The 144,179-nt window shown below is 49.4% G+C and overlaps 4 protein-coding genes across 6 annotated transcripts; 3 read left to right on the plus strand and 1 right to left on the minus strand.

Moving 5' to 3' along the window:
• Nucleotides 1-43,766: 43,766 nt before the first annotated feature.
• On the minus strand, nt 43,767-54,213 carry WDR6 (WD repeat domain 6). Its single transcript, XM_078872483.1, has 10 exons — nt 53,983-54,213; nt 52,755-53,438; nt 52,024-52,217; nt 51,068-51,682; nt 49,280-50,684; nt 48,340-48,934; nt 47,867-47,953; nt 46,159-46,278; nt 45,086-45,204; nt 43,767-44,571 (listed from the first exon to the last, which is right to left on the minus strand). The coding sequence occupies exons 1-10, from the start codon at nt 54,158-54,160 to the stop codon at nt 43,997-43,999; spliced, it is 4,572 nt and encodes a 1,523-aa protein (XP_078728609.1). The 5' UTR covers nt 54,161-54,213; the 3' UTR covers nt 43,767-43,996.
• On the plus strand, nt 53,270-66,321 carry TSEN2 (tRNA splicing endonuclease subunit 2). Its single transcript, XM_078872484.1, has 9 exons — nt 53,270-53,507; nt 54,941-55,432; nt 55,881-56,333; nt 56,784-56,834; nt 57,730-57,868; nt 63,237-63,273; nt 63,749-63,863; nt 64,385-64,474; nt 65,345-66,321. Exons 2-9 carry the CDS (start codon nt 55,013-55,015, stop codon nt 65,408-65,410), a joined length of 1,371 nt encoding a protein of 456 aa, XP_078728610.1. The 5' UTR covers nt 53,270-53,507; nt 54,941-55,012; the 3' UTR covers nt 65,411-66,321.
• A 1,443-nt stretch (nt 66,322-67,764) lies between these two features.
• On the plus strand, nt 67,765-87,512 carry LOC144944443 (tubulin alpha chain, testis-specific-like). Its single transcript, XM_078872590.1, has 7 exons — nt 67,765-67,984; nt 77,363-77,666; nt 82,299-82,447; nt 83,740-83,892; nt 84,218-84,745; nt 85,866-86,029; nt 86,693-87,512. The coding sequence occupies exons 1-7, from the start codon at nt 67,982-67,984 to the stop codon at nt 86,823-86,825; spliced, it is 1,434 nt and encodes a 477-aa protein (XP_078728716.1). The 5' UTR covers nt 67,765-67,981; the 3' UTR covers nt 86,826-87,512.
• An 8,105-nt stretch (nt 87,513-95,617) lies between these two features.
• LOC144944374 (uncharacterized) lies at nt 95,618-110,235 on the plus strand. 3 transcript variants are annotated; one of them, XM_078872487.1, is made up of 10 exons: nt 95,618-95,759; nt 97,012-97,087; nt 98,075-98,225; nt 99,885-99,968; nt 100,866-100,981; nt 103,900-104,786; nt 106,903-107,083; nt 107,252-107,371; nt 108,453-108,632; nt 109,282-110,235. In XM_078872487.1, exons 1-10 carry the CDS (start codon nt 95,656-95,658, stop codon nt 109,348-109,350), a joined length of 1,968 nt encoding a protein of 655 aa, XP_078728613.1. In that variant the 5' UTR covers nt 95,618-95,655; the 3' UTR covers nt 109,351-110,235. The 3 variants fall into 3 exon arrangements, with proteins under 3 accessions (XP_078728613.1, XP_078728611.1, XP_078728612.1); XM_078872485.1 differs by having other exon boundaries at nt 95,619-95,759; nt 106,879-107,083; XM_078872486.1 differs by having other exon boundaries at nt 95,619-95,759; nt 106,879-107,083; nt 107,255-107,371.
• Nucleotides 110,236-144,179: the final 33,944 nt, after the last annotated feature.

The raw sequence follows: 144,179 nt of genomic DNA on the forward strand, positions 1-144,179 counted from the left end.
CTGGCCAAGAAAAATCCAGTTGGAGCATGGCAAGGGTTTTGTGAGTTCCCAGATGAAGGAGTCGCTCATGCACACCCCACACCACTCTACCCCTCAATGCTGAAGGCACCACCAGCCCGAGGCGACGGGATCTCCCATCCCAATGCATCAAAAGACCCTGGGATAACCCCCACGAGTCGACATTTTCCGCCCCCCGACCAACTCCCCCGATGCGACGGCGCAAAGCGAGGAGGGAGGTGTCCTCCATTTGGAGGCGCCCCACTCCGCAACAGACAACCCCAGCAAAGAATCCCTCCCTTGTTGCTCAATAGGACCCGCAATTCAAGGCGCATCAGCGGCGGCCGCAAGGACCGAATCAGAGATCACATTCGGAGGTCTGCAACGCCCCGAACCCAGGAGGCAAGCGCACTCGGAGGTGGGCGGCAAACGCGACAGAGCATCTGCGTTCGTGTGGCGAACGCCCTTACGATATGTAGTGTCAAAATCGAAATCTTGGAGAATCTCCAACCATCGAGACAATTGTCCCGATGGCTGTTGAACCCGCAAGGCGTACTGCAGCGCCGCATGATCTGTGCGGACGGTGAAATGACGACCATACAGATATGGGCGATATTGCTGAATGAAGTAAACGATGGCCAATAGTTCCCGATGGGTAACACAGTACCTTTGTTCCGCCGGAGACAACACCCGACTGCCGTACGCTACCACATGCTCTACGCCCCCAACAACCTGCGAAAGCACGCCCCCAATGCCCGTGTTGCTTGCGTCCGTATCGAGCAAGAAGGGTATTGTAAAGTCAGGATAACTCAATGGCGGAGCCCCCACTAGAGCGTCCTGGAGGGAGTGAAAAGCAGCCTCCTCCTCCTGTCCCCAGTGAAACTTGACCCCCTTCGATGTTAAGACATGTAAGGGATTCGCAATTGTTGCGAAATCAGTGACAAACCGTCGGTAATATGACGCATATCCAACGAAACTCCTGACCTCCCCCACCGAGGTGGGAGTCGGCCAGGAGCTGACACATTGTGTTTTGGCGGGATCTGTGGCAATACCTGAGCGTCCGACAATGTGACCCAAATACCGCACCGATTCGCGGAGCAAATGACACTTCTGGGGTTTGAATTTCAAATTAGCAGCCTGCATTTTGAGGAAAACTGCACGCAACCTCTGGGGGTGTTCATCGAATGTTTTACTAAAGACAATGACATCGTCTAAGTAAATCAAACATGAATCCCATTGCAAGCCAGCCAAGACCAATTCCATTAATCGCTGAACAGTTGCCGGCGCTGAGTGGAGCCCCATCGGCAAGCGGTTAAATTGGAAAAGGCCGTGCGGCGTACGGAAAGCAGTTTTAGGTTTAGATTCAACATCCAGAGGGTGCTACCAGAACCCTGAAAGTAAATCCAATGTGGAGAAGAACCGCGCCCCCGCCAGGGCATCAAGCGATTCATCCATCCGAGGAAGCGGGTATGCGTCGGCTACAGAAATCTTGTTCAGCCGACGAAAATCGACACAAAACCGCAATGAGCCGTCGTGTTTTTTAACTAAGACGATCGGCGCACCCCAAGGGCTAGTAGAAGGGGATATAATATCCGCAGCTAGCATGTCGTCTACGGCCGATTTGACATGATCCTTTTCGGCGGGACTCAACCGAAAAGGATTTTGGCGGAATGGCACGCTGTCACCCGTGTCAATATGGTGTCGCAGCAGTTTAGTACAACCAAGATCGTATTTGTGTTGACTAAAAACGTCGGAAAACTCGCGCAGGAGGATTCGAAGCCTCTCACGCTCTGAGTCGGACAGGTCCGATGATCCCGCACACCTGCCGTGAGGCAGGACACCTGCCGTGAGGCAGAACACCCTCTGAACCGTGTTGTCTGGACAGGTTTACTGCGACTTTCCTACTCAGACCCAGGCATGCGTGTGTCGCACTTCCGAAATCTAGAGCGTACGTCCAGTTCGGTCACTGCACCATTTATTTGTTTTAACGATGGCCTTGCCAGTGGACCCTCGTTGTCGGCATGCACGCAACGATGAACAAGGAGAATTCTTCCAGGTTGGTTCTGTTTTATTCTTCAGCTCCAAATCTGTAACCACGAAATATGACACTCGGCCTCTACGTCCACACCATCCACACATACACATCCACCAGACATGCAAGGATACCATCTCTTATGACTAAATAACATATACATAACCAAATGTCAACATTAAACAGTATGAACACGTGTAACATTAACTCTAGTAACAATAACTTGCAATGGCGACTGCCCTAGCGGATTAGGTAAAAGCTAACATTATTCATTTACCCATCAGTTAAAGAATATGAATCCAATGCAGCAGCATGACTCATTATAAAGCAAACTAAGATAAAGCGATATATGCTGTACTGTGCCCATGAACAGGTACCCCGAGACGCTTTTTATCCCCTTTTCCTGCCCTTCACTCTTCTCCCAGACCCACCCCTTTCGCACAAATTCCATTCATTTCCCCCAGTGGATATCCAATCGACCCTTGATTTGCATCCCAATTGAATCCTCTCCGCAAAATCGATTAAAGTCCTTCGTGTCCCACTAATCAGGTGTACTCTCAGCGACCAAGCCACTCGACGCGAGCAGAGCTTATACCCGACTCTTTGGAGCGTCACGTGTGGCAGCCAACCAATGGGAAAGTTTGAATTTCAACCAGCAAAGTCGTCAGATTTGCTGGGTGCTGCAATTTATTAATAGGTCACGCCTCTCGGCATTCCTTACAGCCCCTCCCCCATCCAACACGTTAAACTGCCACTTGTTCTAAAAACAGAGAGAGGGTCACATGAACCCATCGTTCAACGTGGTTGATTGTCTGTATTAAGAAGTAATTTATTGACGTATCGTTATACCCCTAATTCTCCCTTGACCAATTTTTATCATCGGGGTGTCAATTTGAGACACACGTACATCTTTTCCACTGCAGTACAGCGCTGTGCAGAAGCCGTGATATACCAGCCCAACGCAACTCTGGAGACACCTAGTTGTTTTTCCACTGTAGAAGCTGAGTCGTGACTTCAGCGTGTCACTGACATCACAAGCAATTAAGCAATTCAGATGTATGAAGGTGAAGCGGGGACGCTGTGTTGGAGCTGTACTGACTGACATCACATGCAAGATGATTTCAGTTAGTACAGCTATCATTATTAGACCGATCTCTTCTTGGATCCAAGACAGATTAACGTATTCCCGTCCTGTACGTCATCGGTTTTTCTTTTGATTCCGTACGTCATCAAAACAGAACCGGAAGAAAAAATAAAATAACTTTGTCAGTACCGAGGCTCCCACAAGGCTATGCGGGAGGGCGTCTGGCATAGTTTGGCACCAGCTATCACAGAGTGCGGTGGTGTCGTTATAATTCTCTGCGGTGAGTACAATGTCGGTGTGTCACTGACATCATACGCAATTAACCCATTGAGATGTATGTAGGTAACGCAGGGACGCTGTTCTTGAGCTGCACTGAATGACATGAAACACAACGTGATGTCTGTACAGCTAATGTATATTAGTCCCACCCTTGGTCAAGCTTGGCTCTGAGCCAGATTAATACGTCTCGTTTTATGGTTTCCTTACGGTGCGGCATGGAGAATAGCCAGTGGAAAACCAGCTGTCCCATGAGGGCCCCGCGCTGGCACGGTTCAGATGTTACAGTGGAAAAGGCTTATACTTGTCGTGACGTGTGAAGGGGTACAATTGTGCATTCCCTCCACTCCATGCGGTCTTAAGTAGCTTGAAGGATATACGATTCAAAAAAACTATGACACACCTTGAACCATTTCTTGTAAGTAGGATTACATTTAAAACTCTTCTCCTTCCGGGCGAATACGCTATTATTCTGCCTTAGTTAATTCAATTAATTATCTATGGGACATAAGGCCGCAATGATTTCCCTCCACTATCTTCTTGTCCTTGGCAACATGTTGGGCCTCGCCCCAAGAGAGGTCGATCGTTGCCACCAGCTCGTCCTTCACGGTCTTGCACCACATGGTCTCTGGTCTCCCATATATAATTTTGCCCGTTGGTGTCCATCTTAGGGCAATTGTTGGTATACGGTCCTGGTCAACTCTGAGTACATGCCTTAGCAATACATTAATAATTGATATCCCACCAGAGTGAAAGTGCAGCTAACTAAAAAAATATAAAGATACTGTTATAAAACGTGCCTGGTAATGGCACCATGCGGTGTTATTATCGTTTGTCACGACGCCATATTTGAAGTTAGATAAAAGTTTCGAAATTGCAGGAAGCCAATGATTATTTTTTGAATACTCGTCTCCACATCCGACGCAACCTACCGTCTGCTCTCTTATTTTTCGCATCAAAATTAGTGATCAAATTTCTAAATGCCTCCAAATGGAACTCAAAGTCAGCTGCTCTCTCTCTTAGTCTCTGCGACGTTTCTGACTCGCTTCCGTTCCTTATACTATCAATTAGATAGATCACAAATGCTTTGCTGATGCCTATGCTGACAGCGCTAAAAACTGGGACAAGGAAAGTATTGGACAATAGTTCCATGCTCTTGGCAGGACGAAGTTTCTTCGTGTTTGAGGCAGAACCAAGCTTTTTCGCTTTTCCCCCATCAATAATGCCATCTTCTGAGGTGGCCCATCGTCTTGCCTGCACTGTGCTGACCTTAAGATCGTCTTGAAGCTTATTTTGCGCTTCCCTTAAGGCAACGACCCTCCGATTACGAGGCCGTTTTATTTCAAGCTGGTCGCAAATTTTGATCAACTCATTGAGACACTGCTTTAGATTATCCAGACTGTTTCCCTCTGCTTCAAGGGTTCTATCGACTTTATCAAAGCTATTGTTTTCAATAAACTCCTTGGAGAGTATGCTAGCTGGAGCATACTGTTTGTAGGGTATGCTAGAATTAGGTATGCTATCTGTAGCGACCTGACTACCAATCAAACCCAATGCCATTCCACCAGCCGTCAGTGCAGACAAACCAAGAATAACCGGGGAGGCGAAAAGACATCCAACTGCCGCGAGAGCACCAGTGGCCATGGCGCCAGCTCCCACCAACCCGGCGCCAACTCCCATCGACCCGGCGCTATCAACATCCCGCTGCGTCTTGTCCAACGCGTCCGCAATTCTTCGGAAATGTGAAATTGTCTCCTCCCTCTTCCTCTCCCACTGTATGAAGGCCCTGCAGGTCTGCTGATAGGTTTCGTCAAACGCTCTCTTTAATTCACCTGTTGACAGTCAACACAGAGTGGTCGGATCAACATGCCATGAGTGAGCATCTCTTAATGCCACGCACAGTTCACACAAGGTCCTGTGGCTGGCACCACGCCTGGCCAATTTGATCTTCCCTTTTGCTGATGTTTACACACCACACAAGGTACTCTGTTAAGGCTCCATTGACTTAGGGAACGACCAGGACCGGCTGTGATATCACGGACTCCTGAAGATAGCCAAACTTAACGAATTATGAATCGTAACATTGGTCGTGAAAACCAACGTGTACAAAATTAACGATGTTTGGCATACTAATTATGACTCGAGAACCAACAGTAGTACAAATAAACACGTTGGAAGGTTCTGATCTGAGCTATGAGAGTGCGCAAAACAAAAATGGTCAGACGAGCTCAGCTACCACCACCTCTGCCATCTGCGAGTCACAGAGCTATAGACATAGACGCGGACACTAAAGAGTGCACAACAGTGCATGTTTGGACAAGACAGAGAGAGAATGGGAATTGAAGGCCAAATCAGAATTCATCCATGTACGTGAGTTAAAGCCGGATATGGCTGCGGGTAGCACGACAATGCCAAACAAAGGGCACAATAAGCGTTGACGAACGTTTACTCGTCCTTATAGCCATTATGTATCTGCGTTGCAGGTTAGCTGAGTTCCGGGCACGGGATGCTCCTGGCAGCAAGTGGTGGTCGCTCCTTCGCTCCGTCTAGAGAACGAGCAACAGCAAACACAGAAAATGCACGAGTGAGTGGGGAGGCAGATAAAGGGGGGGTTCTACTGTAACCACAATTACACCAAGTCTACACAAATACTGGCTATTAACAGAACTGAGCCTTACTGTTCGTGTGCTACTGTGTACTTAAAAAGGTTCAGTTGTCAGTATTGTGTCACCATTTTGAAGGGGGGGGAATAGCGCACGAGACTCAAAAATACCACGATTTTGATCGAATGTTGTGGGTGTTTCTTAGCCGTGTCTAAAAAAAACTACTGTGGCCGCCCACGGTGACCATGACCTTGGTGGGGGGGGCAAAGCAGTGGTGTGGCGTGGTCAGCATGGACCCCTGCAGCAAATGGGGCCCCCCCACTGTTTAAATGCCCTCTTCATCGACCAGCATTTGCGCCCCCTCCTGCGTTGGTTGGGCACCGGTGCAAGGTGCACCGCCTGCACACTCTACAACGAAGCCACTGGAATGATCGGCATTTCAATGATGAGGCGGTTCAGTCTTCTTGGTTCTTTCGATGAAGTCACGTAGAAGGGAAATAATGAAATAAAAATATATAACATAATAAAATACAATTCTCACGACGTTTCGGCTACAACGCAAGCAGCCGTCCGAAACGTCGTGAGAATTGTATTTTATTATGTTTTATTTTTATTTTTTTATTATTTCCCTTCTACGTGACTTTACCGAAAGAACCAAGAAGATGAATCCCTGCAGCCACGAAAGCTTTAAATCGAAATTTAGGCGGTTCAGTGTTGTTTTAGCGAATTTGCAGAGAACGGCAGATATAGCTCTCATTATCTTCTTTCTTTGGTATGTTTTGAATATTATTATTTTATCTCACTGTCGATAATATTTTTTTTGGGCTGAATCGATACACGTATAAGTGTATCTTTCAGACTTCAGAATTCTAGTATCCTGAGTGCTGTCATATGCTTGACGGTCATTCGATGACACGTACGGGGGACGTTAAATTCACTGCGAGAATCTGTGGCGATGCAGAGTAACTCTTTATTTTATTGGTGACAGATTGGACACTGACGAAAATGACAGTATTTCAGTATTGTGCACTATTTACTTAACACCAAAACGAAATACAGCAAAAACACTACTTTCAACACACACAGACGTGTGTGTGTCGCTGTGAGCACTTGAGTGCGTGTTACGTATGCGTCAAGAGTCCAAGTTGACGTCTCTACCTGTAGACAACACCCCGACGACCCCTTCCTTGTTCTTCGTGTTCGACAGCCACGCGATCACGAACAATGCCTTGGATGTTGCGACGCTATGGATCAGACGGACAATCGTAGTCACCACCACAGAACAGGCCGACGAAAATGACTAACACCCTCACTAAATACATCCCTTCTGTCGTCCGTGTAAATATGTGCATTGCTTTAGGCCAGGGGTCAGCAACCAGATTAACAAGATGCGCCATTTTTTATTGAATTCGGTAAAAAATAAACACCCTCATTATTTCAATGCAGTGTTGGTGAAAACGAGACGATGGGTCCTTAATAAATAACGGTCACGAAGACGTCCTTAAAGAGCCGCATGCGGCTCATGAGCCGCAGGTTGCCGACTCATGCTTCAGGCGATTAACACTGAGGTACATAACCATGCCCGCTTTCAATAGAATCATAACTTTTATATCTCTGCACGTAAGCATCCACATTAACTTCTTGTACAGTACAACATTACAACAGAATAGTCACGCGTTTTGTCCTTTTCAAATGAGAGGTCTCAGGCATGGCGATGTCTCATCTAAAATCCAAACACCAATAAACTTGCATTGATCCCATAGTGCAGTGAGGGTGTTACATCACCATATCCTTACATGCGGACACTCAAAAACCATAACGTTTGCTGTTGTCATTAATCCTAGCCTCTCGTCCTCTTCCCACTTATCTCAACTCTGCCAGACCTCACATCTCGCTCGATCTCCTGAACTCCCGTATTTTCCATTTCCTTTTTCCAGTGACAGCTGAGTTACTCATCCGTGACTTCATCGCATCCCAACTCAACGCAGTCAAATTGATCCTTTATCACCTCCCCAGTTGCCACATCTCTAAACTCCAGATAATCACAAATGTCACTGCCAGACTTCTCACCTGCATCTCTAAACGTGAACGTATCACCACCCCCAATAGGTCAATCTCTCCACTGTCTCCCAATCCAATCCTGTATCCTTTTAAAGATCCCACGCACTGTCTCCAAGATCTTTCATGGACTGATTCCTTCCTTCTGTTCACCTCTCACCACTCCCCTCTCAGCTCACTCTCCTCCCCTCTAAGCACACTCTGCTCCAGCAATCAAGGCATTCTGTCAAAGCTTCCAGCCAAGCTTCGCTCGGTGGGAGGTCGCCTAATTTTCCTCTGCTACCCAAATCGTCTGAAACTCCCTTCCCCCAGCCGCCCGTGCTGTCAGCTTCTTCCCCCTGTTCAATTTGCCCGAAGACCTTTATTCCCCCCCCCCCTCAGACGCGGCATCCCGTTGGATCTGGCTGAAGAGGAACGAGCAATGGCAGAGCCAAACAGGCAGGAGAGAGGCAAGGCTGAGTTGAGTGGCGGATCGAGGGGGTAGTTCCAGGACACTGGTTCTGCTGTCCAGCCCCCCCCCCCGAGGTGTAGTGGGATAATCGATGAAACGCCGCTGAAGGGGGGTGCCTACTCGAGAACCCGGTGAAGTTCCCGCTCAGCTCGGTGCCAGTTAGGGGAGTTAGTGCCTTAAATGAGGACGGAGGAGGAAGCGATTGAAGTGCCAATCAGGCCCACAGAAGCCACAGGGAAGTTTAGTAACTACTCTTTGGTTCTTTCGGTAAAGTCACGTATAAAGATAAAATAATAAATTAAATACTAGCATACGACGTTTCGATTGCAACACAAGCAATCATCATCAGGTATAAATGAAATAGAAACACAAATCTAGTATACTTAGAAATAGAATGTAATACAACAGAGAGTCGGATAACATAACAGTCAACACCCTACCTGGTTGATTACGTTCTTCCTGGAAATGCTAAATTTGAGAGAGAGATAAAACACATAACCAGAAACATATAGACCGACATATAAGCAGACAGATATCACAGAGATACATAGAGAGAGAACAAACATAGGCACACAGAGAAAACAACGCCTTTGTGTCGTGGCCTTAAATAGAGAGAGGGGGCGGGGGCGGAGAGAGAGGGAGGGGTTAGAGAAATTAGCATGTCAATGAGTAGCACGACGAGTGGTACGGTGCGAAAACTTGAAAATTAGGAGACAAGGAGAGAGACACACTAAATTAAATAACCTAGCAAAATATCGAAATGTAATGTAATGCAACACAGAGTCGGTCAACACACGATTAACGCATAGCCTGGTTGAATACGTTTTTTCAAAGATTGCTAAGTTAGAATTTAAGTGTGAAATTTTAAAGAGAGACAAGACACAAACACGAGGAACAGACAAAGGCAGAGAGGGAGAGGGACAACAGGCGAGACACACAGAGAGAGCAGAACATAAGAACGACAAAACGAGTGGAGACAGAGAAAGTACACTAAATCAAATAAACCTAGCAAAATTTCGAAAGGTAATGCAATGCAACACAGAGGGTCGGTCAACACACAATTAACGCATAGCCTGGTTGATTACGTTCTTCCAAAAATTGCTAAATTAGAAGTTAAGTGTGAAATTTGAAAGACACAAACACGAAGATCGATACACAGCAAGAGAGAGACAACAAAAAACCCAGAGAAAGAGAAAAAGACAAACTTAAAACTTCCCCGTAGAAGTGGTTCAATCTTAATTTGGAGCTTTCGTGACTGCAGGAATTACTCTTTGGTTCTTTCGGTAAAGTCACGCATAAAGAGAAAATAATAAATTAAATACTAGCATACGACGTTTCGATTGCAACACGTAATTTTTACATTTATAGCACCAAAATAATCTCAATAAATACATTTACAAAGAACTGCGTCAAGACATCCAGTACAGCGTGCACAAACATCGCACTGCAATCAAAAACACGTACAAGTTGTGCACACCACTGGTTCATGTAGAATGTTCTCTAGCTGCGAGAGTGGCAAAAGCTGTCCATTATTTGATCCTATGTTCACAATGTGTTCCAGTGCAACTGGGTGACGCTCATTGTGGAATCGCGCTCCTCCACAATACCGTGATCCATGTACAAAGTGTTTGACTTGCTTGTGGCTTAATATATTTGAAATTTCAGTGTTGTGCAGTTGCTGTGATTGTCAAATTGTTGCCCATCAATCATAAAACAATGTAATAACAAAAAAACCACACCCGCAATTTGGGAACGTGTGACATTAACATTCGATTTTTCATTCAACCATTTGGGGAGTGGTGTGCAGATGGGGGGTGGCCCAGTACGTGTTTGGATATATCACACGTCACTCATGGTGTGCGATAACCACTTTGCCACTATGCCAACATTATTACCGTGGTTAGAATGACAAATATGACAGCGATGTAAAGATTATACCTTTTAGTGTGGAGCCATATGCTGAGCCCTGCACGTTATTTGGCGATGTGGGTGGGGCAGGCGCCCTAGGGGGGTGAAGCGGTAAGCATATCAACATAAGTGCACACCCATATCTTCTTGGTTCTTTCGGTAAAGTCACGTAGAAGGGAAGTAATAAAATAATAAAAATAAAACATAATAAAATAATTCTCAAGACGTTTCGGCCACAACGCAAGCAGCCGTCTTCAGGTGAAGAACAGGTCTGTCAGAAAGACAGCGTCTGAATGAACACCACCAGGCTTGGCAGCGTATATTTAAGCTGGGTTGGAAGGGGAAGAGCGCCCCGACAAAGGAATTCGTATATCAAGAGGAATCTAGAATACCCATGGGAAATGCAGGTATGCGACCAGTACCACTTATGCCCGTGCATTATGCAGGAATAGCAGCATCAAAGGGAGGGGATATGGGAAATGCAGGTATGTGATTAGTACTACTTATGCCCGTGCATTATGCAGGATTATGCATAGTTGCTATCGCAGCCACACGAATGTAAATGGGTACACGATATGTCAGGGAACAAAGGTAACGTTGGACTAAGGGTCCCTGTATTAGCGACAGAGAGACAAGCAGAATGTGGGAGACGTGGTGTTTATGGGTCACTCTTTCTCTCAGTTAATGCTCGGACCGCCACTCACAACATCTCGGACAAAGGTTTTTAGGCCAAGCCACTCCAAGTTAGTTGGTCTGACTGTTTTCCTAATGTACAAAGTTCAATGTTGATGGAATACGTGGTGGTCTCCAGTAGAAGTAAATTCAAAAGTTGATTGATTCGATCTTGACTTAAAGCTTTCGTGACTGCAGGAATTCATATTCTTGGGTCTTTTGGTAAAGTCACGTAGATAGTTCAAAGAGAATAACAAAAAATAACTAAAAACTACCATGTTTCGATCGCAACACAAGCGTTCGTCATCAGGAAGAAAAAAAGAGGGGGACAGCTGCTGAGGCAGACTGTTTTAAAGGTTTAAAATGGGTGTAGCCCAAGGGTTATTAACGAAGTGGGCGGGGCTGGTGATATTAATGTGAGAGATTAGCATGTTAATGTAAGATCGGAGAGCGGCCTCCACGTGTGTGTGGAGGTGGCTATGTTACTGTGAGAGATTAGCATGTTAATACAGGTAGGAACAACAGTCCCACACTGCCCACCATGGATTATTTGTCTGTCTGTCTGTCGTGCATAGCCACGCCCTCGATTTGTATTTTATAGAGCGCTTCGGACGGGCTCAGCACCACGTGACGCGCCGCCCCACGTAGCTTGCCCCGCGTGACACGGATCGCACAAATGCGCTGTCCAACCAAGTTCCTACCTGCCCACTCCGAAGGAACGTGTTGGGAGACCGCAGAGCAGCAACGTCGAGCTCGGCAAGCGAGTGGCTGTTTTAGTGTGGGAAATTTAACCTGATAATTGTTTTTTTACTGACACCTTTAACAAGGAGTCATGTTTGCATAGACCGCAATACCTGCAGTCATAATACAAACAAAAGACATAACTCTGATAATGTGCACTGTCCTTGAAGTTGATTGGTCCACACCCGAGACGAGACAGCTTTCCTTAGAGCCTAGTCTCACATGGGTTGGACCAGATGACGCCAAAAGGCGCACAACTCAAAGACAATGCATCATCAGAGTATGAGAGCTCGGGGCAAGCATCTACACTATGGGAACCTCATTTGCCAGTAAAAATATGATAATTGGTTTTTTACCCTTCTATCTGGCAACAAAACTGACACCTTTTTACAAGGAGTCATGTTTGCATAGACCGCACTACCTGCAGTCATAATACAAACAAAAGACATAACTCTGATAATGTGCACTGTCCTTGAAGTTGATTGGTCCACACCCGAGACAGCTTTCCTTAGAGCCTAGTCTCACATGGGTTGGACCAGATGACGCCAAAAGGCGCACAACTCAAAGACAATGCACCATCAGAGTATGAGAGCTCGGGGCAAGCATCTACACTATGGGAACCTCATTTGCCAGTAAAAATATGATAATTGGTTTTTTACCCTTTTATCTGGCAACAAAACTGACACCTTTTTACAAGGAGTCATGTTTGCATAGACCGCAATACCTGCAGTCATAATACAAACAAAAGACATAACTCTGATAATGTGCACTGTCCTTGAAGTTGATTGGTCCACACCCGAGACAGCTTTCCTTAGAGCCTAGTCTCACATGGGTTGGACCAGATGACGCCAAAAGGCGCACAACTCAAAGACAATGCACCATCAGAGTATGAGAGCTCGGGGCAAGCATCTACACTATGGGAACCTCATTTGCCAGTAAAAATATGATAATTGGTTTTTTACCCTTCTATCTGGCAACAAAACTGACACCTTTTTACAAGGAGTCATGTTTGCATAGACCGCAATACCTGCAGTCATAATACAAACAAAAGATATAACTCTGATAATGTGCACTGTCCTTGAAGTTGATTGGTCCACACCCGAGACAGCTTTCCTTAGAGCCTAGTCTCACATGGGTTGGACCAGATGACGCCAAAAGGCGCACAACTCAAAGACAATGCACCATCAGAGTATGAGAGCTCGGGGCAAGCATCTACACTATGGGAACCTCATTTGCCAGTAAAAATATGATAATTGTTTTTTTACCCTTCTATCTGGCAACAAAACTGACACCTTTTTACAAGGAGTCATGTTTGCATAGACCGCAATACCTGCAGTCATAATACAAACAAAAGACATAACTCTGATAATGTGCACTGTCCTTGAAGTTGATCGGTCCACATTCGGAAGGCGCCAACGGGATCGGATCAACTGCCGCACGAGCTTGCCACACCTGCGGAGGCCGGCGGCGCTGCTGTGTCTCCCGATATGCCAGGAGCGGAGTTGGACGCCGATGAGGCACCGGGGTCGCCGACTCTGACGCCGGCTGCACATGGAACGTTTTGATGCGAAAGTTGGCGACTGGACGGCATTTACACGACGGTTTTGGGCAGCATACGAGTCGCTCTGGTGGACGGAAGGTGATGCGTTACAGGCCCTGCCGACGGCCCTGGACGACGATGCACTGGCGGCGTTCTACGGCTTCTCTGTGGAAGTTCGCTCGTCATTCACGGAGACATTCGGGGCAATGCAGGACATTTACGAGCCGCGATCGGTCGCCAAGCGCAAGTTTCAGTTGAGACAGCGGGCAGAGACGGAATCTCCCCTCGCGTACCGCAGTGCGCTGTTGACCCTCAGCCAAGCAGCTTACCCGGCGATGGACCATGCCGCCCTTGACTCCTTGGCCAAGGAGAAGCTGTTGCTGATAGCGAAGGAGCTACGGGTCGTCCTTTCACTTCCCAGCAACAGCGACGACGACGGGTCGTCTTTGCAGATCGCCAGGCACTTCCAAGCCAACCTGGATCTTCGCGACGAACTAGCGGCGGTGACGGCACAGCCTCTGGTGGTATGCGCCGCAGCGGCCGGGGGCCCGTCGGAGTTGGAGGAACCGGGGTCGCTGGCAGCAGCGGCCGCACGGCCGCTCGTGCGCCTGCCTCGCCACCCCGGGACATACGGACGTGGCGCTCTGCTTACATGCTACGAGTGCGGGCGTCGAGGACACTTCACACGGGACTGCTGGAGATGGAGAGACGTCTTCCCGAGGACGTCGGGAGACTAAAACCGCGGATTCTCCCCATTCCAGGACCAACAGGCAAGTCGTGACACATTTAATACACAGTCGTATCCTTCACCTCACCCATCCGCGATACCACACACTGTAAATCCCCCTTCGTATGATTCACACGGAAATGCTGTATGGGGTGCGTTGGCTCATCGTGTTTTGGGAGCTGCGCTGGGTTCGTCGGATGTGATGGCACTTGTTCAAGGGGTACAGGTTAGAGTTATTGTCGATACAGGGGCTTCGGCTACCCTCATTTCCTTGCAAACTTTTTGGTAATTGCCAACCTCGTCCCAGGCTTTGGAACCAGCGGCAAATGGGGGCAGTTTGGGAATTTTGGGTCGCGTGCTTGCAACGATTAAAGTTGGAGAGGTGTGTGTAACGGGATACATTTTGGTTTCGACTGTTTTGGCTGTGCCATGTTTGTTGGGCACAGATTTTTTGCAAAAGATGCCCATTAAGATCTCAATTGAGAGGGGACGTTTGGAATTGCCATCGGGGAAGTGCCTTCAATTTCTGGAAACTCCATCTAAATTTGCTCATGTTAACGCTGTGGTGCAGGCGGTGGTTATTCACATGGTGCGCGTTCCACCTGCGACGCAGATGCTTGTGCCATTACGCTTGAAAAAAGGCCTGCCATTGGATAACCTGGGGGAAGGTATTTTGTTGACACCGTCCAACACCGTGGCACGGATGCCCTCCTTGGACGGAGCTTTTACGATGGTGCTGGCAAATTGCGAACCATTTATTCAGGTTCTTAATACGGGGCACAAGTCGGTTGTTATTCAGGAAGGGACTACATTAGCGCACGCGTCGGCGGCGCGGAACTCAGATGGGGAGGCGTGCTTGGCAGCAGGGGAAGGAAATGCGCTGCCACGGGATGATGAGGAACCGGGCTGGCTTCGGGATTTGTACCATTGTAATGATGAATTGAAACCCGAGCAGCGGTCGCATCTTCGTTGTCTGCTTTGGGAATTTAAGGACGTTTTTAGCTTGGGGAAATATGATGTCGGTCGCACGTCCCTGTTGAGGCATCACATTGACACTAGTGATGCACCTCCGATTTGCTTAAATTCTCATCGTGTGAGCCCACTGGAGAAGGATTGCATTCGGAAAACGGTGGACGAAATTTTGCAACAAAATATCGTCTCTCCTTCTTCCAGCCCGTGGGGGGCTCCAATTGTATTGGTTAAGAAACGAGATGGTTCTCTGCGATTTTGTGTCGATTATCGTAAACTAAATAAGATTTTGGTGGCGGATGCATACCCGCTCCCGCGCCTTGATGACTCGTTGGACGCCTTGTCCGGCGCGAATTTTTTTTCAACTATTGACCTCTTAACGGGCTTTTGGCAATTGCCATTGGACGAGAAATCTAAACCAAAGACGGCATTCCGTATGCCACAGGGGTTGTTCCATTTTAACGTGCTTCCGATGGGGCTGCACTCCACGCCAGCCACCTATCAACGATTAATGGAACTCGTGCTGTCCGGATTGCAGTGGGAGTCATGTTTCATATACCTTGACGACGTCATTGTGTTCAGTAAGGATTTTGAAGGGCACTTGCAACGACTACGAGCTGTGTTTGGCCGGGCATGAGACACTAATTTGAAATTTAAACCCCAAAAATGGCATTTGTTGAGAACGTCTGTCAAGTATTTGGGTCATGTTGTCAGCGAGGCGGGAGTCGCCACTGATCCGAAAAAAACGAGTTGTGTAAGCACGTGGCCAGTGCCGAAAACAGTGTCGGAGGTGCGTAGCTTCGTGGGATTTGTGTCGTATTACTGTCGATTTGTTAAGGATCTTGCCACGATTGTGAGGCCTCTGCATACACTGACCGCTAAGAGTAAAACGTTCCTATGGGGTGACGAGGAACAGCGTTCGTTTGAAACGCTTCGGGACGCTTTAGCAGACGCATGTTTATTCTGACACTGATGCCAGCGACACGGGCATAGGCGCTGTGTTGTCACCGAAAATTGAGGGGGTGGAAAGAGTCATTGCATACGGCAGCCATGTGCTGTCCCCGGTGGAGCAGAGATATTGTGTAACATGCAGGGAATTGTTGGCGATTGTACACTTCATGCAGTTGTATCAGCCGTATTTGTACGGAAGGGAATTCTTGGTCCGCACTGACCACGCGGCGCTGCAGTACTCCTTGCGGATCGATCAACCCTCAGGACAAATGGCCCGGTGGCTTGAGGTCCTGCAGGGATACTCCTTTACGGTCCAACACAGTAAAGGGACGCGTCATGTCAATGCAGACGCTCTGTCCCGATTGCCTCAGCCGTCAGGCTCGTATAGATATACCGAAGGATAGCTGCGCTGTGGTCCACCGCTGCAGGGCATTTCGGCCATGGCCGCTGCAGCTGATTCAGGCCCGGGTTGCTTGGATTGTCAAGGGATTGTTGGGCACGCTTACAGGTGAACGATTCTTCGCTTACCAGAATGAGGCTTTGGGCCTCCCGTTCCAAAGAGTCGGAGGATCGGGCCTTCCTTTGGCTCATAGACGACCTCCTAGTGAGGTGGGATGTCGTGTTGCAGAAATTTTGTATTGTTGTGCCACTGTGCTTGAGGGGAAAACTTATTCACAACGTGCACGAGCGCTTGATGCACTTGGGTGAGAAGAAAACCACATTGACTTTGAGTAACGATTTTTACTGGCCGGGGTTGCAGAACGATGTTCATTTGTACGTTAAGGCCTGTCACGAGTGCGCACGGTGGAAGGCGCAGGCGCAACCATATCGATTACCGTTGCAATCGATACGTGTTTCACGGGTAAACGAAATTGTCGCCCTGGATATTTTGGGACCGTTCCCTGTTACCCCGCAGGGTCACAAATATTTAATGGTGGGGGTTGAGTACCTCACTCAGTGGCCTATGGCATGGCCGCTAGTGGACCAATCGGCAGGATCGATCGTGAGGGCCTTCCTGCAGGGTTACGTTTTTGATAAGGGTGCTCCGGAGCACCTGCTTACTGATCAGGGTAAGAAAAATTATTCCCGCCTGTTGAAGGAAGTGTGTGACGCGTTGGGTACAAGGAAAATTCAGACGTCCCCGTACCACCCGCAAACCGATGGGATGGTTGAGCGTCTTCATAGGACATTGAAGTCTATGTTGTGCCAGCAGATTAATTCGGCTCAAACAGATTGGGATCTACATGTTCCGGCGGCCCTAGCCACTTATAGATTATCCCCACACGCCTCAACAGGATATTCACCCTTCTATTTGATGTATGGTCGTGAACCGAGGCCCCGGCCCTGGTCAAGCTGGGGGTAAAAACTAAAGGAAAGTTTTCAGCGGTAACTGTCCCGATGCAGGTGGCATTGGACCGTCTGAAAGAGGATAGGGAGGCCTCACTGGAAAATACGGAGCAGAGGCAGGCGGCTAATGAGCGCTTGCACGGTACACAGCCTCCGTGGGAGCCATGGCAAGTGGGAGACAGGGCTTGGTTGCATTGTCCTATAGTGCCAGTGGGCACATCACTGAAATTCCATTGGCCCTGGCAGGATCCCGTTAATATTGTGGAGGTTCGAAGGGACCAGAGTGTACGGATTCAGTGCGGTCGCCGATTGTAGCATGTGCACCCGTCGCGTTTAAAGAAATATGTGTTGCCTTATGATGCGTCATCTCCCATCCCGGAACAGCCTGTATTGGATGTGTCCAACGATCGTACTGTGCGGCGATGGGAGAACGCACCTCAGCAGTTTACCCCCCGTGTGTCTGCAGGATCAAAATTTTTGAGTCAGGGGCCGCCCCGGGACGCATGGGAACGGAATGTGGTCTCGCCGGGGAGCGGCCGGTGCGACGAGGAGAGGCGCACGTTTCGGGCAGGACGCTGCCCCACGCCCACGGAGAGATGCCCCCCGCCCTTGTCCCCTGTTCACCCGGGCCGGGGTGATGGGCCGGCTGCGGGAACCCGCTCCCGAAGAGTTACTTTTCATGCAATTTTGTGGCATAGAAATTATGTTGCGTTGTCAAGGGGGGGGATTGTGTAAGGGTTGTTGTGTGTTGCCGTGTGACGCGTTATGCTTAGCCGGGACGGCTAATTCTTTAAACATGCGGGGGGGGGGGGGGTGATGTAGTGCTTGAGATACGCGTCACGCGCTGGGGTCGGTGTGCGCGCACGCGGCGGACAGCGAGAGCAAATGAGGACACGGCGCTGATTGGCTGGTCGTTGTTTTTGTCCAAATTAAGGTGGCGTGATGTCTAAGGGTGGTAGCAGGTGGCAGGGGGTAATTAAGGGTGCATGGCGCTGATTGGCCGAGAGGGGTTGTTGTCGGAGAACGGCGCCAATGTGTCTGGAAAAACATGCCACGTGGCAGCGGGGGCTGGGGGCGAGTGGCGTCGCGGGGGATGCCCTGATTATTTAGGGGTTAATTGGTTCGGAGATAAAGTCAGGGGTTTGTGGAGGAGACGGGAGTTCGCGCCTGGGAGGAGACAACAGATGGAAAGACGGAGCAGCAGAGTGAGTATAGCGTAGGGTAGCAGTGGAGAAGTGTAGGGTAGTCGTGGAGAAGTGTAGGGTAGCCATGGAGAAGTGTAGGGTAGCAGTGGAGAAGTGTAGGGTAGCAGTGGAGAAGTGTAAGGTAGCAGTGGAGAAGTGTAGGGTAGCAGTGGAGAAGAGTAGAGTAACAGTGAGACAACGGAGAGTAGGAAGCAGCTGGAGCGTGGAAGGAGAGCTGATGTGGTTACGACGGAGTGGGACGGCGGAGCTGATAAAGAGCAGCCGAACTGGAGAGAGAGAGCGGAGAGGAGAGTCGATGAAGGAGTAGAGGGAAGCGAGCGAGGCCAACAGAACGCGGCGAGCGAGCGGGGAGGAGAGTTGTGGGTTGGTGTGAGGGGAGGAACATTGAGCGATGTTGACGGAAGACATGTTGAGCAACATACGCGGAATAAAGTAACGAGGAAAGACAAGAAGCTGTCGTGTCGGTTCGAGCACTACAAATACAATGAATGAACACTACAGCATTATAACATTGTCTTAGATAACATGAACTCAACAATAGATCCTGGATGGACCAGGCACTCACATTAGTACTGAACAACTATACAAGAGAATAAGCTGTGTTAAGTAAGGGCACGTCGTGTAATCACCATGCTGCAGCCTAAATGTACAGCACTAAACATAACACTGAACTGTGGATGAGATATTTCGTCATCCTTGCTCTCAAGATCGCAATAAGGTTACATGGGTAACAGTCTGACTCGACTTATTTAATTACAAGTAACATTCACAATAAGGCGAGTGGCAGGCTTCGTTGTTAACTAGGTCTCATTTATCATAACAATTTAACAGCATTATAAAGGCATTTACAGCATTATAACGGTCATTCTAACATTATACCAGCATTCCCAGTTTTATAAGAACATAAACGAACTTACAGACAATGCTTCTTAAAGTCCCACAATGAACAGTTGCATATATCTTCATGGGGACGCTCTTTGTGCCACCATTTTGTACTCTGTGTAATGGCTGACACCCTGCCGCGTGGCTGAGGGAATCTTAAATCGTAACTTCCTGGTCACGTGACCAAACTCAGCCTCTAAACAGGAAATTCCTGTGTACACACACCCCCACACCCAGAGGCGTAGCTAGGGGGGGGGGCAGGGGGGTACATATGTCCCCGGGCGCCAAGGTAAAGGCGCGCCAAAATTAGGCTTACAATGTTACATTATAACTTATTGCGGCGGGCGCGGCAGCCTGAAACTACTGCACAAATCTACACCTCAACCTAAAAGTTTGTATATCCCGCCACACACAGCCTACATGTCATGTAATTACATTTTGGTACGCGCGCCTAATAAGAACTTAGATGGAAGAACGTCCCAAACAACAGACAGGCGCAGTCTTTCAGCCTTAGTCACTGGCCTGTTTTTTGGTGGTGGAAACTACGACGGCCTGAAACACGCTGGAGTGCACGATCAGAAGCTGTTAAAGCTATCTATGAAGGACTGGATGAACTAGTAGGGCTGCTAGACAAATGATCGGAGGACGTAACTATGATGCCTCAAATCAGAAGTGATGCAGAACAGTTACAGGCATGCGTATTAAATTTTAACTTCATAATTTTATTATATTTCTGGAATGTCATTCTTGGAAAAATTGATCGTGTTCAGAAACGCTTACAAGATCCTACTATGAATTTCAAGGAAGCAGCAACTGATCTTGAATCTTTGGAGCATGAATTTGTCAAGCTTCGTGATGATTTGAGCCAAGTTGCTGTAGAAAACGCCAAAACAAGATGCACAGCCTGGGGGATCGATGTGGACAGAAGAATTAGGTGACGTCGGAAGATGCCAGGAGAACTGGCAAGAGATGCAGGACTTTCAGCAGAAGAAGAAATTGTGCGCGTTATGAAGAGAATATTTTATCGACTTTAACTGGAGATGTCAACACGGTTTTTACAACTAAAAGATCTGAACACAAAATTTGGATTTCTGCTGGACGTCAAAACTATTCTATCCGACACAGATGTCGATGCAATTCGTCGAAATTGCACAGATTTTGGAAATTTCTATGACATCGACATCAATGGCCACGAACTTTTCACAGAAATTGGAGATTGCAAAATGCTGCTCAGTAACAGGAATTAAGTTCTACCAGAAACTCCTTTGGATCCTCTTGGTTTTATTGTGTTTTATGGAGACGACATATTTCCGAATTTCACTGCAAATTTTATTAACATTAGCAGTTTCAATTGCAAGCTGTGAGCGGTCGTTCAGCAAATTGAAACTTATGTTTTCGTATTTGCATGCTTCAATGGGATAAGATCGTCTCAGCGATCTTGCTCTTCTTAGCGTTGAAAGAGAAACATTGGAAAAAAATGATTTTGATTACGTGATTGACCAGTTTGCGACAGTGAAATCAAGAAAATATATCTTTTGTAGAATATGTTAACCAGTCTACGAAAGTGACTGAGTGAGCCATGTAATATACTTTCTATAAATTTGCTTTTTTAAATACAATGTTTCATTAAAATTTATATTGTTATTCCTTATTCGATGTAATAGGAAAATGTGATTAAACGGGGGGGGGGGGGGGGGCGCCAATTTTATAGTTCGTCCCCGGGCGCAAAATATCCTAGCTACGCCTCTGCCAACACCTGCCGTGAGGCCGAACACCTGCCGTGAGGCCGAACACCTGCCGTGAGGCCGAACACCTGCCGTGAGGCCGAACACCTGCCGTGAGGCCGAACACCTGCCGTGAGGCCGAACACCTGCCGTGAGGCCGAACACCTGCCGTGAGGCCGAACACCTGCCGTGAGGCCGAACACCTGCCGTGAGGCCGTGAGGCCGTGAGGCAGAACACCTGCCGTGAGGCCGTGAGGCCGTGAGGCAGAACACCTGCCGTGAGGCCGTGAGGCCGTGAGGCAGAACACCTGCCGTGAGGCCGTGAGGCCGTGAGGCAGAACACCTGCCGTGAGGCCGTGAGGCCGTGAGGCAGAACACCTGCCGTGAGGCAGAACACCCTCTGAACCGTGTTGTCTGGACAGGATTTCTGCGACTTTCCTACTCAGACCCAGGCTTGCGTGTGTCGCACTTCCGAACTCTAGAGCGTACGTCCTGTTCGGTCACTGCACCATTTATTTGTTTTAACGATGGCCTTGCCAGTGGACGCTAGTTGTCGGCATGCACGCAACGATGAACAAGGGAATTCTTCCAGGTTGGTTCTGTTTTATTCTCCAGCTCCAAATCTGTAACCACTAAGTATGACACTAGGCCTCTACGTCCACACCATCCACACATGCACATCCACCAGACATGCAAGGATACCATCTCTTATCACTAAATAATATATACATAACCAAATGTCAACATTAAACAGTATGAACACGTGTAACATTAACTCTAGTAACAATAACTTGCAATGGCGACTGCCCTAGCGGATTAGGTAAAAGCTAACATTATTCATTTACCCATCAGTTAAAGAATATGAATCCAATGCAGCAGCATGACTCATTATAAAGCAAACGAAGATAAAGCGAAATATGCTGTACTGTGCCCATGAACAGGTACCCCGAAACGCTTTTTATCCCCTTTTCCTGCCCTTCACTCTTCTCCCAGACCCACCCCTTTCGCACAAATTCCATTCATTTCCCCCAGTGGATCTCCAATCGACCCTTGATTCGCATCCCAATTGAATCCTCTCCGCAAAATCGATTTGAGTCCTTCGTGTCCCACTAATCAGGTGTACTCTCAGCGACCAAGCCACTCGACGCGAGCAGAGCTTACACCCGACTCTTTGGAGCGTCACGTGTGGCAGCAACCAATGGGAAAGTTTGAATTTCAACCAGCAAAGTCGTCAGATTTGCTGGGTGCTGCAATTTATTAATAGGTCTCGCCTCTCGGCATTCCTTACAGCCCCTCCACCATCCAACACGTTAAACTGCCACTTGTTCTAAAAACAGAGAGAGGGTCACATGAACCCATCGTTCAACGTGGTTGATTGTCTGTATTAAGAAGTAATTTATTGACGTGTCGTTATACCCCTAATTCTCCCTTGACCAATTTTTATCATCGGGGTGTCAATTTGAGGCACACGTACATCTTTTCCACTGCAGTACAGCGCTGTGCAGAAGCCGTGCTATACCAGCCCAACGCAACTCTGGAGACACCTAGTTGTTTTTCCACTGTAGAAGCTGAGTCGTGACTTCAGCGTGTCACTGACATCACAAGCAATTAAGCAATTCAGATGTATGAAGGTGAAGCGGGGACGCTGTGTTGGAGCTGTACTGACTGACATCACATGCAAAATGATTTCAGTTAGTACAGCTATCATTATTAGACCGATCCCTTCTTGGATCCAAGACAGATTAACGTATTCCCGTCCTGTACGTCATCGATTTTTCTTTTGATTCCGTACGTCATCAAAACAGAACCGGAAGAAAAAATAAAATAACTTTGTCAGTACCGAGGCTCCCACAAGGCTATGCGGGAGGGCGTCTGGCATAGTTTGGCACCAGCTATCACAGAGTGCGGTGGTGTCGTTATAATTCTCTGCGGTGAGTACAATGTCGGTGTGTCACTGACATCATACGCAATTAACCCATTGAGATGTATGTAGGTAACGCAGGGACGCTGTTCTTGAGCTGCACTGAATGACATGAAACACAACGTGATGTCTGTACAGCTAATGTATATTAGTCCCACCCTTGGTCAAGCTTGGCTCTGAGCCAGATTAATACGTCTCGTTTTATGGTTTCCTTACGGTACGGCATGGAGAATAGCCAGTGGAAAATCAGCTGTCCCATGAGGGCTCCGCGCTGGCACGGTTCAGATGTTACAGTGGAAAAGGCTTATACTTGTCGTGACGTGTGAAGGGGTACAATTGTGCATTCCCTCCACTCCATGCGGTCTTAAGTAGCTTGAAGGATATACGATTAAAAAAAACTATGACACACCTTGAACCATTTCTTGTAAGTAGGATTACATTTAAAACTCTTCTCCTTCCGGGCGAATACGCTATTATTCTGCCTTAGTTAATTCAATTAATAATCTATGGGACATAAGGCCGCAATGATTTCCCTCCACTATCTTCTTGTCCTTGGCAACATGTTGGGCCTCGCCCCAAGAGAGGTCGATCGCTGCCACCAGCTCGTCCTTCACGGTCTTGCACCACATGGTCTCGGGTATCCCATATTTAATTTTGCCCGTTGGTGTCCATCTTAGGGCAATTGTTGGTATACGGTCCTGGTCAACTCTGAGTACATGCCTTAGCAATACATTAATAATTGATATCACACCAGAGTGAAAGTGCAGCTAACCAAAAAAATATAAAGATACTGTTATAAAACGTGCCTGGTAATGGCACCATGCGGTGTTATTATCGTTTGTCACGACGCCATATTTGAAGTTAGATAAAAGTTTCAAAATTGCAGGAAGCAAATAATTATTTTTTGAATACTCGTCTCCACAGCCGACGCAACCTACTGTCTGCTCTCTTATTTTTCGCATCAAAATTAGTGATCAAATTTCTAAATGCCTCCAAATGGAACTCAAAGTCAGCTGCTCTCTCTCTTAGTGTCTGCGACGTTTCTGACTCGCTTCCGTTCCTTATACTATCAATTAGATAGATCACAAATGCTTTGCTGATGCCTATGCTGACAGCGCTAAAAACTGGGACAAGGAAAGTATTGGACAATAGCTCCATGCTCTTGGCAGGACGAAGTTTCTTCGTGTTTGAGGCAGAACCAAGCTTTTTCGCTTTGCCCCCATCAATAATGCCATCTTCTGAGTTGGCCCATCGTCTTGCCTGCACTGTGCTGATCTTAAGATCGACTTGAAGCATATTTTGCGCTTCTCTTAAGGCAACGACCCTCCGATTACGAGGCCGTTTTATTTCAAGCTGGTCGCAAATTTTGATCAACTCATTGAGACACTGCTTTAGATTATCCAGACTGTTTCCCTCTGCTTCAAGGGTTCTATCGACTTTATCAAGGCTATTGTTTTCAATAAACTCCTTGGAGAGTATGCTAGCTGGAGCATACTCTTTGGAGGGTATGCTAGAATTAGGTATGCTATCTGTAGCGACCTGACTACCAATCAAACCCAATGCCATTCCACCAGCCGTCAGTGCAGACAAACCAAGAATAACCGGGGAGGCGAAAAGACATCCAACTGCCGCGAGAGCACCAGTGGCCATGGCGCCAGCTCCCACCAACCCGGCGCCAACTCCCATCGACCCGGCGCCAGCTCCCATCGACCTGGCGCCAGCTCCCACCAACCCGTCGCCAGCTCCCACCAACCCGTCGCCAGCTCCCATCGACCTGGCGCCAACTCCCATCGACCCGGCGCTATGAACATCCCGCTGCGTCTTGTCCAACGCGTCCGCAATTCTTCGGAAATGTGAAATTGTCTCCTCCCTCTTCCTCTCCCACTGTGTGAAGGCCCTGCAGGTCTGCTGATAGGTTTCGTCAAACGCTCTCTTTAATTCACCTGTTGACAGTCAACACAGAGTGGTCGGATCAACATGCCATGAGTGAGCATCTCTTAATGCCACGCACAGTTCACACAAGGTCTTGTGGCTGGCACCACGCCTGGCCAATTTGATCTTGCCTTTTGCTGATGTTTACACACCACACAAGGTACTCTGTTAAGGCTCCATTGACTTAGGGAACGACCAGGACCAGCTGTGATATCACTGACTCCTGAAGATAGCCAAAATAAACGAATTATGAATCGTAACATTGGTCGTGAAAGCCAACGTGTACAAAATTAACGATGTTTGGCATACTAATTATGACTCGAGAACCAACAGTAGTACAAATAACACGTTGGGAGGTTCTGATCTGAGCTATGAGAGTGCGCAAAACACGTTTAATGGTCAGACGAGCTCAGCTACCACCACCTCTGCCATCTGCGAGTCACAGAGCTATAGACATAGACGCGGACACCAAAGAGTGCACAACAGTGCATGTTTGGACAAGACAGAGAGAGAATGGGAATTGAAGGCCAAATCAGAATTCATCCATGTACGTGAGTTAAAGCCTGATATGGCTGCGGGTAGCACGACAATGCAAACAAAGGGCACAATAAGCGTTGACGAACGTTTACTCGTCCTTATAGCCATTATGTATCTGCGTTGCAGGTTAGCTGAGTTCCGGGCACGGGATGCTCCTGGCAGCAAGTGGTGGTCGCTCCTTCGCTCCGTCTAGAGAACGAGCCACAGCAAACACAGAAAATGCACGAGTGAGTGGGGAGGCAGATAAAGGGGGGGTTCTACTGTAACCACAATTACACCAAGTCTACACAAATACTGGCTATTAACAGAACTGAGCCTTCCTGTTCGTGTGCTACTGTGTACTTAAAAAGGTTCAGTTGTCAGTATTGTGTCACCATTTTGAAGGGGGAATAGCGCACGAGACTCAAAAATACCACGATTTTGATCGAATGTTGTGGTTGTTTCTTAGCCGTGTCTAAAAAAAACTACTGTGGCCGCCCACGGTGACCATGACCTTGGTGGGGGGGCAAAGCAGTGGTGTGGCGTGGTCAGCATGGACCCCTGCAGAAAATGGGGCCCCCCCACTGTTTAAATGCCCTCTTCATCGACCAGCATTTGCGCCCCCTCCTGCGTTGGTTGGGCACCGGTGCAAGGTGCACCGCCTGCACACTCTACAACGAAGCCACTGGAATGATCGGCATTTCAATGATGAGGCGGTTTAGTCTTCTTGGTTCTTTCGATGAAGTCACGTAGAAGGGAAATAAAAAAAATAAAAAAATATAACATAATAAAATACAATTCTCACGACGTTTCGGCCACAACGCAAGCAGCCGTCCGAAACGTCGTGAGAATTGTATTTTATTATGTTTTATTTTTATTTTTTCATTATTTCCCTTCTACGTGACTTTACCGAAAGAACCAAGAAGATGAATCCCTGCAGTCACGAAAGCTTTAAATCGAAATTTAGGCGGTTCAGTGTTGTTTTAGCGAATTTGCAGAGAACGGCAGATATAGCTCTCATTATCTTCTTTCTTTGGTATGTTTTGAATATTATTATTTTATCTCACTGTCGATAATATTTTTTTTGGGCTGAATCGATACACGTATAAGTGTATCTTTCAGACTTCAGAATTCTAGTATCCTGAGTGCTGTCATATGCTTGACGGTCATTCGATGACACGTACTGGGACGTTAAATTCACTGCGAGAATCTGTGGCGATGCAGAGTAACTCTTTATTTTATTGGTGACAGATTGGACACTGACGAAAATGACAGTATTTCAGTATTGTGCACTATTTACTTAACACCAAAACGAAATACAGCAAAAACACTACTTTCAACATCGTCCCGCGAAACACAGACGTGTGTGTGTCGCTGTGAGCACTTGAGTGCGTGTTACGTGTGCGTCAAGAGTCCAAGTTGACGTCTCTACCTGTAGACAACACCCCGACGACCCCTTCCTTGTTCTTCGTGTTCGACAGCCACGCGATCACGAACAATGCCTTGGATGTTGCGACGCTATGGAACAGACGGACAATCGTAGTCACCACCACAGAACAGGCCGACGAAAATGACTAACACCCTCACTAAATACATCCCTTCTGTCGTCCGTGTAAATATGTGCATTGCTTTAGGCCAGGGGTCAGCAACCAGATTAACAAGATGCGCCATTTTTTATTGAATTCGGTAAAAAATAAAAACCCTCATTATTTCAATGCAGTGTTGGTGAAAACGAGACGATGGGTCCTTACTAAATAACGGTCACGAGGAAGTCCTTAAAGAGCCGCATGCGGCTCAGGAGCCGCAGGTTGCCGACTCCTGCTTCAGGCGATTAACACTGAGGTACATAACCATGCCCGCTTTCAATATAATCATAACTTTTGCATCTCTGCACGTAAGCATCCACATTAACTTCTTGTAGAGTACAACATTACAACAGAATAGTCACGCGTTTTGTCTTTTTCAAATGAGAGGTCTCAGGCATGGCGATGTCTCATCTAAAATCCAAACACCAATCAACTTGCATTGATCCCATGGTGCAGTGAGGGTGTTACATCACCATATCGTTACATGCGACACTCAAAAACCAAAACGTTTGCTGTTGTCATTAATCCTAACCTCTCGTCCTCTTCCCACTTATCTCAACTCCGCCAGACCTCACATCTCGCTCGATCACCTGATCTCCCGTATTTTCCACTTCCTTTTTCCAGTGACAGCTGAGTTACTCATCCGTGACTTCATCGCATCCCAACTCAACGCAGTCAAATTTATCCTTTATCACCTCCCCAGTTGCCACATCTCTAAACTCCAGATAAGCACAAATGTCACTGCCAGACTTCTCACCTGCATCTCTAAACGTGAACGTATCACCACCTCCAATAGGTCAATCTCTCTACTGTCTCTCAATCCAATCCCGTATCCTTTTAAAGATCCCACGCACTGTCTCCAAGATCTTTCATGGACTGATTCCTTCCTTCTGTTCACCTCTCACCACTCCCCTCTCAGCTCACTCTCCTCCCCTCTAAGTACACTCTGCTCCAGCAATCAAGGCATTCTGTCAAAGCCTCCAGCTAAGCTTCGTTCGGCGGGAGGTCGCCTAATTTTCCTCTGCTACCCAAATCGTCTGAAACGCCCTTCCCCCAGCCGTCCTTGCTGTCAGCTTCTTCCCCCTGTTCAATTTGCCCGAAGACCTTTATTCCCCCCCCCCCCCCCCCCTCAGACGCGGCATCCCGTTGGATCTGGCTGGAGAGGAACGAGCAATGGCAGAGCAAACAGGCAGGAGAGAGGCAAGGCTGAGTTGAGTGGCGGATCGAGGGGGTAGTTCCAGGACACTGGTTCTGCTGTCCAGCCCCCCCCCCCTGAGGTGTAGTGGGATAATCGACGAAACGCCGCTGAAGGGGGGTGCCTCCTCGAGAACCCGGTGAAGTCCCCGCTCAGCTCGGTGCCAGTTAGGGGAGTTAGTGCCTTAAATGAGGATGGAGGAGGAAGCGATTGAAGTGCCAATCAGGCCCACAGAAGCCACAGGGAAGTTGAGTAACTTTCACGTGAGCCGGCAGCGATGACCCCCATCGTATTTCGAATATATGTGGCTTCTCTCTATGCAATAACATAAACATGCCCACTGTTTACAGCATTTGAGATGCTTGTTGCATTTGGACGGTATATTAATACAAATTGTACAGTATTGTAAGTGGCAGCGACAAACCCGGGGCTGAACATTAACGGCAGTTCTGTTCCGAGACACATTTCACATTTTAGACGTGTCCGCCAGGTGCTCATTACCTCTTTGGTCGTCGCATCGTCTCCTCCGCAGATGTCAAGAAACGGGAACTCGTCGCCCTCTGCTCTATTTTTCGTCAGCGATCCGATTTATAGACTTGAAGGTATGCGGGCGTGTGTGTGTGTGGGGCACGGTCGTGCTACGAACCCAGCTGTCCGAGTTTGTTTCCTGCTCATGGCTAATACCGGCGACGATTATCTGAACGGATCCTGGGCCTCCCCTAGGTCGACTCAGCCTCAAATGAGTACCTGGTGCGGTGTGTAAACATCGCCACTAGGGAGACAACGGCGGCCGGGCGTGGTGTTGGCCACCCACCCCCTCGTGTGCCGTGTCGGTCTTTATAGGTGATCGCTAACAGCACTTGCCCCGACAGGCTGTTAAGGCTACACGGGGGATATTTGTCATTGTTTTGTGGTGCGGTTCTCGTCTCATGTTTACATCGGAGCCAAGTGTCAATTCCACATTCTCATGGCAACTCCGTTGCTTTGCATGACCGTCAGCCATCATGCCTTCTGCACGAGTCCACTTATTTTACTGAACAGTTTGAATGTTGTCTTTGACGTGCGTGTGTTCTGTAATCTGTACACTCCTTCCGTCAATGTCAAAGGAATTTCAAGGATGCATCTGTCGATGCTTTTTGGAACACCTTTCAGTTTTTGTTTGATTTTCTTGGTTGCTCACTGTCATATATCGATTTAGAACATTATAAATGGCACTTCAGATAAAATAAAAATACAAATTATAACTAACATAAGAAGTCGTTAATACAAATACGTGGTAGTTTATACAAGAATCGAATACAAATGATAGTGGCGATTAGCAGATAGTTAAATGTATTGGTAGCCTTCTGTGAATGAAACACTTAATTCAAAGTTTATGGAGGCTCACGGGTGATGTTTTGCATTATAATTATAATTAAGAACTAGTAATTCATGATAAATGATTATAAGAATGTGGGGAAATTTTAACGGTAGCATTTTTGATAAGTATAGGCAGACCTCACTTAACGTTCAAAATGCGTTCCTGGAAAAGTGAGCGCTAAACGAATCTGAGCTAATAGGGGTCATTCTACCATTGCATATACGAGGATGCGTTCCAGACAGCGTATTTATTTCGTACAAAAACGTATGAGGGCTTTATTGGGGTATCAATAATAGCGCTAATAATACAGATGGTAAAAACATGTTTTATGTTTTATAACATCGGTAAGTATCATGTATTTTTCTATTGTAGTCCTACATGGTAGCGGTGGGGGACCTGCTGTGCTCACAATCCAGGACATTCTCAGATGTCAGTGATGCCACCCTCAGTCTAAACCTCTGTGGTGAGGTTTCTTTTAGGTGGAGCCTGAGACTCTCTCCTGGACTCGTGACTTCTCGCCTTACTAAACGGGGGGGGGGGTGGTGTAAAATCAATTTAACACAATCTTAATCGTGACCGCGAATCGTGATAATTTAATCGCGGGCGTGGGATTTGGTTAGCTCGGCTTACGTCGCTCTCATTGGCTACTTATAGGTACTTTGTAGATAATTAGATTTTGTTTTTGTAAACATGTTCTCAAGGACTAAGAGCGCGATAACGAATCGACGTTCAATGGGGTCGCGCTAAACGAGGTCTGCCTATTAAGTTCTATCCCACCGACTTTCAATGCGCACTGATCGTTCGCGCTGACGTAATCGTGACTCGCGACAATCAATACAAAAACACGATATTCGTGCAAAGTACAAGAAAGACAAACAAATTACTGAACACATACAAATAAAACTCAACAATCCCCATCCTATCGGCAAATCCCACGGAGTTATTAACTTATTTATCAGAAGCGACCTGGCCAAAAATGATTGCTCAACAAAACGGCCCATAATTTTTACATTTGTAGGGGTGTTACGGAGGGGCTGTTATACAGTGGTATCAGACGGTAAACAAACACAGTGGGCGTGGCTATGTCTGTGCACAGGGGGGTGCTCACAGCGACGCCCGCACCGGGCAGCCTGGGGTCTGACTCGGAGCTGGGATCCCCCGGGGCCCCACCCCTCAGTGGGGGAGTTGGTATATAAGGGGGTGAGCCGGAGGGCTCGAGGCAGAATGTATGAAGCTTAACCAGTGAAGAAGGAAGATCTGCTAGATAGAGCCCTGGACTCCCCTGGATCGCTGCCCTTGTCAGGGCCGACCAGGACCGAGCCAGTGGCGTGGCCCCGAGAGCCAGAGCCGGTGCTCTTGTCAGAGCTGGTCTGGGGACTCCGGGCGCCGTAAGCCCGGTTGGCCAGTGCTGGGCTAGTTAGCCTCCCCTAGCCCGATAGCGGAGGACCGAGAGGTAGGCTAGGGGTAGCCTAGAGTGTTTCTTCCCAGTTAGACGGGTGAAGGGGCCGACACCCCTTCCAGCGTTGTATGTCCCGGTCTGTATCATACCTTGTACGGAATAAATAAGTGTGTCTCCAACCCCAGCGTCCAAGTCCTCGTGAACGTTATTACATCTGGCGTCAGAAGTGATCTTCTACGAACATGGACACGCGACGAACGGCTCGTGCCAGAGAACTGGGGGCGGAGGAAACCGATACCGACTTTGAGCCCGAGATGGCTGATGGCAACGCCGAGCAGCCAGGGCCGGGTCCATCCACACCGCAACGTCCGGACGGATGGGAGCCGTTGGCTGACAGACTACGGCAGGCTCATTCGCGACTGGCGGAGCTACTTTACGCTGCAGCCGCCACACTAGAAGAAATTACGCGGCTGGGGGCGGGTGGAGCGACACGGAGCGACGACAGCCGACATCCAGCGCCGGTTCCCGCCATTTCTATGGGGCCGGATTTCGAATTTCCCGCCATTACTACAGTGAGTGCTGAGGGCGGGGCCGGCCTGAGCCACGCGTCCGACGTCGGGCGTACAGTAGCCGCCACGTCATCAGGAGCGGTAGCCACGTCACCAGCAGAGCGACCGCCGATGCCACACGCCCTTCCCGCCAAGACCGTGCCGAGTGACGGGAGCGACGGGGGGCGACCATCGACTGCGGACGCCGCGTTACACCAGCGCTTACCACCTCTCAAGGAGTTCGTGGGCGAAGACGGTGACTGGGGCGGTTTCCAGAGGCGTTTTCTCGCTCACCAAGAAATGGCGCAGTGGACAGATGCCGAAGCTCTCCGCGCGCTGCCGGCGATGCTCGACAGTGATGCCCTCGCCACTCTCACCTCGGCGCCGAGAGTGAAGCGCGCCACGCTGCAGACGGCGTTGCAACTCCTGGCTGCAGTCTATGGACCACCTTCGGACTGCAGGCAGCTGTTTTATGATCGCCAGCGAGGTGCCAAGGAGTCGCCCCTGGCGTACCGTACGGCTCTCCTGGCACTGGGGAAAACGGCTTTCCCGCGGATGGATGAAGAAGGGGTGGACGCCATGGTGACGGAAAAAATCCTGCTGTTGGCCGACGAGTTGGACATTGTTGTCTTGGCGCAAGACGACACGGAGATGTGTTCCCTGCGGGCCGCGCGACACATCCATGCAAACCTGCTGTCCCAGCGTCGAAAGGCCAGCAAGGCGGCGGCCACCCATACCGTGGCTGCAGCCACCCTCCCAGCAGAAGAAATCTGCGCCGTCAATCGCCCGACGGAGTGGAGATCGGGAGTACGACCGGCTCGGGACGGACCGAGCCGCCAGGACCAGCCCAAGTCATCGGGAGCACTTACGCGCTGCTACAATTGCGGCCTCCGGGGGCCATGTGGCCTCGGGATGCCGATCTCCTCGGCAGCGCGGGGTGACGCCTCGGCAGGACGTCGCACCTCTTCCCAAGCTTCACCAACAAAACCCGGTGCACCAGGAGTGATGGGCTCACGCCCGCCAACCCCTCCTGGGGATGTCGGGGGTCACTCAGCAGCATAGACTGACTCCCTCGAAACCGGACTGTTGACACCTACCATTGCACCAACCGGGGTTGCCCCGTGTGACGGGCCTGCTGCAAGAATGCGCGCAAAAATGCGCAGACTTTTGTGAGATCCTGAAAATTGTATATATGTTGTTGCCTGAGAATCGTATATGTGTTGTGTTTTTTTTACTTAAAATTGTATATATGTTGTTTTTACGGGATTCTGTATTTATTCGGGGGGGGGGGGGGTGCGTCGGGTTATTTTCTCTTCCTGTTGGTATTGTTCTTGTTGTTGTTATTGTTGTTCGAAATTTGTGAGGCACACACGGGTTCAAGGGGGGGATTCGTCTTTATTGTTGTTTTGTTGCAGCCGGGACGGCTGCGAGCTGTACAGGGGGGGGGGGGGGGGGTGATGTAGGGGTGTTACGGAGAGGCTGTTATACAGTGGTATCAGACGGTAAACAAACACAGTGGGCGTGGCTATGTCTGTGCACAGGGGGGTGCTCACAGCGACGTCCGCACCGGGCAGCCTGGGGGGCTGACTCGGAGCTGGGATCCCCCGGGGCCCCACCCCTCAGTGGGGGAGTTGGTATATAAGGGGGTGAGCAGGAGGGCTCGAGGCAGAATGTATGAAGCTTAACCAGTGAAGAAGGAAGATCTGCTAGATAGAGCCCTGGACTCCCCTGGATCGCTGCCCTTGTCAGGGCCGACCAGGACCGAGCCAGTGGCGTGGCCCCGAGAGCCAGAGCCGGTGCTCTTGTCAGAGCTGGTCTGGGGACTCCGGGCGCCGTAAGCCCGGTTGGCAAGTGCTGGGCTAGTTAGCCTCCCCTAGCCCGATAGTGGAGGACCGAGAGGTAGGCTAGGGGTAGCCTAGAGTGTGTCTTCCCAGTTAGACGGGTGAAGGGGCCGACACCCCTTCCAGCGTTGTATGTCCCGGTCTGTATCATACCTTGTACGGAATAAATAAGTGTGCCTCCAACCCCGGCGTCCAAGTCCTCCTGAACGTTATTACACATTTATAGCACCAAAATAATCTCAATAAATACATTTACAAAGAACTGCGTCAAGACATCCAGTACAGCATGCACAAACATCGCACTGCAATCAAAAACACCTAGAAGTTGTGCACACCAATGGTTCATGTAGAATGTTCTCTAGCTGCGAGAGTGGCAAAAGCTGTCCATTATTTGATCCTATGTTCACAATGTGTTCCAGTGCAACTGGGTGACGCTCATTGTGGAATCGCGCTCATCCACAATACCGTGATCCATGTACAAAGTGTTTACTTGCTTGTGGCCTAATATATTTGATATTTCAGTATTGTGCAGTTGCTATGATTGTCAAATTGTTGCCCATCAATCATAAAACAATGTAATAACAAAAAAACACACCCGCAATTTGGGAACGTGTGACATTAACATTTTATTTTTCATTCAACCATTTGGGGAGTGGTGTGCAGATGGGGGGTGGCCCAGTACGTGTTTAGATATATCACACGTCACTCATGGTGTGTGATGTATCTGCCGCGTTAACACCGCACTGCGATAACCACTTTGCCACCGTGCCAACAAAAGTGCTATATATTTCATATTTCCGTGGTTAGAATGACAAATATGACAGCGATGTAAAGATTATACCTTTTAGTGTGGAGCCATATGCTGAGCCCTGCACGTTATTTGGCGATGTGGGTGGGTGCAGGCGCCCTAGGGGGGTGAAGCGGTAGCATATCAAAATAAGCGCACACCCATAGTTGCTATCGCAGCCGCAGGGAACAAAGGTAACTTCGGACTAAGGGTCCCTGTGTTGGCGACGGAGAGACAAGCAAAATGTGGTAGACGTGTTGTTTATGGATCACTCTTTCTCTCAGTTAATGCTCGGACCGCCACCCACATCAACTTGGACAAAAGTTTTTAGGCCAAGCCACTCCAAGTTAGTTGGTCTGACTGTTTTCCTAATGTACAAAGTTTAATGTTCTTGGAATACGTGGTGGTCTCCAATAGAAGTAAATTCAAAAGTTGATTGATTCGATCTTGACTTAAAGCTTTCGTGACTGCAGGAATTCATATTCTTGGGTCTTTCGGTAAAGTCACGTAGATAGTTAAAAGAAAATAACAAAAAACTATGATGTTTCGAACGCAACACAAGCGTTCGTCATCAGGAAGAAAAAAGAGTGGGACAGCTGCTGAGATAGACTGTTGAAAAGGTTTAAAATGGGTGTAGCCCAAGGGTCATAAACGAAGTGGGCTGGGCTAGTGATGTTAATGTGAGAAATTAGCATGTAAATGGAAGCTCGGAGAGCGGCCTCCACGACGAGGCCATGGAAGTGGTTCAGTTAATGTGAGAGATTAGCATGTTAATGTAAGATCGGAGAGCGGCCTCTATGAGGGCGCGGAGGTGGATATGTTAATGTGAGAGATTAGCATGTAAATGTAAGATCGGAGAGCGGCCTCCACGAGTGTGTGTGGAGGTGGCTATATTAATGTGAGAGATTAGCATGTTAATGGAAGATCGCAGAGAAGCAACGTCGAGCTCGGCAAGCGAAGTGGCTGTTTTAGTGTGGAAAATTTTACCTGTTAATGTAAAATCAGAGCCGAAAATAACTAACATCGGAAAGTGGTAGGATGCAAACATCACAGCCAGTTATGATTTCAACTGGATGATAACGTCCTTCCAATGATTGCTCAGTTTATACCCAACTTCTCGATTGAAGTTGTGTCTGTATATGTGGATGGTTTCATGAACGAATCTTTGTTGATAGCGAGTGGGTTTGCAAAGTACCTTCATCTTAGAGAAATCAATTTCCTGTGAGCCCACCGCATTAAAACAATGATCAGACACGTCCGAGGTATTGGTCCTACCATGTTTCAGATCTGCCTTATGTTCACAAACATGGTCCAAGACATATCGCTTAGTTTCCCCAATGTAACTACTGTCACAAACACAGCTTTGTTTGTAGACGTCGGGGTATTGCATGTCAGGGATCACATCTTTCACAGATGGGATCAGATCACGAATTTCATGTACTGTGTAAAATCGAACCTGGATATTGTGTTTGCTTATGATTTTGGAGATCTTTTTGGTGGCCTACTATGTATGGCAATGATTGGGTCCTCAGATGGTTCTTTCCCAACGGTTGGTGTGAAAGCTTTACGGATTGTGTAGTCTGAATATCCATCCATCTTGAGAGCTTGGTGTACGTGTTTCAGTTCACTGGCTAGGTGATGAGGGAATTCTTTTGGGCAGGATGGTGGTGGAAGTCTGGTTTTAGAAATGCATCTGTATGGGTGGCTTTCCTGTAGACAGAGTGTCCCATTGAGCCATATGGTCTTCTTTTGATTAAAACATCCAAGAATGGTAGCTTGCCATCCTTTTCCACCTCCATGGTGAATTTGATGGCTGTGTGTAGGCCTCGGCAAGGTAAGGTAATTTACCCTTTTTACCGGGTAAAAGGGTAAAGGTAAAGGGTAAAGATGTCGACATGCCAAGGGGTAAGGTAAAGGGTAGGGTAAAGGTAGCTTGGAAGAATTACCCGGTAGGGTAAAGGTAGGGCGAAGTATTACCCTGTAAATATGGTGCATTGTTTACCGCTAAAAGCTCCGTCGCGCAGTCCGTGGCCTCCATTTAATAAGTAATATTAAAACAAACTTTATTAAAAACACGCTTTTATTAAATGTAGAAGTAATGGCAGAACTCCACGACTCCAGGAAGTGGCCCCGAGGCTTGCCATAACGTCAGGGGCCGTGGTGATTTACAGCCAACGTCAGTTGACCATGGACAATTAGACCCAAGCCGAAACATAACATATACAAAATTATGTTAAAAAATATATAGATTTTTTTATGATAGAATATAGTATTGTCATCAGTATGACCTAAGTATACCAAGTTTGCAGTCGATACCGCATTAGGAAGTGGGTAAAAATTGAGTTTCAAGATTTGAGGATACAACAACAACGACAACGACAGACAGTGAGTTAATAGAAAACGTGTAAAATTGGAATCATCGAGAGTATTCTATATGATTAAAGCGCTCTACCTAGCATTTACCGTTATAAACTTTGTTCATGTGTAGTAGTTCCCTAGTAATTACCCTGTAATCGGGTAATTTGTATGGGGTAAGGGTAAAAGTTAGGGTAAAGGTAAGCTCGTTGCTTTTTACCTTTTACCTTGTACCTTACCTGCTAAAGGGTAAAAGGTAAGGGTAGAATGATTGTATTGTGGTAAGGTAAAAGGTAGGGTAAAGGTAGGCTCGTTGTTTTTACCTTTTAACTTTTACCTTACCTTGCCGAGGCCTAGCTGTGTGTATGGAATTGATGTGGTTGAAGACTTGGTTCAGAGCTGGTCGGCCATGTGGCCAGACGACGAAGGTGTCATCTACGTACCTCTTCCACAAGGACGGACGTAGAGTGGATGCCTGGATGGCATGTCTCAACTTTTTCCATCAAAACATTGGTTACAACTGGAAATAAGGGAAAACCCATTGGGGTACCTTCAACTTGTTTGTAGAATGTTCCATTCCAGGTGAAGTAAGTGTTGGTTAGGCAGTATTTCACCAGGGCCGGTACATCAGTATTCAGTCCTTGTTGTACCAAATCTTCAATGTTTGCAATGGTGTCAGGCACAGGAACGTTGGTAAACAAAGAGACCACATCGAAACTAACGAGCAAATCACCCGGATATAGTGATATGTCCTTTATTAACGATACCAAGTGAGCTGAGTTAAGTACAGCTGAGGTGGTCTTACCAGTGAATGGTTGTAAGGTCTCAGACATAAATCGGGCCAGTTTGTAGGTGGGTGAGTTAATGGTAGAGACGATAGCATGAAGGGGTGTCCCTTCTTTATGGATTTTTGGTAATCCATACAATCTGGGTGGTCTAGCAGCAGAGGGTTTCAAGGAAAACCGCTTGGTTGGTTCGATTAAAGATGTCGAATCAGTGATGATATTGTTGGTTTTCGTAACGAGGCAGTTGGTGGGATCTTTTTAAATTTTGGTATAGCTACCATCGTTAAGTAGGTCCTGAATTGTGTTGTATGTGGTTTTGTCCATGGTGACTGTGGCATTGCCCTTGTCGGCTGAGAGGATGATGATGTCATCTCTCTTTTTTTATTGAGAAAGCGCAAAGCACTCATCCTTACTGATGTTGCTAATATGTGTCTTAGCGTTTTTGAGGATTGCAGCGATTTCTAATCTTGCCACATCTGCAGTAATGTGTCCCAGACCCTTAAGGGCTACGTCGACCTGGGCAATTATGACTGCGAAATTCAACCCTTTGGCTAGAACCTATTTTAGGCTGTCGGAAAATGGACTGTTACTCTGATTGATAACAATCTTGTCAACGTCTAACTTTTTGACGTGTGTATCTGGCTTCTTCTTGGAAAGGAGGTTGAACTTGGAAATCAGGTTATCTTTGCATTTATCTGACATTGAGGCAGGCTGAAGAGGCTGTAATTTTATCTACATGCTCCCAATCAGATGTAGACATGTTTTCGTCAATGTGAAGTGTGATTTCAGCAGAGTCTTGTCTAAATTGTCTAGTCTAGTTCAATCGGAACACTCTTATTATATCTGAAATCAGGGCTAAGCCAGCCCTGAACAAGATCCGTTTAGCATTGGGAGAAGTAACAGCAGCAGATGTCAGTGTTAAAGCGATTGGTATTACCTGAGTGTCGCAGCATTTCTTCAGAAATGTGAGCAAATCGATCATATGACCCTTCTTATCGCGACGTTTGTTAAAAGATCTAATAGTTGTGTGGAAACCCTCCCCATAGAGGCGGTTATATCTTAACTTAAAGCTTTCGTGACTGCAGGAATTCATATTCTTGGGTCTTTCGGTAAAGTCGCATAGATAGTTCAAAGAAAGAAACAAAAAATAACAAAAACTACAACGTTTCCATCGCAACACAAGCGTTCGTAGACCCTTGGTCTACACCCATTTTAAACCTTTAAAACAGTCTACCTCAGCAGCTGTCCCACTGTATTTTCTTCCTGATGACGAATGCTTGTGTTGCGATCAAAACATCGTAGTTTTTTGTTATTTTCGTTAAACTATCTAAGTGACTTTACCGAATGACCCAAGAATATTGATTGATTCGCCCAGGTGAATCCCGTACAACCGCTCCCCTATCGGTAGTAAATCAGGGAGCTCAGGCCCAGAGTGGTTGTGAACCAGAAAGGGGAGGCACAGAGCATAAGCGGCACAGTCTAGACTCTAGAGGAGGGAGTGCTGGAGAGTGGTCGTTTGTAGACGAATGGGGAGGCATAGAGGTTCGCAGGAACTCGTACCTTCTGCGTTTAAGTGCCACCGCGCCGCGCACATCGGGTCGAGTCACCCCAGAAAGTTCGTCTATGCCCAGCCAAACCCGACATGAGAGATTAAATGTTACACAGTCTGTCGTCGTGGTCTTCATATTGTTGGTCGTGCATTGTGGGTGTGCAATTGACTGTTATTGTTTGGCAGATGTCTAACTCTATGAGGGCTCAGTTTGAACGGGAGGCCCTCAGTTTAGAAATCCTGCCTTGCCGCCAGCGAGGCATGCACAGGGTCTTCACCCCGAAGGGGTATTGTGGTGTGTATGTGGGGTGAGGACCCAACTTTAGGCATTGTGCACGATGCACGCAGTAGGGCCACCGCCGAGTAATTTGTATCGTGCACAAAACGGTTCCCCCCTCTTACCAGGCTATACTAGGCACGGCCCAATATAACTGCACCCCGTGCCGTCAGAGCTCGCCAAAAGGTGGGAAAAGTGTATATTCACCGTGGGCGCGAAGAACCAACCTTAGGTTATGTTCATATCACCCCTGTGGAGAGATACACATATATCGATACCCACCCGTGGGTAAGGTTACATATACGCACGGATACACCCACCTAAAGCGACGGTGGCATGGGTACTTTCTACTCAACGAAGCGGGGTGAACTATTATCTCCAGTGTGAGGTTGCGAGGTGCGTATTGGTTTCCTAGCTGAGGTGTGGGCCGGTGAGTTTGTGGCGTACGCCGGTGCACTCGGAGGGGGAGAAGTACCCCGCTTCAGGGTGAGAACGGCTCGTGGCTGCTCCTCCTGGGACTCGGACGTGGAAGTCGGCCTGCGGCCCGGCCAGGCGGCATGGCAGATAGCCAATCGACGATGGCGCACGAGAGTCTGCCCATGGCGGGGGCTGCTCCAGACCAGCTTTCGCCGCGCCGGAAAGGCCTCGGGTGGCGTTGCCTCCCTCAATTCCCTCCCACCCTGCTCGTGCAAACCTCATGTCGCGTCACAATCGTTTTTTAATGTATTGCATTACATCATTAAATTTAGACATGGAAGTTTGCTGAATTGAAAGTTTATGTTCACGTTAAGTGAGTGCACTAACAATGGATCAGACTTCAGTGCATTGTTTTATGTGCTGCAGATGATTTTTCGAATCCAGTCATTAGTATACTTTCGCTCGGAAGCAAACACCACATCGAGATGATAATCTTCCGACATCAATCTTGCTGCGCCGGTCACGTCATCCGGATGTCCGACTTGAGACTCGCAAAGAAAGTTTTATTCTCCCAGCTCAGTCAAGGAGAACGCTCAAGGGGGAAGAAAAAATGCTTTAAGGAGGTCCCCAAGGCCAACATGAACAAGTGCAACTCTTGGGAGACTATTGCCCAGGATCGTTCCAGGTGGAGGAAGCATTCTGCTGCAACGATCTCAGCACTTCAAAAGCCTACGATGACGACAGGAGAAACGAAAAAAATAAAACTAAACTATTTGTATTTTTCTTCTTGGTTCTTTCGGTAAAGTCACGTAGAAGGGAAATAATAAAATAATAAAAATAAAACATAATAAAATACAATTCTCACGACGTTTCGGCCACAACGCAGGCAACCGTCCTCAGGTGAAGAACAGGTCTGTCGGAAAGACAGCGTCTGAATGAACACCACCAAGTTTGGCAGCGTGTATTTAAGCTGGGTTAGAGGAAGGGCGCCTTGACAAAGAAATTTGCATATCAACAGAGGAATTTAGCACTATACATTGTAAGAAGATGAATACCTGCAGTCACGAAAGCTTTAAATCGAAATGTATTTTACCAGATAAAGCCCCCTGAGCTATACAGCTCTTTCTCAGAAGCGACCTGATACCTCAACGAAGTAGCTTATCACATGGAAGTGTATAGCACCCAAATACTCCAAACGATGTTTAAAAATGTAGAGGGAAAACCAGAGGATCCGGAGAAAAATGCAGATGTCAGGGTCGGGATTGAACCTACGATGTTCTGTATACCAGGTGAAGTCGTTAACATCTCTCCACCATGGGTGTGGCAGAAACAGTCGTGTGGTCGCAGACTGAATCAACAATCCAGGGCTACCTATCCTGCTAGGAAACACTAAGCTGCGACAGAGTCCGCCAATCTCAGATCGGTCTCATCAGCTGTCTTCGGACCCACAAAAACATTGAAGACAATTATCTTCGACTGCGAGTGATTGCCAATGAAAGGATGGCCAGGGGGACGGCGACATGCCTTAGCGTGAGCGCGTTCACCACTTAATGGAGAGATTCACCGTTCTAATCCAGAGGCCACCCCGATTGTCACCGCGGGCGAAATAACCATAGCAATACTACACGCCGCCCATTGCACAGCCGACGTTAAAGATCCCACGACGTCATTCGCAAGCGAAACTTGAAACTTAATAACGTAAATATGTAATTCATCCTTTATTTAAAATCAATTGAGATCCTGTTGAGACCAAAAGTCTCTTTTTCATCAGAGACCTGAGTAACAAAACAGAGGAGGCATGTAAACCATCAACATAACTAATGCCATGAATCTGATATTAATGTTGAACGTTAAAAGACAACTATGAAACATTATTCGCAATAAATTAACAATGATCAATGCATACACCACAACGATTTATGCAATAACAGGACCTTGCGGGGTGGGCTGGTAGGAACGAATAACGAAAGAATATAAACATAATGTATTATTACACTTGTTTAGCCAGGAAAGCCCCACTGAATCTAAAGGTTTTTGTAGGGTCCTGCCAAGTATTTGCAGTAGGGGGCGATGTTGCTACACCTAATCGGACGATATGAAGGGAGAGTTTGAGGCCTAGTTCTAGGCTTTGGGCCTAGCTGTAGGCTTTAGGCCGCTGTGAGTTAATTTATAATTTAAATGTTTTAATTATTAATGTAAAAGCTTTAAATTTTAATGTTTCTATTTAAAACATCAGGGAATGTAACATTGTTAAACATTAACTCCCTTTCACACACGCGGGGGTACGAAACGAAGGGAGAGTTTGAGTTAATTTTTAATTGAAATGTTTTTATTATTTATGTAAAAGCTTTAAATTTAAATGTTTCTATTTAAAAACATCAGAGAATGTAACATTGTTAAACATTAACTCCCTTTCACACACGCGGGGGTACGATACGAAGGGAGAGTTTGAGGCCTAGTTCTAGGCTTTAGGCCTAGCTGTAGGCTTTTGGCTGCTGTGAGTTAATTATTAATTTAAATGTTTTAATTAAAAGCTATCTCAGGGAATTATAAGGGAATGTTACACTTGTGTAGCCAGGAAAGCCTCACTGAGTCTAAAGGTTTTTGTAGGGTCATGCCAAGTGTTTGCAGTAGGGGGCGATGTTGCTACACCTAATCGGACATCGGACGGACGGACGGACGATATAATCTATTGTAGGCTGGTTCACTTCGTTCCTACCAGTATAAACTTAAACATATAACATCATGACCAGTGCAATAGATGTGTTTATCTATGGAACAAGCAAGAGTTTGACAGCAATTATATGCAAGTTGCCACACAACAAATCTACTCTTACATAAAAAATGGACTGGGAAGGAACCGTTTATAACAAGTAGGCTTTTGCGACCAATATCGATGATACAGGTTTTTTGGGTTAGATCGCGTCAATATAAATGTGTTGTTGAACCTGCCACCACCCGACACAGCCAATTAGTAAGGTTTGTCACGTAAACAAAACATGTAAATGTGTTACTAGTACAGCACACCGGGAAGGAAGTTTTGAGATGTTGCCGAGTTGAGGCCCAAAGGCCCAAAATGTCAAGCAACTAGTGCCCAGCAACAAACGGCACGATTGAAGGTGTTATTCTATTCCTGCATATGGAAATATGTTAAGAAGCTAAATGCCAATGTCGATGTCTGATAGCCACAAGGGGGGCTTCAGGAGAGAGTTTCTGTAGTTTTGCTGTTCCTCCTCTGCTGAAGGAGCACAGATCACAGTGGTTTGCATGCCCACAAGTTACGCTGCTCTGCCTACTGGACCCGTCTGCTGTGTTTGATACGGTCGATCACCTTCAGAGCACTTATGGCATTTATGGTACTGTACTCTTATGGATTGCGTCCTTCATTACAGGTTGGACACAGTCAGCTTTGGTGGTAGCCAGTCAGAAAGGTCACCGGTGAATTGTCGTGTGCCACTTGGCCCGGTGCTGTTCCTCCTCCACACCGGCGTCGTCATCGCCCATCATCATATCGGCGTGCGTTCATATCTTGATGATATACAGCTCTACCTTCACTCAAATGCCAAGTTGTGCGTCTCTCACATCCTACACCTGATATCGTGCATTGCCAACATGAACAGCTGAAGTTGATTTGTAACAAATCTGAATTCATCACACTCGGGAGCTGCCATAAGCTCGCAAGACAAAATTGTGAGTCCATCGGCATAAACCGCTGTGACATTCTAGTGTCAGATAAGGCAACGTGTCTCGGCATTCTTGCCAACCAGACGGGACTTCTATTAACTTTGTCAGCTACGTGCCGTCCGTCATGTGCTGACCGTCTAGACATCGGAGCGCGCGATAAGAAATGCTTAGACTTACAATTGCACGAGAATGTCTTGTCTTCCATTTTCCATACAAGAAGGAGACATTCACATCGGCCTGTTGATGTTCCGATGATGCGGTTGATGATGACACCAGCGTCTTTGATGAGGAATCTCAAAGCCAGGAGGTGTGATGTTTGGGTCTTGAATGAGTCGTTTTTTCTGGACACCCGTGTTGTTAAACTCTGTTGGCCAGTATTGGAGGAGAGTTACTATATTGTTGAATTGAGAAAGGTTGTACGACTTTGGGGAAATACAACCGTGGGAGATAATTGCAAAGAGCAGTGCGAGGGAAAAAGCAGAGAGAAAAGCGTTGTGACCTGCAGTGTGGTGGATGAGGTAATACAGTCTGGTAGTCCTCATCACGTGTAGACGAATCAACAAGTGAAGTTCACTGGAGCGTCAACCATGATCGTTTGATCGTTGACGCTCCAGTGGGGTGAAGTGGAGGCTACCCCCCCCCCGCACTGTTTAGACAGCGATGCCACGTGGCTTCAGCTACTGGCTTAAGGCTGCCTCCTGCCGGTTGAGCCATGCTCCTTCAGGGGGTGGCTGCGTGGGCCTCACGTCAATCACCTCCACGCCCACGCCCGCCACCACGAACTCCAGCTCCCCCTCCCGCCGGCCCCTCCGCCAATCGAACGCAGCCAAGTCGGCTACGTGACTCAGGCAGCTCACGAGCGGCTCGGCCGTTCCATCTCCGGTCGCCGCAGCGACCAGTCGCCACAGAGACAGGCGCTGATCGGCGGACACGGCGGCGACGGTTGCCTCGGCGATGACGTCCGGACGAGGTGGTGTTGCCACGGAGATGGGGAGCACGGCAACGGCCGTGACCTGCGCAGCGTGGGCATGGTCGACGCTAACCGACGCGAGCGAGCACAGGACTGGTGGGGCCTGGCCACCGGGCGTTTCCACAGAGACGATCACCATGGAGATAGCGCCGTCGTCACCGCCGCTGACAACGAGGAGGCGGTGGTGTCGCCCGTCCCCATGGTTGTTATCCACCAGTTGGACCCGCACGCAGCTCACCCCCGACTGGTGGACGTGCAATGCTCCGCACGGCATGCCCAGGTCTGCGGGAGAATAATGTCTTCTCATTCTCAACTGATACAAATGATAACAAGACAGTGATTTCCTGGTCCAATGAGCATTGAGGCAATGCTCATCACCTGTTTACAGCCCTGAACCAGTGGTGGAAATTCTTCATTCCTATGATTGTGGAAGTGTTAACCATAGACATCTACTGTTGACTTCCCAACAAAGTGGTATTTTATTTTATCGACCCCGGAGGAATGATGGGCTAAGTCAACCCCCAACCAGGATTTGAACTTTGGACCTTCCGATTGCAAGCCGTTCGCTCAGACACGGAGCCACCTAGCCGAATTACAAATCTGCATAACGGAGCACACGTGCGGTCAGTTACATGAGGTGTAAAATTCAAGGATCCCTGAAAACATTTTGCTATCTATTTAGAACTTTTCATTATTGGGTTTTAAAATTTTATTTAATATTTAGGCGGAAAAGAAAAATAATCGCCATGTTGTGGCAGGCCGTCTCTAGCCGGCATGCCGGTGCGCGCTCGCTCACCAGCCGGCTGGCTCGTCCCTCCCGGCTCGGCGCTCGAGCCGGGCCGCCCGCCCACGAAGCGGCCGACGTCCCAGAATGCAACAGTGCCATCGGTGGCACCGCTCGCAAGTAGAACGCACCTGAGGAGGCCGCGCGGTCAGACACAAACAGCAGGCGAGGAGTTGATCTCCCAGCCACCGCCCAAGCCAGCAGCCAGTCCAGGATTTAGTTCCAGCCGCTCCAACGAAGCCCGCTACCGAGGTGCGGCTTCCATTTAATTTATTCATTCATTCGTTGTTCCCAATTCTATTCCAGCTGTGCTGGCAGCGGCATGTCAAGGGACAAAGAGTCCATTTGGAATTCTTGCACAGCAGCGCATCGCTCCGTAGTATAGAATGGTCTGGCAGAAGCAGATAACACAGCACTACTTATGAGAAACCTATACAAGTTACCTTTTTATACACTTTTAAACAAATGAGTTTATTTAGAAATACATGCTTGATATAATTTAAGCGTTTGTCTGTTGCTCAGTGTCCACTAATAGGCAACTATTCATATGCCAATTTTAAACCTGTTCATCGGGAAACAGTTTTAGATTTGTATTTTCATCAGTCCCCATGGTATTAAGTAACGTCCCTAACTCTTATGCATTCTGTCTCCCTAAGTATGTGCTATGAAGGACCATTGCCTGAAACGTTGCCTATTATTGTGGGCGCCATGGTGGCGAGATGTTAACTTGCCTGGTGTACAGGAGATCATGGGTTCGATCCCGACCCTGACACCTGTATATTTGGAGTTTGCCTGTTCTCTCCGTAGTAGTATTTTGGCTCCTATTAAATTTTAACATGATAAGTCACTTCAATGGGCTATAATTTATAGCCGGGTCACTTCTGAAAAATAACTATATAGCTCAGTGGGCCTTACCTGTGAAACAAAACACATTTGATAGTTTAATAGTTGCCTTTTAGCTCACCCAGCAATATGGCTTACTCAAGTTTGGCTTCGAGAGCTTTGACTGTATTATTATTGTTAAAATAAGGCAGCATCATAATTGACAAGAAGCCAGTATCCCTTCCCCATCCTCCACCCCGCACCTCTGGCCGTCAAGGTTGGATCCCAGGTCCACGGAGTCGACGCAGAGCACGCAGCGCTGGAGGGCGTCCGATTCGGCCAGCAGCTCAAGACTCCTCGCTCGCTCCTCAAACGCAAACAGCCTGCGTCCCGGAGAAGAGACAGCGGCACGCGGCTCACGTAGTGTGCAGAGCGAAGACGACAAGGACGATGATGACGACGATGATCGAAATGACGGTGCGAGGCGGGTGGCTATGTCTCCGTGATCCAGTGTCAGGGAATATAGGTTTCCGCAAAACGGGATTATAATAATAATAGTAATGACAACTTGTATCATTCTGCTTCCGATCGCTTAGAGAGGTGATGACTCAGAGGCACGAGAAGGAAGCACAGACAAGCGGGAAGGCAGCAGCAACCACACAGTGAGCCGATACCAATACTTTCCTAAGCTCAGCGGTCCTCTCTAGGTGATGATATTTCACACAATTAATGAGTGTTCATTTAATAATGTGATGTGCTGCTGGTTAATATTGTAAGCAGCACAGTATTTTCTCTCCGACGTGTTTTCCTGGGCGAATAAAGATATAATATTTGTTTACACCGGCACCAATAGGATCTGAGGTTTGAATTCTGCTTTCAGCCTTCCATGAGTAAACTGGGTTCTCAAGTAGAGCGAGGTGATAGTCTCAACCCCATCACCAATGACTGGACAACCAAAACTATCTCGTTGATAATTGTTTTTTTACCCTTTTTATCTGGCAACAAAACTGACACCTTTTTTACAAGGAGTCATGTTTGCATTAACCACAATACCTGCGGTCGGAATGCAAACAAAAAACACAACTCTGATAATGTATGCACTGTCCTTGAAATTGATTGGTCCACACCCAAGACAGCTTTTCTTCGAGCCTAGTCGCACATGGTGTTGGACCAAATGATGCCAAAAGGTGTCAGTTTTGTTGCCAGATAAAAAGGGTAAAAAAAACAATTATCATATTTTGTTCCAATGGTGCAAAACTACCTCTTGAAATTTGGATTTTCAATTCAATTGGCCAAAGTTCAGCTTTGTAAACAACATCTTTGCAGCAGGGCATTGTGGAAAAATATAGATTCCCTTGTATGTGCGATGAAGGGCCCTTGTCAGAAGCATTGTCTATTATATATGCGTATGACCACAATGTTATTGATGAACGTGTTTACGCTTTTTTGTGGTACGCGGATTAAGTGGTCACTTAAAAGGCATCTCAGAATTCGTTTGAGGCTACCTGGCTTCTACGCACCATGCTCTGAAACGCAGGTGTCTCACCGCTCTGTGGGCATTCCGAGCGGTCAAAGCCGAGAGCACAACCAGAATAGAAGACACCAGCATGGCTGTTCTGATAACATCACGGCACCTACTTGAGGAGCCGGATCAGGAAGGCACACGCACTCTCGATATCCGAGCTCTTGCCCACTCCTCATGATGTTGGTGTAAGAATAATATTCATCTCCAGAGAAAGGTCGTACAATGCACTCACATTTTGCTCACTTTGCAATGTAACTGGTTTTGAAGCGCAATTGCCCACGTGGCAACTCGATTAGCTTGGTTGTGTCAGGTGGTGGAGGGTTATCGCTACAACATGCACAATGATCGAACCAAAAACACAAATCATATCGGTGGCAAAAGCCCAGGTATGAAATGAATATATAAACGAAATCGACATTGGCGAGCGGGCGAGCGAGCAGCCTCACCTGACGTAAGCATCACTGCAGGCGGCAGCCAGCAGGTGAACCCCGCGCGTTCCAACGCTGGGCCCCACCACACACACGCACATGTACCTGTGCCGTGGCGGCGGTGCGGGGGGAGAGAGGGGAAGGAACCGGCATTCCACGTCAGATGTTGCATTGTCGAGTAAATTTACCATCCCAACATTTGGACGTGGGATCACTGCCGCGATGTGGCGATGAGAATGCTGGGCCTGAAATCCAGAGGTCGCCGATTCAATCTCCTGGCACTGCAGCAGGAAATATAGCAGAGAGGTCATTGCCGGAACTGTCATGTTATATATGTGTATTCGTGTTTAGAGCAGTGTTAATGACGAATGTGTAGAGTTGTCCGATTTGCGTTTGTCCAGAGAAAGTGCGATGCTGCATTTTATCTCAGCAGCAGCATCAAAAACAGCAGTACTAGCAGCATCAGCGGCAGGAGCTGCGCTAATGCTTACCGAGTCTCGGGGTCGGTCTTAACGAACCGGTGCCGGTCTCTCCGTCGCTCCCACTGCGCGTCTAGCCGGTGCGCGGCAAGGCTCTCCACGTGGCACGCCGTGCCGCCCGGCACCACCGTGATGCGGCAGCAGCGCAGCTCGGCTCGGCCGCCAGCCGAGAACAGCAACCGCGAAAACCCGCGGCTCCGCTGCTCCGCCACGTCCGGTTTCGGCTGCGCCAACGGTGGGGTCCTCGGCCCGCCCCTCACGCCTGCCGCCGCTGCCACCGGTGGCGTAGTTACCGAGCGGCCGTCCGAGGAGGTGCCCAGCAAAGCGGCGCAGTCGGCGATCGCTAGCGCCTTGACGCTCGACACGTGTTCCCGAAGGGTGAGGAGGGTCACGAGGTCGGGGTCGCGATGGTCGCGATGATCACGGGGATCGCGGGGAACAGGGAGACGAGAGACACGCACGGTTGTGTCCTCGCTGGCCGTGACGATGAGCCCGTCACCAAGGTAACGCACACACGTCACCTCTCGCCCATGCAGGCCCTCGCGTAGCACTGGCTGGAAGTGGTCGCGTGACCTCCGGCCGCTACGGCATAAACACACCCGTCCAGCTGTCGACAGGAAGGAATGCACACAGATTACGCTTTGATTAATGCCTTGCGAAGATTTCATTCAAGAGCTCGCGAAATAAGCATATAATCAACCCTCCCTGCGATACCATCAATAGCCATGTCATGTTTTCTATTCAAGAACGTTTTTTTTATACTTTTATGTACTGTTTGTACAGTCTTGTTCTCTCAATTCGTTTAAACAAGTTATTTGCGTATATTTTTCATGAATCGTAATTAACCTATTCTCACGCACGAGCAAAGTTGGACACGAATCGTGAGCGTAACAATACATTTTGATCGTCAAACCCACGGTCCGTTACCCGCCTACCATGACTCGAGACCGACCTTTGATGTAGGCGAGGACCCTGGGGCCGAGCTGGGGGCCGCGAGAGTCCTGCTGGTAGGCCCAAGAGCGGTGGCCGCCCCCGCACGGCACACTGGCCAGCAGACGACCCGTGCGCTCGCAGATCGCAACGAAGTTCCTCGACCGGAACCCCAGCACCACGACCCGCGGCTCCCGGGCGTCGGAGTCGACGTTCACATCTGCCGTGGACAGCGTGGTGTCGTCGATCAGCAGCAGGCGTTCGAGCCAGTCGGCGCGCTGGGCCGGGCGATGCGCGGACAACGCAACGAGGTGGAGGCCACGACCGGACCTCGCTGCTACGGCCGTGGTGCGGTAAACGCCGTCGCGACCCGTCGAGTAGACCACCGTGGTGCCACCGCCACCCTCGTCACCACTGTCCATACGTGCGCGCACGACCAAGGACGTCACGCCATGCCGGCCGTGCAGGCCGAACAGCGATGATGCGGGGCCTGGGATGCCATTGTCGCTGCCGGCACTTTTATCCTCTTCGCTGCTGCAGCCGTCGCTGCCATCGCTCCTGCCGATGCCTCCGTCGCTGTTGCACTCTTCGCTGGCGCGCGAGGGTCGGGCGCTACCTGGTTCAGCAGCAGAAGGTGGCAGTGCAGCACCTGTGTTATCACCTCCATCACCCTCGTCACCATCGTCACCATCGTCATCGCCACTGCAGCCTTCACCAGCAGTGCCACCTACTGACTTCCCATCCCATCTGGCAGGCTCGGCGTTACGGGAAGACACAAACAGCAGCAGGGAGCCGCGGCGGTCGCCGCAGACGACACTGGGCGGAGCCGAACCCGGCACAAAAGAGGCGCACGTGTGCCAGCGTTGGCGGCACATCGGCAGCCGGAAGCGGGCCTTCTCCCGCACGGTGAGCCCCGGGCCGCTCGCACTGCCATCGCCTGCCGGGATCGTGACCTCCCACCAGATGAGGAGGCCATCCGGTCCGGACGAGAACAGGGACCGCGGCCTCTGACCCGTCGCGAACGCCATCACTACCGCCCCTCCACCGTCTGTCTGTGCGTCGGCCCAGGTCAGGTTGTGAACTTTGCCCTCGTACGGCTGGCTTTCCCAAGACGTGCCCGGACGGACGAGGGGAAACACCCGGACCTTCCCGTCTAGGTTGCCGAGGGCGATCATTGTTTCCTCGGCAGCGGTCCCCTGGGTGACGGCCATGAGGGAGTAGGAGCGGAACTCCGGGAGGCAGAGCATGGTGCGGGTTGTGCCACCCTCCAGGTCGTGCCACAGGACCTCTCCTGCGTCCGTCATCACGATGAGGTCCCGCTGCGTCGGCAGGGCCAGGATCTTGGGGGTTCCCGCTGCATGCAGGCCCAGCTCCTCAGCAGCCATCTTGCCTTCGTCTCCCCCCGTGGCGCTGCCCTTCAAGCCCAGCTGGAGGTGAAGGGGGTATGGGTGTCACAGAAATTTTACTTTTTATTTTAGTCAGTGTTTCGCTGTGGATTTAATTTCGTCATGCTCATAGTCTTGTCGACTAAACCATCAAACCATCAAACTTGCGGTTCACTATTACTCAAATGTTGGTGTACGGGTGTGAAATTTCTGACTCCATTATATTATTTGGTCAGCCAATCGATAAACCAGTTTCACATACATTTATAGCCAAATACCATTCTTGGTTTTCCTTAGTGCACTATCTTCCACAGTGTACTCACAATGTTACTAATTCGAGTCTAAAAACAATAATTGAACAATTGACAATCGATCAACAAGACCAACTAGGACCACCCCGAACCCCCGCCAACCCCCCAGCCCACCTGCCAGAGCCGCACGGCGGAATCGGCGCCGCCCGTTGCCACAACGCCGGTGTCGGCGTGCACGGCGAGGGCTCGCACGCCACGGCCGCCCGGGTGGCCCCGCGCCGAGCCCAGCACATGCCCATCCGCCAGGTCCCACGTCAGCACGGCGCCGTCCTCGCCGGCGCTCGCCGCCACGCGGCCTCCGGTCCCGGGCAGCACTCGCACCACGAACACGCGCGCCTGGTGCCCGAACAGCACCCGCTCGGCCGGCATGTCCGGTGGAAGTCGTTGGCCCGCGCCGCCGCTTGCGCCACTGCCGAGACTCGTGCCGCCACGGTGACCCGTACCTTCATCACTCCGCTCAGAGCCGTCGCCGCCGTCGTCATCGCCCGATGCGGCTTGGACACGGACCGACCTTGCTGAAAATTTATCCGTTTGCTCGGGAGGGTGGGCAGCGTCGAACGTGGGGTCAGGCGGGTCGACCGCGGAGTCGCCGAGTCGCCACACCCGCACGCTGCGGTCATCGGACGCCGACGCGAGAACGCCCGACCGCTCGTCGTAGTCGATCGAGAAGATGACGCCCGAGTGGCCGGCCAGCCGGCGGAGCACCGGCGCATGGCCATCCGGCCCGGCCTGCGGAGGAAGAGCAAAGCGAAGCAGGACTAGCGGTGGTTATGGCCGTACTTTGGTGGCTCCGGTAAATAAAATAGTCCGAAATGCAATAGCATCTCAAAATGCCGTAAAATTTTTTTAAACAAAAACACATTAGGGTGGAAGGGGACTGAGGGGGTGCAGGGGTGGGTTATCAGGCCAGGGAACACAGGAAAGAGGAGCGACAGTGGCACCACAGCACAACTCGGGACGAAGCGACCGCGGCTCAACAGCAACAACGACGACAATGAGCCCCAGCAGGGACATCCGGTGGGGGGGTAGGGGTTGGGGGGCAGTACCCACGCTGTGGTGGTTTTGCGTACCTGTGCCGGTTTCCACAGCACCACGTGGTTTCCCACGGTCCCCGCCAGGCAGCAGAGCGAGTCCCAAGTTGAGCCGACGAGGCGAGCCGAGTAGAGCACCCGCGTGTCGGCGCACCGCGCCTCGCGCCTCACCACGCCACGCCGCCACTCCCACAGCCGCACAGCATTGTGGGCCAGTGCGACTGCCAGCAGATCTGCCAGGCAGGGGCGAGAGGGGAGCAGTGGGAATGGGGCTCCATGGTGATCAGGTGACGTGCGCAATGTAGGGCGGTGATGTGGAGAGGTTTGCGGTTTGATCCCTTACGGCCACCCTGGTTAATGCTGCCGGTGTATTGCAAAAATACTCGATTTATGCTTCACAGTGCAAGTAAAAAATTCGCTGTTATGTTGTACGAAAGGAGCCATGTGTGTTGGCGACACAGTCTAAGTAAGCGAATTACCTAATTTAATATAGCCACGCAGCAACTTCACTCCATACTAGGCAGCATATACTCGTCTGTGAAACACAGGAATTGTACTAGAATAGTGCAAATAACATTTCTGGGTCGTTGGCCTGTGTTGTCACGCGAGAGGCAAGGCTTAATCTCATCCGGCACACCACATCCAACCACCCTGTGGCAACTAGTAGTCAACATTCTGCATGCAGTCCTCCAGTCTCCCAGGGAAATACTCGGCGAGAAAAAAATCTCCCCTAGTCGAGGGTGGGGAAGTCACCTGCGTGGGCAGTATACCTTCGTTGCTGCATCCGGAATCTTGTACAAATCTCGAGTCCCAGATCCAGTCGCGCTCCACACGAGGTTCCGAAAGCTTCTCAATGAACGGAGCACATGGGCAGCACTCCGCCGCTTGCCTCGCCCCGCTCTCACGCTCCGACCAATGGCTGCAGGCGGCTCCCTCACGCCCCGCCTCCTTATCTCGGCGCCCCGCCCCACTATCGCTAGAGCCCGCCTCCTGTTCGACAAACCCCGCCCATTGATTAGCCCCCGCCCATTTAGTTCCAGGCCCCGCCCATTGAGTTCCAGGCCCCGCCCATTTAGTTCCAGCCCCCGCCTCTTTATCACCAGGCCCCGCCTCTTTATCGCCAGGCCCCGCCTCTTTATCACCATGCCCCGCCTCTTTATCACCAGGCCCCGCCTCTTCATCACCAGACCCCGCCTCTTCATCACCAGGCCCCGCCCCCTTATCAACAAGCCCCGCCCCCTCATCGCTAGACCCCTCCCACCGTTCGTCAGGCCCCGCCCACAGCCTCGCCACGGCGAATCCCTTCCCACCGAAGGCCGCGACCAAGTCCCCGGCCTCGCCTGGACGCGCCACCCGGACGCGGAGGCCGTGCACCCGGTGCGACCCCAACAGCAGCAGACGGAGCAGGGGTCCCGGGCGACGCGGGTCGCACACGAGGAGCCAGGGGCCCTCGCCTGGGCGAGAGAGGAAGGAGACAAAGAAGCAAAATAAACGCGCGCAGGGAGACGCCACGAGACGAGGCGGTGAGCAGGCGGCTATGAACAGCTGACCGTCAATATGGCAGCGCCCATTGCGGCACCATGTGTGCGCCTTCCACACACACGTGTCGGTTGATTGCTAAACGCTAATTGCAATTGCGGGTGAGTAATCACAGTCGAGGTGGCGGTGAACTCGGTATCATTATTCATCAATACACTGCTGGATGAAGAATTTGCTATCTCACACCTCCGGGATTCGTAATTGAGTACTGCCTCTCGCGACTTAAAACACGTCATGGGGCGATAAAGTGAGAACCACTTTGTGCGATATCAGCCGCTGTTTGTAATTCGGACTGACTTCGCGCCCGGCCATACCAATATGGAATTACCACCAATGGCTAAGGTACTGTAGGAGCACGATCTGAGAGCGACATAAGGCGCGTTTTTGTTTTTATCATAGCCACCAATCGGCGCTCAGAGGCGGTGTTGTAGGGTGGTTCGTGAGAGACTTTTGACTCACCGATAAGCAAATACCGGCCCGCAAACTCCAGAGCGGTGATAGGCGCCCGGAGAAGCGTGGAGGCCGCGGCGAAGAGTCGAGGAGGGACCTGCCCCGAGGCGACCCCAGGCCCGGGGGTACACGGGGAGTCGGGACCCCGAGGCGGCAGAGACGGGAACCCGCCTGCCTCTTGCTCCATTCCGTGGCCTCGACGTTCGCTTCTTCGTGCGGGCTTGGTTGTCCCGCGCGCCCCCTTGTGTACGTACCGTGCGTGTGTGTGTGCTGTGTGTTTAAGGGGAGTCGTGGTGCAGTCGTTAGCGTATTTCGACGTGAACCCGGCGACCTGAGTTCGAGTCCAGCTCACGGCCAACAGTGACGATTATATGAACCGGTCCTAGGACTCCCCTAGCTCGACCGGGCCTCAAATGAGTACCCGGTGCGATGTGTAAAAGCATCGCCATTGGGGAGACAAAGGCGGTCGGGGCGTAGTGCTGGCCACCCACCCCCTAGTGTGCTGTGCCAGCCTGCGTAGGTGCTCGCTAACAGCACTTGCCCCAACAATCTGTTGGCGTACTCCGACTCGAACCCGGCACCCGAGTTTGATTCTCGCTCATGCCTTAAATAAGTTGATTTTGTTACATTGCTCTTTGCTGCCCACAGCATAGCATTGGAGCAGCCTATAATACCTGTTTATTGGATGGTGGTAGCACATACAAGCATTATTCGGGCTCAACCCTGCTCATCTTCTGAGATCGACGCATTCCGGGTGATTTGGGCACAGGCTGGCCTCTATCGCTACCAAATTGAAACAAAAATGCAAGAAATCCATTGCGTGTTTTCAATTATGATATTCCCCCAGCAGGAATGTAGAATTTCTACAAACATAGATCTGCAAAGATATGACCCCCACCTCTGCGCTCGTTCAAGTGGTACACCATATTTGTTCACGTCAGGATTCTCTTGTTTGTGTTTTCCGCAGATTCCAACTTTACCAGGACCCACCACCCTTACTGGGGCCACCTCCATAACTAGGACCACCTCCTCCCCGCCGATGGCGATGCCCGCTCCGTTCCGTGCCCCCAAGCGCAAGCGCTGGCCTCGCGAACCGTACGAGGGGCCTTTTCCGGTGCCCATACGTCGTCGCGCCCCTCTCCTGCTGGACGGGCCCACGCCCGTCCCTCCCGAGAACGAACCCTTGAACGCAGACGTGGGCGCCGCTGACCCGTCCACCACGAGGGGTATTGGAGCGGCGCACCAGCAGCCTGGCAGCGTCGCTCCCGCCGCAGGGCCGAGCGGCGCTGTTGAGAACGAAAGCGATTCCATGTGTGGGAACCTTGGTCTACCTGTTGCCGCTGTGACTTTTGGCGAGGGGAGAGAAGGGAGCGATGAGTCAGAGCGCTACAGAGGAGAGCTGGTGCACAGTGCGGTGCTGGTGCGAGACCGCGGGGACATGGAGGCGCTGTACAGCCGAGTAAGAGCTCCATTCTGCACGTGTGGGTGTGTGCTTCCTGACTATTCCCCACCACGTCCCCACTCCGGCTCGCAGTGCGATGCAATTCAACATCGTCATTTGCTTCCGTAAATTGTGTCGTCTCGGTTGTGCCGTTTGGTGTCTTGTCATGAGATGAGGAATCAATTTGGAACCCTTGTGCTAGAGAACGGTCCACAGAAGTTGATGTACCAGAACTACTTCGAAGATCCCTATCAGTGTGGAGACAACGGAGACTAGTGACACTAGTGGGTAGACTGTAGAGATCCCTAAATTCACTTGGATTCTCATGTCAACATCCCTTTTATTATTGTTTTAATACAAGATAGAATTCAGTTAATTAACACCACTATCAACCTTGAAGCCGAAAGAGTTGACTAAACAAGTGAAATGCGCTGCTCGTATCGTTTATTCCTGTTTTGTTTTGCAGGGATTTTTTGGAAAAGGGTTTTTGTCGAAAAGCAGACCTCAGTTTTCTGAGACCCGACGTTTCACGCCTCCGGGAAGCCAGCCTTGCCGGGACCCTCGGAGGGATCGTGAACAACCCGGCACATTACCCGGCACGCGCAGCGTGGAGACAGACTCACTGCTTTGCGGCGCTGCTACGAGCAACGGCAACAATGACGCTGTAGGGGACGGCGCTTGCCCCCGCCAGCGCGATGGTTCGGCCGTCGGCCATGATGATGGAGATAACGCAGCAGGACGAGAGGTGGACAGGGACAGTGATGGTGCCGCACGGCTGGATTCAGCGCATGCCACTCATACGGATTCAGGAGCGACAACGGCGATCGAAGGGGTGCCGGATGAATTGTGCAAGCCCATCGTCGGGTGTCAGCAAAAGACGGAGCGCATTGCAGAGCATTTGCAGCTAGCCCTGGAGGAGGTGAGTGAATTGGGGACCTCCTTGGGGATGAATAAAAAAATGGGGCAGCAGACGGCAGTGTAGAAAATTCCCATTGTACTGTACTTTCCATGCGTCCAAGTCCGCGATCTCCTGACCCGCACTGACCAGCGTGCTGAAGTATGGTGACTCGCATGGTGTGGGCAGACCCTCCATCCAGCACTGTATTGGCTATGTACAGTGCGAAAGAAGTTCAACGTTCATACAAAGGGCTGTACAACTACATTTGGAAATTTAAAATGTAACACTGGAGGGCTTCCAGCAAACAAATTACATGGGAATCCATTTTAATCCGGCCAACCGCTTATAACACATTAGCTCAGGTTATTAACTTTTTACATTAAAGTGCTTACATCATGCTGTCTGTATTATTTTTGGTGTGGCGCTTCTGTTTTTCTAACTTACCCCGGTTGTATTTTTTTTTTGCTTCAGGCATTTTTTTTGGCGTACGCCCTGGGGTGCCTGACCGTCTCCCTAAACGAGGTAAGCGATGATGGCACCCTGATGACGGCGATGGAAATAAACCCGGGGCGTGGACCTTTAATTGCATGTTGACAGGCGTTCTAAATTCAGTCCGCCTGCACCATGCACCACGTGGCGTGGTGAGACAGTGAGGGGTGGTGACGGCCTCTGGAAGCCTTCTTCCAGCAGTGGATGGATCGTGGCTCGTGATGATGATGAGTGTATGGGGCGACATTTGTTTATTTCCAATGGCGCTTGTCTCTACAGTCTGTTAAAGGTTGCACGGGGGTGTTTGTCTTTCGTGTGAATGTGCGAGTGTGTTCAAATGTGCATGTGTGCACACGCGTGTATAACAAAACCAGTTGCAGAGCTCAGGCCTACAAGCCTAAAATATCTAGAGGCCATAAACAAACAGCACTTTAAAAGTTGTAATAGAGTTCGTGCATTTATTGAATTGAGCACGGTTACATGAGCTTGGAAAAAAGAGATTTTAGGAGGAATTTCTAAAGTAGATCAGTGCCTGAGAAGAAACAGAAAGAGAAGTACGGTGGTTGACACCCTGTGGTCTGGGGTGTGTGGATGAGACGTGTGTGTGCACACGTGTGTGCAGTAGTGTAGCGCTTGGCGTGCCGTGCTCCGAACCCGGCGACCCGAGTTTCATTCCCACTCATGAGCCAAAACCAGTGACGATTATCTGAACCGGTCTGGAGCCTCTCCTAGGTCGACTCAGCCTCAAATGAGTACCTGGTGTGGTGTGTAAACATCGCCACTAGGGAGACAAAGGCTGTCGGGCGTGGTGCTGGCCGCCCACCCCCTCATGTACCGTTCCGGCCTTCATAGGTGCTCATGAGCAGCACTTGCCCCAACAGTCTGTTCACGCTATACGGGGACCTTTATCTTTGTGTGCATGATGCAGGAGGAGCTGTCCCTGAGTGAGCTGTGGAGAGTGTGCGTGCGCGCGTGCCCACGCTTCCTAGCCCTCTACCCGGCCTACCACTACTTCCGCTCCCGAGGCTGGGTCCCCAAACCCGGCCTCAAGTACGGAACCGACTTGCGTGAGCACCAAGCACAGCACCAGCGGCAGCCGACGCGTGCCCTCACGCTCTCACACACACCCTCCGTCTCGCATGCCCCCTCTCGCTCTCTCACACACTCACCCTTGCTCTCTCTCTCACACACTCGCTCTCTCACTCTCACACACTCCCTCACGCCACCAGTAGGCATTGCACACTTGCTGTCACACAGTTCCGAGAGAGTAATTATAGTCGACTTCTCGATTATCTGGGGTAGGGCAGGACGGGACTAATGCAGGCGGCTTTGTGGCCCAGGGTTTCCGAATTTGAGCACCCTCAAAAAATATACACAGCTTGGTAGCAGTTGAAACGCAATACTGTGGCACGATGGTAAATCCTCTCGGTAATTTTGTAATTAAAACCATCGCGACACCATGTGTATCACTGCCAGTTGTGTGCCAAAATTAATATAGTTTTGTTCCTTGCTAACTTTTACTTGGCTTCACAATTTGTAAATTGCATAGAAATAAGAGGGACCCCCCCCCCCCAAAATACAACAGCCCCAGGCCCCTCATCAAATTTTAGCGACCCTGGGAGGAGGACAGCAGACAGGGGTGTCCTGGATAAAGCCAAAGCGCAGCTAATGACAGCGGCCTAGCGGTAGTCATTGTGAGTAATTTATCTTTTCGAATGAGTAACGTGCAAAGAGAAATGATTTGGAGGCGTGGGTAACCACAGACAAATTGGAAGGAGCCAAAACTGGCTACGAAAATTGCCCAAGCTCCGTGGCCCAATATTGGGATGTTTGGCCAACTCCATTTATCAGTGTTTTTATCCACGTGGGAGGAAGCCGGAGTACCTGGAGGTAACACTCATTCCTCATACGAATGCAAACCCAATTGAAATTAATCCACTTGCCGTACTGCCAATTGATGGCAACTTTGACGGGAGAATCGATTAGTTTCAGTTCGTTGCTGTTCCATGTGATTGGTTCTTAAACCCAGCAGCCGCATAGCGGCAATTCATTAGAATGCCGAGCGTGCGATCAACGCATGCCCATTGATAGCACACAAGCGCGAATACTCGCGCGCACACGCATCTGCATGCACACTTGTGTGTGTGCGCACACTCATAGTTGCACCTGCGCTCGTGCATTCTCACACATTGGCACACTCACGGAAGTTCTCGCATGAAGACAAAGCTCCCCCGTATAGCCTTTACAGATTGTTGAGTCAAGTGCTGTGAGCATGCACCTATGAAAGCCGGAACAGTACACAAGGGGGTCGGTAGCCAGCATCACGCCCAGCTTCCTTTGTCTCCCCAGTGGCGATGTTTACACACTGCATTAGTTACTCATTTTATGGTGAGTCTACCTAGGGGGAGGCCCAGGACAGGCTCAGATAATCGTCATTGGTGTTGGTCGCGAGCGGGAATCGAACTGGAGTCATCGTGTTAGTAGCACAGTGCGCTAACCACTCCCCCACCACTCCCCAACACTTGCATGCATGTGAAGTATTGGAAATGACGGCAGGAAACTCCTTGACGGGTAACACACTTCTTTTATTAAATCTTCACTTATCTCGATACAACGTGTAGTCTCTATTCTTCCGCGTACGGTCACCAGACACCGGTACAACTCGTAACCTCTTCTCTTCTTATAACACACCGTACTGAACTCGTGTAGACTCCAAGCCTCTAGCTACACACGCCTCACTCGTCTCGTGTAGACTCGCCTCGTGTAGACCCTATGCCTCTGGCTACACACACATCACTCGTCTCGTGTAGACTCTTCTCGTGTAGACCCTATGCCTCTGGCTACACACACATCACTCGTCTCGTGTAGACTCTTCTCGTGTAGACCCTATGCCTCTGGCTACACACATATCACTCGTCTCGGGTAGATTCTTCTTGTGTAGACTCGTCTCGTGTAGACCCTACGCCTCTGGCTACTCCTATATCACTCGTCTCGTGTAGACTCTAGGCCCCGGCTACACACTCGGCATGCTGACACTGCATGCTCACACTACCCCCGCCTCTGGGTTACACAGAGTCCCGGTCCTCGCAGGACAGCGGGACTAGGTACCGCAGGGCCCTGGCTCTTCTTCCCGTCTTCTGTCTTCGCTGGTTACACTCTCCCTGTGCGCCTGTGCGCATCCCCTTATATAGTCGTTCCTCCCGGGAGACGGAGCGGATGCGGACCTCGATGCGAGCATCGCTTGTTAGTGAACCAATCACAACGCGTTATCTGTACGATCCTCTTTCCCCAACGCGTGTTTCCACTCACCAACCAATCACGCCGCGCTGCCACTCGATCACTCCCACACCAGCACGTCACCGGCACCCAGCCAATCAACACCACACAACCCACGATCCCGCGCTGACCCCTGATCCCTCACCGTCAGCGCGCGTCACCACCCACACATCCAATCACAACGCGCTGGCACCTGATCGCTACCCCAGCGCGTATCACCACTACATCACCCCCCCCCACATAGCTTGCAGCCGTCCCGGCTGCTAACCAACAACCTCCCACATCGTTAACACAACAAACCCCCCCCCCCCCCCAGTGTGCCCCGTAACACAACAACAACACAACAGCAACCTATGTACAATTTGACAATAACCGCAAGAAAAGTTAACAATACCACACACAACACCTTATATATAAAAAACTATATACAGCCCGACGAACAACATAATAAAAGCAATTTCTAGAAAACGAACGTGCTCCGCTTCTCTGCAAGTAACGAAGTGACGAGGAGCTCCCACTGCCTCGACTCCTCACGTGGCAGGTCAAACAAAGTAGCGCGACCTGGCGCGAGTCCGTCTGGCTGGTCCGTCATACGGGACGGGACACTGACGACCGTCAGGCGGCTCCGGCTGCTCTAGACGGCGTGGACCGGCCTGAAAGGCCCGGCCCCGCCGCGAAGATCCGGCCGCCGGTGGTCGGCAGCTGTCAGTTCCGAGACACCGGGGTTTGTAGGGATGCCTTGGGGCCTTGGTCGTCGTCCAGCCGAGATCCCATGGCGCGCTGACGGGGCACGCGGCAACCGGACGCCACGTGGCCCCGGAGGCCGCAGTTGTAGCACGTGATGAGGGTCGTCGGTGATCTCGGTTGCTCCAGCTTGCGGGTCGATCGCAGAGGCGACCGACCCCTCGACCTCCAGTCCCCCGGCCGTCCCGCGGTGAACGCCTCCTCTCGCGGACTGACGACTTGTAGTTCGGTGATCACCGAACCCGGAGTTGAAGCCACAGCAGCGTTGCAGACGACCCCCTGTTTGCGTTGAAGGGCCTCGTGCGCTTGTATACTCGTAGCGACCCGTAAGGAAGAAATGTCGATCTCGTCGGCCGTGTTGATGGGGACCCCCAGGTCCTGCGCCAACTTAAGCAGCTGCTCCAAAACCATCGCATCCTGGCCCTCCTCGTCCATACGAGGGAATGCAGCATCGGCGAGAGCCAGCAACGCCGTGCGATAGGCGAGCGCGGTCTCCGTGTCCGCCTTCCGCCTCGCATAAAAATGATGGCGGCACGCCGAGGGAGGTCCGTAGACCCTGGCCATGAGACCCAGCGCTGCCTTAAGCGTGGATCGGTCCGACCTCCGAGCTGACATGAAGGCCGCGAGCGCGTTGTCGTCCAACATGGCAGGCAATGCCCGCAGCGCCGTAGCATCGGACCAGGCCGACATCTCCTGATGCGCCAAAAATCTGCGCTGAAACTGGCCCCAGTCCCCGCCTTCCGCCTTGAAGGCTGACAATGCGGGGAGGCGCTGTTGAAAAATGAAGTCGTCCTCCGCGTCGTGGTTCCTTCCCGCCGCGCCGTCGGTGTGTAAGATGGCGGCTCCAATGGCGGACGCCTGATGGCGGTCCGCAGCGCGCGTCGATGACGTAAGATGGCGCGCTTGGAGACCCGCACCCACGTGGCGGTCGCCGTTCCCGCCAAAAGTCGCCGCCGATGAAATGGCGGGAATCGCCAAGTCATTTTGGCGAGAATCTGCAGGGCGACCCTGTAGAATGTCCGCTGCCGTCTCCGCTCCAGCCGACGAGCTGATCTCCGCCAGGATGGACGCGGCTGCGAGCAGCAGCTCCGCCAGACGAGAGTGCGCCTCCCGGAGCACGGCCTCGGTCCCCCTCCGCTCCTCCGGCGCCGCCGGCGGATCCTGCAGCGTGGGCCATTCTTCGTCCTCACCCCCCGACGGCAGCTGGCCCGGGTCGTCAAGGTTGTCCCCGCGGTCACTCCCGTGGGTCCGAACGGTCTTCCTCGTATCCATGCTTGGAAGACAGTTTCACTTCTGACGCCAGTTGAAGTATTGGAAATGACGGCAGGAAACTCCTTGACGGGTAACACACTTCTTTTATTAAATCTTCACTTATCTCGATACAACGTGTAGTCTCTATTCTTCCGCGTACGGTCACCAGACACCGGTACAACTCGTAACCTCTTCTCTTCTTATAACACACCGTACTGAACTCGTGTAGACTCCAAGCCTCTAGCTACACACGCCTCACTCGTCTGGTGTAGACTCGCCTCGTGTAGACCCTATGCCTCTGGCTACACACACATCACTCGTCTCGTGTAGACTCTTCTCGTGTAGACCCTATGCCTCTGGCTACACACACATCACTCGTCTCGTGTAGACTCTTCTCGTGTAGACCCTATGCCTCTGGCTACACACATATCACTCGTCTCGGGTAGATTCTTCTTGTGTAGACTCGTCTCGTGTAGACCCTACGCCTCTGGCTACACCTATATCACTCGTCTCGTGTAGACTCTAGGCCCCGGCTACACACTCGGCATGCTGACACTGCATGCTCACACTACTCCCGCCTCTGGGTTACACAGAGTCCCGGTCCTCGCAGGACAGCGGGACTAGGTACCGCAGGGCCCTGGCTCTTCTTCCCGTCTTCTGTCTTCGCTGGTTACACTCTCCCTGTGCGCCTGTGCGCATCCCCTTATATAGTCGTTCCTCCCGGGAGACGGAGCGGATGCGGACCTCGATGCGAGCATCGCTTGTTAGTGAACCAATCACAACGCGTTATCTGTACGATCCTCTTTCCCCAACGTGTGTTTCCACTCACCAACCAATCACGCCGCGCTGCCACTCGATCACTCCCACACCAGCACGTCACCGGCACCCAGCCAATCAACACCACACAACCCACGATCCCGCGCTGACCCCTGATCCCTCACCGTCAGCGCGCGTCACCACCCACACATCCAATCACAACGCGCTGGCACCTGATCGCTACCCCAGCGCGTATCACCACTACACATGCATCCACAAACACATTTTCACACACACGCACGCGCACACACACACAGACTCAGCAACATAGCCACACGTTAACCACATACGGCTGTATCGCTGTATAGGGGTGCGTCATAGTTCCACTCTGTGCTGTTTTGTGTGCAGTGCTCTACCGAAAAGGACCACCCTTTTACCACGCTAGGTGAGCGTCTCCTGAAGCGTATGTGCGATGTGTGTGTTTGAGAGCGTGTCCATTGTGGGGAGCGGTGTCGCAGTGATTAACGCACAAATCGAGAGACCCGAGTTCCATTCCCGCTCATAACCAATAACAGTCGCGAATGTATTGAACCGGTCCTGTGCCTCCCTCGGGTCATCTCGGCCTTAAATGAGTACCTGGTGCGATGTGTAAACATCAGTATTGGGGAGACAAAAGTGACTGCACATAGTGTTGGCCACCCACCCCCTCGTGTGCCTTGCCAAGCTTAATATGTGCTCGAGAACAGCACTTGCCCCAACAGTCGGTTAAAGGCTATACGGGGGATTTTTGTCATCGTGTATTTATACGTGTGTATGCATGAGTCTTCATGTGTGCATACGTGTTCGCGTGCCTGCTCGCGCCCATGCCCGCTCACATCCATCCCCCCCCCTTCCCTGATGTGCCGTGGCCGTGGTCACAGCTACTCGGTGGTGGTGGAGATGGTGGACGGTGCCAATTTCCGCGGTGACGCCCTCCGAACCTTCAGCTGGCGCTCGCTCGCGGGCCTCAACCGGACGACCATGAACGTGTCCAAGGTGGCGGCCGGGTGTTAATTGAATTTATGAACTCGGCGCGTGAAAATATTTTTCAGCGAAGTATTTTTTTTTTTACTTCGTCGCTTGTTGTAGAGGTTCGCGGTTTGAATCCAGCAGCCGCCCAGGTTAATACTGTGATGTGCACTAACCACACATGTGCGCCGTCTGCTTAACAGTGGACGTTAAAAGAGTCAATGACATTTGAAAAATAATCGTCCGTTGTGTGCTCGGCGTCATGGTCAAAAGAAAAAAATGACTCGCAAATTACTTAATTGGGTGAAATCGCATCAGAACATCGCGCCCTACTGGCAGACTTATACCTGTCTGTGAAACGTAGCACCTCCGTGATTGACTTACGCAATAACAATAGGGCAAACGCCAATAATAACATTTGTTATCATCACTGGTAGATGACGACGGCTTGGGGAGGTCTTCATCCAATAGTGGATAGATCATGGCTGCTTATGGCCGATGATGGTGACGATGATGATGATGATGTGATTCTGTGTGTGTGTGCGCAGGAGCTGCTGCTGTGTTTCGTGGTGCGTCCCGTGGGCCTGACGGAGGAGGAGCTCTCTTCTCCCGAGTGTCTGCGCCGCTTGCGCGTGCAGGTACCACGTACGCGCAGCGCCACACGCATGCGCCACATCAAGGACAAAGACCCCCCGTATAGCCTTAACAGACTGTTGGGGCAAGTGCTGCTAGTGAGCGCCTATGAAGGGCTGGTACGGCACACGACGTGATGGGTGGCCAGCACCATGCCTGATCGCCTTTGTCTCCCTAGTGGTGATGTTTACTACACACCGCACCAGGTACTCAATTGAGGCTTAATCGACCTAGGGGAGGCTTAGGACTGGTTCAGATAATTGTCAATAGTGTTGGTGGTCGTGAGCAGGAATCGAACCTGTGCACGTGCCAACTGTGCGCATGAACATCACGGTGCCGCATACACCCACAGCTCTGAGATCAAAAATAATATATAGTGGGAATGGAAAACGAGGTTATAAACTTCAAAAAATTATTCTAACATTTTTTTGTTATTTACTTGCCTTTGCTGACGGAATACCTTCCTATGCCGTCATTTGGGATTGTTTGACTATACTTCACCACGCTGGTTCAATGCAGTTTGATGAAGGGTGACGGTGCCTCAGACAAATTCAGATATCACTCGCCAGTGACGTTAGCCTCGGCCGGGAATCGAACTCGAGTTTAGTTCGAATCTTGCACAATGAGCTAACCACTGCATTACCACTCCCCAGTACCATGCCACGAGAGTAGCATGTGGAAAATCTTTGGCCATGGTTTTTTTGACCTAGGTAATGTAGATGGCAAACGCCCTTTTGCTCTGTGTGCACATTTATATCTGTACTGTACTTCCATTTTTGAAGCCCGCGCTGTAACCGGATGAATCGTCAGGAGCACGGTGAGAGACGTGTAAGTGAGAAGGTGGCGGTGATGATGGCGGTGGTGTCTGTGGCCAGGAGGTGGTGGTGGGGCGGTGGGTGTCTGGACGGGAGCGCGGCAACCGTGACGACCTGGATCTGTGAAACCCGCTGTGGGCATCAACGGGAGGCCGACTGGAGGAGACTCTCGAGCCGATTTCTTCAGTGCTTTTGGCGAAACGAATTTGGCAGCGTAAGCATGAGGTTTGGACGTGATACTAATCCTAACGCTGTCTATAAATGATGAGGAAACCCGGTAGGCCCTGAGTATTAATTTTAGCGATGAATCACCCTCGGGGAGAGTCAGGTTAGGACGCCACTCGCCGCTGATTTTATCCGTAGCTGGATTTCGCAATTTTTGACATGAGGCGCTTCCACCAGCAGTGCCGCGAGCAAGCACTTGGCAGAGCCGCACCTTTACGTTTTAAATTCTACTATTATTGTAAAATTATATTTGAATAAAGTGTTGTCGATATTGCGCATTAGAATGATATCAATGGACAGTCCTGCTTTGCTTAATAAACGAAACAAATTGTGGTTTAGTTTTTTTTTTTATGGGGTCCCTCAGAAGTTTTCGGGCCCTGTACAAATGTCCCTGTGTCGCAGTGCCCCTAAATTCGGTCCTGATCGTGACCACGAACTCGCTCCCCTCCCAGCATGCTTTGCATGTCACATGACATCACCTCACTGTGCATGTGTACAATGCACAACAAACCTTTAGATCACTGAGATAAATAACTAGGGCTATGTTATCATTTTCCATGATATTTTTGTTTACGTTACTGAGGATGTACGAGTCCATGCCCTCGCAGGCGTAGGGGTGGATCGCAAGTAATTGCAGAGGCTTTGGTGGGTCGGCTCGTTCTGGCTGCTGCCGGAAGATTGTATAGTAATCGTAAAATGTGGGTCATGAAGCACAAACGCTCATTATGCGATACCATCACCCGCGGGACACCCATGTGTACGTCCAACATAATCATCAGTTTTAAGGTCAACGCATCAAATTAAAACACTCGAATTTGTACACCTGATTTGTATATTTTCTTCTCTGTAGCATACCTGCCTACAAGTGTGTACACGTGTGTGTGTAGGTGTGGTTATTTTGTGTAACATTGACACAAGTTGGGAACAGGAGTGGTGTGAAGTTGCCAGTTCATCTCGGCCTGTCGGCGCATAACACGAGGGCCTGTCCCGTGACCTCCCGGCGAAGCTGGTTATGCTTTGTACAGTGTAAAAGTGCACCGAGCCAGGCACAATCGCTGTGGTGACGTCACCATCACTTAAACGCGAACGGCGGTTGCTGTTGTTTAGTAGCAGTGCGGTGCTTTGCGCTTTGTCCTCAGAAACTGGTGACACAAGTTCGATTCCCAACCTCGGATAGCATCGGCAACGAGTGATATCCAAACCTGTTCTGAACCTCTCCAAAGGTGACTGGGAAGTTAAATACCTACCTGTTGCTGTGTGTATACATCATCACTGGCGAGACAAAGGCGGTGAGGCGTGGTACCGGCTACACCGCATCCTCACGTGCCAATTTCGGCCTTAATAGGACAGGTGCTCGCACCAACAACAGCACTCGCCCCAGCAGTCCGTTGAAGGCTACACGGGAGGCGGATCTTTGTCTACGCGTGGCTCTGGGTGCTTAGGCGCAGGCACTTTGTCAATTTGTCGACTGCAGCCTGGCCCAGGCAAGCGCCCGGTGGGACTGCATTCCGCGCGCTGCAGCTGCCGCTTCAAAAAGATCAATCGTTGTGGGTTTCAGAGGAACAGTGTCGTCGCGAGAGACAGTACCTGGTGTAGTGGGCGTGTGTGTTTGTGTTCCCTACAAAGATAAACATCCCCCGTGTAGCCTACGTAGACTGTTGGGAAGAAGTGCTGTCAGTGAGCAACTAGGTTCACGAATGCGTGTTGTGGCCAGAACCACTCTCAACCACCTTTGCCTCTTATGTGGCTGCTTTGGAATCCCACGTGATAAGCCACTTCGATGAGCTATCATGTGTGACCAGATCACCTCTGAAAAGAGCTACATATCTCAGTGGGCTTTACCTGGTAAACAAAATTTTATTTTAATTGGCCAGCCTCGTGCTGATGTTAACACACCCACATAAGGTACATACTTATTCAAGGCCGAGTCGACCTCTGGGGGTGGGGGGAGTCCCAGGACCTGTTCAGATCATCACCACAGATGTTGGCCTTTGCCAGCAATCGAACTCGCACCACTGGGTTCATAGTACGGTGCCACTCCCCGCTATGCTACCACTCCTCATAAGGTGCGGGCCAACAGCACTTGTCCCAGCATCCTGTGTACGCTATACGGGGGATCTTTGCCTCGTGTGCATGGGTGCGTGCGTGTTGGAACATCGGTGCAGATTACGTGTGCGTTCGGCAGGGAGGAGCTTTGGTCAGGGTGAGAGAGAGAGGAGGAGGTCTCGCTGGCTGGTGCCAGGACCCCAGTTGGTGCAGCCCCCAAACACCACCACCTCCTCCAGCTATATAGGCACCCGAGCCGTCCGCATAGCTCACGTTAGTGCCTGAGTGCTGACGGGACCCGTCGCGCGTCCTCTGCTACTCGGCGAAATACACGCACACACGCGCACGCACGCGCACACAGTCAGCCGGTGACAACAGCCACTCCCAAGTTTACTGCCGCCTCTCTCTCCCTGCGTGACAGCCACCATGGTGAGTTGTGCCCGCACCGCCCATCACCCCGTGGGTCTTTCTGCTGCTCTCGACGAGCTGAGACGGTGGACGTGCGCGAGCTTTTCTCGACACCACGCGTGCGTTGCAAGTCGGCTCCGTGTGCAGGTGCCGGGTGGATTATTACAACGTGGCGTTGTCCAATGGAGGAGATTCACCCCCCCCCCCCCGCCAGATGAATGTGGAATTTCCACCACTGGCTCCGGACTATAAATGGGAAATTAGCACTGCTGCAATGCTCATTTCATCAAGAAATTGCTGACTTTTCAACTTGGATTGAGAGATGGCGACGGCTTAGGGCAGTATTCATCCAGCAGTGGATTGATCATGGCCAATGTTACGGTGTTGTAATATGTTCGTGCACTATTTTGTTAAACGAGTGTCCCGTGGTCGATGTTTTTCCCCCCTACAAACTTGCCACGTACACATTAACAGACTGAACCTGCGGAGCAAATGAATGTTTGTAAATGATCATCTGTAACGCATTTTTTATTCCCAGCATCTGGCAAGCCTCGTGCGTTATTACTAGCTCCGTAAACTATCACGCGACATCGCAAGCGCGCGTTATGTCGTAACACTGCGCACATTCAACACTCGGGCGGCAAAGGGACCCAAGTTGGTGGAAACTTTTCGGCTGGTGGCTCGGTGACCGATGGGAGTGGACGTTCCAATTTTTCTCTCTCTCTCGCCCTCCCACCCCCGTGGCTTTAATTGCAAACTGCTTCGTCACCGCCGAAGTTTTAACCCTTCCCTAGCCACCGGGGCAGCAGTGTTGCCGTGCCTGCTCTAGACTTCACGTGCAAGTTGACCGATCCCCCGCCCCCCATCACCACCCCCCGGGACCCGATCTATATTTGGCTGGGCGAGCACGCCCTTATCAGGACGGCATACGTGGGGGTGCGCGGACCACGCGTCCTTGCCCCCCCCCCCCAAGCCCCACACGCATGCCCCCCTCGTGCGTATATATAGGTGACTGGCTGCCTGGCAGCGGGCGTACCAATTTGTGGCCCGAATTTAGCAAGTTACCGTAAGATGATTCGTTTGGAGCAGTGGTTCTTAACCTTTACTACAGCCTTGCACCCCTCGATCGTTAGAAAATGTATAATTTTAATACATCCGTAGGTTTGATGAAACAAAGTTGTACTTCACGTGCCCGTGCCTAATTTGTGTTTGCGATGATTTACCTTCGAAAAAAAAAATCTGCCCACGTCCCGCACCCCCAGCGGGGTACGAGATGCACCCCCCATGTTAAGGAACCACTGCTTTAGACACGCTGTTAAATCATGTGGCCGTTTCCTGCGAATGTTTGACTTGGGTGAAGATGGGACGTTCGTTCCGAAGAGTGGTTTTTCAGGTTTGTGGCCCCGTGTCATCGGGCGTGTCACCTCGGCGCGCGCCGCCGCCGACGGCCCCTTCGCGTGCAAAACTTCTGAAGCTGTCCCCGCAGCAGTAGCGCGTCGCGCAAGCTTGAGAAGACATTTCTCGCGGACACGCGGTGCCCCCCCCCCCCCCGTGAAATCCACGACAAGGAGCTGTGTCCGCTTGCTCGTTCAAAGAGGGGACATTCCGGTTTGTTTCTGAAGGCTGTTTTTTGAACGCGTTCTGTGGTGGAGTGGTGGTGCAACGGTTAGCGCCATGCACTGTGACCTGGGTGATTTTGAGCTCGATTTCCTTTTTAAATATAATCTCCCCCCCCCCAATTATTCATACATTTTGCAGTAACAGATAGCAAGTCTTTTGTTTTGATATTGCCCTATGTCCAGTTCACCGTCCAATACGATGTTGTTTAAGGCCGCTTTATACATTTAAATTATTATTATTTAATTGTATAAAAGCGGTCACACCCACTTGTTTTTCGTCACCACCACAATCATCATCATCAATCAGCGATGGTCAGACCACCGCCGGATGAAGGTGACTCCCAAGCAGCCGATTAAAACATTTTGCTTATATAACCGGGCCCAACACGGCCCCACCTTCAGTGGATGTTTGATGAGTCGCGTCTGCCCTCTGTTTGGCGACGTTGATGCGTAGCTGGTGTCCCGCCCAGACCCCTGCGAGCGCTCCCCGTGCGTTGCGTTCGTTGGAGTTTCCCCGACGTTCTGAAGTGTGTCCTTGAGGATCGAGTCGGGTTTCCTTTTTCAATCGCCCTTTAGCTTGTCACATTGAATAATAATACCAAAAAATCGTTGAGTATGGATTAAAAAAGAAATGTATTTCATTACTATAACTTAGGTTGTATATTTCGATGTAAAGCTTTCGTGACTGCAGGGATTAATCTTCTTGGTTCTTTCGGTAGAGTCACGTAGAAGGGAAATAATAAAATAATACAAATAAAACATAATAAAATAATTCTCACAGTGAGAATTATTTTGAGAATTATTTTTCTCACAGTGAGAATTATTGTATTATGTTTTATTTTTTATTATTTTATTATTTCCCTTCTACGTGACTTTACCGAAAGAACCAAGAAGATTAGGTTGTATAATTAACTCCTCCGGGGTTAACTTATTCAAAACGTCATATATCCGCATACAAATACTAATTTCAGCCCTTTGTCAATAATTGATGAGGCCTCCGCACGCCATATCAGATATGGGTGTTGTTGTTTGACCATACTTCGCCACTTTGGTCAGTGCGGGTTGGCGAAGGCGGGACATGGGACCGGTTCACACATCACTCGCCACTGATGTTAGCCGTGACTTTACCGAAAAAACAAAGAGTATGAATCCTTGCAGACACGAAAACTTCAAATCTAGAATCGGGTCGCCAGGTTCATGGCGTAGTACGCTAACCCGCTGCCCCACCTCCTTCATCCCACGTAAACATTTGTGGCCTATATATTTTTTTGTCTTTATAAAACATATACATACCACATAGACCTGTGTGGTTTTTGTATGTCTACTTGTGCACAACCTCCATTTTAACCCCCCTTTAATATGGTGGTATAGGCAATACATCATTTATAACCTCGGGGATACTTCAAACGAGAGCTGGGACGATTCGTCCATTTTCAGTCAAAGAATCTAATAAAACAATAATCAGCTTTTGTGTTCTGTGGTAGATTATTCGACCCTTTTGAAACTAAACTAAACTAAAAAAAAATTACCAGGTAAGGCCTGCTGAATTATACATTGTAGCTTGTTTTCAGAAGCGACCTGGCCATAATATGATAGTTCGGCAAATAATCTCAACACGTTTATAAACGTGGAAGGGGGGGGGGAAGACGGAGGACCCGGACAAAAATCCACGCGACCACGGGGAGAGAGAGTTTATGCAGACTCCAAATATACAGCAACAGGCGTCAGGGTCGGGGAGCAACCCCATTACCACATCCTGCCTCGAGAAAGCGGGAACCCGCCCCATACAAGACACGCTCGGTGTGGCTTAGCTGCCCATGCCTTTAACATCAGCAAGCTCCACCCTCCCATCACCTCCCGTCCAGCGGCGCACGTGGGAACAGACTTGAGACTTGTTACTTTAACACGTAGGCTTTCGCGACCAATATCCATAATAGAGGTTTTTTATGGGTTAGGGGCCGTCTATAAATGACTTCACGCGATTTTGGACGATTTTTGACCCCCCCCCCCCCCCTTCGTCACAGCGTCACAAAAAGTCAGACCCCCCCTCAAATATGACGTCATAAAGCTCTGCCCCCCCCCCCCCAAAATATAACATGCTTCAAATCGCTTTAAACTATTGTCATTGTAGTGCGTATTTAATGTGGCGCTGCACTCTGATGTTGTAGGAGAAAACATGTATTAAAAAGTCTATTTAATTAAGTAGAACGTGTTGTCTATATTTATTTAAAGTTGCGCATTTTGATGTGACGTCACATTTCTCAACCCCCCCCCCCCATCGTCACAAATGTCTGACCCCCCCCCCTAGGTACGTGACGTCATTTATGGACGGCCCCTGAGATCGCGTGACCCAAAATACCTGTACTGTATTATGGTTGACACTTGTTGTCCGATTAGCCGAACCATCAAACTGATAATCGGTTGAGCAATCCATCGTTTCTGTACATCATCGGATTACAGTCCAGCTACGATTCAGACGATTCATAGAACGTTTCATATATACGCAGGAGAGCTTGGTAACTGAACTCAGACACGAATATTACAGGGTAACACTCATGCACGACACATATAGGTCACACACTTGTTGTACTCTATAATATGTACATCAATTTTGATTTAAAGCGTTCGTGACTGCAGGGATTCATATTCTTGGTTCTTTCGGTAAAGTCACGTAGAAGGGAAACGATAAAATAAAAAATATATAAAACAATAAAACTCTTACGTTTCGATTGCAACACAAGCAATCATCATCAGGTGTGGTTTTCACACCTGATGACGATTGCTTGTGTTTATATTTTTATTATTTTATTGTTTCCCTTCTACGTGACTTTACCGAAAGAACCAAGAATATGTACAGCAATGTCAAGTATTCAACAGGAAACAAACTCATCTTCAGCAGACGGTAACAACTCGCCTCGGGCACACTTCAAATTGTATTGCATACGAACATCTATAAAACAAACAATAACTTACATTTATAATGCTGCCATAATTGAACAAACTCATCTATTCCCATAATGACCTCTATGAACTCGATGTCGTGTAAAAAAGGGCCATTGCCCGAAACGTCACTAACTATAATTCCTCCTAAGGCCACACCCCGTTATTGACGTACACATTCAGTTAATGTGTTATTCTCTTTGTCATTTATGATTCCATAATGTTATTCCCATATTGTTATTTATTTCATATGATTCCATATTTATTATGCCATATTTTATTCCCATATTATGTATTATTCAATATTGTTATTCCTATATTGTTATTTATTATTCATTTATTTTATTATTCTCTTTTTTATTCCCATATTGTTATTTATTAATCCATATTATTACAATATTGTTATTTGATATTCCCATATTGTCATTATTATTCCCATATTCCCATATTATTTGTTATTCCCATATTGACCTCACAATTGATCGACGGAACTCCTCTCATCCACGGTACTGTGGGTGACCAATCACGCATATCGTATTATCCGCCAATTTACACCGCCGATCCGAGGAACGCGCGGTCTGTATTCACAAATTTACACCACCGATCCGAAGTTAGAAATTTTACGGACACTTGGAATAGGGGTGCGGGAAAAAGGAAGCTTTGGTGGAACCAACTAATAATATGGTGGCGGATAATCGAAGCCCAACTGTAGTGATGATTCACGTGTCGCGATTTGTCATAAAAGGTTGAACAGTAGCGCCTCTAGTGGCTGCACATGAAGGCGTGATAACACGACATTTATACTGGTAGGAGCCTCCTGGTTACACCAGCCCACAGGGGATTAGTGTGTCCGTCGTGCAGGGAGGGGCTGGGTGGGGAGGGAGGGGCTGGGTGGGGAGGGGATGGTGGGGAGGGGCTGGGTAGGGAGGGTGGGGCTGGGTGGGGGGTGGGAGGGGTGGGGCTGGGTGGGGAGGGGCTGGTCACCCCGTGGTGCCCTTATAAAACTCAACGTTTAACCTACTCACGCCGGCTTGTGCCCGCCCTCACAGTCGGGCATATTTGCGGAATACACCACGCCACCGTTGACCCTGGCCATTGACCGAGCAACCCAATGTTCCTACCAGCTCCCTCCGCAGGAATGTGTTATCCATCGCTTTTTCAATCCACTGCTTGCTGGATGAGGCCTCTCCATGCCCCGTCGGTCATAGAGGGAGTGGCGGGATTTGACCATACTTCACCACGCTGGTTAGTGCGAGTTGGTAACCCCTCCCCCATGACCTGCCTGCAACGCCGCGTTCCGCTCGCCTTCATCCAGCCAGTGGATGGACGGATAGCCGCAAGTTGAATAGGCGGTCTTTCCAAACCAAGCAGGAATATATATGTCGTGACTGACTCAGAGACACTAGGAGTAGGAGGCACTCTATTTATTAACAGCCTTCACAGCTCACAAGAGGTAACTACAACTCTCAGTCAGGACAGCTGGCAGACTGCCTGACTGACGATGCCGAGAAGGTGAAGACGTAGACGAAGACTCCAGCAGCACGACGGGATCCCACTCCAGGCAACAGCACCGAGTCCTCGCTCGGGGTCCCCTTTTATCCTCCCAGCGTGGCCTCGCTCCGCCCCGGCCACACCCCCCTTTCTAGAACCTACTCGCGGTTTCCCGGGCTCGCCTCACGTGCCCCCTCTGTAACCTTTCCCCTACATCCCTCTCTCTGACTTATCACGTGACTTGCTGACAGACAGGGCTGCTGCAACTGCAGATCCCCTTCTCTGCCAGCAACCAGCGCTATGCTACGTAGTGACCCATTCCATGTCACTACATCAGTATAAAAGACCCCCCCCCGGGTTGTGAAGTTCTTCTCTCGTTGAAGCAGTGCCGGATTATCCTAGTAGCAAAAGTAGCTACATATGCTACGGGCCCCGTACTTTCAAGGGCCCCACGCTAAATGCTTTCAAGCTATCAATTCCGGTTCAGTGATTCTGCACTTGCTCTATTACAATAGTACTATGTTGCCTTCAACTTTTATGAACGACTGGGTGTTTAAGGTTAGCGATTTGTCGTATTATCTGGCTATATAGCAAATGCAAAAAATTTGATAACTTTACGATGCAAGTAAAAATGTCATGTTTTTATTACGTATGTGTTTTTATGGCCCCTTTTATCATATGCTACAGGCCCCGCACTAGCTTCATCCAGCTCTGCGTTGAAGGGAAGAGGCGGGGGTAGCTGAAGCTTCTGGGTTCACGGCGACGTGTGGGACACAAATAGGCTTCTGGCGATGCACGTGGCCCTCTCTCTTTGCCACACGCACCTGCTCGCGCCGCTCAACCCCGTCACTGCCACATTGGTGGCAGCAACGACGGTGGCAGCAGCGGCGGTGGCAGCTATAGCATTGCCTGTCTTAGGTGTGTGTACGTGTGTATCTAGATTTATCAAATTAAGATTTGAAAACTCATATCTTTAGAACTGCTTCTAGATTTTTCAAATCTATATTTGAAAACTCGTTTCTTTAGAACTGCTTCTTGTGGTTAGTTTGTTGTCCTGCCCCCCGCAACTCCGATTCGCACGTATTCTGGAACTTCTTTTGCACCGTATGTAGCCAACCGTGCTCATCGAAGGTGCATGGGAAGGAACAACAAGGTGCTGTAGCCCAGGCTCTCAGACAAATTCGTCGTTGATAAAACTCGACCAAGAAACCTGCTTAAATTGAGACAAAACAATAATCGGTTAATATTCATTGATTAGACCTGTAATTTTTAAAGATATTTCCTAAATTTATTTCAAAAGAGAATTCATGCATGCATTAATGTTAATCCACATTTATTAATGTAAATGAAATAACCCGATGTGAGTTGTCAAAATACATATACTAACCTTGTGTGTCCTGAATTTTTGGGCCACCCTGTATCTATACAGGAGCTTTATAATGGTTTAAATGCAATAAGTACTGCACCCGATAGGGTGATAGAGCTTCCAATTTGGTAACTCAGCCATACAGCGTCACTAGGTGCGTACCAGGGTATCTCGTATTACTTATTCCACTCAGGATGGTTCTGCCAACAAGTGCTCACAGTAGGGGGAGATGCCATGCTAATTCCAATTGAGTAACTTGCGGGTAACTGCTTTTTTAACTTTAGCCAATGACGTCGGCGCACATTGGCCTACATCCTGTGAAGGACATCACGGGATATTTAACGTCCACGGAAACAGTCGGCGTATATGGTTTTGATATTTAATACATTCGCAGTATTATTCAGGGCGGCCGCTGGAGCCAAACCGTGAACCTCCGTGCCAAGCGGCGAGCGGGATAAACTTGATTCTCCCGTGTAACAACGAGAGGGTCCACACCGCTCTGAGAGAGTTGTATTATGTATGAGCTCCACATGGATGCTTCGTGTCATGATTACACGACGCCGACATCATGACCGGGATGAAAGAACGCTGACATCGACCGATCGTGCCCTACCCAACGTACCGCGCTCCAAGCCTCGAACCTGGGGTGATGGCCACCGTGGCTCTGCATTTCCCTGCCCTTGGAGGTTAGGAATTCGCAGTCATTGGATGTATGTTTAACTTCTTTCGCACCGTACGTAGTAGCCAACCGTGCTAATCGGAGGTGCGGGGGAAGGGCAACAAACTAAACACACACAAAACAGTTCTGAAGAGATGAGTTTTCAATCTAGATTGAAAAGTGCATAGCTCCAGTGGCTTCCTAATATCGGAAGGAGAATAAAGTTCCGGCTGAAGACCCCACCACCTATTTAGAACTGGCCTCTTTCTCCTGTTCGATATGTTGTCTCTTTCATCATTCTCTCCCCAGTTGCTTCTCCTTATTTACCGCCCATCATACACATGGCCCCTCTGAGAGCAATTATTAAATGGTGCCTTAAAACAATCAAAATTATTGCTCAAATTGGGGGGAAAGGCAAGATATGTTCTTTTTAAATACATCATAAACCATATGTAGATTGTATATGTGTGTGTGTTTCTATTGGCTCGGTGGAACAGCGGTAAGAGCCAGGCAGGAATGCTCGCTCGCTCGCTCACCCTCTCGCTCGCCCTGCCACGTGCTGCCCCAGCCAGCCACCTCTACTGGCCGACCGTGGCTTTACACCAGGGGTGGGGAACGTCTGGCCCGCGGGCCGTACGAGGACCGCGAAATCATTTGGTGTGGCCCTGCCAAGGCAACCGCAGGCGGGACTCGAAATTCAATAAATCTAGGAGCAAACCTGGAAAAGCAGTTGCGAGTAGCAACATCATCAATACCAGCTAACATCACACGACTCGCCAAAGAGAAGCAGTTCCAGCCATCACATTAGGGGTAAGTTAATTAAATGTTTGACCAAATATAACAGGCTAACTTTTAAGTTGATAATTTTGTATGGCCCGCGAATGACCCTGTGCAGCACTGCGAGTCGGATGAGAGGAGTTCCGTCGATCAATTGTGAGGTCAATATGGGAATAACAAATAATATGGGAATATGGGAATAATAATGACAATATGGGAATATCAAATAACGACTGCGTGTCTGCGTTCAAGTTGTCGTCCTCCCCCCCCGCACCTCCGATTTGCAAGGTTGGCTACGTACGGTGGTGCGAAAGAAGTTCAACATGCATACAGTGCATACGAGTTTTTTTTTATTTTACCCCGGTGAACACTTAAGAGACTGGGGGGGAGGGTGAGTCTCGTTTAAAAGAGTGACCTGGGTCGCCGACGTGATTCACAGCAACGAATCAAATAAAAATCGAGGAGAAAAACAAAAACAACACAACTGTGTCACACGAGCAATCGAACAAACAAACTAAACAACATTCTGCGTGTGCGCGCGTGTGCAGCGTGAGTGCATCTCGGTACACGTCGGGCAGGCCGGCGTGCAGATCGGCAATGCGTGCTGGGAGCTCTTCTGCCTGGAGCACGGCATCATGCAGGACGGCACCCTGCAAGACAAGCAGTCGCAGAGCGCCTTGGCCGCCGCCGCCACCGTCGCCGCCGGCAGCGGGGGCAGCAGCGGCGGCGGCGGCGGCGCGCCCAGGCCGCACAGCGACCGCAAGGACGCGTTCAGCACCTTCTTCAGCGAGACCGACGCCGCCAAGTACGTGCCCCGCGCCGTCTTCGTCGACCTGGAGCCCACCGTGGTCGGTAAGCTGAACCCGGACGATGCCAAACCCGCAGCCCGCTAACCCGCGGTAACTCGGCGGCGGGAGGTTCGAACCTCGTGGACGCGTGCGTTTTGGGTACGGGCCGAAGGTGAGCACCCGGCCGAAAAAAATAATCTGTTGAGAGGCAATCGTTTCAAAAGTGGGGCTGTGAAGAAGGGCCATTGCAGATGGTGCGTCCTGTTCTCTCTCATAACGAGAAGAGAACAGGCCGGCTAAAAGAAAAAAATCCATTCGGTGACGGTAGATGTTATTCCGCGTTGTGTTCTTGTGCCACGCCGCATCACGCGGCTTGCTTCGATGTGATCGGACGACTTCACGAAGAGGGAACCACGATTGGGTTCGTGTGACGGCGACGCTTTGTTCAAAAGTGCTCTTTCCTGGGTAGCTTTCGCATCTCTGCAAGCGGCGACCAAGAGGCATCGTGTCAGCCCACACGCCGCCACAAAACGCCACCCTTCTCAGTCCACCAGTCGCTCGCCAATGCAAAAGCGCGTACCGATGCGCGCTGTTTGTATCGCGACCTATAAAGCCATGATTGTAACTAAGATCTGTACTGTGTACTATTGAACTAGAGTAGAACCCAACTTAACGACGGTATTTGGTTCTACGAAACCGGTCGTTAAGTGATTTAATCGTGAAGCGAGTATAGGAAATACACGTTAAAGGCTTAATGGGCTCCAATGGCATCAAAAGTTACCCCTTTTCACCCAAAAACGTACTTTATAATATTTAAGCAATGGATATTTTGCCGTGTTTCATAATAACAACATTATAATCACTTTAAAAGAAGCACGGTTAACCAATGCATTAATTAATATTTACTGTACCTACAACAGCCCGTCGTTAACAGGGGAATGGTCGGTAAACGAACACATTGAGCCCTATGGAGGCACTACACTACTATACACTACACTATACACTACACTATACACTACACTACTATACACTACACTACTATACACTACACTACTATACAGTACACTACTATACACTACACTACTATACACTACACTACTATACACTACACTACTATACACTACACTATACACTACACTACTATACACTACACTACTATACACTACACTACTATACACTACACTACTATACACTACACATTGAGCTCTATGGAGGCCCGTCGTTAAGCGATTAGTCGTGAACAGGGGTGGTCGTTAAGAGGGGTTCTACTGTATTTTGAACTATGTTTACATAACCAGGCAAGGTACACTGAGCTATGAAGCTCTTTTCGCAAGTGACTTGGCCATCACGAATAACAGTGGCTTATCATCGTGTGGAAATGTATAGCAGCCCAAATACTCTCAAGCATAATACTAATGTGAATGGAGAAACCAGAGGACACGGAGAAAAACCCACACGACCACAGGGAGAACATGAAAACTCCAAATATACAGTTCGAGATCGAACCCACGACCTGCTGTATACCAGGCGAGGTAATTAACGTCTCGCCACCGTGGCGTCCATCTTTACCGTCCCAGGACACCCATGAAATAGCCGATTGGGCCCTTTCTGCTGAAATAAATGGAAAAAATCCCGAAATGTCACCTTTTATCTGTTTCCTTGTGAGGCCACACAGCCTTATCGACGGGCGCGTCAGGTGATTTATTTGCGCTTGTGCACCACTCCCAAACGCAGCAGCGGCATCACCAAATCATGCTTCATTCAGCGAAACGAAATTGGTCAGAAATAATTTTGATACAAGGCGATCCCATTGATAGTCAATCCCCAACCAGGCATTGAACTCCCGATCCTTCCGACTGAACCGTTCGCTATACCACTGGGCCACATGGCCGATTCATGTGCGGCATATCCTTTTAAAGCAACAATCATAACTTACAAAGTTAAAATAACGTTTTGGTGTTAAAGTCTCAACACTATTCACATTTGGATTTTGTGTAAGACTATAAGGGATATGGTGTTGTCTTGTTGTGTTTAGAACTGCTGTTGTTATTGTAGTTGTTTTGCTGCCTTGCCCAAGCTTGCATTTAGTTTTAAAACACCGACAAGAATGGATATACTTTAGCATATTGTATTTACATCGTTTATTTATTTATAGTGACTTTCTTACCTTTCCTACACTTTTCACTCCTATCGGTTTTTGCATTCTTGTTGTAACCTTCTGACCCTACTGAACATCCGTGAAATAGAGCTCCATCAGCTCATTGGATTCCTCCGGTCTAAATAAAGATTCAGATTTTTTTTTCTGACCAATCCTGCGTAACGCAAGAATAACAACAACCATATTGGTCGCACTTTTTTACGCATTAAACCGAAGCCTCCGCACGCATCCAGCCGATCGCAATACGCTCACTACAACAATCTCGTCACGTTCAACCTCCCCTGCGCGTTCGAAGGAACCGTCGCTTTCACGACATTCAATGAGCCGTTAAGAAGGAAGTGAAAGAGAGAGGGGGGGTCGTTACTGGAGATCAGCGGGGGGCATCTATTCGTGGATTGCCCCTGCGTACGAAGCGATGAGATCAGCTCACGAGCAAGGGGTGTCGTTGAGACGGATGGCAGGGAAACTGGACCGTGGGGGAAATAGCGCGACGGGATCGAGACGCCTTCGTCCATAAGTGGATATAGAGTTTAATTTCGATTTAAAGCTTTCGTGACTGCAGGGATTCATCTTCTTGGTTCTTTCGGTAAAGTCACGTAGAAGGGAAATAATAAAATAATAAAAATAAAACATAATAAAATACAATTCTCACGACGTTTCGGCCACAACGCAAGCAGCCGGTGAAGAACAGGTCTGTCGGAAAGACAGCGTCTGAATGAACACCACCAAGCTTGGCAGCGTATATTTAAGCTGGGTTAGAGGAAGGGCGCCTTGACAAAGGAATTTGCATATCAACAGAAGAATTTAGCATATTTATTGTATTTTATTATGTTTTATTATTATTATTATTATTTTTTCCCTTCTACGTGACTTTACCGAAAGAACCAAGAAGATGGATAGAGTTGATGAAAATGAAATGCCCATCAAGAAATCGTTCGTTGTTTACTTACAATGTTGAACTTGATCTATGATACACACCTAGGGTTGCCAATCCTCCCGGATTATCCCCGAAGCATTCACCAGCATTGGCATCGATGTCCTGGTGACTACTGGAAGCAATTCGGGAGATTTTAATCCTCGAATATTTTAATAAAATAAAATAAAATCTTCCACAATAGCTTCAGTCAGAGGGAGCAACCTTATACACACCGGCCATTTAAAACTTTTAGGGGGGAGGGGGGACAACTACCACGCACCTCATAACCTACCTCCTTTTTGAAAGCTCCTCGGCACAGTCAAACGAAGCCCCCCATACTTGTGTTGTGAACGTGATGCTGCGATCCCCCCTCCCCCCACCTCCCCCCCTCCGCCCCCCCTGCGATTGAGACTGGCGGTATCACGCATGAAATCCATCCGCCCTCCAGGCCTCGCGACCTCCTTTCTCTGCCAAGCCCCGTGGATATTTTAGCGTTCGTGCTGCTTGTTTACAGGGACGGCATCAGCCGAGGGCACGCCACGCACGCCGCACGCAGCAGGCAACACCAACCGCACGCAGCTCTCGCCGGCACTTGCCGAAGAGAAACAAACTGCATTGGAACCATGTAAAAATGTCATCGATATCGCAGTCCACGATTTAACCACCGCTGGAGGATATGGCCTCTCCAGGCCGCCGCCGTGCCTCATTGGTCTCGCGATGAAACGTTCCGCCTAGCGCCTGCACACGAGTCGATTTCATCGCTCCATCTCCGTGGTGGAGATCCTCCTGGGTTGTTATACTTTGTTAGGTATCGCCCACCGGCCACCATCCCTTCTAGCTATGACGTGCTCTCCCAAATCCTGCTCACCTGTCTTCACAGTCAAGGTTACATCTCTAATCGGTGTTTGCTCCCTGATCCTGTGGTCCTAATCTCGTCTGTGGAATGCAAAGCGTGCACCTATCCATGCTAATTTGCACACGTAGTCAGTTTCTTTAATTCTATTATTCGTTGTCCACGTTTCTGATCCGTACGTCACAGCAGGTGACATACACCTGATATACACCTGCTGTTGAGTGGAGGAGGGTTTACGACACATTTTATTTAAACGACCACACCCAGGGGTCGGCAACCAAAATCACAAGAAGAGCCATTTTTTCGAATTCGGTGGAAAAAGACCCTCAACATTTCAAGAGCCACAATTGCACGTGCACAGCGTCACGAAGCAGCAGTCCTTAAAGAGCCACATGCAGCTCCGGAACCGCAGGTTGCCGACCCCTGACCTAACCCAAAATAAACCAATTATGCATAGTGATATACACCGACTGGACAATTCTTTCGAATAATATTCATACATTAACCCTTAACCCTTCATGCCCCCCCCAAATTCCCTCCTAAGTTTCTACCACGTTCTCCACATGGATCCCAGGCCGATCGGTGCTCAGGGCTGCAGGGCTTCCCAGTGGGGGGCGAAAGACAATTACCCCCCCCCCCCCACCGCTGCCCCCCCCCAGCCTGCCAATTTTGGAGGAAGAGGGCGACAGTCTGCTCCCCCCGCAACGCCAACACGCGCGAGCCCCATTCGCAACGCGCCTTGACCCCTCGTGTGCGAGCCCTCTTTCAGACGAGATACGCACGGGCCCGTACCGCCAGCTCTTCCACCCCGAGCAGCTCATCACGGGCAAGGAGGACGCGGCTAACAACTATGCGCGCGGCCACTACACCATCGGCAAGGAGATTGTCGACCTGGTGCTCGACCGCATCCGCAAGCTGGTACGGGGCGAAGGGGCGGACCGGTGGTGATGGTGGTGGGGAGCGGTGGTGTAGCGGTTAGCGCTACGCTGCGCTACGAATCCCGGCGAGCCGAGTTTGATTCCCGCTCATGGCCAATTCCAGTGACGATTATTTGAACCGGTTCCTGGGGCCTCCCCTAGGTCGACTCAGCCTCAAATGAGTACTTGGTGCGGTGTGTAAACATCGCCACTGGGGAGACAAAGGCAGCCGGGCGTGGTGCTGGCCACCCACCCCCTCGTGTGCCGTGCCGGCCTTCATAGGTGCTCGCTAACAGCACTTGCTCCTACAGTCTGTTAAGGCTATACGGGGGATATTTGTCTTTGGTGGCCGGGTGGGGAGGAGTGGGGCAAGCGCTGTCAGTTTTTAATGATTTTCCACCGACGTTGAAAATGGTTACTGCAACCGCTGCGCTGCCCAGAGAGGTCCCATGGAGGCCCCGGGGCTGGAGGCCCTAGACATAATTCCACGTGGGCCCCCCTTGATTCATGAGTAACATAAAATCAGAAATGTTGTGGAGTGGAAGATGGCAGCCTCCACGCGGCCCACTCTGGTTAAGTGAGAAATCAACGCGGCGACCGAACGTCGAGCATCCCCCAGTTTCCAGACAAACAACACAAGCAGCGCCAACGGCCCTGTTCAGGGCCAATCAACGCACCAGATGGGCCCTGAGTCAAGAATCCTCCACAAATGTTATGGGGTTTTTTTGGGGCAAATTGCACCTTCTGCACTCCCTGCTTCACCCTCTCTGGGCAGCCCTGGCAATAGCTCTGTCCGTCCGTCCAACTGCCTGAAACGCTGCACATAATTAGGAACCACTGTGCATCATGAGGAACCACGAATTATGGGGAGATACATGCATTCCTCTACGTGAATAGGGTCAGGCATAGGCAGAGGAGGAGAGGAAGCTCCTGAACCTGGACTTGAAGAAGAGAAGGAGTCGGCAACTTTATTGACACTCGTTTCTGTTGCGTCTTATTTTCCGTGTTAGAATCGGAAAAATATGGAAATCAATTGTCCACGCTCCATATCCGTTTGTCAACACTGCTCCACGTCCGAAAATTCACGTTTCTTCACTACACGCCCAATCCCTGGGTTTGATCTTCCACGAAGCTCATAGTCCTGGTGGGGGAGGAAATTTCAGATTAATGGGGGGAACATATATTCCTCGTCACTGACTTGGATCGTTGCTACTGCTGCCTGTGTTTCCAATCGCTGTCCTTAACCCCATGTCCACCCCATGTCCCCACCTAATGTTCCCACACGGACCGCAGGCCGATCAGTGCTCGGGGCTGCAGGGATTCCTGATCTTCCACAGCTTCGGGGGCGGCACGGGCTCGGGCTTCACGTCGCTGCTCATGGAGCGCCTCTCGGTCGACTACGGAAAGAAGTCCAAGCTGGAGTTCTCCATCTACCCTGCGCCACAGGTGAGTTGGCGTCGGCGCTCCGGATTTAAACTAAACTAAAAAAACTAAACAATTTTTTTATTTTACCAGGTAAGGGCCCACTGAGTTGTATAGCTCTTTTTCAGACGCGACCTGCCCATGAATGACCGCTCAACAAAATTACTTATCATGTTGAAATTTATGGCAGCAAAATAATGTAAATAATATAAATGCATGTTTCTATCGCATTACTGACCTGCCCCAACTCCAATCGACTTGACCTGACCTGACCCGACCGATACCAACCTATACCCATTCTGACCCGTTTCTCCATCCTTCCGCGGCCCTCGTGTCGCGTACGGCACAGGTGTCCACCGCCGTGGTGGAGCCTTACAACTCCATCCTCACCACCCACACCACCCTGGAGCACACCGACTGTGCATTCATGGTCGACAACGAGGCCATCTTCGACATCTGCCGCCGCAACCTGGACATCGAGCGCCCCACCTACACCAACCTCAACCGCCTCATCGGCCAGATTGTGTCGTCCATCACGGCCTCGCTCCGCTTCGACGGCGCCCTCAACGTCGACCTCACCGAGTTCCAGACCAATCTGGTGCCCTACCCGCGCATCCACTTTCCGCTGGTCACCTACGCGCCCATCATCTCGACCGAGAAGGCCTACCACGAGCAGCTGTCCGTGGCTGAGATCACGACGGCCTGCTTCGAGCCGGCCAACCAGATGGTGAAGTGCGACCCACGGCACGGCAAGTACATGGCCTGCTGCATGCTGTACCGCGGCGACGTCGTGCCCAAGGACGTCAACAACGCCATCGCCGCAATCAAGACCAAGCGCAGCATCCAGTTCGTCGACTGGTGCCCCACGGGCTTCAAGGTGAGGATGCCCAGCGTGAGATTTTGCAAAACGAAATTCGCCATGGAAATATTTCGTCGACGAAGCATTTTTATTTTTGAGTCAGCGATGGCTACAAGTGGACTTATAAGCGTGACAACTGACTACCACTACTACTCACCACCGTCATCACCATCACCAGAGAACAAAGACCAGCTGACCATGACGAGACAAAACTAACGGAGTCTGAGTGAAGACACAGGCCGAGATGATGTAATAGTATTACTAGAGACTGCAGTGCACTGAGGAAAACCGAACAGGTAATTAGCTATGTGTATATAACAGGATTTACTGAGTTTAATAATTGGCTGACCTGATAATGATCGAAGGAGAAACACTGCTACACAGACACCAATATTTAGCAAACGAACGTGTCTAACGACTAAATAATTAACTGATTTACTCGACTAGACTAAGATAATGACGACATGAAATCCACAGAGACTCGACTAATATTTCCCAAAGTCTCATCGACTAGACCAGGCCGAACACTCAAGTAAAAACTGCTAACTGCATGAGCACCGGGTAAAGCCAATATCGCCAACGTCACGATCTTGTCGCAAGATCTCGAGGCGTTTTGTGTTTCCATAGCGAAGAAAGTTTCTCAGACCGACAAGTATAGAGACTCCAGCACTCCTGCCAGTCCAACCTCCATGATGCTGTTACAAATAGTTCTCCCGTGTATTTTTGGGTTGTGGTTTTAGATTGCTGTCCTTTCGCCGCACCACCGATGAGTACGGTTGGCTACGTACGGTGCGAAAGAAGTTCAATATATATACATTCATACGTACCGCTTATGTGTTGTTTGGAACGATTTCCGACGTTTCGCTCCTACGTGCTGGGAGCTCCTTCAGGAACTGAGAGCTACTACGGAACTCAGTTTCTTAAAAAAAACTTCCAGGTCCTGGCACAACATGTCAGACATGACGCTGGACAATACGCGGTACAACCCACAATGCAACTGCGAGAACGTACGCGGTAGCAGTTTGATGATGGTACCTTTCATGATGACACCTTCCAACGCGCCCTTTCTTGTACCTCTCACCACAACTCATCCGGTGGCCCTCACCGCCACTCCCCCTGGTGTCTCTCACCACCCCAGGTGGGCATCAATTACCAGCCCCCCACGGTGGTGCCGAGTGGCGACTTGGCGCGGGTGCAGCGCGCCGTCTGCATGCTCAGCAACACCACGGCCATCGCTGAGGCCTGGGCTCGCCTGGACCACAAGTTCGACCTCATGTACGCCAAGCGCGCCTTCGTGCACTGGTAAGTTTTCAGCAGCAACGTTGATCATGGTTGCCACGGTGGCGAGATGTTAACTTCCTCGTCTGGTGTACAGAATGTCGTGGGTTTGATGCCGACCCTGACGCCTGCTGTATATTTGGAGTTTGCATCTCTCTCTCCTCGTGGTCGCGTGGATTTTTCTCCAGGTCCTCTGGTTTCCCCCCTCCACATTTAGAATAAACATGCATCTCGAGTATTTTGCTGCCATATATTTCCACATGATAAGCCACTTCGTTGAGCTATCATTTGTGGGCAGCTTCTGAAAACGAGCTATCTAGCTAAGTGAAAATAAGAAGAGTAAGAAAAGAGTTTATGTAATTTTTTTATTTTAAGGAGTGGGTTGCTGAAGTAGTGGTTAGAGCAGTGCTGATAGGGCTGTAGATTATGATGGTGACGATGCTGATGAATAATGAGGATGCTGTTTCTGATGTGGGTGATAAGAACGTTGCCGCTCCAAATGTGATGAATGATGTCGATGATGGTGATTTGGCCCCAAATACCGTTGCCGAATGTGATGATTTCTGCATATGAAGCTACTGCCAATGGTGATAACACTTCTACTCTTTGTTGGTGATTCTGGCGTAATTTATGATGGTTACTATCTTGACGATGATGACGATGTTGATGCCTCGGACTTGCCTACAGGTACGTGGGGGAGGGAATGGAGGAGGGGGAGTTTGCCGAGGCCCGGGAGGACCTGGCCGCCCTGGAGAAGGACTACGAGGAGGTCGGGGTCGACTCCCTGGAGGGCGACTGCGAGGACGGGGAAGAGTACTGACCCATTGACCCAATGGCCCGGTGACCTGGCTTTCCCTTGCCAGTGCCATGGGCCTTCGTGGCTGCTGCCTTAGAGCTATCGTCAGACGCGAACACAACTCAAACGCCACAGGGGCTGCGCTCGTAAAAATGAATTCCCTAGCTCGCTTATTCATTCATTCATAACAAGGTAAAGGTGCAGCCCTGCAATTTCTTGCTCGCACAACTGCTGGCAGAAGGGCCTCGGCTAGAGGGAGCGCTAGAAATACTCTCTCGAGGGTATTGGCACGCCAAATCCATCTCACCTTTTGTATGCAAACTTAAAAGCATTATAAGAATACCAGGTACAATAATACTGGATAGTATTATTATGCATAAGCATATATTGTACTCTAGCGATAGTGCCGTACACTGACAATCCCTCCTCCAAGTCCAGCCTAGAAGCGTTCTGGAGAATATCGAGTGAGACATGAAGCCCCTGTGTCGTGGAAAAGCGTGGTGTCTAGGTAATGGATTAGTGAGGTGGCGGGGGGGGCAGCGTTTTCAAATTTTTCTTTCAGAACCCCAACATTTTCCTATCCTCAGCAACGATAACGATGGAATAGACGTTGAAACGTGGACACCGCGATGCTTGTTTAGGAGCGCAGCTTCCGTGCGATGTTCAGCTTACAACGTAGCGCACTGATGCGACATTCAAATACACAGTCTGTGAACGCCACGCGTGTCCTCTGTTATTTTTGTCGTCGCGAGCGGTGTGTATATGTGTGTGTGTGAGCGGCCATGAGTTCGGTACTGAGTGCGGGTTGAGGTCAGGGTCAGGCCCGAATTGGCGGACGGAGTTAAGTTGGTGAGGGATGATTGAGGCGCTTGTGGACAGGTGGCGGCTCAGAAGTCAGTGCCATGCTGAAACCATCCGTTTTTCCCACTGGCACATCCAAGCTGAGCTAGCATGGAAGGCCCTTCCGGTACGAGTGGTTTTCCACTGGCTATTTGGCAAGCCAAGCTGTGACCAAAGTGTGATAAGCTGGCTTTAAGGGACACCTGTGCCGGGTTGGCTCAGTACAGCCTTGATGTGGCTCACTTGTGCAGCAGGACAAAAAAGATACAAGAGTTTGTGTATGTACATAGATTTGGATGAGTGTATGCATGACACCTTCACGTTGAAAATATCAACGCAGGCCCTGCTCCACTCTACAGCTGTGCTCCAGTGTGGAGTGCCAGCCCTGTCACACAAACCTTGTCGACATCGAAATGGACACTGCACTTCGTATCATCAATGGCTTCCTGTGCTGGCGAACATCGCTCCAGACAACAACCAACATGATGCTGCGACGATCCGGGAGTACAACAAGATCATGGAAAACTTCGCCATGCCGCTCCACCGAGACGTAAATGAAACCCCACGCCCTAGGCTTTAATCCAGGAAGCCTTTCTAGATATGCACCTCCGCTCTGGCAGCTGAAAATAAAGACACCGGCACTCGACGGTCTGAAGGGTGGGGCGGCTACGAACGTGCAAATAACATCATTGAGGACCCGACCGTGGAAGTGCTGGGATTCTGTCTCTCTCACGACGGCTGTGGGCCACACTGAACAGCGCTCGGACGTAGCACGTTGTCCCATAATAGTAAAATTAAAGAATCACCAAACTGCGACTGTGGTAAAGCCCAAACCATCAAACACATCACCGATGAGTGCGCCATCCACGCACACCCTGGCGGTATCCCTGCAATCCATGCAGCGTCTACTGCTGCCTTGGATTGGTTGAAGGACCTTACCATTTAACTATGATATCTATACAAACTGTTGCTTACATGCTATACGAAAGAAAGAACACATTCCTGCGGAGGGAGCTGGTAGGAACGTTGGGTTGCTCGGTCAATGGCCAGGGTCAACAGCGGCGTGGTGTATTCCGCAAATATGCCCGACTGTGAGGGCGGGCACAAGCCGGCGTGAGTAGATCAAACGTTGAGTTTTGTAAGGACACCACGGGGTGACCAGCCCCTCCCCACCCAGCCCCACCCCACCCAGCCCAACCCCTCCAACCCCTCACCCAGCCCCACCCTCCCCACCCAGCCCCTCCCCACCCTCCCCTTTCCACCCAGCCCCACCCCTCCCATTTTTGGATGCACGACGGACGGACGGACAGAATAACCCCCTGTGGGCTGGTGTAACCAGGAGGTTCCTACCAGTAAAAAGTGTATGCATGTATATATGCAGCAGCATACGTCACCACCACATAGGGGTGAACGGCAGTTGTTGTCATGCCGAAGCACAGTAATTCCATCGCTGCTCGATGAACGCAGTTCGATTCCCGGCAATGGCTAACTTCAGTGCCAAGTATCTGAACTGGTCCTGGGGCACCTATAGGTCGACTCGACATATGAATACCCGGAGTGGTGGTGTAAACAACGCTTGGGAGACAGAGGTGATCAGCTGTGGTGTAGGCCACACCACCCCTCTATGCACTGTGCTGGCCTTAATGAGTACTCGCACAACTTTGAACTCGTAACCTGGTCGCAAGCTTTACACACTATCAGCTTTAGCATCACAATCCATGACAGGCAAATTACTGGGTCCACTGATAATCGGGATAGTGTGTTTTTTAGTGCTTGCCATGAGAGAGCAATGTACGTGTACGGTATATAGAACTCTATACTGACCGTTCTCTGTTCGTGAAACCAATCAATATCTCGGCCATAATTTTAAGGGGTCAAAGTTCAACATTTTGGTTTTCAGATGTTTCTAGTTGTAAGCATCGACTCTTAATATTTGTGTACGACATCTGAGCTATCTCGCCCGTCTATGACATCAATATGGTTGACATCAGTCCGTCAGAACCGACGATGATGATGATGATGGAAAAGCTCCATATGCCAACACAGAAAGCAATATATGACCTTGATGAATCCCTGATAATCTCTGCACCACACTTTCCCCTTGAAGTTACAATGAACTTGGCCCATCAACGTCATCATCATCGTCAATCATCAATATTCCTAAGGTTTGGATTCCCATCCAGAACGTCTTTTCGTGTTAATTCTAGATTTGAAGCTTTCGTGACTGCAAGAAATCATATTTTTAGGTTTTTTCGTTAAAGTCACGTAGGTAAAACATCAAAATTAATGAAAATAAAATAAAACAAAAATCACGACGTTTCGGAGGCAACACAAGTCTCCGTCATCAGGTGGGACCGTCACAGCCGAATTAGCTGCATCAAGTGAGGCAATGATTCAAGATGTAATCCCTTATAAGCAAGTTGAAGGGGGGAGGAGAGGGGGGGGGGAGCTCATCAGAATGTGGTAGCCAATGAATGGAACGTATCGGGAGGGAGGGGGGCGGGGCTCAAAGACAGCACGGAGTGCTAAATACAACGCATCGGGAGGGGGGGCAAAAAAATAGACGACGGCTTGGACGCGGTTGCTGCTGCACACGCCAACACAATGGACAGAGAGGGGGAGGGGAGGTCTGATACACATGATAGACAAAAGAACGAAAATGCCCATGTTTATACCAATGCTGGCTGAACAATGAAGAGAGTACTGTTAAAAAATAACTGGGGATGTTAACACTCGGTAAAGTAAAGTAAAATAGTGCCTGTCAGATAAGATGGTCCAAAAAAGTGTAATTAAGTCTTTTTTGCGTGGTTGATAACATCTTTCCAATGATTACTAAGTTTGTACCCATCATCACGGTTGAAATTATGTCTGTGTTTGTATATTTGTATGGCTTCGTGTACAAACCTTTGATGGTAGCCGGGAGGTTTGCAGAGAACCTTGGTCTCGGAAAAGACAATTTCATGAGAGCCCACCGAGTTGTTGCAATGATCGGCAACGGCAGAAGAATCAGTTCTGCCGTGTTTCAGATCTGACTTGTGCTCGCGGACACGATCAGAAACATGACGTTTCGTTTCTCCAATGTAGCAATCACCACAAATGCAACTCAATTTGTAGACTCCAGGATACTGTAAGTCAGGAACGACATCCTTCACAGATGGAATCAAATCACGGATTTTATGCACTGTACTGAATCGGACTTGGATCTTATGTTTGTTTAGAATTTTGGAGATCTTTTTGGTCACGCCAGCTATGTATGGTAACGTGATGGTTTTGGTCGGAGTTTCATGTGGCTGTTTCTGTGTGGTGGGAGAGACAGCTTGGCGGATAGTACGGTCAGAGTATCCGTTCATCCTGAGGGCCCGATGTACATGTCTTAATTCACCGGTCAGGTGGTGTTTGTCAGAAATGCCATGGGCTCTGTGGTATAGCGTTTTGATGAGATAATTCTTTTGAGATGGGTGGTGGTGGGAATCCGGTTTCAAGTAGGAATCTGTGTGGGTGGCTTTCCTGTAGACAGAATATCCCAAGGATCCGTCAGGCCTCCTCTCAAACAGAATATCCAAGAATGGTAGTTTACCGTCTTTCTCCACTTCCATGGTGAATCTGATGGATGGGTGTCTAGAATTGATGTGGTCCAAGAAGTGGTTCAATGCTGGGAGGCCATGTGGCCAGATGACGAAAGTGTCATCCACATACCTCTTCCACAGGGAAGGACGCAGGGTGGATGTCTGGATGGCGTCTGATTCAAACTTTTCCATGAACATGTTGGCTATAACTGGTGACAAAGGGGAGCCCATAGGGGTACCCTCATTCTGTTTCTAGAAGGTGCCATTCCAGGTAAAATAGGTGTTGGTGAGGCAATGCCTAACCAGCGCAGGTGCATCAGAATTCAATCCATGTTGGACTAAGTCCTCAATTATTGTTAGGGTGTCCGGTACTGGGACTTTGGTAAACAAAGATACTACATGTGTACTCCTCAAACCACCCAAAGCACACCTCAACTACTCAAATCTGCATCAGGGAATTGCTTTGCCCCTCAGGTGATTCTCTCGGGCAGGGTAAGGCAGGTCGTGTGAGTATGGCTCTTCTCAAGGGTTATCTTGACTTTCTCTGATTATCCCCATGATTTATTGGCGCTTTCTTCTGATTTTATTTCCCAATAAGAATTAATTAATAATGCTCCATATTTCAATGAACACGTCGCATTATTTCAAACTTGCCTTAAAAGACGACCAGGTTTGTTTTTATAACTATGACTAGCAACCTTGCACGTCCTTCGGATGTGACCATCCGTCCGTCCTTACCCCCCCCCCCCCCCCCCGGTTAACCAATGGTTAAAAAGTCAGAGTAAAAAATACAACCCTTGTCATCTTTTATTGCAGTCAACGATACTTTTTAAAATATATATACTGTGTCGTGAAAGCACCCGTCTTTGAACGACGGTCCTCCACTAACATGCCCGCCTCCACCCCCCCTGGTACATCCCCGTCTCGTGCTTGGCAACCCCCCAAGGCACCCCTCACCTCCTCCTTACAGACAAAGAGCTCCTTTAACAGACTGTAGGGGCAAGTGCTGTTAGCGAGCACCGATAAAGGCCGGAACGGCACACGAGGGGGGTGGGTGGCCAGCACCACGCCCGGCCGCCTTTGTCTCCCCAGTGGTGGTGCTTCCACACACCAGGCCAGGTACTCATTTGAGGTTGAGTCGATCGAGGGGAGGCCCAGGGACCGGCTCAAATAATCGTCACTGGTGCTGACCGTGAGCGGGAATCGAACTCGGGACGCCGGATTCGGAGCGCAGCGCGCAAACCGCTACACTACCGCTCCCCTCCATGTCCCCCCACCCCCCAAACTGCACCCCCCACCCGCAATTCTCTTCGGCCCCCCCCCCCCACCTGGGCGGGGGGCGGCGCATGGCCTCCAGCCAATAAGAAAGCGCTGCTGGACGCGGCGCGTGCCTGGCCAGCCAGCAAGCTCGCCAGCAAAACAATTCAAAAATATATATGCCGTACTGGATATTGTAGCGAGATGTTAACTATCTGGGTTCACTGATGTTAACTATCTCGCCTGGTTTTGAGGAGGGCATGCGTTCGATCCCGACCCTGATGCCTGTATATTTGTAGTTTGCGTGTTCTCCCCGTTGTAAGCGTGGATTTTTCTCTGGGTCCTTCGGGTTTTCCCTCCGCATTTAGAATCCACACGCGTTTAGAGTATTTGGCTGCTATAAATGTCCACGTTATAAGCTGCTTCATTGGGCTATCTTTTGTGGCCAGGTCGCTTCTGAAAAGAGCGATGTAGCTCAGGGGGTCTTCCCTGGTAAAATACAATTGTTCAGTATTTCGTTTTAGTAAGAAAAGTTGGTAATCGTCAAATACGGACTTCTGGCTCAACATGCATCCTTTACGTTGCAAAGCCGCTAATGTCACGCCACAATCTTCCATGAGGGGGTACTCCAGGCTAAGGAAACGTTTAGTCGGGCATTGGACGCAATACTTAACGTAAGTATTGCTTTGTTCCAAAGCATGTGGCTTCCATATTCACGATGTGTATATCATTCTCTGGATGATAAGACTCGACCCTTGCATTTTAAAGTAAAAGTTGGTGCATGTGTAATCAGGTCTGTATAACTTTATCGACACTCGTTTGTGGTGCGTCCTGTTTTCTGGAGCGTGTTGTAATCGGAAAATACGGTAATCAATTGTCCATATCCATGTGCCAACACTGTGCTTGCACGTCGGATAAGCCACGTTTCTTTACTCTACGCTTAAGGGGCCGTCCATAAATGACGTCACGCGATTTTGGACGATTTTTGACCCCCCCCCTCGTCACACGGCGTCACAAAAAGTCAGACCCCCCTCAAATATGACGTCACAAAGCTCTGCTCCTCCCTCAAAACCATATTTCCATTTTGAAAATAAAACTTCAAATCACTTTAAACTATTGTCATTGTAGTGCGTATTTAATGTGGCGCTGCACTGATGTTGTAGGAGTGTTGTTATAAGAATTAGTGTTGTTATAACAATTCTATATTTATTTAAAGTTGCGCATTTTGATGTGATGTCACATTTCTCAAACCCTCCCCCCCTCGTCACACATCGTCACAAATATCTGACCCCCCCCCCCCCCCCCCAATGTGCGTGACGTCATTTATGGACGGCCCCTAATCTCTGGGTTTGATCTTCCACGAACCTCATGGTCCACACTAAATCGCATATAACGACGCAATGTCCTACCCACAACTACGAAGGAGACATTGCACTTGATCACCTGATTGTGAAATCGTAGTTATTGCTCTGTGTCTACATCAGTCATACGAAAGAATCAAGGAGTATGGATAATCAAGAGTCCATGCTCCACATCGACAGATCCGAACCAAGTTTTCCTAACTACACTCGCACGTGGCCCCATGCTGCAAACTCAATGTTTGAAAGTTGATATGTTAACGACCTCGCCTCGTATACAGGAGGTCGTGGGTTCAATCCCGACCCTGACGCCTGTATATCTGGAGTTTGCAAGTCTCTCTCCCCGTGGTTGTGTGGATATTTCGCCACTTCGATGAGCTAGCATGTGTGTCCAGGTCACCTGGTAATAAATAGCTCGGCTTTACCTGCAATTTCACATCAAGGCTGTCCAACACATTCGACCACTTTTGAGTCGTAACAAAGCCAACACGGTGACGTGCAGCAGAGCATCGGCAAAGCTCGATCATTGGAACTCACTACTCTACGGGACGTCTGCCAAATAATATTACCAAGCTGGAGCGTGTACAACATTCTCTTAAACGTGTCGCGATGGGTAGGGGCCGTCCATGAATGATGTCACGCACCTGGGGAGGGGGGGGTCAGACATTTGTGACGATGGAGGGGGGTGAGAAATATGACGTCACATCAAATTGCGCAACTTTAAATAAATATAGACAACACGTTCTACTTAATTAAATATACTTTTTTTTTAATAAATATTTTCTCCTACACCATCAGAATGCAGCGCCACATTAAATACCCACTACAATGACAATAGTTTAAAGCAATTTGAAGCATGATTTGTATTTTGGGGGGGGGGGGGGGGCGGCAGACAGAGCTTTTTGACGTCATATTTTATGACTCTATGTGACACCATGTGTCGAAGGGGGGGGGTCAAAAATCGTCCAAAATCGCGTGACGTCATTTATGGACGGGCCCCCAAGTGTTTGCCACAGTTGAACCACAATACCCTGCTGATCTTGTTAAGGAGCGTAAACCATCACGCGATCTCTGGTCATCCTCGTAGCGACGTTTCGTCAGCCATCGGTCACCGCATCGCACGGTTTCAGCTGTGCTTCTGCGGCCGTCTGGAACGCTCTTCCTTCCAATATTAGGAAGCCACTGGAGCTATGCACTTTTTAATCTTCTAGACTGAAGACGGATTCTTTAAAACTGATTTTTATGTTTAGTTTGTTGTCCTTCCTCCACACCTCCGATGAGCACGGTTGGCTACGTACGGTTAGCTACGTACGGCGCGAAAGAAATTCAATACATACATACACACCTGGTAAATACAATAGCGCTGTAAGTAGTCGTTTGTCCAATATCCATGTTCTGGATATCCTCCCTCCAAACTCCATATTCCACTCATGATCCACTCGATACCAAGAGTGTGAGTCCATGCTCCATGTTCCACTCGAGATACCGAGAGTGGGAATCCATGCTCCATGTTTTACTCGATACCGAGAGTGTGAGTCCATGCCTCGTATTCCACTCGATACCGAGAGTGTGAGTCCATGCTCCATGACCCACTCCATACCGAGAGTGTGAATCCATGCCGCATGTTCCACTCGATACCGAGAGTCTCAGTCCATGCTCCATGTTCCACTCGAGATACCGAGAGTGTGAATCTATGCTCCATGTTCCACTAGAGATACCGAGAGTCAGAGTCCATGCCTCATATTCCACTTGAGATACCGAGAGCGCGAGTCCATGCTCTATATATGTGTAAATCCGCGTCGGGTTTTCCCATCTCCCGTCGCCGTGTCCACTATGGACGCCTCGCAAACTCCGTCCATGCCCGAAAGCGCTACGCCGGAAAAGATCCGCCAGCTCCTCTCCACATTCATATCGCCGGAGAAGTCTCCCGATGTCGGGTGAGTTCGAGGGAACGCGTTCACCCGCCTCGCCGATCTCGTCGTCTTCGTCGTCTTCGCGATTTCACCTCACACGCGTGAAGTGCGCGGGAAAGGCCTAGCGATCAACGCCGACCTCGGATAGTTTCTCCTACCGGTTAGGGGGCGAGGGTGACCGGGAAGGCCCGTGCGCGACACGGGGGTGGGGGTTTGGTTGCGGTTGGTCTTGTGGGCAAGCGCGAATCTGGCAAGTTTTATTGTATAAAGTAGTGGAGTGTAATACATTAACGTCGGACACGTGGACACTGACGAAATAAATACTATGTTACAGTATGCTGAACTTATTTCGCACCGTACGTAGCTAACCTCGCTAATCGGAGTTGTGGATTGAAATCGGACGAGAATCTAAATGATTAAATAAAGAGGGCCACGACAGCTTGGTGTTAGCCGTGGCATGGTTCAGAAACTTGGTCCTTGACGAAATTTAACAAAAACGTTTGGCCCAAACTTTTGGCATAACCAATGGAGCGCCTAACCCAGGGGGTCGGCGAGCTGCGGTTTTTTACGGACTGCTTCGTGATGTAATAACAATGTCACACAATTTTTGTTTCTGGGTACTAAGTGTTATTGTTTTTAATTGCTTATGCCTACAAAGTATTTAAAAAATGGCTATTTTCCCCCACAAACTTTGCTTTTGTGACCAGGACTTTACGTGAACGAAAGACACAAATGCACACGTTTTCTCATTGAAAATAGGTAAATTTTTAAATATCAATGTCCTGATCACAAAAGCAAAGTTTGTGGGGAATAATAGCCATTTTTTGTACTTTTGAGGCATAAGCAATTAGGAAATAACACTTACTTACCAGGAACAAATTTTGTTTTGTTACACGTAATATATACTCATATAAATTGCGGAGCTTGAAATACTGCATTGAGTTTTGTACCGAATTCGAAAAAAATGACTCTTATTTTGTTATCCCAACTCCAGGCCTAACCCTATCCCTTAGTCAAATCTAAACTTGTATTATTCCCCTTAAGGAACACATGCTTGGGAAAGCGATTGTTCTAATTACACTGGGTTTAAGCACTCGCTAACATCACCAGTCATATGTGGCCATTATATTCCATAAAGTTTTTATTGTGTTGGTTTCTGTATGGACATGTGCACCTTGCCTGGCACAAGCGCCAATAAGTGGTGATGTCACTGCCGCTTTTTGGCGGACGGTGGTGTTGTACGTGTGTGTCTCTGTGTCTTTGTGTGTCTGTGCAGACAAAAGAGCCCAGAAACCAGAGTAATGCTGTCTCGGAACCGAGAGCGCTTCCTGAAACGCGTCGAGACCTTCACTATATCCTTGTGGGCATCCGTACTTGCGGAGGGTTATCGTATAAGACTTTTGTTAATGAGGGTCAACGTCATTCACGGTCTGGCAGTGCGGTTTTGCAATGTAAATGATTCGTTTGCAACAATTAATCACTTAATTGATAAACAAAAATTTTTCACGGTGTTTTACATACTGCATGTGCATGAATTCACGGATGGTGGAGCAAGTGTCACGGTTGTTCATGCACTGCGCTATCATCTAAAAATAAATATATTATTAAACCCCAACTTTTCTAATCTGAAATAATTCTATTTAGTAGCACACATACATTACAAGGGGGCGCAACGGTGGTGGTACAATTGTTTGTGTTCTGCACAATGAACTGAGCCGTCTGAGTTTGAGTCCCGGCCATGGCTAAAATCAGTGAGAAGTGTAATCTGGACCAGTCCTAGGTCTCCCCTTCAACTTTCACTGACCGACATGGTGAAGTATGGTTAAACAATCCCACAGTGGATTGACACACGGCTGTACATTTTATGAAATCAAATAGGTGAATATGTTTCAGACATGTCTGTTCATCGATATGAAAATAGTCGGAAGTAATATATAACAGCTATAATGTGTCCCGAACCAATAATTTTTCTTACACCAGTGATGTTTAACCTTCTTAGTATGCCTGCCCCTCCCAATCAAGACCACTGGTTCCTGTGCCCCCACCTTCTACCGCCCAAAAGCCACACATTTTACGAAGGCCACATTACTAAAATATCACATCAACAGTGCTCAACAAAGCATTTGTTTCAAGTTGCGTATTCATGTGGCAATGATGTTCCCCCGTGTACAATATCCATGCCACGGCCTGCACCCCTGCTATAAAACGCTTGTCGAGTCTCTTTGGAGTGGGAGATGGACTTGCCGGCGAGTAGAGAACCGCTGTCTGATTTGTGTTTGTCTTGGTTTAATTGTTGTGCACTTGACGATGACCCCCTGGCCCTTACCGGGGTTCTGCACCCGTCTGCGTGGGCCGCGAAGCCTAGCTGCCTCTCCCCGCTGTGCTGCGCCGCGTTGGGATGGGAGTGTGTGGCCCGCGACGTCCTGTGCTGCTGCAGCTGCCGCACAGCCCAGTGCATCGTTCTGCCTCCCATCTGGGAAACTGCGCGTTGTGAGTGATGGTGCCTGTCGGTCGGTCGGTCTGTTCTGACGGTTTGCCAATCAGCTGTTCGGTTGGTCAGTGTGTGCACGTGCAGAAAAAGTGGAATTGAGGAACTTGTCGATACAGCAAGGTGATCAGATTGGAGGTGGTCGGGTGAATCAGAGATTGAGCCCTGAGCTGAGACTCCTCGGTCCTCGGTTCGAATGTGGTTTTCGTCAGTTGATGTTCTCAGCCTGGTCACCTGTTACTACACACAAATAATGTCAGATTACATTGTTTTTTGGACTTAATTTGGATGCATGCTTGTTGTGCGACTTAGAATACAAGAACTCTCCGCTATAAATTGCCGCATTATGCATTTTGCATCGCATATTTGTTGCCTATTAATTAGGGAACAAATCTCTTTAGAAGTGTTTTGTATTGCATATGCATTTTTATTGCGCAAAAAACGGTTGCACGATTTCCACGAGAAACCCATGCGGTGAAAACTAACGTTTTGCAAGGTAATACCACACTGTACGAGCATAGCGTATACCACCGAAAATCCCTCCCCCACATATTCAGTCTCTGCCAGCCCGCAGTTTCGTGTGGTCATTTGCGCACGTGTTAGGTATAAATGTAGCATTGTGTGGGAAAGTGCTGTTCCCCCCGCTGTCTAGGACTTGATGTGATCTCAGAAGAAGCTATGTGATATCCGATTCCGTGGGTTCATTAGTTAACATGAACGAATGTTTCTATCTCTGCATGGAATTACTCCAACTAACTTTAAGATTATATATCTATCATGTTTTGGTTTCATCTCACTCCCTAAGGCATACCATTTGGGAATTTGCAATTATTAATTGGCATTCATCCAGATAATGATAATGTGATCCTCTGATTTGGCAAACTCAGAAAACCAAAGCACATTCACTTCAATCATTTACCAACATTTTTCGTTTATTTTCCTTTCAACAGGTGAGAACTCAACATCAGGATATCACTCTTTGGTTATTTCGGTAAAGTCACGTAGAAAGAGAATATAATAAATTGAGTAATAGCATACGACCTTTCGATTGCAACACAAGCAATCATCATCAGGTACAAATGGAAGCGATAACCAACCTAGTCAACTTAGAAATATAATGCAATACAACACCGATAGTTGGCTAACATAACAGTCAACACCCTGCCTGGTTGATTACATTCTTACAAAGATTGATCAATTTGAGAGACAAAACACAGAACCGGAGATATAGACAGGATATCCTCATTTCCAATTGTGACCTGGTTCATTAAAATGACAAAAGCAAAACAAATAACTTCAAGTAAAGCAATGAAGGAAATAGAAATTAGAACAAAAACCAGTGGAGTTAACAGGGCTTAATTTCTCACTGAATGTTTTCTGAGCCACTGGTAGACTGCAATAGAAACATGACTGGTATGTATGTGTCGTGAACTTCTTTCTCAACCTCATGGTCGAACCGTGCTAATTGTAGGTTCATCTGCGGAGATATATACTGGATGTGGTGTGACGGGTGCAGAAATCATTTCCAGATCGCAAACTTGGACAGACCCTCCTGGAAATAAGCCATCGGCATGAATATCTTCATGGACTTGCTCTCTTGCGTTCATTGTGAGTAACCTTGCACGTGCGATGGCTGCTGATTTTATTCACTGTGTCCCCAGACGATGAAAAAGTCAAGGAAGTAACAGAATCTCTGAAGACGTCACATGCCAAGTACTGCACTTGGCCCGAGGACCCCTGTCATGGTAAGCTTCCTGCTTCACACATCAGGGCACTTCTACCGCCTCTTCCACTGGGGCAACATCCGAGCCGAGGCAGCACGGGACCCTCCCAGTACGGCTAATTTTCCATTTTGACTTAAAACTCTCGTGACTGCAGGAATTCATATTCAGCCACCTTCAGCCACCTCCGCGCGCCGACCTCCACGTGGCGGCGGCTCTGCGATCTTACATCAACATGCTCATCTCTCACATTAACATAGCCACCTCCGCGCGCTCGCAAATTTTTACCTGACAGCCCTTTAATTGGTGGAAACCCACCACCAGTGCCGCCGTTTACCATCACTTACATTAACATTCGCTGCCCGCCCATGCTGCTGACACTTCCGCTACGCCCATTTTAAACCTTTATAAACAATTTGCTTTTAGAGGCTATAACCCCCTTTTCTTGATGACGACCACTTGTGTTGCGATCGAAAAGTCGGGGTTTTTATTTTTATCATTTTATCTATCTCCGTGACTTTACTGAAAGAACCAAAGAATATAATTTTCCATTGGCTATTTGCCGTGCCGAGCCACAACGAAACCCTGATATTCTGGCCATCACAAGACATCTGAATCTGACTGGGTGCCAAGAAGGGCCACAGGCAGGTATAGCAACTCGTTTATTGCATGCGACGACAGCGAGTACACTGAGAACATTTGTGTCACTTCATAATTTACGCTTGTGTAACGTCAGCGGCACGGTATCTGCAGTGGAAAAATAACTTGCATCCTAAGCCGCGCCAGGCTGGCTTGGCACCTGCCTGGCACGTTTTGGGTTGTACAGTGGAAAAGAGGTATTGGGATAATCGTCTCTTTGAGTATGCGTGTGTGTATGACGCGTGTGTGTGACGTGTGTGTGTGCGCTCGCTCGTTCCTCAGACTGGCTCTTCTTGCTGCCGCTGCATGACCCTGCCCAGCTGCTCTCCTCATTCTGCTCGCGTTTCCAGCAGCTGCGTGCGCTGCCTTCGCTCAGCCCTGCTGTCTTGCATGACGTGGTCAGTATCAAACGGTTGCACCCGCTCGCCCACACCGGGGTCGTACGCCAGGTCATATTAACTTGGGAACATGGTAGAAGGTTAAGGTGCAGCCCTGAGTTTGCTTGTTTATGTTACTGCTGATGAAAGGGGCTCCACAAGAGCAAATTTTTACATGGTAATTGGTCTACTCTTCCAAGTTGACCAGACGTATTTGGTTGAGGTGGGCGTATCCACACTTTATCCCACCACACACGACCTGCCGATCAACTAATCTAATTGTGGCATTACCCATTTATACCGCTGGGTAGACAGAGGCGTGGGGGTTTTAACAAACTTGCACAATAGTTTGAACTGCTGCGCCCGAAGACGGATTCGAGCCGGCGACCTTTGGATTGAAAGTCCAAGTTGCTAACCATTATACCACTGTGGCCGGTGTCATCGTTGAGGCATTTTTTTATTGATCGTGTACATCATCAGTGGTGGGCGACAACTTTATCTCGTACGTACCGTGGCCACATGAAAGGCCTACCACTTCAAAACGACACAAAAACGGTCACTGCAACCATCTTAGCTGCACTAATTGGATACTCGAGTGGAATGTTCTTGACCTGGCAAGTCTGTGTTCCTTATTTAGCACATTTAGTCACTCCTGTAATTACAAGGGCCTCTTGCATGACAAAAGTGACTGAATTGTGTGTTAATGTGCGGCTTACAAAAGGTATCTGAAAGTCCTGTTCAGCCATCGGTAACGAACACTCCTGATGTACATGCGCAGCCCTTTTGGTAATCCACTGCTGGATGAGGCTCTTCCCCATGCTGTGTCAGTCATGGGGGTTGTGTAACCATATTTTACCAGGTTGATCAATGTGCATTGGTGGGGGCGCTGAGGACCAGTTCAGATGTCACTCAACGCTCGTCTTATACCGGTGACTGTGAATCGAATTCAGGGAGCCAGGTTCATAGCGTAGGGTATGAACTGTTGCACCACCACCACTAGTCCTCGGCAAGGTGAGGTAATTTACCCCTTTTACCGGGTGAAAGGGTAAAGGTGTCGACATGCCAAGGGGTAGGGTAAAGGGTAGGGTAAAGGTAGCGCGGAATAATTACCCGGTAGTGTAAAGGTAGCGCGAAGTATTACCCGGTAAATACCTTGTTTACCGCTCGCTAAAAACTCCGTGGCGCAGTCCGTGGCCTCCATTTAAAATTGGAATCATCGAGAGTATTCTATACTAGCTTTACAACCCGGCTTCACCCGGGACTTGTATTATTGTCTTTGATTAATACATGGGGGGGATGCGTGACGTCAACAGGCACACTGCGGAACGCTGCCGCATGCGGGTGACATCACAGATGTGACGTTACCACTCACTTGCCGTGAAAAATATTATATGTATTATTGCGTCGTCCCCCCCCCAAAATGCTAAAGTCTATTTTTTTAATACTTTTTGCATTGTGTACAGTCTGGAAGCTGCCCACATGCCAAATTTCAAGTTTGTTGCATGTTGGGAAGTATGCTAAACATTTACAACAGACACAGATATTCACAAATTTCCCTTTTATATATATAGATGAATGAAGCGCTCTACCTAGCATTTACCTGTTATAAACCTTTTTCATGTGTAGTACCCCAGTAATTACCTTGTAATTGGGTAATTTGTATGGGGTAAGGGTAACGGTAGGCTCGTTGCTTTTGACCTTTTACCTTACCTTACTAAAGGGTAAAAGGTAAGGGTAGAGTGATTGTATTGTGGTAAGGTAAAAGGTAGGGTAAAGGTAGGCTCGTTGTTTTTACCTTACCTTGCCGAGGCCTAACCACCACCACTTCATTTTACGTATATTGCTGGGCGGTGGTGGCAATGCATGGCTGTTATCAGCACTGTGAAGGCGAGGGTTGGTGGTTCGCATAATTGTTCGTGATACCCCCTTTCTATGGGCATCGAGGTTGCCATACCCTGGCTCGCCATGAGAAGGCAGTACAATAAGTGGGCTAATCACCATCTGTTTCCATCTGTTCGAGGATAAGGTGTGAGTTTTTTTTTCGCGTGCTCTGGTTTCCTCCTCCCACGTATAATCAAAAACTCATGAATTCATAATAAATTGGCTGAAAAACATTTAAAAATAAAACCCAATGCAGGACCCTCCTGAAAAAGATTAAATTAAATGAGTCAATTATTACTAGATATAATTATTTTAGATTGGGATATTTTTAAGGGTTTAACGATTAATTTGATGATACTATATTGGCAGTGGTACACGAAGAACAAAACACTCAGCGCATCATGGGACCCCCTTTGTCAGTACCAAAATATGAGAATAGGTTTTCCCCTTTTTTCTGCAACAAGACAGGTGTTAAGATGTTAACTGAAACCTTTTACAAGGAAACGTCTGTATTAACCACAATACTTGTGGTCAGAATGCACACAAAAACATACTCTAATAATATATGCATGGTCTTTGAAACTGATTGAGGCTCGAAAGCAAGCTGTCTCTGCGTGTGGACCAATCAGATTTCAAAGACAATGCATATATTATCAAAGTATGTCTTTTGTTTGCATTCTGACTCAGCGCATTAGTCTAACACCGTACGTGTGTGGCCTTAAAATGAAAATAATATAATCGGCGACATTTCGGGCAAATGCTCCTTCGTATCACTTATATGATGAATCTATTTATAGCTTCAAGTTTATTTTTGTGCTTACGAGTCACTCATCGAGTTATGCGTGTCAGAGTCTGTTATTGTTGATACGTATTTTGTTGTTCGTAATTAAACAGCGATATTTAAAAAATATATTCCTGAATCGAATCGCGCGGCTCTCTTCAAGATGTGAGCGATTTGTTGCGGGCTTTATTATATATCTGTGAGTGTCTGTCTTGATTATGGCTTGTTTAGTTTGGTGCACGCAACGGCCTTGGCTTACGCACTTGTGTGTCACCAGGGGATTTCAGAAGACACGATGAAATTGCTGCTGCAAGCATTGGCTGCCGCCAAGAGAGCAGAGCACGGCGGTGACGCAGAGACTGACGGAAAGAGCATCTGCGGAAGAGAAGGAAGCAATGGAAAAAACGACAACCTTGAAGGAGCGACCAAAGGAGAGGAAGAAATTGAAGGAACAACGAGCGCAATGGACAATGGCGAAGGAAAGGTCAGTGGCGGCAGAGGAACAAATGGAACGGGCGGCCACGACGCAGGCGCCAGCGGGAAGGATGACGCCAAAGAGGCTACGAGTGAAACGGAGGGCGGTGAAGGGGAAACTAATGGGAGGAGCGGCAAAGGGGAAGGAACGCCCTCAAACGTCGACGCTGACTCAGAGGTCAAAGGCAAGGACGTAGAGGGGGAGGGGGAGGCCGCGGGGGTCCAGAAAGAGGCGGCACCTGGAGCGAGCAGTGAAGTTGGAGAAAAGGTGGATGATGGGGCGAAGGTGGACGACGGGGCGAAGGTGGACGACGGGGCGACGGTGGACGGCGGGGCGACGGTGGAGGACGTGGCGACGGTGGACGGCGGGGCGAAGGTGGACGGCGGGGCGAAGGTGGACCCTGGGGCGACATTGGACCCTGGGGCGAAGGTGGACGACGTGGTGAAGGTGGACGACGTGGAGAAGGTGGATGGCGGGGCGAAGGTGGACGGCGGGGCGAAGGTGGACAGCGGGGCGACGGTGGACAGCGGGGCGACGGTGGACAGCGGTGCGACGGTGGACCCTGGGGCGACGGTGGACACTGGGGCGACGGTGGATGATGGGGCGAAGGTGGATGATGGAGTGACAGTTGACATTGAGCCCGGGGCGGTGGCTGCCTGTGTGCTTGCGCTCTGCGGCTGGGACGCCAGGTGGGTTGCGATGTGAGGCGGCACCTAGAAAAATTGTAAATGGGCAAGATGCCTACGAGGGGGTGGCTCGGAAATTTGGTACCGCTCAGATCCTGGGTTTGAATCCGGTTTCTGACCCACGCCGTGGTTAAAATGGGTTCTCAAGTGTAGCAAGTTGTTGATCTCAGCCCGCTCACAAATTACTGCACAAAAAAACCTATCATATCATATTACTTTTGGTTTTGCGCTTAATATGGATCAATTACAGCGCTGGGGATCAAACTATCTGCGTGACTATCGTGTGACGAACATTACTCTTGAGTTTAGCAGAAGCATATAGGAAAATGCTGCCCCTCAGTATGTGGATCAAAGCTCACTTGAAGTGATCTCAGAGGTAGCTCAGGGATATCTACTTCCGTGGGCCTTTCTCCAACACGAAGTGTCACACTGCTGTGCGAGAGATCTCGGTGACATGACACCGAAAGTGCCATCGGGGTAAAATTGGGATAAAGCCAAAAGATTCTAATTTAAAAAAAGAAACCGCAAAATGAATTAGTCAAAGTGCGTCACTCTGCTGGCATGTTTGAATAAGCTTGAGTCAGACACGTGAATTTGACAGCCCTCGGACAAGGTCAGGTTGAAATTGCGTACATTCATGCCTCGCGCCTTCTGCACGAGTGTAGTACTCATTCTTGAAAATGTACTTTTATTTCTGGGCTTCCATAAAAAAATTTGAATTATCATCAGACATGATCAATTTGCTCCTGGATGAAGGCCTCCACAAGCCATCGTCATCTCTCAGTTCTACGATGCAGCATTCCACCTAAGAATCAGAATCCTTGATGAGAGGAATCCACTGCTCTATAATGCTCTTTTTTGTAGATGTCCACTAGTTTCACGAGGTGAGTTCTTCGCTCCATCTCTGACCGTGTTCCCTCCTATGGCTGCCACTCCGTCGTTAGTCTCGACCCTAAGCCGTCCGGACGACTTGCGATGTGTCTTGACCAAGTCCCGCGTTCCTTGCTCTGCCACTCGTGCAATGCCGATGCTTAGTCAAGGCCGCGACTTGCAGGCTTCGTCCACCAGAGGGAGCCCACTCATTGAATTTGAACAACTCCAGGGAGTGAGTGATGAATATTTAGTTGGTGGTGCTCCTGCGATTGTCGGCGGTGCACAATCACATTTAAATGAAACCCTAAAACGCTTTCGTCAATGACACTGTGGCCTTTAATGAAAAAATATATATCATAGACGACGTTTCATGCAGTGGCCCATCCTGTGAAGAAGGCCATTGCCTGAAACATCACTTACATTTTTTATATTTAAATGCAGTGTTATTCACGAATGTGAGTTTTTTTTTGTAAATGGGACTTGTACTAAATGTGTTTCCAGTATCAGCCCTTTTTTATCCTTCAACTATTTGTCCATAATCCCCAGCTGGGAGATAGTCCCCTCTTGATAATTTGTACCTGGCATTAGGGTTAGTGAGGTGAACGTTCTAATGAGCGTTGCCGTAGATATGTCAAAACGGTATACAGTAATGTGTACGATGGTTAGCATAGAGACGTTTCACAATATGCAGTGTGATCTATTAATAGATAACACAATAAAATATTGGGAAGAAAAATGTTGAGTGCTATGGTTAAATGGTTAAATCGACATTTTCCTTTCTCAAAGCTAGAATGTATCCATAGTAAGTACAGAACCAAATTAAATGTCATGGGTTTTTCTGTGCTGACATTGGTGTTTAGGTTCCGACCACAATTCACTACACTTGTTAACCCGGTTTGATTACAACCCAGTCGATGCGAGTCATGTTCGCTGTGCGAGTGGTTTTATATGGAAGTCGTTGGTGTCTCGGCTGAGAGCAATTACCTCGCTACACTTGGGGAACCCAGTTTAGGCAGAGGCTGCTGAAGTCTGCACATGAACCCAGGTTCTTGGCAGTGCCAGCTCAGCACTACAATCTCTGAACCATCCGCCACCTCCCTCATTGACACATTTTCAAAGTAGTATTTTTTTCAAACGTTGGTTAAGCAACATGGGCAGATCTTTGCAGCGCCGTCTAATAGGGCTGTTTTGGAATATGTGTTCTTGTGCCTTGTGGACCCAGCCCGAACGTTAAATCCATCGTCAGCTGCACGATCTGCTGTCGCCGCATCGGCCTGTGGAACTTCAAAACGCGGGATGCAGATTCTGAACGGAGTTGCGACACCATGACCATCGGCAATGTGACGCCGTGCGGCAGGCCTTCCCCGGCCTCCATCGCCGTCATTTCTCCGGCGTCGCAGCAAAACCTCGTCTCTCCACCTAAGCAGGTGCAGGACAGCACAAACCTTAATTTCAAACGATATTTTTCTTACCTCCCCGGTTAAACAAAAACATTGCCACGAGTGAAGGGATTTTTGTTTTGGTGTTGACACGTTGTTTGGTTTGTGTGCGTGTGCTGCTGGTATTGCTGCTGCCGCTGCTGTTCGTTTGCGCAGCAGGTGTCCCCCGGGCCGCGAGTCGCCGTGGGAACCAAGAGGCCGATCGTGGAGGATGCGAGCGGGGGCCATGGCGGCCGTCGCGATGACTGCGCTACCCCAGCCAAGCGCGGCCGCACGGTTTGTCCACTGCGCTAAACGGATTTCACGTTTTGCATCCATGAACTATTGTTTCCACGCAAGTGTCAGGTCTTAAAGGTTTTGCTTTTTTTATTTGATTATCTGTCATGGCCCAATGGCCCAAAATGCCAAGCATCCAGCAATGTCCAGCACTTTAGAAGGTCTAATAGATAAATAGTTAATATTGGTCTTGAATTGAACAGGGTTGTAAGAACCTGGGAAAAGTGACAAAGGGAGTGAAATCCTAAATAGATCAGTGTGAGGAAAGAAGTCGAATGATAAATATTTTGACCTGCAGTGTAGTGAGCAAGTGGGTTGAGTGTGCTGTTATGACCTGCGTTGTGGTGGTTGAACACTTTGTGGATGAGACGAACAGCCTGCTACACCGAGGCCCCAACACGGGTGGAGGAAATTGGTGAGTGAAGTTCATAGGAACAGTAACAGTGGTAGTAGCGATGGCAGTGTGATGAGACGACTGGCCACCAGGTGATCGAGTGACTGGAGTGAATTGGTGAGGTCTGAATCGTTCAACCTGACTGGTTTGCGTTGTGAGTCGTGCTAAATATTGCAGTGACTTGTAGCATTTCAGCCTAAATGTCCCAAATGTTTAGTTGTGACCACACGGACATTAATGGAAATAAACTGTTCCACGGTATAGGTCGATGTGAAGCCTATTAATTGATATGTAACATCCCCACGGATCTTGTGGGTACAAGCGCTTTAAATATTCCATGATGTAAAGGAAGACCTTTATACATTCACTTAACCTGCACTGGGCACACCTGTTATGGTTTTATTGCACATTTTGTAAATTACTTTTTTTTACGACCGAGTTGATTTTGCGGTTGTGCTGTCTAGCTCTGCTGACGCGTTGCGAGGTTGTGCCACATGCTGTTCGGCAAGTGATATTCTGACGTTTTGCTCCACGTGCTGTGAGTTTCTTCGGGAACTGCTGCGAAACTTCAGACATCACGATGGAGAACATGCTGCAGCCCGAAACGGCCATCGGAGAGAGCTATAGACCGATGTTTTTGATTTTGCTTCTGTATTCAACGGGCGCAACTCCCTGTCTCTCCTGCAGGATGCGGACAACATAACCTTTCATCCCATTTCGGAACACCGCCATTGGTGCCCGTGGGTTTGTCCCGTGACGGTTCCTGGCCCACAAGACAAGGCATCACAAGACAAGGCGCCAGGATGGAGGGCAGCCCTGAATACAATGATGCCGATGATTGTGGGAGAAGGGACCGTGAGCACTCTGGTGAGGACTGCGTGCAGTTCCTAATGAGAAGTCTCTGTCCATGTCTGCAGCATGTCATCAGGGTTCACCGTCATGGTAGCATCTGTACATTTCATCATAATAAGCAAGGTTTAACTGGGTCTCTGTGTCCAAATCACCAGGAATTTGCACGATCCCATACAAACTCAGAAACTCAGCAAGATTGTGCCTGGACAGTGCTTAGATGGGCGACCACCTTGCGCAAGCAGGTTGTCACAGGTGGCTGCCGTGCTTAGCGGCGGGCAGTGCAACAAATTCCATTGTACTGTACTGTGCTCTCACGTGCTATGCTCCCACATCTACGCAACTGAATCTGTTTGTCTCAGCTCATGGGTAAGTCCATGGCCCAAAGCTCCCCCTCCATCCCATCTGTTTCCACCCTCCCCTCTTAACCTCATAACACCGTATTCCATACGAGGGTTCTTGACCCATAGCTAGATTAGGACGGTCGAGGAGCCTGTGAGCAGTGTTGTTTAGGTGACGCTGGATGAAGCTTAACGTCACACCCAGGGCACATTCAACCAAAAAAATGCATTCTGTCCTGTTACTAGACTTTGGCATAAACCCACGGGGGTATTACGGAATCGATTAATTGTTTAATGGTTTCATTGTATTTTCTCATCCTGGGCAGGAACCCACGGACGTGTGGAAGAAGGTCCACCGCTCCATCATGTCCTGGCAGGTGTCCGGCTCGGGATAACCATCCTGCTCCTTTTCGCGCATTCACTGTGTAGACTGTTGGCAACGGCGTGGCACATTAGAGGTGTGGTGCCAAGAGCACCACACGTACACACACACAAAGGTAGACATTGAGACAAAAGGGCAGCTGGTTGTTTGACCGAGAAGAGTACCGCTCGCGTCACCTCGTTGTGTCTGGTGTCGAACCAGTGATCGCACACATACACGTAGATAACAGAATGTTGGGGGCAATTACTGTTTGCGAGCATCTAATGAAGGTCAGCACTGGACACGGGAGAAGTGGTATTGTCGAAATTACGCGCAGCCGCCTCTGTCTTCCACGTGCCGATGTTTACACACTGTACCACCTACTCATTTAAGGCACGAGCCGCCCTCGGGGAATCCTGGGACCGGTGCAGCTTTTCACCCCCGATGTTAGCGATGGCCAGGACTCAAACGAGGGTCGCCGGGTTCTTACCACAAGTGACGCTAACCTCTACCGGTCCACGCAACACACATACACACTGCAACACACACAGAGAGCACCCACACCCTCGTGTCGGTGGGGGTGTCGGATGTGTGGGTGGAATTGTGGCCTCGGGCTGTAAATAACCGCTACGCGAGGAAGAAAGGTCCCAGGTGAATGTGTGCACCTGTCCTCGGCTCGGCCCCTGCGGTGGCGATGTAGTAGAGGCGTCATGGTTCAGTACATTTCCCGCAAAGCTCATTGATATTTACAATCTGAATTTGCGGATTTATTTTAAAATGATCTCACATCGACTTTTTTTTTTACAATGTGTGTTGTGTTTTCTGCAGCACACGTGCGTGTGTGTGTGTGCGTCGCCTATAATTTGGCACAAGTGTAACCGTTGCCAGTTGTCGATTGATTTGAAAGGCTAAATAAATCGTGAACTGTGGCAGTGGGATTTTTCCAAGCTGGTGCCTCTTTAAGCCATAGACTGCTTAGTCTGTCGCAAGCAACTGTTTACCCATAGTGCACCACGGGACGGGGATATTGTATGGAAGTAGAACAGGTAACGGGAGAAGGAAGAGAGAAGGGAAAGAATGGGAGAGAAGGGAAAGAATGGAAAATAAGAGTTAAAGGAATGGAAGAACTAGACCAAATGGCCAGGAAAGATGAGGATAGGGAGGAAGAGGCTACATAAGGGCCTTACACGCTGCTGCATGGAGCAGCGTCTGTTTTCACGGGGTGGGAATAGGGGAGGGATTCAGGGTGGAGTTGGCTACACATAAATCATGTAATATACAAAAAAGTTTGTGTTCATTTATATGAATAGATTTAGCATAATCTATCAGTTCATCAGCAGACCGTGCTTGACTTGTTGGTTGGGGGAGGTAATATTTTCCTGGTCTCGCCCTTTAATTGGTTAACAGGGCAATGTGATCGGGGTTTGAATGTAGCCGCCACAGTGAACATGCCGACGTAATTAATCAGCATGAGAAGCGCAACGATGCATGGATTGCTGCTCCCTTGTATCTGTGTAAGACATGTATTCAGCTTCGGATACGTTCTGTGTGATGAGTTCACATGACCCTTGCCACTTTTTCTCGGCCCACAACCTTTCACCACGATATAAAAAAAAAACATTGATCCTTAAATCTGGACAATTGATCCGATCTCCCAGGGCGGGGGGGGGGTGATGATTCTTCACACCTGTGATTGGCACGTAACGATTCGGTGAAGGAGCAGCGGGCGGAAAGCTTTTAAGTGCTGGGTGTGCGGACAGCTGTCTGTGTCCACGCTGGGTGTTCGGACAACTTAAATGCTGGTTGTGCGGACAGCTGTCTGTGTGTGTCCACGTTGGTTGTGCGGACAGCTTTAAGTGCTGGTTGTGCGGACAACTAGCTGCGTGTGTCCACGCTGATCGTGAGGGTCTTAAGGGCTGGCGTGTAAGCCAGAGACCGGAACTGAAACTGCTCGGCTTTTTTAAACTGTCGGGGTGTCTGTGGCGCGGTCGACTAAAGCTGGCGTTTCCATGGCGCTGGCAAACACCCGACTATTATGTAATGCGAGGGTGGTTCAAGTCGGCACTTCACACGAACACAGCCGCCCACTCGCACAGACCGAAGACAAAGATCCCCCGTATAGCCTTCGACTGTTCGGGCAAGTGGTGTTAGCGAGCACCTATGAAAGGTCGGCACGGCACACAAGTGGGTGGGTGGCCAGCACCACGCCCGACCGCCTTTGTCTCCCGAGTGGCGATGTTTACACACCGCACTCGGTACTTATTTGAGTCTGAGTCGACCTAGGGGAGGCCCGGGACCGGTTCAGATAATCGTCACTGGTGTTGACCGTGAGCGGGAATCGAATTCGGGTCACCGGGTTCTCAGCGCACCATGCCCGGGCACATTTGTCACCCCTTCCCGCACAGCACCAGGTAGGTATGTAATGCCGAGTCGATCTTGGGGAAACACCAAGACCTGTTCAAATATTCGCCACTTATAAAGACAGCCATCACACGCTCGAACGCAGCTGCCACGCTCACAATAAACAACGACCTCGACAGTCGGTGACCATACGAACCACCACGCTCACAGGCACCCACACTCGCACCACTTCCAGGAATCAGAATATACTGGAGGAGGAATCCGATGAGCTATAAAGCTCTTTTTTACATATGCCCAGTTCGGGGCGGGTCAGAAAGCTACGACAATAAACAGTACAAAACACGATGGGAGTGCAAAGCATAAGGAAGGGAAGCAAATCACTTTAATTTTTCCAGGTATAGCCCACTGAGCTAGTATCTTCTTTTTCAGAAGCGACCTGGCCACAAATGATAGCCCAACGAAGTAGCTTATCATGTGGAAATTTACGGCAATCAAATTATCTAAATAATCTCAACGCATCTTTCTAAATGTGGAGGGAAAAACCGGAGGACCCGGAGAAGAGGGACATACAGACTCTATATGAGTCATTCAGGCACAACTGCCAATTCAGGACACGCGTCTTAATTTTGTCATCTGATGAGGATCGTTGCCCACTCGAATTTTTCTTTCGAGGGCCACAAAGATTGCAATCGCTGGCAGATAAATTCCGGGAATGATTCGTACCACACCTCGTAGTTCATCACGTCATTGATAACGATGTATGCTTTCGCTCACGACACTTTCATACAATCGTGCGCCTTGAGAATCGATTGTGTACCGCGTGTGCTCATTCTATGTCCATGAACATTTTGGGTATAACGAACAAGTCTGAACGACGAACACAACGGAATGCGTGATGCAGATAATCAGGCACCAAGTGGGATGACTTGCGGAGATGGAGAAATGAGATTTGCGAGTTCTGGATTAGATGTTTGCATCGCGGCACCGTGATAGTTGACGGCTTGGAGGAAGGCCTTCGTCCAGCAGTGGGTAGATCATTAGATAAGAACTAAGAGGCTCGTATCGGTGTGATGCGCTGCCAAATAGATCGCTGCATAGCGCGACCGTGACGGTTTTGGGGCAGGCCTTCAGTCAGCAGTGGATAAATCATGACCGCTGATGAGGATGGTGAGTTATGCCTCTAGCTCGCCTATGTTTTATGCCGCCCGTGTTTTCTGACACCAGCGTCACGGAGTAGACGAGCGAGTAGAGAGAGGAAGAGGATAGCCGAGCAGGGCTGGACGCGAGTGAGTCACTCTCTTGCACCTTGCCGGTGTCACGTTTGTGTCGCAACCCGTTCGGCCGGGCCTGGGGGCGAGCGACGAGAGGACGGAGGCAGAGTGGTGGTGGTGGGGGGGGATGAGAGGCAAGGGGATGAGAGGCGGGGTGGTGGTGGGGGGTGAGAGATGAGAGACGTGAGCCGGTGCCCGTGCTCCCAAGCTGGCGCGACTCAAAACGCGGGTGCGCTTCAATGCGTAATGAGGCGCAACTCGACACGACCGCTGAGTTGACTCGCCCCCCACCGATCCCCCTCGTGGGGTGGGGGAGGGGGGGGACGAAAACCCGACACTCGCTCCCTACACTCAACTAGCCAGCACTCACCTGATACTCACCCGGCACGGGTACTCACCCGGCACCGATGCCCACCACAGACGATACTTGCCACTCAGTCGCCCAGCACTCACGCGATACACAACCAGCACTCGGCGGATACACACCGAGCACTGATAGTCTACTGCAGGGGTGGGGAACGTCCGGCCCGCGGGTCGTATAAGGCCCCGCGAAATCATTTGGTGTGGCCCTGCCCAAGGCAACCGCAGGCGGGACTCGAAATTCAATAAATCCAGGAGCAAACCTGGAAAAGCAGTTGCGAGTAGCAACATCATCATTACCAGCTAACATCACACGCCTCGCCAAAGAGAAGCAGTTCCAGCCATCACATTAGGGGGCGAGTTAATTAAATGTTTGACCAAATATAACGTGATAATTTTGTATGGCCCGCGAATGATCTTATAAATATCCAAATGGCCCTTTGCAGAAAAAAGGTTCCCCACCCCTGGTCTACTCACTCACCAAAGCGGATGCACCCGCTCACTCGCCGCCCAACTCGTTATGTCAAATATATTTTTTGTTATAACCAGAAATGGAATTTTGAAAAATTGACCCAACAATCGATATTATACAAGAGTTGTTTGTTTGTTTGTGCAGTCATCGGTGACGAAGCTGAGGCCTTACACTCACTCCACTTCTCTTCGCAGTCGCTCTTCACTCTGCTCGCCCAGCACCCACTGCTCCCACTCACCCACCACTCGCTCACACGTCCAGCAGCCTCTGTTCACAGCCACCGGTGACGCGGGGCGGTGAGGCAGCCATAGCGGTAGCGCCTTCGCCGCTTGTTTGCAGAGATTCGCGGTTCGAATCCAGCGGGCCGCCCCCGATCAATAATACTACCGGATGCGTGTCAACACTAACATTCTATCCGCCGTCTGCCTCAGAGCGGACGTTAAATATCCAGTGACGTAATTCCCAAGAGTTAGATCGTCGTGTTCCAGTGTCATGGTCCATATTGGCTACAAGTGATAAAATAACACCGCAAATTCCTCAATTGGAATATACATAGCAGGCCATCACCCCCAACTGAGACTCACTGAGTCATGACACTCAGTGAGACTTTCCTGGGCGAACAAGCATAACTAACCCACCCCGTGTAACTTGAGCGGTGGTGTTATTTGTGTTTGTATGCAAGCACTGGATTGGATCAGCTGTGAACGCACATTACAGTACGCGCGTACACACAAAGCGCACTACATAAACAAACACTACATACAGAGATACACACACATACACGACGTGTATATTACAGCCCTTCCTGTCCATCCACACGCCGTGTACCCGGGTCTTTGATGTTATTGTGCATCGATAAAACGACCTCGCACGGGGCTCACCTCGAGGTCACCACCCTCCCGGTCTGTTCGCCATAGTGCGACAGGGCATCCTGCGGCTCTTTAACGACTGCTTCTTGACGTCTTGTTGTGAAGGCCCGTCTCGTATTAACGTGCATTGCGGCCCTTCAAACATTGAGTTAATAGTCACTGAATTCGAAAAAAAATGGCTCTTATTGTTATTTCCGTTGCCCACCCCTGGTCTCTATGGCTTTATAGGCAAGTCCGTGAATCTCCATGCGAGCCAATATCGCAAACCGTGGGGCACATCGTAACGTGCACTGCCCGCTGCGATCATTCGCCGGCAGCAGCGTTGCAGGTGTTACTCCTGAAGCCGCCCACTCGCTCACGCAGTCAGCCCCACGTGAACACAGACAGCCAGCGGATCGGCTCCTCTCCCATACGAAATACGAATCAGACGAAATAAGAATAAGACCTCTATGTTTCACCCCTCCTCCGTCTCCCTCCTCCTCCCTCCCTCGTCATTATGCTTGGGCGATGATGGAGCCAGACGCATGCACAGTTTAACCCCATAATTCCGCAAGCTACTCTCCCACTCCGAGATCCCCTCCTCCCCCTCCTTCACCCTCATGGGTGGGGCAACTCCCATCTGGCAACTCCGGCATGACGTGCGTGTGAATCCGAGTGTGTTCCGCGTGTGTGCGTGTAGAGGGGAGCGGTAGCGTAGCGGTTAGCGCGCTGCACCACGAACCCCGCGACCCCAGTTCGATTTCCGCTCACGGCCAACACCAGTGACGATGATCTGAACCTGTCCTGGACCTCCCCTAGGTCGACTCAGACTCAAATGAGTACCTGGTGCAGTATGTAAAAGCATGGCCACCGGGGAGACAAAGGCTGCCGGGCGTGGTGCTGGCCACCCACCCCCTTGTGTGCCGTGCCCACCTTCATAGGTTCTCACCGACAGGACTTTCACGAACAGTGTGTTAGGGCGATGCGGGAGAACTTTGTGCATGTACAAGCGCGCCCGTGTTTTTGTATGTGTGTGCGAGTACACGCGTGTCTGTGTGTGTGTGAATCAAACGGTGCGTGTAAGACAGGTGGGGGTGGTGTGGTCAGTGGTGTGGTCCACGTTTCGCCGCGCCCGTTTAGCCCCTTCGATCTGGCCGAACAAAAGCTGTTTGGGCATGCGGGCTACATGGCCCAGCCAACGCAGCCTTGCCTGCCGGAGGAGCTCACCGATGGGACTTTGTCTAGATCTTTCGAGGATTTGTGAGCTCCTCACACAATCCAGCCTGGTTAAACCCACGATTGATCGAAGGCAGGCCAGCCTAAATATGTCTAACCGGCGGAGATATTCCATTTAGGGGGGTCCACGTTTCGCAAGCGTAGAGAAGGGAGAGAATGACTGTGGCCGAGAAGACCCGAAGCTTCGTGCGGAGCGACAGACCAGGTAGCTTCCACACAGCGTTACGCAACCGATGAAAAGATAATGCCGCTTGACTGATTCGGAGTGAGACCTCTGCTGTTAAACCGGAGCCGGTCGTGAGCACACTGCCCAGGTATGGAAAACTCTCCACTCTCTCCACAACTGCCCCATCACCGATTGGGAGTTGTGGGGGTGGAGTGCCCGATGGTACAAAATACCCAGGCAGGTGCTTCGTTTTGGTGGGGCTGATGGTAAGGCCCCACCTCTTAGTGGCACACTCCAGTTTCAGCAGCAGCGCCTCCAACTCCTCCTCTGAGTGAGCCGCAATTACCAGGTTGTCAGCATACATAACGTGGTTGACCAATAGGGAGCCATCCCTTGACCGCAACCCGGGCATCGATCAGCCTCCCATTGTATCTGTATCAGACAGAAATTCCTCCGGTACACCTACTGAAGGCTTCACGAACTACGTGGTCGAAATAGATGTTAAATAATGTTGGAGCTATAGGACATCCCTGTCGCACCCCTAGGTCTACAGGGAATGGCTCTGACTCCCGGCCACGTAGTTTTACCCGGGCCTGCTCAGCATCATGAAGGTCCTTAATGAGCGTGAGCAAAGGGTCAGGGACTCCGAAAGCACGAAGAACAACCCAGAGCCCAGGCCTACTGATGGTATCATAGGCATTGACCAGGTCAATAAAGCGGAGATGTAGGTCTTGTTGGAATTCCCTACACCTCTGCTGTAGGAGACAGACAGAAAATATGGAATCTGTGCAGGACCGCCCTTTCCTGAAACCGCATTGGGGCTCCGCAAGCCTCACACTCACACACACTCACTCTCACACGCTCCCTCTCACACGCACACACAACAAACGCCATTCGCCACTAAGTGGCGGATGGCGGGCCAAACAAAAGCTGTTTGGGCATGCGGTGGCTGGGCATGCGGGCTACATGACCCAGCCAACGCAGCCTTGCCTGCCGGAGGAGCTCACTGATGGGAATGTGTCCAGATCTTTCAAGGATTTGTGAGCTTCTCACACAATCCAGTCTGGTTAAACACAGCATTGGGCAGCCGATGAAAAGATAATGCCGCCCGACTGATTCGGAGTGAGACCTCTGCTGTCACACACACTCACACACACTCACACACACACTCACACACACACTAACACATACACACTCACACAAAGGCTCGCGTATGACAGCTGGCACCCGCACCTTTCCCCAAAACCATCGTCCCGTCTCCATCGCTCTACCCCCTCTCCTTCCCATCCTCTCGTCGTCATCATCATCGTCGCCCCCCCCCCTCTCCGTCTCCTCCACCCATCTCATCCTCGACGCGCGCCTCTCATCAGTAATTCATCAGCTCAGGTGTGGATGGCGGCACGCACCTGTGAGTGCCTGAGTCACAGCTTCCTCTTCCTGTCCGCGTGGGGACATCAGACATTCACCTCCACCCACGCATCCCAATGCCCCCCCGCCCTTTATGCGTGGGTGCTCAGGGGGGGGGGGGGGGTGGTTAGGGATTCCTCCGGGCAAGGAGATAACAAGAGGCGGTGAAGAGACACCTCTCGGCTGATAGGGTGAGCAACTATAACGTCATTAGAATCATCGCGAGGTTTCATCAATGCGGCCTCCGTCAGCACCGTGGAAGGATCCAGCAACATTATCATCAACGGAATCATCAACGTCTCCATCAGCACAAACACACACGAGCCATGAATACGAGCCTCATCAGCATCGTCATCAGAAACCACATCACCAACCACACCAACACCACCTCCATGAGCATCACTGCCTCCATCAGCATCGCCACGACTACCGTCATCAGAAGTGCCATCGACATCAGCACCACCTCCATCACCGCTGTCAGCATCGCCACAATGTCCACATCATCACGGCTCCCCGTGTACTCTACCCCCGTGTATTCTCCATTTCGTGTACTCTACCCCCGTGTACTCTCCACTCCGTGTACTCTCCCCCGTGTACTCTACCCCCGTGTACTCACTCACACCTGCTCGCGGTGAGGGTCGTGTGGGTCATTGCGAATCTTATCTCCTTCACCCTCTCTGCCACTCCCACGCAGAGGGGGGGCGGGGGAGTTTGAGAGGCGGAGGGGGGGGAGCGAGGGGGGTGGGGGGGATGAAAGACGAGGGGAGTGAGGGGGGGGGGGGTTTGGGGGAGGGGTCGTCGCAATCAATTAGCGGGGCGCACCGCGCACTGCGGGGATAATTGAGCCTTGCGCTACCGCCCCCCCACCCACCCGACCCAGAGAGATACGCGCGTTAGTCCCAGGGGGTGGGGGTCGGGCCAAGGAGGGGGGGGATTCCTGTATTTTAATTCATTTACAAGACTTGTCGCCAGCGATGAGCGAAGATGACCCTGGCTCCCGCGTCACCAGCTGTTGCGCATCTACGTAGCACTGCGAATGAGATGGTGATGATGATGGCGTTGGTAAAGCTGGCGATGACGATGATGTCGCTGGTGTTGATGACGGTGATGGAGAGGGTATCGGTGATGTGTTTGATGATTGTGGAGATGCCGATAGAGGTGGTGGTGGTGGTGGTGTTGATGGAGACCAAAATGCAGCGTTTTTCGCTCATTTTCAGAGGGGCAATTCCGCCGATGAGACATCATCAGTGCGAGGGCCGCCACACATTGAAACCATTGGGTTTGTGACAGCAGCACGATGATGATGACGATGGGGGGGGGGGGGGTGTTGTCACGTTGTTTTTTGTCGGGGGTCGCACATCAGGGGCCGCACTAAAGGCCACCATGGGTCGTTAGTGGCCCGAGTGCCTTGCAAAGAAGACCAACGCCCTAATATGATGATGAAAATGGTGTTGGTGGGGCCGTTGTCGATGATGGTGATCGAGGCGGTGTTGGTTGCATCTGGCGATGAGGTTGGCCTAGGGGATTTGGGAGTCACGTGACGCGCATTATCTGACGAATAGAAGCGTGAATGGAGCCGAATGGATGTGCTGATGTTAACAACTCCATTTGGAGGGGGAGGGGGTAGGGAAAGGAGAGGAGGGGCGGGGGGGGGGGGCACTGTGTGGGGCAGAACACGCGGAATAGGCACATTCCACATGCCGGCGAAAATGACCATTAATTAAACTCGTCAATCCCTCACAATCCATCCGCACGACGAGTATGGGGGAGGCCCTCATCCAGCAGTGGATTGACAAAAAAGGGCTCCGTGCATGCACACGTGTGCATCATCATCGCCATCGTCATTATCGTCGTCGTCATCGCCAGCGTCATCTGTTCCGCGTCTAATTCTCATCCCCTCGTCGCGTCTCCGCTCGTCTGTCCTCCGCTCTCAGTCCGCCCCCGGCCTCAGCGCTGTGTGCCGCACAAAATAATCGCATTTATAGCGAAAGCTCATTACGCGGAGAGCCACGGGCTCGTGGTTATTAGCGAGAGATTACAGCTCTTCCCGCTCCTCTTCTCCCCATCGCGGCTTGCCGTCTGTCACGAGCCGAGCACAAACGGCGATGAGGCAGTGGTCATCAACATCATCAGCAGCAGCAGCATTGATGTTATCGTTATCATTGGCCGAATTGTCTTCACCATTGACAACATCGCTGTCATGGTTATCATGATCATTATTATCACGGACATGAACATTATCATCATAATCTATATCGTTATTATCATCGCCTTCATCATCACTGACATGCAACATCATCATCATGGATATGATTTGTATTATCCTCATCGTCATCATCACTGACATCAACATCATCATCGTTCGTATTATCATCGCCGCTGACAAACATCGTCATCATCGATTTTAATTCACTTCATCATCATTGACATCATCATCCTTCTTTACTTTCACTTTATCGTTTGGTTTATCTATGATAACCATCATAAGTAGCGTTATTATCGACATCATTTTGATTTCATTATCATCAATATCGTCAGTCACGATGTAATCACCTGTGTGATGCCTTTCCCGTGTGTGTGCGTGTGATTCCTAGCCCGTGTATATGTGTACGAGCGGTGGAGCAGCGGTTAGCGCACTGCGCTGTGAAACCCCGGCGATCCGAGTTCGATTCCCGTTCACGATCAACTCAAGTGACAATTACAGTATCCGAACCGGTCCTGGGCCTCCCCTCGGTCGACTCAGCCTCAAATGAGTGCCTGGTGCGGTGTGTGAACATCGCCACTAGGGAGACAAAGGCGGCCGGGCGTGGTGCTGGCCACCCACCCCCTCGTGTGCCGTGCCGACCTTCGTAGGTGCTCGCTCACAGCACTTGCCCCTACAGTCTGTTCAGGCTACACGGGGGTCTTTGTGTACGAGCGTGTACAGTGGTGGGAAACTATATAATTTATGAATATATTAATTATATTTTAATATTTATATTATCCAATCGTTAACAAATGATTCACTAATATAAACAAATCGATTATGATCAATAACTCGTTACATCATTAGCCCTCGACCGCGTCACCAGCTCAATCGATCACTCAACCCATCGCTGGGTGCCCAACCGGCGTGACAATGAATTACTTAATCGGCCGATTAATTGATCAACTGAGTGATTGTCCGCTCCATTCAAAGAATCACAATTGTACCTCTAAAAGTCCCTGATCAACGGACAGGAGAGGAGCGATTCGCAGGGATCGTGCCCACAGGAACGCAACGCAAGTTGTTTGCGCGCCATGTACATTCTTGATTTGAAGCTTTGGTGACTGCAGCCATATCCATACTCTTTGGTTCTTTCGGTAAAGTCACGGAGGTAGAAAAATAATCGATCTCGACGTTTCGATCGCAACACAAGCAATCGTCATCAGGTGGGACAACCACAGAAAGCAAAGACTGCTGAAGTAGGCGCCATGTACATTATAAGCGCGGTAACCGGTTTTCCCGCTTGCCATTGGCTTTATCGTCTCACTCTACGAAAGGCGAATTACTCGGTTCACTGATGGCGGAGATCGTACGCGCGTCTTAAGTGTTTGGCGCCTCGCTGCAATAAAGCGATGCAGAACTTCAGGCCAAACATACGAGTGAAAGCTGCGATTAGCCTCCGTGTTCTCCTGCGAGAAATCATCGCCGCGGTGGTTTTTGGTTCCGGATTTCTATTTGCGAAATTAATTTTGCTTGATTTTTATTTTAAATTTTGCCTTGACTTTTGTCATTGTGGTGACCAAAGTCACTCTTGCAAACGAGACTATTTATGTTTAACCACGTCGGCTTTCGCGACCAATATCATTCATAATATAGGTTTTTTTTTGGTTAGATCGCATAAAAATAAATGTGTTGATAGCCCGTAAATGTAAATGTTGTGGATTTGCTCTCCAACACACACCGGTGTGCTGTACTAGTCACTAATTGGCACGTCCTGTTTACGTGACAACCCTTACTAATTGGCTGTGTCGGGTGTTGGCGGATTAAACGACACATTCATATTTATGCAATCTCACTAAAACATATATATTATGGAAACTTTTGATCCTGGTCTCTGTGAGTTATCATCCTGGTTAAACATCACCGACGTGAAACTCATTTGGAGGGCCCGCATTTGATCATATATATTTTTTGATTTCATACTTAAAAATTGGTGCCAAATTCGGGCTTTCCAGAATAATCACTGGAATTGATATTAATCGCCATCTTATCTGTGTATCAGCTACATTAGGAATCTACATGTATATACCGTACGTACGCTTTATATAAACCCGGGTTGTTAACTTGTTTTCCCCATGCCGGTAACCGCATGAAAAAAAACCCGTCAAAACCCGGTTACCGGTTTTGCCGCACAAACATATAGAAATGTCTCCAGCGATACCCACAGCGTTTGCACCGAAAAGTGCGGTGGTGTAACAGTTAGCGCGCTGGGCTTACAATCCAGAGGTCTCGGGCTCGATTCGATCGCCCGACGCGGCAGTCAAAACAAGTGGGGCGAGTTTCTTAAATCCACCGCCCCTACCGAGACCCCCACCTCTGTTTACCCAGCAAGGGGGTGGGCAAGCAAGATAACAAGGAGAGACATTTTTGTTCTAAATTTTGACTTAAAACTTTCGTGACTGCAGGATTTCATATTCTTGGTAATTTCGGTAAAGTCACGAAGATAGAAAATAAAAATTTAATAAAATGAAAATAAAATATTTGTTTAGAATTTTTATTTTATTTTTAAAATAAAATAAATATTTGCATTATTTATTTTATTTGCATTTTCTATCTACGTGACTTTACCGAAAAAACAAAGATATTTGTGTTCTAATTCGGTCCAAAAAAAATAAACCCCTTCAATATTTCAAGAGCCACCAATGCACTGTGTGGTGAATACGAGACGGTGGGTCCTTAATAAAATAACGGTCACGAAGCAGCAGTCCTTGACGATCCGCATGCCACTCCGCAGCCGCAGGTTACCAAACCCTGAGCCAGCAGTTTAAATGGGATCACCACAGTTGATCAGCAAGTCGCTTGTGGTAGGGTAAAGCGTGGTTACCAAGTGCCCGGATCCCCCTAGTATCAAAAGTAGCGACATATGCTACGGGACCCGCACTTTCAAGGGCCCCGCGCTAAATGCTTTCAAGCTATCAATTCCGGTGCAGTGATTCTGCACTTGCTCTTTTACTATAGTACTATACTGCCTTCAGCTTTTATGAACGACTGGGTGTTTAAGGTTAGAGATTTGTCTATTATCTGGCTGCATAGCAAATTAAAAAATATAATTACTTTACCATGCAAGTAAAAAATTTGTGTTTTAATATTTTATGTTTTTTTAGGGCCCCTTTATAACGTATGCTACAGGCCCCGCACTTGCTTCATCCGGCACTGGTGGGCACCCTCCACCTCTTCCAACTAACATTCTACTCGAAGCGATTAACCGGTTCCTGACTTTCGGAACTGGTTGATAGATTTTCGGTTACCGGTTTCCTGATTATCGTGGGTGGCCAGCACCACGCTCGAACGCCATTGTCTCCCCAGTGGCGATGTTTACTACACACCGCACCAGGTGCTCATTTGAGGCTGAGTAGACCTAGGGGAGGCCCAGGGTCGGTTAAGAAATTCGTCACTGGTGTTGTCTGTGAGCGGGAATCGGACCCGGGTTACCGTGTTCATAGCGCTGCGTGCTAACCTCTACACTACCGCTCCCCATAGTATATACACATAGACATATTCACACACATATACGCACGCATACACAAACATACAAATACACATCTACATAGTACACACACGCTGCATAGATACACTTAGACACAACTTAGAAACACGCGAGCGAACGGATGCGTACATACAGCACCCACGTACACACATGTATGAAGACACAGATCCCCCCTATAGCCTTAACAGACTGTTGGGACAAGTGCTGTTAGCAAGCACATATGAAGGCTGGCACGGCACACGAGGTTGACGGTAGGTGGCATGCACCACGCCCGGCCGCCTTTGTCTCCCTAGTGCTGACGTTTACACACCGCACCTGGTAATAATTTGAGGCTAAGTGAACTGGAATATAACCCTGGCCGCCACACGCGAGCCGCTACACTATCGCTCCCCAAACAGTACCCCTCCCTGTACACGCATGCACAAATACACATACACGCATTTACCTGTAAACACATGTACTGTACACAAATAAATTAACATTAACACTTTCACTCATGCACACAAATGCCATCAAACTCACTATCATTGAGAAAGTGCTTTCATCCACAACCGATCTACCTAAATCCATTGGTCTCTGTGTTACGTCTGCAGGGTTGCCACGGTGGCTAGGAGATGTCAACTACTTCGACTGGTACACAGGTGGGCGTAAGTTCGATCCCGACACTGACGCCTGCTGTACATTTGGAGTTTGCACGTTCTCTCCGTGGTCGCGTGGATTTTCCTCCGATTTTCCCCTCCGCATTTAGAAACACGCGTTTAGAGGTAATTGGCTGCTATAAATGTCCACGTGATAAGCCACCTTGTTCGGCTATAAAAATTTGTGGTCAAGTCTCTTCTGAATAAAGAGCTATGGAGCACAGTTGGCCTTACCTGGTAAAAAAATCTATCTTGTTTGGTTTAGTTTTCTACGTGAGTCTGGGTCTCTATGTGAGTCATTGGTGACTGAGCTGAAACCACAAACGCAGAATACCACTTGAGGACACGGTTAATTCCAACTCAGTCTACGTAAGCCCATTGGTCTCTGCGTTAAGTATGAGTTTCCATGATCGTTTATGTGAGCCTCTATGCGAGTTCACGAGTCTGTGTAAGTCTGTAGGTCTCAGTGTGAGTCTGCACGGTTCTCTGTGTAATGTCGTCGATCTGTATGCTCACTCGTGTCAGTTTGTGGATATTGTGAGCCACCCGATGGCAGAACTGAAGCCATCAACTCAGCCATCGGGTTTAATCACGAACGGCTGAAAACCTGGATTGGAACCCAGGCCCTTGGCGGTTGTGGGGCTCCCGTGCGCGGCATTTGAAAGGCGCGGCGTGTGGCGGCCAGGTGATGTCAATTGAGCGTCTCGCTGCGTTGCATTATTAAAGCGATCCGCAACGAGATCCCGCGGGGGAAAGAGTCAGGTGTGTGTGATGGGTGAGAGTCGGGGGGATGGGGGGGGGGGATGATGAAGGTGTGTGTGATGTGTGTGTGTGTGTCATTTCTACACCAACCCCACCCGCGTTGTCGTGCCAGACTTAATAGATGCTCGCTAACTGCACTTTCACCACACAGTCTGTATGGCTACAGGGGGATATTCGTAATTGTATGCTGTGTGTGTATGGTTACTGGTGTAGGTGTAAGAATGTGTGTGTGGTGGGGGAGGGGGGGAAGAAGCGGTTAGCACACGACCAATACCAGTGACGATTGTCTGAAACGGTCCTGGGCCTCCCCTAGGTTGACTCAGCCTCAAATGAGTACTTGGTGCGGTGTGTAAACATCGCCGCTGGGGGGACATATGCAGTTGGGCGTGGTGTTGGCCTTTGTAAGTGCCACTCGCTAACAGCACTTGTCACAAAAGTTTGTCCCGGTTCTAAGGGAGAGTATTTCTCTTCGCTGTGCGTGACGCTCACAGCGAGCGTGGCGCCGGGCGGCTAAAACACAGCAAGTGGGCACAGTGGAGAGCGCAGTCATTCCAGTCAGTCAACCCATAACACATAGGTCTGTCCCATGACCTCCTGCCAGTGGGCCGACCACACTTCACATGTGCACCTAGCCTGGTACACTGCTACTTAGTGGCGAACAGCGACTGTTGCTGTTGTTATTGCTGTGTGCGAGTGCACGCGTATGTTTGTTTGTGTGGTGTACGTGCGTAATGGCGGTTGTGGTTGTTGTGGTGGTGGTGGTGTCCGTACAACATATGTATTAGATGTGTCTAAGTAGTGTGCGGTGTATGTGTATGATGCTTTTTTACACGGGTGTGTAATGCTCTTTGTACATGTACATGTGTGCACAAGTGCATGTGCGTATAAGTACGGCCCCTTAGCCAATACTCCCCAACGCCGTGCAGGTGATGGGAGTTGCGCGATCACACTTCAGAACGCTGGACAGCGCGCGTTGATGAATGGCGGCTGAGCTTGTCCATGGGAGGGGAGAAGTACGGTACAACAATGGGCTTTGCTGCAATGCCCTCTTCTGACCGCCACGCAGCCCCACATCCATGGTGGTCGCCCAATCCAAGCGCTATCCAAGCTCAAAGACCTGCTTAGCAACCGAGATCCAACGTCTTCCGGGTGAATGGGTCATATGTGTTTCAGAGTATGCATGTATATATGATACTTTACGCACGTGTGTGTGTGTGTGATACACGTATGTTTCGTGTGTCTATGTTATATCCAAGCCTTAACGTCAGCCGGGTTTGTGTGGATCCGCAGCCGCACATGCCTAAAAACGGGCACATCCATTACACGTCTCGCTATGAGCTCTTGACTACTCGTCACACGCATGGTTATTGCGTTGCCCTACGAACCCCGCGACCCGAGTTTGATTCCTGCTCACAGATAAAATGAGTAACGATTATCTTGCACCAGTCACCGGGCCTCTCCTCTAGGGCCACTCAGCCTCAAATCTGTACCTGGTGCGATGTGTCCAGCCGAGCGGGCGTTTCGCTGGCCATCCATCCCTTCGTACGTGTGCCATTACGGCCGTCACAGGTGCTCACTAACCGCGCTTGCCCCTACAGACTGTTAAATGCTATACGGGGTGATCTTTATCTTCATACATGCTATATCTCTATACGTATACGCGCAGCCGCTAACCCGTAGACGAGGGAGGGAGAGAGAGAGAGAGAGGGAGGGAGATGCGAACCCGGGCTCTCATGTGTCGCGGGTCATGTGTCCCGCTCGTGTTGCGCGCGCCCTTTATCAAATTTTCAAAAGGCGCCACGGGAGATGCAGGGGGCAATGCGACAGAGAGCGACGCAGCGAGCCGCCAATGCGCTGCTGGGCACTGCGGCACCGGGCTTTGGTGGGTCGGCCGGCCGGTCTGTCGTTCCGTCCCCGGGTCATGCGGTGGGCGGACGAGCGGGCGGGCGGGTAACGGGACACGGGGTAGAGGTGCGCCCTGAATTATGCACGAGAGGAAGGCGGTGTTTGGTGGTGCGCGCGGCTCGGTTGAGTGAGTGTGCGCATTCGCGCGTGTGGCATCGGGCAGACGCAGCTGACTTACAAACACACCACCACCACCACCATGCATCCACGCACCCAACTAACCCCCCGCCTCCCATCTCACTCCTCCCCCCCACCACCACTCACCCTTCACGATCACCTCCACCACCGGCCGACCAATCCACCCACCCCACCCCACCCACCCACCCCCCGCGGCGCTATAAATGGGAGGGTCGCGCTCGCTGCGTCGACAGTGGAGTCGTTGCGGTAAAGAAACCCGGCCCCCCGAGTCTCGTCGCGCTCAGGTGAGAAGCCGCAGGTAAGAGGCGAGGGCGTGAGGCGACCCACGGACCCACCTGTAGGGGTCAATGTCAGCTAACGGGTTCGGGCATCGGCGTGTCGCTCTCAAGTAGCGGTGCGAGATTGTACCGTGTACGCATCATCGTTGTCGTCATCATCGTGGTCGTCATCATCATCGTCGTCGTCGTCGTCACCCACGCTGTCTCGATGCAGCTCAAATGTCAGCGCGCGTCTCGTCGCGTAAAAGTGCCCGTGTCGTGGCGTGCTCCAGGGTCTTTATTTGCGCGTCGGGGTCATCCAAGGAAGACAGAGGTCAGTCGGGGGGCAAGTCATTGGGTAGCTATGGGGGGGAGGGGGTAGTCGGGGGGCAGCAGGAGCGGCCAGAGACAGCACAGGGCATGCGGGCAGACAGCACCAGGAGTCGTCGTCGTCATTAGCAGCGACCTTGGGGAACGCGAGCGAGCGGCGCTGCGCTTTGCTTAGTGCGCAGTCTGCAACCCGCGGCAGCGGGGGGCGAGGGGAGAGACGCGGGGGTTGGTGAGACGAACGCTGCGGGGGGTGGCTGGGGAGGTAAGGGGGGGGGGGCGAGATGGGGGCCGGGGGGGGGGCTCCTGTGGGGATAGGAGGAGGAGGGTGGATGGAGACAGCAGCAGCAGGAGGAGGTGCTACGCGCCGGCGCTGCTCCACGATGTCGCGCGCGGGGAGACGAGTGGCGGCGGATCGGATCCTGGGGGCGGAATCGGATCGTGGTGAATTGGGGGGGGGGTGTACGGGGGTTGTTGTGGGGGCTGCTGCTGTGCTCTCACGCACAGATATAGGGGACAGATTCGGCTTTGCGGCCTTAATCCGCCTGCAGAGGCTTAGCGCCATGCGCTGGAGCCGTGTGCCTGGAATAGCTCCTCGTGTCTCGCACGCATGCACGGCTGCGTGCAGCCAGCGACGCGCCACGGACCCCAGGCCCGTGGCGGGGAGAGAGGTGAGCAGGGAGGGAGAGTTCGGGAGATAAACGGAGAGTTATGGGAGAGGCGCGGAGAGAGGCAGGTGGAAGGAGTGGGGGAGGAGTCAGGAGGGACGAGGGGAGGATGGGTGAGGGGCGTGAGAGAGAGGTCGGGAGAGAAAGAGAGGGAGGGGAGAGAGAGGACAAGGGACGAGAGAAGGGGGGGGGGGTAGGAAGAGGCGTGGAAGGAGTGAAGAGAGAGGAATGGAAGGAGACGGGAAAGCGGAGTCGAGAGAGAGAGAGGCTGGCAAGGAGATCGGTAGGCACAGAGGTCGGGGGAGAGAGCGGCAGATGTTAAATGTCCGTATTCATAAGCTTTAAGAACCAAACAATGTAAACTGTTTTGTTTTTTATAAATCTGACATGTAAATGTTAATGTCAAAAAAATTACAGTAAGTTACGCGGCTGAATGTTCCTGTGATATTAACTCTATCCTTGATCGGAGTATTCCATTGATTAATGCTTGTAGCTTTAACTTCATCACTGCTTCGTTGAACTGACGAGAGTTTCCATGTTCACAAATACAATGTAATAAAAAGAAAGCGGCAGGGAGAGAGAGATGGCAAGAAGAGAGGCAGAGAAAGCGTGAGGAGGGGCCAGGAGGGGTAAGGTCGTGAGGAGGAGGAGGAGGGTGAGGAGGAGGAGGGGGGTGAGGAGGAGGAGAATGAGGAGGAGGGGGTGAGGATGATGATGAGGGGGCGAGGACGGAGCGAACGAGAAGAGACGATGACGTCACACGCGCTCCATCAGCCCTCGCGTGCAGCCTTCTGCTGTAAACCTCTCGTGTGCGTGTGTCATGGTTTATGTAACCGATATTAATATTGTATTCATTATTTGTTATTGATATATATTTTAAAACCCGGTGACGATGGCATTGGTAAGTGGCTTTGTTAGTGACTTTACAAGCACACATATACATACCGTTACCAATCTGCTGATTCGGTGATATTTTAACACAAAATATTGGCCAAAAATTCGTGGACTTCCTTTCTTCGTCGTGACAAGCGCGACGACTAAAGCTGCATTGTTATTTGGAACTGACCTGTTGCTTCATTTAAATGGATGTGTTTGGTTTGCTTGGAAATCCGGCAAGGCGCGCTGAGTGGTGCAGGAACCCCTCTCGCCATTGGACGGTTGGAGGATTGACTCAGCCCATCATCCCTCAGGGGTCGATACAGTCGAGTAACCACTTTGTGGGGAAGCCAACAGTTGTCCTATAGAATCGCCCCCCGCCATGTGGAGGTGAAATTTCCACCTCTGTCTCAGGGCTGTACAAGGGAGGCGAGCACAACTCTATCAATGCTCATTTGAGGGGGAACATATCTGTGGATGTATTTTTTTGGATCTCACACCATCAGCAATCGTGTAGTCGGAGTGTGTACATCCTGTGTGTGTGTGTGTGCGGCGCTCGCCTGTGTGTGTGTCTATGTGGGGAGCGGTAAGTGCAGTGGTAATCGCGCTGCGTTACGAATCCGGTAACCCGAGTTCGATTCCCGCTCACGGCACAACACCGGTGACGATGATCTGATCCGGTTCTGGGCCTCACCGCGGTCGACTCAGCCCCAAATGAGTACCTGGTGCGGTGTGTAAACATCGCCACTCGGGAGACACAGGCAGTGGTGCTGGCCACCCACCCCCTCGTGTGCCATTTCGACCTTCACAGGTGCTTGCGAATAACAGCCTCGGCAATTGTTACGGCTATGCGGGAGATCTTTGTCTCTGTGGTGTCTGTGTGGTGTCTGTGTGGTGTCTGTGTGGTGTTTGTGTGGTTCGTGCGTGGTTCATGTGTGGTGTGAGTGTCTTTGTGTGTATTCGTGTCACTCTTTCATTTCTGACACTCTGCTTGTTACCGGTAATGATGATGCCAATGATGATGATGCACTTGCGGTGTTTGCCAATCCACTGCTGGATAAAAACCTCTCCGCTGGTCGGCGGGCGCCCAGGATCGAGTGTTGGGTGCCCAATATCGGTTCAGGAATCACTCGCCACTGATGTTAGTCGTGGTGGCTAGGAATCGAACTCGAGCATGGAGGGTTCGTGGTTAGCGCAGTGCGCTCACCACTGTGCCCACATTAATAGGTGGTCGCTAACAGCACTTGTTTGTGTGTTAGATATATGAGATATATACACACAATCGATGTAGGTGCTTTATCTAAGATTTAAAACTGTTTTTTTTTAAATAAATATAACATTCAGGAGACCTTCACCCAACAGTGGATTGTTCACGATTGATGATGATGCTAAGCAATTCATTTTGCCTCACACAAGCCACTATTGCAGTGTATAAGCACACGCGTATACTGTAACAGGTGTGCTTTTGTAAATTCGGCATTAACAAGAAAAGCATACATCGACGTTTCAGTCTACTGGCCTTCGTAAATATTGATGTTTACTTATTGTCTCTACGTATATCTTGTGGAAGTATATCGTTTGAGTGTGTGTGTGAGATATATATTGTATGTGTGTATAGGGTTTGTATATATACACAGATATTTGCATTCAGCTGGAAGAATCAGATGAGCTGTGAAACTCTTGGTAACAGCTGTCCAGCCTCAGCGGGGGTGGGCGATGGTGTAAAATTAAAGAGGAAGATACAATAGAGATTAAACACTCATACATAAACTCACTCACATAAACTAACTCATACATAATCTCAAATCACATACACTCACGAATACATAATCGCAATCACGTAAACTCACCCATACACAAACTCAACCATACATGAACTCTTTTACAAAGGAAATTTTACAGCAATAGTTTCAAATAATTTTTTAAAAATTGATATAAATTACACAAATTCCCAGTTGTCAATTCAAGGTTTACGGGTCACATTTGCGTTGGCGAGATGTCATCTCCCTCGCCTGGTATGCAGGAGGTCGTGGGTTCGATCCCGACCCTGACGCCTGCTGCTGCTGTATATTTGGAGTTTGCGTGTCTCTCTCCCCGTGGTCGCGTGGAGTTTTCTCCGGGTCCTCCGGTTTTTCCCCTCCACATTTATAATCAACATCACGCGTGCAGAGAATGTGTCTGCTATAAATGTCCACGCAATAAGCCACTTCGTTGAGCAGTCATTTGTGGCCAGGTCACTTCTGAAAAGAGCTATACAGCTCAATGGGGTCTTGGTAAAAAAAATTGAATAGTCGCGAGTCACAGTCGCAAATGTGACTGTAGTTAACATCGATCGTGGGTTTGTGAACATTTGTCGATGGTGAATTCGCCAGGTTGAGAAAGGAGGGTCACGCACAACGGGTTCCAGCAAACGCCTTGGTGCCGATGTCCGACCCTCGTTCTATATTGCATGTGTATAGTGTCAATATTGTGTATATTGCACCGTAAGTGCGTGTGTGTAAACGTTGGTATACTCTTCACGTGTGCATATCGCGCGCGTGTGCGTCTCTATTGCATACGCCTCGTGTACATATTACTGCGCGTGGTTTATTGTACGTATATGTTTATGCACGTCTCTCGTGTGTATTATATACGCGCGCAGTGTATGTCCACAGTGCACGTGCTTTTTTGTTTGTTACATCGTATATGTGTGTGTGCGTACGTGCTCAAGGGGCGCGGTAGTTTAGCGGTTCACGCACCGCGCCAGGAACCCCCTCCGTCCGAGTTCGCGTTCCCGATCACGGATCGGTGACGAACATCTCAATTGTTCCTGCCCCCCCCCCCAGGTCAGGGGTCGGTAGCCTGCGGCTCCAGAGCCGCACGCGGCTCTTTTAAGGACCCCACCGTCTCGTGCTTACCACGCAGTGGATTGCGGCTCTGTAAATATTGAGGGTTGTTTTTTTTAAAATACCGAATTCAAACAATTTGTATTTATTTTGGTTGCCGATCCCTGCCCTAGGTCGACTCAGCCTCAACTCGGTAGCTGGTGCGGTGAGTAAACATCGCCACTGGAGAGACAAAGACGGCCACCCAACCCCGTGCGTGTGCCCGTGCCGGCCTTAACAGGTGCTGGCTATCAGCACTTGCCCCAACAGTCTGTTGAAAGCTATACGGGGGACCTTGTACATTGTCTTTGTATACACAGTGTTATGCTTAGACGCCGGCTAGGGTTTCCTGTGTGTCTGTGTGTGTGTGTCATATGTACCGTCGGATTATCTCTGTAAGACAACAGGCATTAATAAATCAAAGGATCTCAGTTTCCAGGTAACATCATCCCTTGGACCCAGGTACATAGACACTCGCACATCTGATGCATTATCAATGGACTCTCTGCATCGTTTGCAGAATCCAGATTAATTTCCTTAAAACGTGGTAATAATTAAAACTGCGGGTGAGTTATTTGCGGAAATGAGATATTCAGAGTGATTACAAATGTTTTTACAAGTGCTAATATGCTGAAAACAAATATATAATAGTCGACGTTTCGGACAGATTGATGAGCGTTGATTCGCTGTGGGTCTGCACCACTCCCAACGCAGCATCACAAACACGAGTTAACTCACAATTGTATGGTCCATGTATCACGACGTCGTTGGTGATAATACCAATACGGTAATGATGATAAACTGAACTCTATCAAGTGGCAGCCAAACTGATAAACTGAAGTTCATTATCTTACGAGGTCGCTTGCTCTCGTAATGGCATTGATACATTGAAATACATTCTGTTTTGTATTGTTTTAATTATTTTACCAATATAACTAAATCATACATTGAAATACATTCTGTTTTGTATTGTTTTAATTATTTTACCAATATAACTAAATCATACATTGAAATACATTCTGTTTTGTATTGTTTTAATTATTTTACCAATATAACTAAATCATACATTGAAATACATTCTGTTTTGTATTGTTTTAATTATTTTACCAATATAACTAAATCATACATTGAAATACATTCTGTTTTGTATTGTTTTAATTATTTTACCAATATAACTAAATCATACATTGAAATACATTCTGTTTTGTATTGTTTTAATTATTTTACCAATATAACTAAATCATACATTGAAATACATTCTGTTTTGTATTGTTTTAATTATTTTACCAATATAACTAAATCATACATTGAAATACATTCTGTTTTGTATTGTTTTAATTATTTTACCAATATAACTAAATCATACATTGAAATACATTCTGTTTTGTATTGTTTTAATTATTTTACCAATATAACTAAATCATACATTGAAATACATTCTGTTTTGTATTGTTTTAATTATTTTACCAATATAACTAAATCATACATTGAAATACATTCTGTTTTGTATTGTTTGAATTATTTTACCAATATAACTAAATCATACATTGAAATACATTCTGTTTTGTATTGTTTTAATTATTTTACCAATATAACTAAATCATACATTGAAATACATTCTGTTTTGTATTGTTTTAATTATTTTACCAATATAACTAAATCATACATTGAAATACATTCTGTTTTGTATTGTTTTAATTATTTTACCAATATAACTAAATCATACATTGAAATACATTCTGTTTTGTATTGTTTTAATTATTTTACCAATATAACTAAATCATACATTGAAATACATTCTGTTTTGTATTGTTTGAATTATTTTACCAATATAACTAAATCATACATTGAAATACATTCTGTTTTGTATTGTTTTAATTATTTTACCAATATAACTAAATCATACATTGAAATACATTCTGTTTTGTATTGTTTTAATTATTTTACCAATATAACTAAATCATACATTGAAATACATTCTGTTTTGTATTGTTTTAATTATTTTACCAATATAACTAAATCATACATTGAAATACATTCTGTTTTGTATTGTTTTAATTATTTTACCAATATAACTAAATCATCCAAAGGCCTTTATCCAGCAGTGGATAGACAATTGATTCTGCTAATGATACAATTACGTAACCCTACATATCTTTGCAAAAGATCGCCCTTATAGCCTTAGCAGGCTGTTCGAGCAGGTGCTGTTAGCGAGCACCTATGAAGGCCGGCACGGTACACGAGGGGGTCGGTGGCCAGCACCACGCCCGACCGCCTTTGTCTCCCCAGTGGTGATGGTTTTTTTTACAGATCCCACCAGTTACTCATTTGAGGCTGAGTCGACCTAGAGGAGAGGCCATGCAGGACTGGGTCAAATAACTGGCGACCCGAGTTCGGGATTCGAACTCGGGTCGCCGGGTTCATAGCGCAGCATATATTGCTAATATATATACACACACGTGTATTTGAAACACCGAACGGTCGTGGTCAAAATCCATTCCACTCTTCACATTTTACCGCTCGCTTTAATTGTCCAGCGTACTGAAATAGCGTCGTTGCCCGACACGTCAACCTGTTTAATAAATAATTATATGCATATATTTGCTTATGTTTTAAGGCTATAAACTAACGAATGTACTGTTGAGTTGAATTGATATTGAGATACGTGCTTCGCTATTCTTCAATATTCCCGTGTTTTAACACCGCTGCTAATTTCTCATCATCCTCATCATCATCAGCAGCAGCAACAGCAGCAGCCATGGTCGATCCTCTGCTCGATGGACGCCTCCCAGAGCCTTTTCCACCTCTCGTAACAATACACGTGACACTTGCAGACAGCAAAATCATTCATTCCCTAAACCTTTTACTCTTTACGCGAAGCAACTAAATCCGTTTCGTTTCTCTATGTGATTGTATTCGTTGTTAACTGTGGTCGCTTATACGTGATCATTAATCTGTGCAGTGGACCTGGCCGCTTAAGCTGATGCTAGGTCCCCTGCTGTTGCATTAAGTCTGATAAATTTAGCTTGCACGCACACATAGACGAAGATCCCCCACCGCCTCCTATAGCCTTCACAGGCTGCTCGCGGCAAGCGCTCTTCGCGAGCACCTGTGAAGGCCGCCAAGATAGACGACGGTGTGTGGGTGGCCAACCCACCACGCCTCAGCGCTGATGCTTACACAGTGCACTCATTTAAGGCTGAGTCGACCTAGGGGAGACCCCAAAACCGGTTAAAATTGCCGAGGACCAGTTCAAATAGCTATTGGTCTTGAGCGGGAATCGAGCTCGGGTCACCGGGTTCGTAGCGCAGCGCGTTAATCACTGCGCCACTGCTCCCCACGCACACAACGCATCACGTACAGGCTTATATAACCATAGCCACGTGTACTGCATGGCTAGATGTGTGTGAGTGTATGCACGCATTACTGTCAGTGAATTATATACACAGGGAGTATACGGCACACGCAGATCAGATTATACAAAATAACAGATCAGATAATACAAATCGTGCGCATCCATTGCAATTATTGTTTGCTTATTGCTCTATTTATTTCGCAAACACAAATGGGATAATGAATTAGGTGTACTGCTTATGAACATCACACACACACATATATACACACACACAAGTGGGCTTGGGTAGGACACATCATGGCTAGAAGGGATGATGATGATGATAGCCGATAGTCAAAAATAACGATGGAAGGGCAACCACGCAACGGAACGCGTCTAAATGTACGGCACCACCGATATAGAGACGGAGCAACGAAATCAGTTCGTGCGCAGGATCGTCATATCGCAGGATCGGGAAAGGCGGGGGCGGACTGGGGGAATTATGCCTTCATCCAGCAGTGGATTGACAATGTGCTGCTGCTGCTGATGATGTCGATTATGATTACAACGTTTCGGGAAGTAACCCTTCTTCGGAGCGGAAAGATATTGTCTAGCATGGAGGGGCGTGAAAAGGCAGGCGATGCAAATCCACCAGTGCTGTTTTGTGCATTGGTGTCCGTACACCGCTGGTGACACCAATGTCACGCGTCACCAAATCCCTGCTTATCAGCCCTCGGCAGCTAAGCAGGGGTTCAGCCTGGATAGTGCCTGGATGGGCGACTGCCTGCCATGCACTAGCGAGTCGTTATAGGCTGCTGCGGCGTGGCCTGGTGGGGCAGAAGGTCATAAAAATTAAATTAAATTCATTATTCACTGTACTCGTACACGCCAGCGTGCTGTCTGTCCAGCGTGGTGAAGTATGGTCAAACAGCCTCCGTGACTCCCCCACGGCATGGGCAGGCCCTCATCCAGCAGTGGACTGGACGACAGGGCTGTGATTGTACACGTGCCAGCGCATCGTACTACTGTTACACGGAATCCATGACTCGAGTTTTCTGGCTGGCTGCTTGCTGGGCTCCTTTGTCCATGCCAACAGTCACTTGTTGTTGGTGGCTGCTGCGGGCCGTTGCCACTGCAACTAGCTGGGTAACTGGCTAAAACGGGTTTTAACGTGGAGCAATTAAAAAAATGACTGAGTTGAATTGTAACGGCGGACGAAGAAGTTGGGAAGATATAATAATAATACTCATCATGGGGAGCGAAACTGGAGAGGTGTGAGTAATGAATACAGAAGACTGACCGCGATTCATTTAAAATCGTTATAACTTTTAAATTTGTTCCCTCTCTCAACACAATTATTTCGCCAGAATAGTATTCGAATGTTAGAGAATGTATATATTAAAAAAACCTTGGTAATGTTATTTTTGTTGGCATTTCATTATGACGTGAAAAGCAGATTACTTTTAGTGCTCCGAGTACATGAGGATTGCGACAAGAGGATGACAATGTCAGCTGTCTCTTATTTTCCATTGCGGAGCAACAACGGGCTCTCTGCTCCATATCCTTAATATTTAATTTAAAACATTGTTTATTTATTTTATTAAATTTTGTCGGTACGGCTCTGGGTGCCGCCGCACTGCTGCTGCTGCGAGCTCGTGCCCAGCAGGTGCTGAGCGGGTTGATACATCGCGGGATCGGGAGGGCGACACGATGGCTAGGAGATGTTAACTCCCTCGCCTGGTATACAGGAGGTCGTGGGTTCGATCCCGACACTGACGCCTGCTCTTTATTTAGAGTCTGCGTGTCTTTCCCTCTCTATCTCCCCGTCCGTGGTCGCGTGGATTTTTCTCTGGGACCTCCGTTTTTTCACTCCACATTCATAACCAACATGCGTTTCGAGTATTTTGCCCGCTATACATTTCCACGTGATAAGCCACTTTGTTCAGCTATCATTTATGGACGGGTCGCTTCTGACAAAGCTATATATCTCAGTGGGTCTTACCTGGTAAAATAATAAAAACAGTTTGGTTTTAGTTTATATTGTTTAAATAGATCACGGCGGTTTGGGGAGGTCTTCATCCAGCAGTGGATCGACCATAGCCTGCTGCCGACGATGGTGATGGTGACGTTGGTGGAGGTGGAAACATCGTAGCGTTTTCGGCAAAAATGGGACAAAAATTTACATTCGTTCAAAAACACATATGCGATTCGGGCCCAATACAGTCTATACAGTACTCTGGTGGCGAGGAATGGAACCAAACATCCGATGAGCCGTGCAACGCCTTGACTTAAACTCAACATTTTTTTTTTTATTTTGCCAGGTAAGGCCCCACTGAGTACGTAGCTCTTCTCCAGAAACGACCTGGCCACAAATGATAGGTCGACGAAGTGACTTATCGCGTGGACATTTAGAGCAGCCACATGCGATAGATGCGTGTTTCTACATGTAGAGGGAAAAACCGGAGGACTCGGAGAAAAAAACATCCACGGGAAGAGAGAGAACATGCAAGGTCCAAATATACAGCAGCAGGCGTCAGGGTCGGGATCGAATGCCACGACCTGCTGTATACCAGGCGAGGTAGTTAACATCTTGCCAACGTTGCGCCGTGGCGAGAAGTTAACTACAATGAGGTCGACACCACTGAGATCCAGAGGTGGAGAAATCCACTGGCACAGGGCAGGGGGCCTCCGTGCTCAGTGTGCTGATGAGTCGCTTTCGTGATGATGACCCTCATATCTACACGAGGGGAGTTACAATTGACCCCTCCCGCTCCCCCTTACACCCCCTCCCACACACCTCCCCCTCCCTCATGCCTTCACACCACCCCCGGCGATGTGAACAAACAATCACAGCGATTGATGTCGACTCATAATTCGATTCGTTTTTGTTTGTGTCTCATTCTTTACCGTCTCGTCGATTGGTTCCCGTCTCGTTCGTGTCGTTCGGCTCGCTCCCTTAAAACCACGCGGCGACATCGACATCAAACACCGTCGATGTTACTGCGCCACGCGTTGTGATTCGAACAAATCGTCATCGGTCGCGAGTCGCAGGAGTCGATCATCAATCGAGGATGCGTCGTTACGTGCAATGCCTGTGACCGAAGTAGCCACGATGATCACGGAAGCTCAGCAGGTGTTTAGCCTGGAAAGAACTGGATGGGCGACCATTATGGTCACGAGTTATCGATCTATTCTGTTGCTGTGCCCCGTGACGAACAGTAGTGGGTAGTGCAGCCAACGCAATTTGTTGTACTCCACATCGATGCTCCTCACCTGCGCTAACCGACGCGGTGAAGTATGGTTACGCAGCACATTGGGCTGGCTAGACCGGACGCGTGCGGTTGGGGATGAATTGTGGGTAAAACGTAGGCCACAAAATACCGCGTATTATAAGGGGGCTCTCTCTTGGTCTCCCTCTAGCCAGAGGAGGCCCTATTGCCAGCAGTGGAGTGAGCAAAGCGATTGCAGGGCTTGCTCCTTAACCTTCGACACGGGGGCTCGCGCGTGGGCTGCACGAATGCATCTGCTTGCGTTGCTGTATTTGGCCCTTGACGCGCGTGTTCTCCGTCTGCCCCACACGTGCGCGCGTGCAGGTCACCACACGTGGACGCGTGCAGGTCACCACACGTGGACGCGTCCCGCGGGGGCAGCGGGGGGCAATCCCCCCCCACCCCCCCCTTGGTGCACCCCCCACCCCAACTCCCCCACCAACCCCCCGTCATCAATATGGTGCCCCCCTCCGTCTATGGCACTGGTAGAATTCACTGTGTGGTTGTGGGTTCAGTGAATTGCCATCGGGCCATACACGGCGTTGGGCTCGAGAACCTCGCTGCGTTTCTTTTTATTCGACAGTCAATGATGAAGGCATTCATTCGGAGCTGGGCTCTCCGATTCGTTTAAGAAATCGATTTACCCTACCGATTATCGGTTCGACGACTCGACGCGGATAAGGATTTGCATTCACGGGGCGCTTAAATGGCTCAGCATCTCAAAGCGCCTTACGCCTCGCGTGTCATTTCGACCATTTCCATCGCAAGGAGACCCCCCCCCCCCCCCACATTAGCAGGCACTCCTACGGGGCACAAGATGTACCCACCAGATGTACCCACCAGATGTACTCAGAACCAGCCTGAAAAGCGGCATGAGCCGCGTAACGGAAATCCAAATGAACTGCCCCAGGTTCGTCGCGCAGAAACCACTGCACTACCGCTCTCCGCGTGCAAACACACGCACGCACACACACGCACTTATATCCGCACGCGCGTAAACATCGCGCGCACGCGCCCTCATTAATGCGATCAACGCGCGGCTCAATTAAACGCCATTGTAATTACAACGCACACGGGTGAATGGGCAAATTCTGTCTCAACACTCCAGCCCCCCCCCCCATCTACGCCCCCACCATAAACTCGCCCCTTCCTCGTTTTTCGCCAACTCCATCTTCGTTACACACGACCCCCCCCCCCCCAATTCCAACGAACAGCAACGAACACACAGAGGGCTGGGGAGGGGGGGAGGCAGGAGGATGATGACGATGATGATAGGAGGGACGTGGTTGGGAGGTGTATGGTGGTTGGAGACGGGGGGGGGGGGGTAGTTTTCCCGGGGGAAGGGAGGGAGGGATGGGGAGTTGTTCAAATGAGTGGAGGAGGAGGGGGGGGGTTGCAGGTAGCTGAGTGGGATGGGCAGCAATTACCTGCAAGCGCCGCCCGTCACGTGACCCACCTGAGGTCCTATTACTGTGGCTATAAATACCCGCGCGGTCGCGTCCCAGGCGACTGTTGCCTAGCGACACGAGGACCGGTCCCCGGGTTCCCAGGGAGGGACACAGCGGGGGGGGGGGCAGGTGTGGGCGAGGGAGCCGGAGGGGATGGGGGGATGGACAGGTACAGAGGGATGGAGGAGAGGGGGTTTCTCGCAGCAGACCTCGGTTGGCGTAGAGGCTCAGAACCACGTGGCACCGCACGCCTCGGTGAATCCGCACTCACGTCCGACGGGGTCACCTGCAGACAAAGACTCCGCAGAAATGCATTCAGGTGCGCGCGCGCGTGTGTGCGTGTGTGTACGTGTGTGCGTGTGTGTACGTGTGTGCGTGTGTGTGTTTGTGCGCGTGTGTGTACGTGTGTGCGTGTGTGTACGTGTGTGCGTGTATGTACGTGTGTGTACGTGTGTGCGTGTGTGTGTTTGTGCGCGTGTGTGCGTGTGTGTACGTGTGTGTGCGTGTGTACGTGTGTGTGTACGCGTGCGCATGCTGGCGACCCACGCGACGATCCCCGCACCCGAGTTCCAATTCCCGGCCACGGCGGGTGACATCTGAACCATTTCCTTAGCACCGGCTGGCCGTGTGCGATCATCAGCAGTAGAAACACAGGGGGCGACCGATCTGGCGCGCTGATTTTGATGTCCACGCCACCCGCATTGCCCCAGCAGGGTCCGTGTCGAGCACGAGGCGCCACCGCCGCCGTCACGCCTCAAACAACGCACAGACCACGCAGCGAACACGTGCAGAAACACTCACTCTACTCGTCAGTCGCTGTGCACTGTGCAACAACACCATCAGCAGTTCCCGACGGACCGAATTTCGGTCCTGTTGTGTGAGGTCACCATCACAATGAATGCGAGGAACTGGGACGCCGAATGCCAGAAGCAGCAGCGATGCGGTGATACAGACAAACGTAGACCGGGTTTCCTCCTCATTAGGACTCATTAGTAGTCTTGGTTATTTCGGTAAAGTCACGTAGATATAAAATAAAAAATAAAAGATAATAAAAGAAAAAGAATATATTGAAAAGAATAAAAGCAAAAATCCACGACGTTGCGATCGCAACACAAGCGGTCTTCATCAGGCGGAGAGAAAATTACTCATCAGCCGAATACAGTCACCAATTCTCGCTGCTGCAAGGTCTGCTGCCTTTGGCGAACCACTTATGCATCGTGCCCGACATCCATCCGCTCTGTGGGACCCATCAGTGTGGGTCACGCCAGCAACAATTGCAATCTGTACCTGGAATGTGCAGTGCGTCTTACCTGCTTTGGCACTGGCACATACTTGCTTCACTGTAAAACCCTGAGCAATTATGTGTAGTGCCGACTCTGGTAGGATGCAGCGCGGCAGAGGGTGGTGACGGTGAGGCGGGGGGGGGCTGACACGGACGTGAGGGCGGATTGGAGGGATTTAGATGGATTAAATGAAGAGGCGGCGGACTGTGTTTGGCAATGGTAGAACTCACACTGGCCAGAGAGCTCTCCGGGGGTTCTAGACTTGCCAATTACAGTCCCACCCCGCAAAGCTCCACGCAGGGAGTGACGGCGCGACCGGGAGAGACGCAGCCGCGGACAAAGGCGAAGAGGACGTGGACTCGGAGCCGCGGGTGAACGGGGTTCGTCGTCCTTGGCGAGCCGAGTGTTCACTCCGTTGGCTTGCCATTCCGTGGTGAGTCTCGACCACGCCGCCATTCGACGTAAAACATTGCAACGGTGCATCGTCGTGGCGTTGCGGCTCTACATTCAAATGATTGTATTTATATGTCCACGTGTATCAGTCTCTTGGTCTTCAAGGCTACGTTGAGGAGCAGCAGCAGCAGCGTGTGTTTGAACCCGCGAAACTTACTCCGCATCGGTTTCGCCCTTCTCGGTGGGGTAATAAACAGCAGTGTTGTTGAGATTGCTCAAGGTATACAGTTTCTGCTCCAATAAACTTGTTATTGAAAAAAAAAAGAACGCGACAGCGATGTTGGACACTGCCTCCTTCACATGCATGTCGCTGCACACACACACAATGCACACGTGTTCTTTACACAGCCCATCCGCTACACGGCCTTCTGGGAGTGAATCATTTCAGCAGCGTTCATTCAGTGCAAGCAAATCTCAGGACCGGTTTCGACATACAGCGACTCGTCAGCAGTGTGAGGATTGCTTGATGTTCTACATGTACATACGTCGATAACATATTTATTTACATGCACATTCCCTTCCCTCCCCTCGCCCCTCCACTACTTCCCGTCCCTCCCCTGACCTTTCGTGACCCCTACCATTTAAATCATTATTGTTTTTTTGTTAGCGCTTTTTATTTTAAGAGCGCCTTCAGCTTAAGGCACTTGATGCAGGTCAAATTAAATTGGATCGGAATAAAAAATCAACGTTTCGGCCGACTGGCCTTGAGTTTTATACTGACCTTAGAGTTGGGGAGTACTCTATGCACACTGTGGGGCCCTGAGCACACGGGGCGGGGGGGGTTAAGTCGACACATGAATCGTTTTGCATTGACATATGAACACATATCCGTGAGTGGATATTGCTTATCAAAGAAACCAGGAAACAGTGCCGTGTATATTGTATAGCTACACATTACGTTGTGATGCTGCTGCGTTGGCAGCGGTGCACAAGCATCAACAACAACAACAACTCAACACGTTTGTCAATAACATAAACCTTATAATGAGAATAGAGGATATAATATCACTCTACCTCTCTGGCATCTTTGTGTTCTGTGAAGAAGGATCATTACCCGAAACGTCACATATTATATATTTAAAAAGTTTAAGGCCACAACATTATTGATGAATGCGTTGAGTTTGTGTTAATACGTACTTTAGTATGCATACACTGATTGAAATCAAATGTAAACATATCGCATGTGACTGAAGAACTGCATCATGGGAAAATCAATTACGCCGTTGCGATGTCGCCAAAGGTTAATTGTTACGTGAATGAGATGTGTGGTGTGCAACTCCAATTAGCACGGTTAGCTACGTATGGTGCGAAAGAAGTTCAAAATACATACGAGATATGCCTGTGCGATGTCGCACGCACGGGATTCGGTTTTCGGCGCGCACGGACGACAGTTTACACCAAGGGCGAAACACACCTTGCAGCCGACAAACGAATGATGTTATTTTATTTGACGCGAGCAATTGTTGTACCCGTGGCAGACGACCACGAGAAGGGGGAGTCCGATGAAGGATTCAATGTACGGAAACATAATCAAGAGTGGCCAAGTGACGAGCGCAGAGAACGGGTTGGAAACAAGGGAGGAATGATGGACACATCGGGGGCACAAGGATCAGGAAAGGATGAAGATAGGGACGAAGGGACTGCATCAGGGCCTCGACGCTGCTGCATGGAGTAAGAGTAGGAGGAGGAACAGCGTCTGTTTTCACAGTGGGCAGCGGCAGGAAGAGGAGAGGAGGGATTCAGAGTGGAGGTGGTCACACAAGTCACGTGATGTATGAGAGGCGTGAGCTGATTTAAATGGAGAGACATCGGATTTATATTAGTCATCATCATCACTGACCATGATCAATCCACAGCTGGATGAAGACTTCCCGATGCCGTCGCTATTGCTCACGGTTGAACAACGCAACATTCCATCTCGCACCTTGTGATTAAGCCAATTTAATCGTTCTATCTCTGCGGCAGATGTCATTGATAGGCGAAATATTCCTTCTTTGGCTGCCATTCCGTCATTAGTCTCGACCACCGACCATTCATTATCCCTACCTGAGCCCACTTACACAAGATCGCACTGACGTGCGTGTGTTCTCTGATCTATCTCATCATCTTTCTGTCTCTCAATGCACCGACCTATACCGCTCGTTTATGTTCAATTTCCGTTTTCTCTCCAGTTGCTTTGTCAAACTGACCCATATCCAGTATCGTGGTGGGTCTGTGGATACTGATTCCGGCCACTGGGAGACATTTAGAGTTCGAGAGCTTTCTTAAAATGTCCACATTTTCTCAAGACTCCACAGCGCAAGGCACTAAAACCACCAACTATGAGTCAGTCTGAAGAAGGGTCATTTCCAGAAACGTCAAATAACTCTAGAATGAAAACTAATTTCTTTAGAACTGCTTCTTGTTGCTGTTGTTGTTGTTTTTTGTGTTCAGTTTGTTGTCCTTCTCCCGCACCTCCGATTAGCACGGTGGTTGGCTACGTACGGTGCGAAGGAAGTTTATCGTGCGTGGGACTTTTCTTCAGGAGGGTGCTGTCGCTACATTGGGTTTTTTTTTATGTTAAAATGTTTTCAGCCAATTAATGATGGGTCGTTTTTATGATTATTATACCACGTGGGAGGAGAAAACCACCCACGCTTCGCGCGAGGGGATAACACTCGATCCCCGTACAGATGGAATACACAAATGGCGATTAGTCCACTTGCTTTAGTTTTGCCTTCTTCTGCAGAGCCATTGGCATAAACTGAACCAACCAACCACTTAGTGGAACGTTTACGAAAAACTCAAG

This window comes from Lampetra fluviatilis, chromosome 34 (assembly GCF_964198595.1).
Source record: "Lampetra fluviatilis chromosome 34, kcLamFluv1.1, whole genome shotgun sequence".
Classification (NCBI taxonomy): Eukaryota; Metazoa; Chordata; class Hyperoartia; order Petromyzontiformes; family Petromyzontidae; genus Lampetra; species Lampetra fluviatilis.

Coding starts and splice junctions, on each gene's coding strand:
- WDR6 (XM_078872483.1), bottom strand. CDS start 54,160: ATGGAGCAAGAGGCAGGCGGGTTCCCGTCTCTGCCGCCTCGGGGTCCC. Junction 51,683..52,023: donor TGCTGTGGAAACCGGCACAG/GTACGCAAAACC, acceptor CTTCCTCCGCAG/GCCGGGCCGGATGGCCATGC. Junction 48,935..49,279: donor GGTCCTCGCCTACATCAAAG/GTCGGTCTCGAG, acceptor TCCTGTCGACAG/CTGGACGGGTGTGTTTATGC.
- TSEN2 (XM_078872484.1), top strand. CDS start 55,013: ATGGCGATGCCCGCTCCGTTCCGTGCCCCCAAGCGCAAGCGCTGGCCT. Junction 56,334..56,783: donor TGCAGCTAGCCCTGGAGGAG/GTGAGTGAATTG, acceptor TTTTTGCTTCAG/GCATTTTTTTTGGCGTACGC. Junction 56,835..57,729: donor TGACCGTCTCCCTAAACGAG/GTAAGCGATGAT, acceptor TGCATGATGCAG/GAGGAGCTGTCCCTGAGTGA.
- LOC144944443 (XM_078872590.1), top strand. Junction 83,893..84,217: donor CCATCTACCCTGCGCCACAG/GTGAGTTGGCGT, acceptor CGTACGGCACAG/GTGTCCACCGCCGTGGTGGA. Junction 84,746..85,865: donor GGTGCCCCACGGGCTTCAAG/GTGAGGATGCCC, acceptor TCACCACCCCAG/GTGGGCATCAATTACCAGCC.
- LOC144944374 (XM_078872485.1), top strand. CDS start 95,656: ATGGACGCCTCGCAAACTCCGTCCATGCCCGAAAGCGCTACGCCGGAA. Junction 104,787..106,878: donor CTCTGCGGCTGGGACGCCAG/GTGGGTTGCGAT, acceptor TTGTGGACCCAG/CCCGAACGTTAAATCCATCG. Junction 108,633..109,281: donor AAGGGACCGTGAGCACTCTG/GTGAGGACTGCG, acceptor CATCCTGGGCAG/GAACCCACGGACGTGTGGAA.